General features: G+C 38.3%; 1 protein-coding gene across 1 annotated transcript; it reads right to left on the reverse strand.

The window, feature by feature from the left end:
* Positions 1–252: 252 nt before the first annotated feature.
* Positions 253–78,786, reverse strand: RLF (RLF zinc finger). Its single transcript, XM_061186736.1, has 8 exons — positions 78,550–78,786; positions 50,090–50,244; positions 49,086–49,167; positions 44,859–44,991; positions 37,969–38,171; positions 15,536–15,672; positions 9,871–10,012; positions 253–5,208 (listed from the first exon to the last, which is right to left on the reverse strand). The coding sequence occupies exons 1-8, from the start codon at positions 78,784–78,786 to the stop codon at positions 559–561; spliced, it is 5,739 nt and encodes a 1,912-aa protein (XP_061042719.1). The 3' UTR covers positions 253–558.
* Between the last annotated feature and the right edge of the window lie 35,825 nt (positions 78,787–114,611).

Below are 114,611 nucleotides of genomic sequence, written 5' to 3' on the forward strand. Positions count from 1 at the left end.
TGGGGTAAAATATAAGTGCACATTCCAGAAAATATAAGTGCAATTCCAATTTATGTGTGGCATGAAAACTCATTATGACTAAACAAAAAATGGGTGAAAAATTGTAATTTATTGAAACTCAACTCAAAAAATATAAGATGCTGTAGTGTACAATATATTACACAGAGCACCCTCAGGTGCACATTCAAGTCAAGTAAGAACATATCCCTTTCCCTAGCCCTCCCACCCTGGGATCTTAGTATTTGTTCCATATACAATCATGCACACTTAATTTGAAAAAGGAAGCCCCAATATATTTTGATGTATTAATTAGCACCAAACAAGAATACAGTTCCATTTTTTTTTAATAAACAAACAAAAAAAACCCAATCAATAAACCAACTGGAGAGCTAATGGACTCAGCCAATACTGCTGACATAGATATTATACATTCATGTAAATACACAGCCTATTCTACCCTAAACAATGGTGTGGCTGGTTCTCAGCCTTTGTTCGAGTTGGCAATTGTCCCCATGTTGCAGTGTTGGAGCCAGTCTGTTTCTAAAACAAAATTGCTATTTAGGAACTTCCTACACAAAGCTCATCTGTCTTTTTTGTTGGAAACAACTCTAAAATTGGTGTGGAAAACTTAGATCTTTCAAGGACAACCACTGGCCGAAGATAATGAAGCTGTTTTAAGGCAAGTTCTCCACAGTCTGTTAATGCTTTGTCCAATACAACCCTCAGGTTTTCCAAGGGAGGAACTGCTGTCGTCTCAGCTACTATTAAAGGTGGGATTGCAGTCAGGTTCTCATGAATTGCAGAGTCACTGGAAGAATGAGGTATGTCAACTTCAGGGTCATTGTCATTCACCATATTATTTGCCATAACACTCCCTGTTAAGTCATTACTGGGTTGTGAAGAATTACTTAATGGTAAGTGCTCTGAAGGCTCCCAATCATCAAAATCATCTTCTTTCTCTTCACTTTCCTGAATAAATTTCAGAAATGAAGATTCAAATCCCATAGGTTTGTAAGTCTTCAAATCAAATGACCTGGGATGTGGATGCTTCCTAAAATTCTCTTTTGGGACATGGGTTGAATTTTTTACAGTGTTTTCTTGCCCTGAACTTTGCTGCCCGGTTTCTGAGTCTTTGATCCGCGGTAAAGGCAGCTGGAAACTTGTGAAATAAGTCCCACTTTCAGTCCCATCAGGATTAGGAATGGAATTTTCTATTTTACAAGGAGGAGGCTGAACTGTATTACACTGTTCCAAAGAAGTGGTTTCTGGACTATGGTTACATTTCAAAGTTCCTCTGTAGAGCAGAGTATCTGCATCAAAAACTGGGTTGCTTTCTGTACATCCTTTCTGACCTCCATCCCTTTCACCTGGATAAAGGGAATCGGCGGTCTGGACAGGTATGCTACTGTCACCTGGGGAATGGCTGTGCTTTGTGAGCTCTGATTCACAGCTTCTATCTTCTTCTTTCTTTATACAGGGCTCTGCTTCAGAAGGGGGCTCCTCCTTAATTTTGGTACCGTACTTAACACAAACGACAAGATTTTCCATCTGTTGCTCTAAGTAGGCACTACTCATCTGATGGGTACGTTTGTAATGCCTCACTATGCTGCTCTCCAACTTCACCACAGATAAGCATCCTTGAACCATGCAAGGGTACTGCGTGTGCTCAGAATGCTCCACACACATATGGAGGGCTTCAGCTCTTGTTTTAAAACTAATCGGAGCTTTCTTTTCTTTGATTAAGCCACATTTTTTAGCCTTAGCATTAAACGATCTCCTGGTAGTCTGATGTTCATGCCCCTGAGTGTGAGTTGTTTGACACACCTTTTCACTCCTTAGTAGCCTTTCATTTGCCACTTTCTGGCTTCTAAACAGATCATCATAATAGTCCTTATGTCGATAATATACATGTTGAGAATAATTACTGCGATGGGTGAAAATCTGGCCACAGCCATTAAGATCACAATGAATTTCATAATCTGAATGTATTTCTCCTTCAATATTATGCTGTTCCATCAAGTGGTGCTTCAACTTGCTGAATGTATAAAAAACAGCAGGGCACTGAGGCTGGTTACAGGAAAACCTGGCCACTGACTCAGCTTCAGAAAGCACTTTCGGCTCTTCAATGTGGTCTAGGTTATGAGAGTCACTACAGTGCTTAGCAAGAGCTTTGGAACACAGGAAACGTTTGTTACATTCCTTATATTTGCAAGCAAATATCTTTTTGCATTTGACAAGTTCCCTTTTGGTTCTCGCTTTGTCTTTCTCTAAACATAACTGTTCTTTGTTGTATTGATGTACAGTCCTGTAATGGCGAATCAAGCCTTTTAGATTGGTGAATGAGGAGTTGCAAGTTTTATGGATACAATGGAATGGTTTGTGGTATTTATTCAAAATATAGCAGAGATTTCCTTTAGCAACAGTTCTCCTGCTACCTCTCCCCTCTCTTCCTTCTCCTTCTTCTCTATGGCTACCTATTGGTGATGAAATATCAGATGTTTTACTTTCTGTTTCTTCGCAGGATGACTCCAAATCTGTTTCTGAACTGCATTCATCCTTTTTAGAATGACAGTGTGGCTTCTGAGAGTTACTGTTGGGATCACCTCCAAGTTCCACGGAACAATCACCTTTCAACCTGTCTACTGAGCATGGGCCTTCATGATCACATTTTTCATTATCTAATAGTTTTTGAGTTACTCTGTCACTGCCAATTTGATGTTTATTTTTATAATGAATCCTAAGGTGTGTTTTTCTCGTAAATGACCTTTGGCAGATATGACACTGGAACGGGGAATACCGATGTTGAAACATGGTTAGCTGAAGGACCTTTTCTTTTGAATAATTATGTTTTTTAAGATAATGCATTAACAAAGCCTCTCTGGTCACAAATTCATATTTGCATCCTTGAAGCTCACAGAAAAAAGGCTTGGCTGCCAGCTGTGCCAGGTACTGACTTGGCATATTTTCATCTTGATTCTGAAAATTAAGGTCTGAGATTGTAGGTGACACCACTTGAAGAGACTTAGCACCACTGGATGGGTACCCCTGCAATGACCCTGAGAAAGATCCATGTGTTATTGAGTTTTTCAAGCTTAAATGCTTCAAGCGTAACAGAAGTTCCAACATGGTATCCTCTGTACACGGCCTTTTAGAAGCACAAATGGAGGCTTCTGAGGAATAACCCTGATGTTCTCGTTTACATTTAGTATGAATATTGTGATCTAGACCTTCATCTGGGGAGTCACTGTTTGTATCTGAGCTAGGTTTAGGTTCTGTATCAAACTTTTCAGCTGTTGGATTATGTTCATTACCCAAACAGGGAAAGAGATCTTTTGTCTTTACCTTTTTGGGTTTGAAATGGTATGGATGAACCTTCCTTAGATGCTTCTGCATGCCTCTTGCGTTTTTGTACGTGGAACCACAGCCATCAAAACCACAGGTAAACTTAGTCCCATCAAAACAAACTGCCACATTGGAACATTTTTCTTTTAAACCGGAGGGCACAAAGACTTTCTCGTGAGACAATAATATATCCTGCATGGTTTCAGAGTGATCCAGTGTGTCAATTAACTCTTCATTCATGGAAGCTGAAGAGCTATGACTTAACTGATCACTAGAATTACTGTCACTGTTTTCTTTCAGATTTTCTGCAGTTTCTATTTGAGAACTAGCTGATCCTGCACAGAAAAGAAGATCCTCTGGTAAATGTGATTTATCAGCTTGGTCAAGTAGATGGGGCTGATCAATACAATCTTGCTTTTCCCCTGCTGCAGGCTCAAGTTTCACTGATTTCTTCACAGCTCCATTTGAACTTTCAACATTATGCATTGAGAGGTGATTCTGGTATTCAATTTTGGAATAATAGAACTTTTTACAGCCAACGAAATTGCATGTGTAAGATGCATCCCTAAAGTGTTGTGCTTCATGGTGGTAAAGCTGTCCCAAGTCACTGAAAACAATATTACAGCCATTTAATTCACATTTATAACGCAGATCATCATGTTTTTGTTTATGGTTAAGCAGTTCATTCACTGATCCAAACCTAGCATAGCAATCTATAGATACACACATATAAGGCTGAGGACCACAATGCACTTGTTCATGCTCTCGCAGGTGAAAAGCAGACATGAAATGTCGTCGACAGTAAGTACACTTCTCTCTTCTATTTTTCATATCTAAGTAGTGCTTGGCATTTTCATCATTATTTTGGTGTTCAGCTTTAAGATGCACACTTAAGTATTTAAACTGCTTAAACACACGGGAACAGTCTGTGCCAGGACATGGGTACAAATCTCTGTCTTGCAGGTGGCAATCTTCTAATTTGCTGAATGTGACATATTCATGTGACTCTCCTTTGGCTTGTTCATTCAATGACTGACCTTGCTCCAGGGCTGCAGAAGGGCTCTTGGGACAAACTCCCTTTTGAGAGCCTTTCAACAGTAATTTCTTTCTAGAGCGATCCCTTCTGCTTGGTGGCATTTTAACATGTTCCATCACATGAGGAACAAATATTTCTTTTCTCTTGAATTTTTTAATACAAACCGGACAGGTGTAAATTCCATCTTCCATATGCATCTTAGAATGATGAAGAATCCTGGCCTCTATACATTCCCGCTTACATAACAAACAGAAAAATTTATACTGAAGCCATCTCTGGTATCTTTCAGAAGAACCAATGGGTTTTTTGTCTCTTTTCTCCTTATGCTGATCTGTCAAATCTCTTCTTCTATATTGTTTATCTTCTTTACTTTCCTCATAATCACTAAGAAATGACTCTAAAACATCTGTGTCATTAATAGACAGTTCATAGCCACTTAGGTCATCATCAGAATCTGAGGCTTCTTGTCCTAGAAGTTGGTGGCAGTGTCGTTTTAAAGTTTTCCAGTCCCAAAATTCAGGATCAAAAGGCCAGTGGGCTTTTAAAGCTAGTAAAAGCTCACATCGGAGAGAATTCGGAACTGGTGCATTTTCTTCATCAAATTTTTGATCTGGTTGGGAATACAGTTCTTCCAACATATTAAATCCATCCAAACTGGGTTCAATTAAGAATTCTGTAAGCTGACAGGCTCGTCTGACTTCTAAATCTTCTGGTAAAAGACAAGCAATTGTTTTACAAACTGATGCCTTCATTTCTTCATCCTCACTTGATCTGAGTTGAAGAGCTCTGACACATAGTAAAATCGACACCCCAAGACCAGCATCTTGTGCCTGTTAAGAAAAATAGGGAAGAAAAGGTTTTTTTTCCCAGTTTGGAAACATTACATAACTTTCACTGATAAGATACACACACTCACACACACACACACACTTACTTCTTAAAACTTAAAGTTCTAAAATTTTATCTTAAATCTTTCTTCCTGCAAGTTACATTTAGATCCTCCTTCTTTCAACATGCAAAGGACTGGATTAGATGTTACAACCATGAACAACAACAATGTACATTTATAGAGTATCCAACTTTATAAGGCACTGCATATTAAAGCAGTCCTTAACCCTCAAGGAATTTATCTGTGTGCAAAATGTATAAAGGCACATAAATTCAAAGGAGCTCAGGATAAATAAGGTCACTCAAGGATTCAAAAAAGAATTGTCTCAAGCTGGGCAGGAAGGATAGGGCTTAAATAAATGGGTGCAAGAGGAAACACATGTATAAAAGTGAGTCTAAGATTGAATTCAATTTAAAAAACTCATATGTCATGAACAATTGGATGTTTTCAAAACCTCAAGGCTTAGAATAAATGATCCTTTCCATTTCCTCCTAAAAGAATTAATACTCTGTAGTTACAGGTGTACTGAAATCTCAGTTTCCCATGGAAAAACAACAGAAAATTTCTCTATAGCAGCAGGTTCTCAGAAATCAGTCAAAAATCACAAAAAAGATCTGGTCGTATATGATAAAAGGCAAGTGCATTTAAGATGATTCTTTCATGTGAGAGGCTGAAAGGGTGCGTGAAAATAATATAAACCAAGAAAAGCAGGATCTTATGGCAGAGTGGCTTAAAATACGGTACTTAAGAGCACAGAATTTTGAGTATGACTTTGACTGATTTTGAACCCCAGCTTCACTACAGTGAGAAGTTTTTAACTCCTCTAAGCCTCAGTTTCCTCATCTGTACAATGATAATTATAGTGGCAGTACTGGCTTTTCCTAATGTTGTTATAAAAATGAAATAAGGTAACACAAAATGAGTATTACAATGTTGGCACATAGTAAATATTCAACGGAACCCCATGTGAAATATTTGAGGATAAATTCCAATGTTCAAACATCAATTTGCTAAGCAATTGTTCTCGTTGGGCACCATTCTAAATGTTGAGAACACAAAGAAATAATTGCCATCAATTTACAGACTCCTTACTACATCCTAGGCACTATTCTAAATAAACTTTTTGCATACATCATCCTCATTTTATAGATGAAGAAACCAAGGCTCAGAAAATTAGTTGTCCAATGTCACCAGCTAGTGAGCAGAGGAGCAAGAATTTAAACTTAAAGCATGTTTTCCCAGCGTCTGAGTCTTAACCACTTTACACTCTATATCAACTCCAAAGTTAATTGACTTGGCTATATCCCATGTGCCCTTGATACAATATGCCAAGGCACTTCTTCAGCTTCCTGGTTTAAAACCTATCAAATTATCCATATCTATCAGTTTCTTCAAAATTCAGCTTCACATTCCATATCCTAATTCTAATTTATTCATCACTCCTTTAACAAGTAACTTCTTGGTATATCTGTTCAGAATGTATAATGGTAGTTATTTTTTTTTTTTTGAAAAGTGTTCTTAATGATTTCACAAAATTTTACCATTTCAACTAGATTAGGCTGTTTAAGAAAGAACAGACATTCTTTGCTGTTTATCTCACAGTCTTCCAAAGGGGTTAAGTAACTTGTTGAGAACCTATGATTTTAAAACTTAACAGACTTTCTCCAAGTCCTCTGTGCTCTGACTTACAAATGATAACCTTACATCACATTATGCCATTTGTCAAGATACCCATGGTCTAGATCCTTAAAAGTCACGCATCTCTAATTTTCAGCTTCTTTATTACTAAAGAGAAGGGATTAAACTAAACAAAGTCATGTTTTGCCAAACAGTACTACTTATATGTTCCACCAAGAAGGGCCCTAAGGCCAAATAAACTGGCTTCAAGATTATCCCTCTTCTTAAGCCTTCTACTTCAAATATAACCACATCCACATCCTTTCTTCTGTCATACTATTTTTAAAGTCTTGAGAGAGACCCTGGATTCTCTAAAGTCATCCCTTCCAATATGACTTTCTCAAGTCACAGAATCAAAATTTAACAACTCTGAGCACTTTTAATTGATCATTTGGTTTAAGCTCTTTGTTTATAGAAAACTGAAGCCCAGAAAATAAGGAGGTTCTATTACAAGGCCCTCCTTCCACAAGAGACCCAACGCCCACAAAAGCTTTTCAGCATCATTAACCTTTTCCTTCCCAAGGGCTATGTGACTGGTTGCTAGTTGTGCTAATATCGTTTCACCTCTTCTTTTATAAAAACAGAACACCTGGTTTTATCTGGTTACAAAGTGACCTGGAATAATCAAATAATCAACATATCTCCTAGCTCTCCCCTGCAGCCAGATGTGAGTGTGTGTGTGTGTGTGTGTGTGTGTGTGTGTGTGTGTGTGTGTTGCAAGGAGTGGGGGAAAAGGTGTGTCGTAGTGTGGTTTGCTCTCCACTCCACTTCTTGCTATCTGGAATGGAGACATTATAGCTGGGATTGGAATATGAGATGGAAGCTAAGTGTTAACAGCAGATAAAAGGAACCTGGGTTTCTGATATGTGGAGCCATGAGAGCAACCCTGGCCTGTCTACCTGGGTTATCTACCTGTATAGGAGAGGGAGAAACTTCTATCTTCTTTACACCACTATCACTGTGGGATATCTACCATTCACAGTAGAACTAGATCCCAACTGATACAGGTTAGATCACCTCTCTTTTAAAAAGCTAGAGGTAAGTCTCTCAATTTGAAAAGAATTCCACACTCACTCCCCTTCCACCTACCAGTCCAGATCTTTCCTACCCTTCAGGACAAATATAAACAAGGATTACAGTGGAAAATAGACTGAGATGAAAAAGAAATGGGTTCTCGTTATACAAATGGACAGCAAATTCCTTGGTCTGTGTCAGAAGCCCACCTTCCCTAATCCTCTAGCAGCTTTCCCATTTTTTGTGGTTCCTTGAGGTAAACAGAAATCTAAGATGACCCCCACTGACCTTCACTTTTGTATAATCTCCTTGCTTTGAGTATAAGCAGAACCTATAAATATCATTCCTATAATTACGTTACGTTACATGGCAAAAGGGACTTTGCAGATGTAATTAAAGCCTCAAATCCACTGATCTTAAGACAAGTGGATTACCTAGACCTGACCTAATCACTCAAGCCCTTTAAATCTAGATCTGGAAGTCAGAGGTAGAGGAGGTCAGATTTGAAGAATTCCTAGTGCCTTTGCTGGATTGAAAATGAAGGCATGGCATGAGGGTGGCTTCTAGGAGCTGAAAACAGACCGTGGCTGACAGCCAGCAAGAAAATGAGGACTTCAGCCCTACAACTGAAAGGAACTGAATTCTGTCAACAATAAAAATGAGCTTAGAAGTGGATTTTCCACAGAGCCTCCAGATAAAAACTCAGCCTGGCCAACACCTCAATTTCAGCCTTGTGATACTGAGCAGTGAACCGTGCCACACTGTGCTGGACTTCTGCCCTACAAAACTGTGAGCTAATAAATGGGTGTTAACTGAAGTGCTAAGTTGTGGTAATCTGTTATGCAGCAACAGAAAATTCATACTTCCCTTAAAGATTGAAAAAAAAAAAGAACACAACTTTTTAAAGGCCAGTTGTACCACTAATTTTTTTTAAACAAGGCAAGTTCTGTAATTACTTGAACATGTTCTCTCTGAGATAGGAGACACAACTTCATTTGCAGTGATTAGAAATAATTATCACCTAGCTTATCTGACCATGAATTTGCTTCTGACAACTTTTACCTTTTCCTATCTTCACTGGAGAAGACTAGATACACGTATTTCAAATAAACTATAGGATATGGAAGGTTACATTAAAGGAGATGGGAGGTATCAAAGATACAACTGTGCCTTGACTTTAGTATAAACAATCCCTGGATGTTGTCAAAGATGTAACCCATAAAACGTACACATAAACCATTATAGATATGGGTATATAGAGATCTCAGTCATGAGTAGGTATTAAAAACAAAACAGAAACAGAACATAGCATAAGAATCATCTCAAATCTCCAGGCTGGCAGTCTTAGCATACACTTATGGGGCTGAACTAAAAAAACAAGGCACTTCATTTCATTTTAGGAAATATTTATTTCTTTAAGAAAAACAAAAAACGAAAAAAACCTAACTTGTTTCCTAATTTGCACAGAAGTTTATAATTCGTGTACAGTCGATTCTGGAACTGTTCTGTTACTCCAAAACCTAGAGAATCTATCACTCCATCCTCAAGGAGCTGAAAAATACAATTTTACTTTATTTATAATTATTATGTTAATTTGCAAACAAACATGCCTGTATAAAATATAGAACACTGTTCTAGGAAAAGCAGATACAGGGTGGTTGAGGTGACAACCAAGAAACAATCTTTCCTTCCTCCAGTGGTCTGTCAAGTCAATCACTATTTCCCATGAAAAAAAATTGTAGATTCCTAGGAAGTAAGTCTGTAGAAACAGCTAGATATGTCCCATTCCATAACCTTATTAAACCCCATTATTTCTCATTTTCCCTTATTTAAAAGGAGTTGCCTGAGAAGTTATCTCCCCACTCATTTCTTCCCTCCACAACAATCAGCATAAAAAGCATAAATTACTCACTTCAGTTTGTATAACTCTAATCAGGCAAAATAAATGCTGCTGTGTTTTAGCTATGACACCAAACTGACGACAGCGCTCCAAAAAAGTGTCTATAGAAGGATCGATTCTTCTTTGCAGTTTACTCCAAAAGAGAGTCAATTCCCTATAAAAAGAAAGATTACGGTAAAACATTTAAAGCAACTGGTATTTGCTACCCCAATTTTTTGGTTTGTGAAAAAAAGGTGACAGTAAATAAAAACTAGAAGAAAAAAACTGTCTATATTCTGCTTCCTCTCAAACTAGTAAAATTATTAAGAAGAATCCTCCTTGAAAATTCCCCCACTTCTTTCTTCTTTGTACCTGGGCAAAAATAAAAACAACAAAAGACTACTTCCTTTATGCTGACATTTTCAAAGACTTACTTAGATCCCATCTTGTTCCAAAAGGTTTTACCCCTTACATTGGTAATTATACTGGCTGAATTAAGCCCTGTCCTAGTGGGCAAGGATCATCAGACACCAATATGCTGCCAACAAAGTGTATACAACTATGAAATATTCTAATGGTATAGTACTTCACCATGTTAATCTCATGGGCCCTTTCCATCTCTAAAATGTCATGATGCTACGTAGGCCTGTATCTTGGAATGACAATATCTTAAATATTACTAATAAAATTATTAAAATGGCACTCTTGGAAATGGCTAAAATATAAGAATCCCACAAATATTCATTATGAAAACAAAGAAAAGCTTGAAAAGAATAAGTTAAATAAAAGTACTGAATGGGCTAAGAGAAAACTGTAAAGGAAAAGCACTAGAAACTCAACAAATGCCCAGAATAGAAATGCTAATGTTAATATGAAATGTGAATTCAAGGAAAGTTCCTTAGCAAAACAGAAGAGAATGTTATCACTTTAAAAAACATGACTCTGGGGACTTCCCTGGTGGGGCAGTGGTTAAGAATCCACCTGCCAATGAAGGGGACACGGGTTCGAGCCCTGGTCTGGGAAGATCCCACATGCCACGGAGCAACCAAGTTTGTGCGCCACAACTACTGAAGCCTGCACACCTAGAGCCCGTGCTCCGCAACAAGAGAAGCCACCGCAACGAGAAGCCCACGCACTGCAACGAAGAGTAGCCCCCGCTCGCTGCAACTAGAGAAAGCCCTTGCGCAGCAACGAAGACCCAACGCAGCCAAATATAAAATAAATAAATTTATAAAAAAAATTTTTTTAAAGTAACTCTTTTCTGTACAACCTCAGTGGATACTGTGTATTTGTTAAATGATTTCCATTAAAAAATAATATTATTTTCACGAGCCAGTTTTAGAACACTAATATCCTATTATTGCTATTAACACAGACTATTCCAGGAAACGGTACAAATCCAAAGCTTAAGAAATGAATACACCTCTTTTTATAATAGATTTAAAAACAAACATGTTTAACAGAACGTATTTTCTTATACTGTTAAGGAGGTAACTGGGATTCCCATATGGTAAAATTCTTACGTAGATATACAACTCGCTTCAAAGATTGAAATAAATATATGTCTCAAAAGACATATATGATTAAAGCTTATAATATTTAATGATGGAAAATTTGAGCTATATACAACAAGTAAAATTAACTTAAAATGCCTTTAAATATTTGTGTTGGTGACTAGCATTGCTTTCCTAACCAGAAAAAGTAAAAACTGAGATAGGCCAGCTTTGAAAATAGCTACCAGGCAGGCAAGTAATTGGGATGACTGTTCACTTTTAAACTTAGAAGACTGCTTCATTCACATGTAAGCATGTTACTAATAAAACTTTAGAGAATAATGCAAAATTCTGAATAACAAAGGAAATGGAGAATTACATACGCTCCGAGATAAAAGAAGTACCTACCAAAATATATGTGAAATCTATACTATTTGAAAAGAACAAAATTATCAAAGCTAGTAAAACCTGATTATGAAGATAAAGGGTAAAGGATATCTACTATCTAAAATTCACCAACTAGCTACAAGTTTAAAGTTAGGCAAATCTGATAAAGTGATAAAAGGCACGTTGAGAATTAAAGTCTCTCAAAATGATTTTTTAAAAAAAATCAGAATGTCTAGGGCTTGATTTATTCCAAGTTAAATATTCCAAACTCTAGTTAACTAGAGTTAAGTTAACTTAACTCCAAATAACCATGATCAAAAAAGAACATTTCTATCATGTATTTTATATTTGTACACTTATTTCCACAGTTAAAATTGAGCGATTTAAAACTATTACCAAAACAAACTAAAACTACTATTACCCACCCTAACATACAAACAGGCCTGACACCATGAAAACCGGTGGATTACTAGTGAGAACGCCAAGATGTCACTTTAATCATCCATTCAAATCTGCACACTGGAACAATGAAACCACCAACAGCAACTTCTAGCCTCCTGGATCATACATGCACTAGGACAATACTTCTTCAACCACTACAATGATGTGATTTTTAAAAAAATGGACAACCATTAAAGAATATACTGAAAATGACTCTACTGTATGGATGCTTCCAATGTTCAGATGATTTACTGCACCCTCAAATTAGCCCACCACCTACCTCAAGACAACAAATTATATACAAATTCATAAAAATTGGAAAGGATATTTAGTTCTATTAATAGTAGGAAACACATTTTGGCAGACATCTAGCTACCAAGCAAGAACCTTAAACTGCACTGTTTGTGCAAAGCAGGAGGCCCACAATGTCACACTGTGATCCAGAATTTAGGTATTTTAGAAATGAGGCAAAGAAAACTTTGTGGAATTAAGGAATGACCACTCCCTAAAGAGGGCTCCTGCAAATATAGATGATTCTCATGACTTCATTTTTCCTCTAAAAAATTCAGTTAAATAAAACATGAATGGATATCTGGATCTGGTCTTCGCCAGGTGCTGGGGACTGAACTGTAAATTAGACAACATACATGACGACCCTGGTATATCACAGTCTAGTTGGGAGAGAAGCGACACGAAATTACATCTGAAGAAACACAAATATACAACATAAAAGATTTAAAGCTCAGAGGTGTTACAGAGACCAAAGGTCAACCTATCAAATACTCACTGAAAGCTTAGTGTGGAGGTTTAAGGTTCAACTGTATCATTTTATTTTTAAAGAAGCAGTAGCAATTACACATCTGTATGTATACTGTCCCATTCAAAAGGGTTATCTTTCTCACTTGCATGGCTACTCTAATTATGTTACCATTGCTAGACATATATAGGGAACTCATTCCTCCAGCACTTCTTTGATTTTTGCAAATAGCCAAAAATCTTTTGGGGTTAAGCTTAATGAATAAGCTGAGTGATATACCTTTTGAGATCAGTAATATGGTAATTGCTATAAAGTAATAAGATATATTTTATTGTAATTTGTAAATGTCTCTGAAGGAAATTTCTAAAAGAATAAAAAACTGTTTTGGGTGATAGTTACATAGTTTACCTTTCAAATATCTTCAATGGTGACCAAATTCGAGAATGACACTTAATAAATTCTAATATGTGTATTTAAAATAAGTGACTGCTTTTATTATCATATTCCAACTTTATTGTCATCAATAAAATACCAATTAATAAAAAATTTTTTTCTTTTCTAGACAAATACTCCCATATAGCCTACTATCTTCAACAGAGGACACCTCTAGCACAACAAAAGAATCTATCCTATTTGAACAGAATTCCTGGGACTCATTTTCCTTAGTAAAATTCACTGTTTTTATGTTATGGCTATGCTAACTCCAATATCCCACTACCACCGCCTCCCCACCCACCCACCCCCAAAGCCTTTGAAAACAACAGAAGGGCGAAAAAAATGTTTTAAAATTCTAAAATTTTATATTCTATTTCCCTCTGAATTGCTCGGAAGAAGCTTACTTTTAACAAAGTGTGAAGTGATTTAAGATTTTCTTTCCTCTCCTTTACTCATTATAGCTCCTCAGGAGGCCAATAAGAGGGAAATCCCTTTTAATCCTTTCCTGCTGCAGGAGAACAGCATTAATCCTAGACTCACTAAAAAAAAGGGAAGCTATATCAAGAATATTAAAAGAACTGTGTGACTATAGTTTGAAAAGCACTTTATAATCTGTAACACATCCCATATGTGATTTAATGTATTCTTTGCCCTAAAAGCCTCGCTATAGCTAGCAGATATTTTTTCATTATAGGCAAAGAAAACAACTGTAAAAAGAAAAAATGGGGGTTATTCCACAAGTAAATACATCTGCTTTACTGAGGTTAAATCTCTAATCTCTAATCCATGAAAAACAAATTCTTCTACTTGATAGTGATCAAAAATCTCACTGCTCTGCTAAAATTCTTTTTACTTTTAGCACCTTTTTTTGGGTTAGCTAACAAAATGCCCACAATGATATTTAAGCCCCTATCCTAGTATCTCCTTTCTCAGAGGAGATATAAGTCTGGCACAGAGGACTTGGTAGAAGACTGCGATGTGAATTCTGTCCCTGTGCCAAGAAAACAACTGCACAGAAGAAAAGCACTGTATTAGGGGTCAAAATGCCTGGGCTTTACCCTCTACTCCTTTAGCTCTGAGACTGTGGGCAATTATAAGACTTCTCAGATCCCGTTGATCCTCCACTGCCTTATCTGTACGATGATTATTAGGAGGATTGGGAGAGATAATTTAAGGAACTCAAATAGTATTTCTATAAAAATTAGTAAATAAACAGAAATACAGCAACATAAAAAATGCTAATAACTATAAAACTTTATAGATATACACAGATGCTCCAGAGGGAGATCAATAAGGGCTGAAGTATATGAAAGGTTTTATTAGGTTTTCCTATAAACAAAATGCTTACTTCCAACTTCAAGTCATTCTTAGAAGCTCCTCTAATCAAGGTTATGCAAATCCAACCCATTCTTTGAATTAAAGCTCAAATTCTACCTCCTCCCTGACAACTTCCTTAAACACTGGTGTACAGTGAGCACCCTTCTCTAATCTTACAGTGTTTTCCATACCACGAATCTGATACTTATAGATAGAGTCTTGCATTTTAGAGGCTTCCTGTGTACCACATTTGTCCTGCTGTCCTAAACAGTTTCAATACCGTTAGGATGAAAGAACAAAGGGTTACACTTACTGTGTCCTTTTTAGCAACTAAGTACTCTGTAGGCAAACAAGATATAAATTGAATTAAAACCAAATAATGCAATTGTGCTAAACAGTACCAAAGTTGCAAAAAAAGATTGCAATTCAAATGGGTTTCCTTCTCTAGTGAAAGTTTGACCTAGAAACCTAGATAATTAGTGAGTTTCCAAATAAGAGGGGAAAAGTGACTATCAGAAGATGTAATAAATGTAAAGGAAAAACAACCTAACACCAATTTGGTTTATACTGCCATAATTTTATCTTCAAAGAAGAAGATATATATTGAAGTTAACAGACAACTCTCCATGGAATAATCAAGAGGAGCTCAGACTTTTTACTCTTTCTTTATTTTTGGACTCTCCTGGAAAAGATTAAACCAATAATATTTTTAATTAAATGGTTTAGCTTTTAAGAAAGATTTAATTCTCATGTCATCATTTAATCTGCTTAGTCTTTAAGTTTGAAATAAACCAACATTTTACATAAACCCTAAATGCTATATACTATGTATTAACAAATAAAGGGAATAAAAACTAAATATACTTACCAAGAACAATATACACTTGCAGTTTGGAGCTGCTGGGTAAGATAAGTCGTACAAAGAACAAATGCTGTGTTATCCTGACCCTCGGATTCCAGATTACATATGATGTCTAGTACCTCCTTGCAGTCGACCTTTGCAATCTATCAAAAATGAGATGACTAAGTCAAAAAGAAAATGGTGACTTTTCTGTAAACTTTGTTATATGACATGAAGCTTCTTTATAACATTTTCTATCTTTGGTAATTGATGAGGCAAGAATTAGGGATATATAGTTTTCTTCTACTAATAGCTGAGTCTTCTGGAATAAAAATTTCATATAAGAAATTATTAAACAGAGAAGAGAACAGATGCTATGCGGAAGTTCCACTGCAGTCCCAACACAGATAAAACATTTTTGTACAGTTAAAAAAATTACTCATGAACATTGTTACTATGTAAAAGAATCAAATTATGTATAACTTCAGGTTATTTTCACCTGAAGTACCATCAACTTTTTTTCCCATTTTTTGTTTCTTTCTTTCTTTTTCAATTTAATTCAAGTCACTCTAGTTATAGACAGAAAAATAACAAGCTTACCCTTACTCCCAGTAGGGCTAAAGGAGGCCAGCTGAGAAACTGTTTTAAATTTAAATACTATATCAACATATCATTTTCTCATGTAATTAAGGAAAAACTATTTTGTATAACTGAGTTTTTCACACAACTAAAACACTTTTAGAAACACATCTTTTTCATTTACACTATTTATAGGAATCTTAAAAAAAAAAACAAAACCAACCAACCTCTGGGCAAATCAGTAGAATTTTCCGGGGCTCTTTTTGTATAGTGGTAAAACAGTAGATTAAGACTTCTGAAGACCCTTTCTCACTCTCTATTTTATCATTTCCCTGTCTTAATAAACAGAATATGAAGAACATAGTCTATTTCATGACTGTGTCAGCATTATAAATGTCAATTATACTAGGCACCAAATATACAAAACAGTGATACTTTCAGGACAAATGAAGTGTGTATCAGGGCAAATGAGGCATATAGAGTTTAGCTCATCTACTTCCAGAGTGCTATGCAGAACCACTCTGGTGGTTCTAAGTCTCTAATTTTAGTTATACCCTCAGGTAGGCACAGAAAGGCTTCTTTCTCAGCTTAGCTCAAATGCCATTTTCTCACTGAATCCTTCCTTAACTGCTAAAAGCACGTTAGAATCCCTGGCAAAAACTCTACTCTCAAATTCTCCTTTGTAGCATTTACCACAACTGCAATTCAATCATTAGTTGAACAACTTATTAGCATGTCTTCTCTGCTAGAATATAAAATCCATGTGGTCAGGATTATGTACATCTTGTTCAAAACTCAGCACTTATCACAGTGTCTGGAACATAGAAGACACTCAGTAAATACGTGCTGATAAATGGAATAAATGAATCAAGTTTAATTTAAAGGTAAAAAGTTCATGTTGAAAAAGTGAAACTTATTTAATACTGTGTTTTCTAATCTTTGGAAAGATAATGCAATGACATAATATGCAGTGTAGTGCAGTGGTTAAAAGCAATTATTGTAGAACCAGACTGTATACATTCTCTTCCCAGCTCTATAGCTACTAGCTGTGTGATCCTGGATAAGTTACATAACTTCTCAGTAACTTAGTGCCTCAGATTCCTCATCTTTAAAATGGGAATAACAGAACCTTCCTCATAGTTATTATAAGAATTTTTAACATGTTTCAGTACAGCACAGTGACTATAGTTAATAATACCATATTGCATATCTGAAAGTTGCTGAGAGTTTATCTTAAAAGTTCTCATCACAAGAAAAAAAGTTTTTGTAACTATGTATGGTGACAGATGTTATCTAGCTTTATTGTGATGATCATTTCACAATATATACAAGTACTGAATCACGATGCACAACTAAAACTAATATATGTCAATTATATCTCAATTTCTAAAAATGTGCTATGTGTACCTATTAGAGCTAAGTCTAAAAAAAATATGTTTTAAAAGGGATTGGCGGGGCTTCCCTAGTGGTGCAGTGGTTAAGAATCTGCCTGCCAATGCAGGGGACATGGGTTCCAGCCCTGGTCCGGGATGATCCCACACGCCACGGAGCAACTAAGCCCGTGCGCCACAACTACTGAGCCTGTGCTCTAGAGTCCGCGAGCCACAACTACTGAAGCCCACGCGCCTAGAGCCCACGCTCTGCAACAAGAGAAGCCACCGCAATGAGAAGCTGGCGCACCGCAACGAAGAGTAGCCCCCACTAGCCGCAACTAGAAAAAGCCCGCACACAGCAACGAAGACCCAGCACAGCCAAAAATAAATAAAATTAAATTAATAAAAAGAAAAAAAAGGGATTGGCAAAAAGGAAGCACTTTAAAAGTGCTGTTAAAAATTGTTTTCATTAAAAGTATAAAATGCTAGACAAAAAAATTGTTTTCACAAAATATATAAATTTTAAAAAGAAAAATTAAAAAAGAAAGTGAACCTTAAGAATACTAGAAAGTATCTCAAAAGATCACTCTCAGATGCAAAATCACTCGATGTAAATTTGTATCTAACGAGTATTGGGAGGAAAAGTTAAGTTGTTAAAGTCTAAACATAATTAAAGTTAAACTCAGGTTTCAGGGAAAAAAATAAAATCATACATTATGAAGATGGAATTTTACTGATGCCCTAAACAACCATATCCTCATCCATAGCTGAATGAATCAGAAGGGTCATCCAGAGAGGAAATGCTCACCACAGAACCACTTAAAATTGTACTGACTGAAGGACCAAAGTGAGAATTCCACAGCAAGTAAAACCAGCTGTTCCAGAACAACCACCACCTACCATCCACACCATGTTAAAGCTCCTGCTGAAAACCAAGAATTCTAAAATTCAATTTTACATCTCCAAGCTGAGAAATAGCATGAGAAGCTCTCTATGCCAGACATATAAATCAGAATGGAAATAACACACAACATATATTTCTAGAATTTTTTTTTTTTAATTTTTATTTATTTATTTATTTTACTTATGGCTGTGTTGGGTCCTCGTTTCTGTGCGAGGGCCTTCTCCAGTTGCGGCAAGTGGGGGCCACCCTTCATCGCAGTGCGCGGGCGGGCCCCCCATTATCGCGGCCTCTCTTGTTGCGGAGCACAGGCTCCAGACGCGCAGGCTCAGTAATTGTGGCTCACGGGCCCAGTTGCTCCGCGGCATGTGGGATCCTCCCAGACCAGGGCTCGAACCCGTGTCCCCTGCATTGGCAGGCAGACTCTCAACCACTGCGCCACCAGGGAAGCCCTCTAGAATATTTTTTATCCATTTCAAATAACTTTTATTGTATTTTCTCATTTTATCAACATGGTAAGATCTGTAAGACTGCCAAGGCTTTCTGGATATATATCTGAAAGGAATGACTTGAAATCAGTATAGTTTTTAGTTTGATTAACTTCTATTTATTAGATTTCTCCTGATTATAAAAATGTTTATAATAGAAAACCTGAAAAATATAGAGAATAAAAATTAGCCTTAGATCTTACAACTCAGTAATAACCAATGTGAGTTTTACTCCAGTATTCTGTCTATACACACTAACTGTATAGCAAACAATACATGACTACTGCAAATATGTACCTATTTTAAAGAAAGGTTGGATTGTGTTGATTGTATATCTGTTCTTTTACCCTAATATTTGGGTGTGACTTAAGCAAGAGTTTTTATCAGTCCACAAGATAGACAGAAGAGGGTAAGCTGATTGTCCAGGCAGAGAGAGCAATAAGGAGATGTGAAGAAGAAAAAAAAAGGCAGTGAAAAAGTAATAATAATGATAATAATACTTCTAAATCTTATACAGCATTACTATATATCAGGTACTGTTCTACAAATTTACATAAACATCCCCAGATCTACCCCAGATGGTCTGGCTCCAGAGTCCATACTCTTAGCCACTATGCTACAGTGAGATGCTTTAACAGTGGAAATGATAATACCTTATTACTGTGTGCTCTTTGAAGGCTAGGAAAATGGTGACTGTTTTATGTCCAAGGGTAGTCAATAAACATTTACTGAATTGAAATGAATGGATAGTGAGCAGAACCAGCCAAGAACTCAGAAGCATGTGAAAGACTATTCAGGCTCATTCATTCCACACCATGTTCTCACCTTAAGCCTCTTTCAAATCCTCACCAGTCCCTTCAGATCTTTCCTTATCAAGGTCTACCTCATAACGAAAGTCTGATAAACTTAATGATACAAAAATATAAATCATGCATAAGCACTATCAATGACATTTGAATTTACCAGAATCAAAAATTTTTAGGATAAAGACAAGAAGTGGCTAATGCTGGGAACTCAGGGGTCAAAGATGAAAACATACCACCTTACCCTATGAATTTTATATGTAATGGTTACATACTTTCCTGCCAGCCCTGGTGCTGAATAAATTAAATAATTTAAAATTCTCCTGTGGCAAAGCACTTAGAAATATTGGATAAAACACAGCAAATACGTTTCCTAAATACATAGCTGAAAATTCAAGAAAGAAGTTTAAGTGTGAATGGACAACTGCCTTAACTTGCTGGGTTGTAGATAATTTCACTAAGAGGCTTGGGTTTTACAAGTCGTGTTAGGAGATGATAAAGCCTGAACCTGAGAAGTTGGCACTGAACCCTCTGGCATAAAGTTGGAACCCCTGAAGAGCTAAAAACTCAGAGAAAGTGTAGACTAAAAAAAGGTGGGCGGGGGGGCAGGGATATAACAGGAAAATGTATTTGTCCATCTCAACCTGGGTTCTTGTGGGATCAAAAAAATTTTGAGAATTTATAATCTTTCCTCGTTCAAACTTGGAGTCTGATATAATACTATTCTATTGTCTAAAAAACCCAAACTGAGAAAAACAAATAAAATAAAAAGAAGATTCTGGCTGGTAATATCTTTAAATCACCTGGCAGAAGCAAACGTAAAAATGATTTATAGAGATATATGCTAACTAAGGCCTATGAGAATTCTCAGACATAAAGTATTCCCTACCCCCACTCAACCCACCAAAACTGAGGCTCACAATCCCAAACTATAAAAAGCACAAATAAACAAGCCACTCCAGAAAATGTCAGCACACACAATAAACAGCAGGATTAGACTCCTGAGAATTGCAGATTACAGAATGCACAGCACAAAGATTGAACCCTAACCATGGACTTTGGTTGGTTTAAAAAAATTAAATAAGGGCAATATGAGTTTGATAATAACTCGGGAAAAAGAGAGACAGAGACAAAAACATGGAAGAACCTTTAATGCCAATCTGAAGCCAATCTGAAAAGGCTACATACTATATGATTCCAACTACGTAATATTCCGGAAAAGGTAAAACTATGGAAGCAGTAAAAAGATCAGTGGTTGCCAGGGGCATGAGAGGAGAGAGTGAGGGATGAATAGGCAGAGTATAGGAAATCTTTAGGGCAGTGACACTATTCTATATGATACTGTGATGGTAGATACATGTCATTATACGTTTGTCAAAAGCCATAGAATGTACAACACCAAGAGTGAAGCCTAATGTAAACTACAGATTTTAGTAAATAATAATGTACTGGCTCACCTACTGTAACAAATCTAACACACCAACCGCAAGACGTCAATAGGTGACTCTGGGGGTGAGGGAGAACATACGGGAACTCTGTACTTTCCACTCAATTTTTCTGTAAACCTAAAACTGCTCAAAAAAAAAAAAAAAATCTAATGATTAAAAAAACCCTTTGATCATTTAAAACATTAAATTATTTGTCTTTTGATTACTGATTTTTAAAGAGTTCTACATGTATTCTGGGCTCAAGTCCTTTATCAGATTATATTACATATATATGGTTTGCAAATATTTTCTCCCCTTCTGTGGATCAACTTTTCACTTTCTTGACTTTGACACACAAAGTTGGATGAAGTCCTATTTACTTTTCCTTTTGTCACCTGTGTTTTTGGTGTCACATATAAGAAACAACTGCCTAATCCAGGGTCTTAAGATTTATTCCTATATTTTCTTCTAACATGTTACAGTTTTAGCTATTACATTTAAGTCTATGATTCATTTGGAGTTAATCTCTACGTGTGGTATTAAGGGTCAAACTTCATTCTGCTACAAGTAGATATCCATTTGTTAAAGAACCAACTACTGAAAAGATTATTCTTTCCCCCATTGAATTATCTTGGCATCCATGTAGAAAATCAACTGGCTATAAGTGTGAGGGCTTATTTCTGGACTCTCTCTCTTTCTTTGGCTGCGCCACACAGTACGCGGAACTTCCCCAACCAGGGATCAAACCCATGCCCCCTGCACTGGAAGCTCTTAACCACTGGACCACCAAGGAAGTCCTATTTCTGGACTTTCAATTTTAGTCTATTGATCTTTTCGCCTACCCTTTTGCCAGGAAAACACCGGCCTGATTACTGAAAATTTTTAGTGAGCTTTGAAATAAAGAAGTGAGTCCTCCTACTTTGTTCTTTTTACAAGACTGTTTTGGCTATCCAGGGTCCCTTGAATTTCCACATGAATTTTAGGATCATCTTATCAATTTCTGCAAGAGAGGAAGGTAGAATTTTGACAGAGATAGCATTGAATCTGAGGATCAATTTGGGGAGTACTGCCATCTTAACAATATTGTCTTCTGGCCCAACAACATGGATGTTGTTCCATTTACTTAGTTTCTTTCAACAATGTTTTAAAGTCTTCAGTATACAAACAAGTTTTATACTTCTTTTAAAAAATTTATTCTAAATATTTTATTCTTTTTGATGCTATTGTACATGGGATTGTTTCCTTAATTACATTTTTTGTACTGTTCATTGTTACATGTATATAAATAAAAATGATTTTTGTATATTGATCTTACTAGGATCATTTATATACAAGATCGTGATATATGCAATTAGAAATACTTATACATCTTCCTTTCCAATCTAGATGCCTTTTAGCTCTTTTCTTGCCTAACTGCTCTGGCTAAACTTCCAGCACAATATTGAACAGAAGTGTCAAAAGCAGACATTCTTGTTTTGTCCCTGATCTTTGGGGAAAACCCCTCAATCTTTCATCACTAAGTATTACGTCAGCCGTGGGTTTTCACAAATGCTCTTTATCAGGGTGAGGAAGTTTCCAGCTTATTCCTAGTTTGCTGACTGTTTTTAATACGAAAGGGTGTAGGATCTAGTTAAATGCTTTTTCTGTCTCTTGTGACAAACATGTAGCTTTTGTCCTTTATTCTATGGCACAGTATTTACATATAACCTACGCACATCCTTCTGTATACTTTAAATCACTTCAAGAATACTTATAATACCTAATACAATGTAAATGCTATGTAAATAGTTGTTGGAGGGGGCAAATTCAAGTTTTGCTTTCTGGAACTTTCTGGAAATTTTTCCCCTGAATATTTTCAATCCACAGTTGGAGGCGGAACCCATGGATACAGAGTGCAGACAGTACTCCTTTTTCTATATTGCTGGATTTGTTTTGCTGGGTTTTGTTGAGGATTTTTGCATCCATATTTGTTACAGATATTGGTCTGTACCTCTCTTTCTCTTGATATCTTAGTCTGGTTTTGGTTATCAGGATAATAATGGCCTCACTGCATGAGTTTGGAAGGATTCCCTCCTCTTTTATTTTCTGGAAGACTTTGCGAGGGACTGGTGTAAATTCTTCTGTATATGTTTTGTACAATTGACCAGTGAAGCCATGTGGGCGTGGGCTTCTCTTTGTGGGAAGTTTTTAAATTACCTACTCGATCTCTTTACTAGTCATAGGTATATTCAGTTTTTCTATTTCTTTGTGAGTTAATTTCAGTAGTTTGTTTCATTCTAAGAGTTGTCCATTTCATCTAAGTAAATCTAACATTTTGGTGTATAGTTGTTCATGGTATGCTCTTATAATCCTTTTTATTCCTGTAATATCAGTAGTCATGTCCTCTCTTTCATTCCTGATTTTAGTAATTTGAGTATTCTTTTTTTTCATGTTCAGTCTAACTAAAAGTTTATCAATTTTGTTGATCTTTAAAAACAAACTTTTATTACTTTTTGCTATTGATTTTGTATTCTCTATTTCATTTATTTATACTCTAATCATTATTATCTCCTTCCTTCTGCTAGCTTTGGGTTTAGTTTGCTCTTCTTTCTAGTCTTTTAGGGCAGATGGTTATTAATTTGAGATCTTTTTTTTTTTTTTTTTTGGCCACACTGCGCAGCTTGCAGGGGGATCTTAGTTCTCCGACCAGGGATTGAAACTGGGCCACAGCAGTAAAAGCCCAGAATCTTAACCACTAGGCCACCAGGGAACTCCCAAGATCCTTCTCTTTTTAAGATTGACATTTTACAACTGTAAATTTCCCCTAAGTGCTGCTTTAGTTGCATCCCATAAATTTCAATATGTTGTGTTTTCATCATTCATCCCAATGTGTTTTCTAACTTCCCGTTTTTTTTCTTTGATCAATTGCTTATTTTGAGGTGTTGTTTGATCTCCACATATCTGTGACTTTCCCAAATTTCCTTCTGCTACTGATTTCTAATTTCATTCCATTGTGGCCAAAAAACATACTTTGTATGATTTCAATCCTTTTAAGTTTATCAAGGTTTGTTTTATGGCCTAACATATGTCTATCCTGGAGAACGTTCCATGTGCATTTGAGAAGAATGTATATTCTGCTGCTCTTGGATAGAGTATTCTATAAATGTCTGCTAGGTCTAGTTGGTTTATAGTACTGCTCAAGCCTTCCATTTCCTTGTTGTCTAGTTGGTTTATCCACTATTGAAAGTGGGGTATTAAAGTCTCCAACTATTATATTTGAATTGTCTATTTCCCCCTTCAACGCTGCCAGCTCATGTATTTTGGGGCTCTTTTGTTCCTCAGATTGAGTAATCTCAATCGACTTCTTTCTTTTAAGTTTGCTAATTCTTTCTTCTGCTAATTCAAATCTGATGTTGAGCCTCTTCAGTGAATTAATTTCAATTATTGTACTTTTTCACTCCACAGTCTCTATTTGGTTCTTTTTTTCTATTTCTTTACTGGTATTGTCTACGTCTTGAGACATTTTTCTCATACTTTTCTTTAGTTGCTTTAGTTCTTTGAATATACAGTTAATCTTCATTATTTGCAGATTCTGTACTTATAAATTAGCCTACTTGATGAAATTTATTTTTAACCCCAAAATTCAATACTCACAGTGCTATCACAGTCATTCATGAACATGCATATAATGGCAAAAAATTTGAATCCTCTCTTGAGCATGTTCCCACCTAAGGTCAAACAAGGTGTTGCTCTGCCTTTTTGTTTCAGTTCTCATACTGTAACAAGTATCTTTTTCATGTTCTATTTAGTGCCACTCTTTAATGTTTTTGTATTTTTCATTGGTGATTTCACTGTTTAGAATAGCCCCTAGTTGTAGTGCCAAAGTGCTGCCTAATTTCCTAAGTGCAAGAGACTGTGATGTGCCTCATGGAGAAAATACATGTGTTAAATAAGTTTCATGCAGGCATGAGTTACACTGCTGTTGGCTATGAGTTCAATGTTAATAAATCAATAATATAAATTAAATAAGGTATCTTTAAACAGAAGCGCACATAAAACAAGGTTATGTATTGATCAGTTGACAAAAATTATGTGACCAGAGGCTTGCAGGAACCTAACCTTGTATTTCCCCTAGAAGCAATGGATTCAGTATAAGCTAATTCAGTGTTTGCAGTGACTATATAGAACATAACTACCACGAATTGAGTGTATTTGCAATAACTGATTTAAAGTTCCTTTTCTAGTAAATCCAGCACCTGGGCATCCTAAGTTTCTGTTAGCTGCCTTTTTCCGTGTGTATGGACTACCATATTTCTTTATAATGATAAGTGGATATTTTAAATAATATATTGTGGCAACTCTGGAAATCAGAATCTTTCACCTCTTTGGGGTTTATTATTGTTACTGTTTGTTTAGTGACTTTCTTGGAATAATTCTGTAAAGCCTGTATTCTTTGTCATGTGTGGCCACTACAGTCTCTGCTTGGTTAGCTTAATTCAAGATGTTGAATATGTTGCTTAAATGCCTTGAACAAGCAAGTCTCTCTGCTTTTGCCAAGCAGCTGTGTGTGTGTGTTGGGGAATCCTTTCAATATTTCAGTAGGCAGTTTACAGCTCTAACCTGCCCTTCATTTCCTACTTGTGCGAAGCCTCAAGGTAACCAAGAGGTGAGGGATTAAAGCCTTCTCAGGTCATTCCTTGGCAGACATACAGCACTATACATTTGTGTTACCTTCCAGAGCACTAGGAATATATCAGAGGCTTTCAAAGTCCTCTATGGACATCTTATATCCCAGTTTTTCTTTTTAATTTTTTTGTCAGTCTTTTGTTAAGCCCAACTGGTAATTCCTCCTCAGACAACTATCATGTTAAACAAGTACCAATCATTATTTTTGATAAATGCCCCGGGACAGAACTTTTGGTGGAGTGAGCTCTGAGTCAAATAAAGACAAATCCTGAGAACACAGCTTTTCAGAAAGTTGCCAAGTAGGTCAAATAGTGACAATTCTGTGGGGATGGGCTTTTGCAGAGTTCCAAAACCATTCTGCTTCCTCGGGTGGCTGCTAGGCTGCTGGTTTTCAAGGTTACTGTGAAGCTAGGGAGAGGGAAATGAGAAGTAGGGCAAGTTAAAATGCCACCAAGCTCACTGTTCTGAGATTCATGCATTTTTCTTGAATAACACTTCCTAGGATTATGGTAAGCCTTTAGTTAATTTCCAGAGTTCTGAAAAAGTTAATGCCCTCCACTCTCTGGTTTTAAATGCTGATAACTTGGAACTCAATTTCCAGCACAGACCTTTCCCCAAGCCTCACATTGTGTGAATACTGTCTGCTGTTGCTCTCCCTTGTGTCTTTTCACCTCTGTATTCCTAGTGCCTAACACAGTCTCCAGTGAATATATATTAAATGACTGGAAGGCATGCCTGTATTATTTCTTACAATAACACCTGAATCTAATATTATCTCAAAATAAAATGCCTAATTTTATGTAAGAAAGAAAAAATATCACCTCGGCTATTGCAGAGAATGAATTTTGGGGACAAGAAAAGATGCAATTAGAAGGCTTTCATAATAATCAGCAAATTAAACAGCAATGGTACAACAGGTAGCCAACTGGCATAAGAGAAGGTGGGTAGAGATGGCTTATTTGTCTTCTTAAGTTATCTTCATGCTTAGGCTAACCAAGGTAAACTAGTATTCTGGCCAGTGCCATTACTGGAATATTTTAACATTTACCTTTCTCTAGGACTATGGTTTTCAATCTAGTATTTTCCTGATCAGTTCCAGGGTATAATGCAAATAATTTATTCCTAATAATGGATTTAAAAAAACAAGCTGGTAAATGGTCTTTTCAAAAAGGAATCAAAGTGGAAGTTATCCACATAATAAGATTTCTCTCACTTGCATCCCTGAGTAGGAGAAAGGGAGGAGTCACTTAGCAAGCCTCCATTTCATGTAACCCTGGGTCTACTTTTGAGAGAATCATCCCTGTTAGGTTCATAGACATCACCTGGAAAAAAGGTTGTGCTTCTAAAAACCAGGTTTCTTTTAAACTGCAGCAATACCACAGACCAACACTATGCTATCGAGTGGTCACTTGCATGTTTCCTAAAGAAATAAATGGTCACTGATGCTTCTAGTTAAATCCTATGACTCTGAGTATCTGAGAGAAGACTGAATTGTCCTACTGAATTCTTGAAAATGACTGTGTCTAACTCTCCATGATGACCTCTCCAATATAATCATATATCAACCAAAATACCCACACATAACCCATGAAAGTAACAGCAGAGGTGAGATCCAAATATATACTAAGTTTTAGGAAGATGTCTCTTCAAAGCTATTTAAAAGAACTCTGCTTTCGGAGATAAAATACTTAAATAGGCAAATCTTCCACTTCTTCATACAGGCTTTCTACCTTTAGTGTATTTTCTGAAAGTACATCTCATTCACCATATGACCATAAGGATACATAAAGTAATATTATCGATTTTAATTTTAATTATACACTTTATTATTCCTTGTTCAGGATCCATCTTAATCTTCTTATTTAAGGTACATCTGGGGACTTCCTCGGTGGTGCATTGATTAAGAATCCGCCTGCCAATGCAGGGGACACGGGTTCGAGCCCTGGTCTGGGAAGATCCCGCATGCCACGGAGCAACTAAGCCCGTGCGCCACAACTACTGAAGCCTGCGGGCCTAGAGCCCTTGCTCTGCAACAAGAGAAGCCACCGCAATGAGAAGCCCGTGCACCGCAACAAAGAGTAGCCCCCTCTCGCCGCAACTAGAGGAAGCCCGCACACAGCAACGAAGACCCAACGCAGCCAAAAATAAATACATAAATAAATAAAAATTTAAAAAAAAAAAGGTACATCTCGAATCTCTATGCTGTTGTTTACTGTTTCTTCTACTCCCAAACTGGATTCCCAATGGGTCCTGTTTAAGTGTATTTGCTCTGTTTATCATTTATATACCTAGTGACTGTGTCAATTCCCAACAGTGTTAGACTGGTGAGTAAATTGGGTCCTGTTTGTCTTTTCCTTTCCTCATCAAGAGAAGAAGCAAGCCTTGTAACCACATTAGACACTGAAGATGCAGTTCATTCAGGGATCAAGACTGAAATGAACCACTTCTTCATCTGTGCCAAGAACTCTGCAGACAGATTTCTTGCTCTTCATAATAACAGAAGTGCTTCATGTTTAAAACATCGTTATCCTTTATACTATATGTGGGAAACTTGACCTTTGCAAAGATTTCCTCTTTCAGTAATAAAAAATATACACATAGGAAACATCCACTTGCGACACTAGGCCATGGCCAAGTCTGTAACTTTCCTTAAAATCCTTTCATATGTAGGGACTTCCCTGGCGGTCAGTGGTTAAAGACTCCACACTCCCAATGCAGGGGGCCCGGGATCTATCCCTGGTCGGGGAACTAGATCCCGCATGCCACAACTAGGAGCTGGCACGCTGCAGCTGGGGATCCCACACACCACAATGAAGATCCCTCGCGCGGCAACAAAGATCGCCTGTGCCACGGCTAAGACCTGGTGCAGCCAAATGAATGAATAAATAAATATTTTTTTTAATACTTAAAAAAAAATCCTTTCATATGTAAAATTAATAACAGTGTCATCTCATCCAATTCTAAATAAGGTATTTACAACCTAGAACTTGAGGATTCCATGGAGTTCTAAATTTTGGGTTCTGAATTCTGGCTTGAATTTCAAGCTGACCCCATCAATTAATCTTAATTGTACGTGTCTGGCTAAATCTTCCCCAGCAGAGGTTTCCTATTACACACACCCATTATTGTGATACCCACAGGTGCCAAAATATAAGTACTTTTATTCCCAGTTGTTACTCAAGTTAATTTGACTCTTCTCCTGCACTCAGCTGAAGTAGATGGCAAATGTTGTGTATACCTTTGCTGCCTTAGAACATGTGCTGATTTTAAACTCCAATTAATGAACATCTAGTGATTCACTGGTCCTTTCCCAAAGCAAATTTTTAAAGATTTCTTTAATTCTGCTCTCACTTGCAAAACAAAGCATCACTGGATAAGAGACTAATTATGATGGTACCAGTGTTCCTTTTAAAATAATTTTATGATGTGTGCCAAATATTGTCACACTGACATATTTAACAAATGAATCCCAATCATTATAAAAATATTTTAAGTTGCACCTATACATAAATGTATAACTATGAATGGAATGAAAATACCACCAAAATGTTTCCTGTTAGAACATGACTCATCAGTGTTTACCAACTAGAAGTAAGTTGTACAGTGTAAAGAGAGCTCGCCAGCGAGCCAGGAGATCTGTGTTCTAGCCTGGGCTTGGACTTAATAATTAGCTTAATGAAGGTAGGGCCTTGGAAACATTACCTCTTGGCCTCAGTCTCACCATTGGTAAATCATGGAAGGTTAGACTAAATGATACTTAATGGTTGTAATATACTAGGAAATCTGAATCTTGCATAGCAAAGGTCAGCAAACATTTTTCGTAAACACCCAGACAGAAAATATTTTCAACTGTGTGGGCCAGATGGTCTTGGTTACAGCTATTCAGCTCTGCCATAGTAGAGCAAGACCAGTCATAAACAATAAACAAATAGGCGTGACTGTGTTCCAGTAAAACTTTATTTACAAAAACAAGTAGCCGGGTGGATTTGATCCACAGACCATAGTAAATCAGATCACATTCCCAATAACCCAGGTTCCTTGCATTCTCCACAAATTTGTTGAAAGGAATTAATTCTATAACTTCAGGAAGAAATCCTGTTTTCTTGATTTGTTATTAATAAACCAGGAAAGATCCTGTACAAAGCATCCCATATCCTCCCTGTTCTCCCATACCCCCCTCTTCTTTGCCATTCTTGTCAGTAGCAGAGCACCCCCATTCTTCCAGTCTCCCAGGTCTTATGAGTCTCTTGAAGGGATCTCTGCACATTATCCCTTATTTTTGTCCTGTCAGCAAGTCCCATCCTTTCTCCTCTTGCTAACTCCAATCTCTTCTCCTAAATCTAATATATACTCTTTCTGTCTATGCTTCCTAAAACACCGTTTCAGTCATTTCACTTCCTATCTTCAAAACCTTCCTAATTTCTACTGCACTGAATCTAAGTTCAAATGCACTGGGGTTTCCAAGGCCTTACTTTTCCCCACCCAACAGGTCTTACTTCTCACAAGACCTAAACATCCACTCTCTGACCCAGGCAAGGTGTTCCCTAGTGGTTCCCTACAAAGTGCATATTCATTTCTGTGCCTTTACTACCACAGTCAGTTATCCCCAAACCATTCTTTCTACCCACCCAAACCCCACCATTATTTCAAGGTCCAACTCAAGGATCAATTTTTATAAAGCCTTATACGCCAGTCCACAAAGATATTCTCTACCTCTACACTTCTACGGAATTTAGAGGCACTCATATGGCTTAGTACTTATCTTCCTATTACTGTTTCTGGCAACCAAACTAGGCCATGTACACCCTTATGTATTTGCCAATGCCTAATACAATGCTAAAAACAAAATAGGTTTTAAATAAACAAAGGTTGAGAGATTAAAGGAAAAGTTGTTATTGTTATAGGAGAAAGAGGAATCAAATCCAAGATCTAGCATTTTTGCTTCTTCTGAATTCTTTTGGCGTATATCAGGTGCTGAGAATAACCACTACTCCATCTTATTCTGAATAAGCTTCCCAAACACATGATATTGCAGCTGTTATTAGAGGTAAGCAGTCTCCCATCTCCTTACCCTTCCCAACATTGCAAACAAATAAATTTACAGGCTTATATTTAGTCCCTACTATGTGGCTACGTATTTGTCTAGGATGTAGAGATACAGCAATGGACAAACTTACGTCCCTGTCCTTACAATGTTTTCAATCTAGTGGGAGGAAACAGAGAATAAGCAAGTATTACGTCCAGAAGTAGTGGTATGTACTATAAATAAAAAAACAGGTAGGTAAGGGGGCAGAGAGTGATGGGGGCCATTTTAGATGGATTTGTATATATTTATAATAATTGACAGGAGATATTTATTAAAGAAAAACAAGACTGAGTACGGAGAGATAAGGTATTATTTTAGGTGGGACAGTGAGGAAGGTCTTTCTGATATGGCAATATTAAGGAGAGATGTGAATGATGTAAGGGAATGAGCTATCCAAACTATCTTGTGGCAGGGCATTCCAGGGAGTGATCTAAGGCAAAACTCTAAGGTAGGAATATGTTTGGCTTGTTCAAACAACAGCAAAGACAAGAGGGCTGGAGAGGAGTGAGCGTTAAGTTGTACAAGATATAGTCAGAGATGGTTAGACAAGTAGCCAGGGGCCATGGCACACAGAATATAAAGACTTCTGGATTTATTCTAAGCAAGACAGAAAGCTATTGAGTGGTTCTGATCAAGGAAGTGACATGGCTTGATTTAAGTTTTAGAGATTATTCTGGCTACTTTGGGGAAAAATAAAATGTAGAAGGCAAGAGTGAAAGCAAGTACACCAGCTCAAAGGCTTCTAGATTCATCTTTGTATCTCCAATGCCTAAGACAGCATATGACATATAGACACTTAGGTATACACCACCTAGAATAGTATATCATCGCATATCTTTAATATTAGTGGTAGTACACCAAACTCAGGTTTGAATCTCAGCTTATCTACTTTAAGTTTTATAACCATGAACATATTACTTAATCTGAGCCTCACTTCCTTACCAAAATGGAGCTACCTAAGAGTTGTGAGAACTAAATGTGACAGTGTATACATAGCATTTAGCATAGTGCCTAATACATGGTAAAAGCTCAAAAAAGTGGTAGCTGGTTATTCTCTACCTGCCTCCTCCCCCTCCAACAATGAGAATATAGTTGGAAGGCAATTGACTTCATTTATATTTCTTCTTATTCTTTCATTAATTTTTATTTCTTAACTATTGTCTTTTTTTAAAATTAATTTTTATTGGAGTATAGTTGTTTTACAATTGACTTCATTTAGAGGAAAGCTCATAAAAACAAAACAAAGCCCTAATACCAGGAATATCAGGAGCTTAGTTATGGACATGTTAAGATGCCATTAGCCATGCAAGTCGAGATAGTGATTAGGCAGTTGAATATATGAGTCTGGAGCTCAGAGGAGAGGACTGAGCTGGAGATAAAACATCTGGGATTCAGGCCATAATTGGCATTTAAGACCGTGAGCCTAAATGAGATCACCGAGGGAATACGTGTAAATAGAAAAGAGAGGACACAAAAAGAGTCCTAGAGTAATATAACATTCAATCATCAGAGAGAGGAGGAGGAAGAGCAAGTAGAAATGAGAAAGATCAATCAGCCAGGTAGACAGAAAACCAAGAGAGTACAGTACCCTAGAAGCCAAGTGGAAAAATCTGTTAAAAGTTTAAAAGACAGAGTTAATAAGTCAGATGGAGTAAGGTGAAAACTGGGAAGTCATCGTTGGATTTTTTTCTTCCAGTTGTATTGAGATAATATTGACATACAGCACAGTATAAGTTTAAGGTGTACAGCATAATGATTTGGCTTACATACATCTTGAGGCCATTATCACAATAAGTTTAGTGAGCACCCATCATCTCGTATAGACACAAAATTAAAGAGATAGAAAAAAAACTTTTTTCTTGTGATGGGAACTCTTAGGATTGACTCTTTTAACAACTTTCATATGTAACATAGAGCAGTGTTAACTATATTTGTCATGTTGTACATTACAATCCCGGTACTTACTTATCTTATTAACTAGAAGTTTGTACTTTCTGACTGCTTTCATCCAACTCCCTGTCACTCCACTCCTCACCTCTGGTAACCACAAATCTGATCTTTTTCTATGAGATTGTTTGCTTTTGAAGTATAATTGACCTACAACAGTATGTTAGTTCCTGTTTCACAACACAGTGATTCAATGTTTCTATACATTTCAAACTGATCACCACAATAAGTCTAGTTATGCTATGTCACTATACAAAGATATTAAATAGTTATTGACTGTATTCCCCATACTATATATTTCATACACATGACTCATATATTTTGCAACTGGAAGCTTGTACCTCTTAATCTCACCCATCTATTTCTTTCCTCCTCCCTGCCCACTCTCCTCTGGCAAACACCTGTTTGTTCTCTGCATCTAGAACTCTGTTTCTATTTTAAGTTTGTTCACTTGTTTTGTTTATTTTATTTTATTTTTTTTTAAATTTATTTATTTATTTTTGGCTGTGTTGGGTCTTTGTTTCTGTGCGAGGGCTTTCTTTAGTTGTGGCGAGCGGGGGCCACTCTTCATCGCGGTGCGCGGGCCTCTCACTGTTGCGGCCTCTCTTGTTGCGGAGCACAGGCTCCAGACGCGCAGGCTCAGTAGTTGTGGCTCACGGGCCCAGTTGCTCCGCGGCATGTGGGATCTTCCCAGACCAGGGCTCGAACCCGTGTCCCCTGCATTGGCAGGCAGATTCTCAACCACTGCGCCACCAGGGAAGCCCTGTTTTGTTTATTTAGACTTCACATATAAATGAAATCATACAGCATTTGTCTTTCTCTGATTTATTTCACTTACCATAATACCCTCTAGGTCCATCCATGCTGCAAAAGGCAAGATTTCATTCCTTTTTATGGCTGAGTAATATTCCATTGCATATATGTATACGTATACGTATATGTATACACACACAATGTGAGATATATATACATATATCTCACATCTTCTTTATCCATTCATCAACTTAGGCTGCTTCACATCTTGGCTATTGTAAATAATGCTGCTATGAACATAGGGGTGCATATATCTTTTCTAATTAGTGTTTTGGTTTTCTTCAGATAAATACCCAGGAGTAGAACTGCTGGATCGTATGGTAGTTCTATTTTTTTTTTTTTGAGGAACCTCCACACTGACTCCATAGTGGCTGTGCCAATTTACATTCCCACCACCAGTGCATGAGGGTTCCCTTTTCTCCACATCCTCGCCAACACTTGTTATTTGTTGTCTTTTTGATAACAGCCATTCTGACAGGTGTGAGGTTATACCTCATTGTAGTTTTGATTCAAAGTTCCCTGATGGGGCTTCCCTGGTGGCGCAGTGGTTAAGAATCCCCCTGCCAATGCAGGGGACATGGGTTCGAGCCCTGGTCTGGGAAGATCCCACATGCCGCGGAACAACTAAGCCCATGCGCCACAACATCATTTACTGAAGAGGCTGTCTTTTCCCCACTGTATATTCTTGCCTCCTTTGTCATAGATTAATTGACCATATAAGTGTGGGTTAATTTCTGGGCTCTCTATTCTGCTCCATTGATTTAGGTGTCTTTTTTTGTGCCAGTACCACACTGTTTCGATTACTGTGGCTTTGTAGTGTAGTCTGAAGTCAGGGAACATGATACCTCCAGCTTTGTTCTTCTTTCTCAAGATTGGTTTGGCTACTCGGGATCTTTCATGTTTCCATACAAATTTTATAATTCTTTGTTCTAGTTCTATGAAAAGTGCCACTGGCATTTGATAGGGTTTGCACTTTATCTGTAGATTGTCTTGGGTATGGTCATTTTAACAATATTAATTCTTCCAATCCATGAACACAGTATATCTTTCCACCTGTTTGTGTCATCTTCAACTTCTTTCATTGGTGTCTTACAGTTTTTGGAGTACAGGTATTTTCTTCCATAGTTAGATTTATTCCTAGGTACTTTACTCTTTTTGATGCAATTGTAAATGGGACTGTTTTCTTAATTTCTCTGATAGTTCACGTTAGTGTATAGAAGTGCAACAGATTTTGTATCCTGCAGCTTTACCAAACTCATTGATGAACTCCTCTAGTTTTTTGGTGGTGTCTTTAGGATTTTCTACATATAATATCATGTCATCTGCAAACAGTGACAGTTTTACTTCTTCCTTTCCAATCTGGATTCTTTTTATTTCTTTTTCTTGTCTGACTGCCTTTGCTAGGACTTCCAATACTATGGTGAATAAAAGTGGTGAGAGTGAACATCCTTGTCTTGTTCGTGATCTTAGAGGAAATGCTTTCAGCTTTCCACCACTGAGTATGATGCTAGCTGTGGGCTTGTCAGATATGGCCCTTGTTATGTTGAGGTATGTTCCCTCTATACACACTTTTTGAGAGTTTTTATCATACATGGATGTTGAATTCTGTCAAAAGCCTTTTCTGCATCTATTGAGATAAACATATAATCTTTATTCTTCAATTTAATGTGGTATGTCACACTGATTTGTGAATACTGAACCATACGTGCATCCCTGGGATAAATCCCACTTGATCTTGGTGCATGATCCTTTTAATGTATTGTTGAATTCAGTTTGCTAATGTTTTGTTGGGAATTTTTACATGTATGTTCATCAGTGGTATTAGCCTGTAATTTTCTTTTTTCGTGGTGTCTTTATCTGGTTTTAGTATCAGGGTGATGTTGGCCTCATGTAATGAGTTTGAAGTATTCTTTCCTCTACAAGTTTTTGGAACAGTTTGAGAAGGATAGGTGTTAACTCTTCTCTAAATGTTTGGTAAATTCAACTGTGAAGCCATCTGGTCCTGGACTTTTGTTTGTTAGGAGTTTTTTAAATTACTGATTCAATTTCATTACTGGTAATTGGTCTGTTCATATTTTCTATTTCTTCCTGGTTCAGTCTTGGGAGATGGTAAATTTCTAGGAATTTGTCCATTTCTTCCAGGTTGTCCATTTTATTGGCATATAGCTGTCTGTAGTAATTTTTTATGATCTTTTGTATTTCTCTGGTGTCAGTTGTGACTTCTTTTCCATATCTGAATTTATTGATTTGGACCCTCTTTTTTTCTTGATGAGTCTGGCTAAAAGTTATCAATTTTGTTTATTTTTTCAAAGAACCAGCTCATTGAAAGTTTAACTGATCTTTTCTATTGTTTTTTTAATCTCCATTTCATTTATTTATTTATCTTTATTTTGGTTGTGCCAGGTCTTAGTTGCTGCAGGTGGGCTCCTTAGTTTCAGCTCGTGGGCTTCTTAGCTGCAGCACATGAACTCTTAGTTGCGGCATGCATGTGGGACCTAGATCCCTGACCAGGGATCAAACCTGCGTCCCCTGCACTGGAAGGCAGATTCTTAACTACTATGCCACCAGGGAAGTCCCTCATTTACTTCTCCTCTGATTCTTTACGATTTCTTCCCTACTACTAACTTTGGGTTTTGTTGGTTTTTGTTTTCGTTTTAGTTCCTTTAGGTGTAAGGTTAGGTTGTTTATTTGAGATTTTTCTTGTTTCCTGAGGATGTTATAAACCTCCCTCTTAGAACTGCTTTTGCAGGTGGATTTAGTGATGTGGTGGACTGGCACAAGTCAATGCCATATTAGAATACGTTCAAGGTGAAAAATGTTAAACAGTAAATTCAGACAATGATTCAAGAAATTACACTGAAAGGGCAGGAGAGAAATGGGGTGGTAGCTGGAAGAAGTCTTTCTCTTTTAAAAATGGAAGAAATAACAGCATAAATGCTGATGAGATAGTTACAGCAGAGGGGGAAATTGATAAATGCAGTAGAAAAAGGGAAAACTGCTGCAGCATTATACTTGAGGGGGCAAGCGCAGATGGGATCTGATACTGAAGTCAAGGGGATTGTTGGCCTTAGCAGGGGAAAACAGATATAGTTTATCCTTAGTAACAGAAGAGAAGGTGTAAATGCATAAATGCAGGTAGGTGAATAGATGTCATGGAAATTCTCTTCCAACTGTCCCAGTTTCCTCAGAGAAATAGGAAGAAAGTTCATCAGTGGAGACAGAGATGGGACAGAAGGTATTGTAGCATAGGTTTAAAGAAAAAGGAAAAAGTATGAAATAGTAATCTAAGAGAGTGGGAGAGTGAATGAACTAAAGAAACACAGTGTGACTGAATTAAAGTAAAATCAGTTGCCAGGTTATTCTCCACCTAAGTTTGGCCCCACTGGCACAGGTAAAGATACAAAACAGGTGGAGATGTAGGGCTAATGAGGATACAGGTTAGTCAAATAAGTACAATTAAGGGAGAGACCAGCAGAGGAATTGAGGGTGTATGCAAAGGAGTGCTAATAATGATTGACTATGGAAAAGCAGAGTAAGGAGAGTGAAAAGCTGATCAGACTGATAGACTGTTGGTCCTGGTGGAGTATGAATATTGAAGGGAGTAAAGTGTAAAGGTGGAGAGTTTCATTTGGAGAGTAAGATATTTACAGCTGAAATTGTCATAAAAGGTTAAGAATTACTACAGCATAGAACCAGATCCTTGGGATTCCTACATTTAACAAGAAAGTTCAGTGTAGAGGTAAAATGAGAATCCATATGTAAGACCTGAATGGCAGGTAAGAGAATTAAAGGTAGATGATGGAATATAGCCTTGGAATTCCTCATTTTCTCTGTATAATTTATCAAAAACTCTTAGAGAAAACTAATTCCAACTTTTCTAAGGAAAACAATGATTCAGGTTAAAAAAAAAAAAACCCTGTTTGTCTGCTTAATCATTGTTCAAAATGTATTCATGGTTTCTAAAGTCCTACACCTCTCTGCTTACAGAGTTAAATATATAAACTAACTTAAATAATGTTAACTGCCATTCTCTTTAGTTTATCTCTTGACACCAGTATTAATAATTTCCACATTTCCCAGAGAGAAATCATTAGTTTAAGAAGAAAAAGCAACTTTCATATTTAAAGATTTCAAAGCAAACCATCACCCAAATACATAAACATTCATCTGCATATTCTTTAATTATCTACTTTTCAAAGCCACCTACAAGACATAACTTTATATCCAATCTGTTGAACAGTTAAATATACAATTAAAGTGGTACTTTTCACACCCTGAAAAAAAATGAGTCTTGGGTTTCAGCCTGGCATACAATTATTAAAATCTATTAAATTCATAGTTAGTGTGAATGACAACAGCAGTTATTTGCTTTACTTACCTCCTTAATAGCATCTTCATTAGGAAGAATGGAACATAAGCACGTGATATAGGCTTGCTGAAAAGATGACACATTTGAAATTTCTTTAGATTCTGCACATAGTTTTGATAAAGCAGTAGCCTGGGGGATGCAGTTAGATTTCAACAAATGTTTTATTCGCATTTGCAGAAAGAAAGGTCCTTCTTGTGCAATCAATTTATTGACTAGAAAAAAGGAAAAATAAAACAGTTTGATAACATACCACATAACATATCAAGGTTGTAAAGATGAAAGTTTGATATCTTTTGTTGTTGCTTGTTTTTAGTGGACAAAAAGTCAGCTGATATAACTGGAAGTTTATTCTGATCTCAGTACTCATCTAACAGAGCAAAGAGCAAAATAAATTAATGTTGCTAATTATTCCCACATTACTTAGTAGTTTTATTTTGAATACCATACCTTTTAATAAAGCTACTACTAACATTTCATCAAAATTCATTCTTTCACCTGCTCCTCCCTCACTTTCTGATAAGGATAGTAAGGAAGAATGAAATGAACTATAAACATAAGTACAAGGCAAAAAGGCAAGTATCCTGTGTAATATTAACAACTACCACTTGTACACTTATGAGGTACCAAGCTTTAAGCTGACTGTTTTTATATACCTCTCATTTATTCTTCACACCACCACCAAGGCAAGTATTGTTATCCCCAGTTTAAGGTTAGGAAAATTAATACTCAGAGAAATTAGGTAACTTGCCAAGGATTCCAAAGCCAGTGGTGGTCTTTCCTCTAAACCAGGCATTTCTCAAAGTGTGTTCCACCGACCAAAAGACCTGAGAGATAGTCCTAGAAAAAAAAAGGATTCCTTGGTCAAATCTCTGAACAGTCCTGCAATGAAGAAAACTGTTCACTTTTATTTAACCCAATGTTTCCCAAACTGATTTGACCAGAGAACCCTTTTACACATATCATTAGCACAACGTAAAATCTACGTTCCTGGTTCAGTACACACTTTGGAAAATGCTGCTCTGAGCAGTACTCAATATTAAGCACCTGAACACCGATTTGTACAGTGTTCTGGACAAGCCCTCGATTTATAAATAGTAAATACTTAACAAGTGTGTGGCATCATTATACAGTATTATTTAAAGAACAGAGGTGGGAATATACATGTCAAGATGAGTGGCAAGCAAACAAACTGCTTTAGGTGGTTCACCTAAAACAGTGTTTCTTAAACTTGAAAGTGCCTTCTGAACCACTGGGGGAATTGTAGTAAAATGCAGATGCTAATTCAGTAGGTCTGGGATGGGACCAGATGCTAATTCAGTAGGTCTGGGATGGGACTGTGCTTTTCTAATAAGCCTCTCAGGTAAGAGCCATGCTACTAGGTCTACAGGCCACATGTGGAATAGAAATCATTAATATTAATGATAAACCACTGGGACGGTGGAGAGGGGAGGGAGAGACCACTGGCCCAATCTTAACTACATATCAGAATCAACTGTAGAGATTTTAAAATTCTCTTTTTAAAAAAAATAGGTAACACCATATATGCAAACGACACAAAATTCAAAAGGCACACCAAAAGGTATACAGTTAAAAGTTGTCTCCCTTCTACTCTGACTCCAGTCCCCTAGTCTCTCTCCCCAAGAAACAATAATCATTTCCAATTTTTTGTTTATCCTTCCAGAAACATTCTTAGTACAGAAGACATATTTCTTTTCCCACTTACTATATCATACGGGTCACTATATCATACGGGTCATTCTATCACATCACTGTACATTGAGAGCTACCTCAATACTTTTAACAAATAAGTGTTGTTCCACTGTAGGGATATAATTAATTTAACCAATCCCCTCCTGATACACTTTCAAGTTGTTTCCAATCTTTGACAACTGTCAATAATGCTACAATTTACAGTCCTGTACAGAGGCCATTTCACACATGCACGACTGTATCTATAGCAAAAATTCCTATAAGTGAAATTACTGCCAAATTAATCTCCAGAGATTGTACCAATTTACACTCCCAGCACTTATAAGTGGAAGGTGCCCGTTTCCTGTGGCACTTCAAAAAGGTCTGTATTCCAGAGCTCCAACCCTGGAGATTTTGATTTAGCAGGTAGAGCCTGGACCCTGGGGGTGTGTGTGTATGTTTTGGTTTTAAATTCCATAGATACTCTAATACACAGTCAAGGTCAAAAGGCATGGACAGAAAATAGATCATTTGCATTTGGACTTTTCCCTATTTTAGTCCCACAAGCACTAAATTCCACAAAATGAACTCACAATCATATCTCAAATAGCTCCTCGTTCCTTACTTCTATTTTCAGTAATGGTATTCTCTCAATCATAAAGAAATGAAATTTTGGCATTATCCTTCCTTGCCAACTCCTTTCCTAAGGAAATCAACTTAGTTACTGTGTCCTAGCAATTCTTTTTTAAATTCTCTCCAACCTAGTTCCTCCATATTATTTCCTGCCACATCTGTCCCCGACATCGTAAACTGGCTAATATCAGATTATGCTCTATTTATCTGCTCTACCAAGTTGTATGCATTTTCACAAATCTCACACCTGAAAACAGGCATGTTATCTATACAACCCAACCCCTTCTAAATTCCCACAGCATTTTACTTCTTTTACCACACTTAGTTTTCTCTTTAAGTGCAGTAATAAATGGTTAGAGTGTATGAAGGTTAAGATCTCTGGTTGTGGAATCACAAAACTGAGGTTGAATCATGACTCTCACATATACTAGCTGTGAGGCCCTTGGACAAATTAGTAGACCTATCTGAGCCTCAAGTTTCTTCATCTATGAAAAGGTTAGTAATATCTACCCCAAAGAGATGAAAGAATCATAATTGAAATACCAGAATGCAAGTAAGACACTGAGCACAGGGCCAGGCAGAGTAAATGCTCAATACTACTTGCTATTATTTGTCCCTGATATCCCCCTTATTACACTGTCAGCAATTTGTGTACAAATACCATGCCTTGTTAACTTTTGTATTCCCTACAGCACTAAGCACAATGCTTTATATATTACAGATGTTTAATAAAACCATGTATTTAGCAACCAATGGTTATCACTTTAATCAATCAAACACTTTTAGGGCTTCCTTGGTGGCGCAGTGGTTGAGAATCTGCCTGCCAATGCAGGGGACACGGGTTCGAGCCCTGGTCTGGGAAGATCCCACATGCCGCGGAGCAACTGGGCCCGTGAGCCACAACTACTGAGCCTGCGCGTCTGGAGCCTGTGCTCCGCAACAAGAGAGGCCGCGACAGTGAGAGGCCCGCGCACCGCGATGAAGAGAGGCCCCCGCTTGCCGCAACTGGAGAAAGTCCTCACACAGAAACGAAGACCCAACACAGCCAAAAATAAATAAATAAATAAATTAATTAATTAAAAAAAAAAAGCAAGGAACATGACTTTAAAAAAAAAAAAAAAAACTTTTAGATATCTCCTCATCTGGGCTCAGATCCTGCCTCCACAGTTTTAACTACACGGCCTTGGGCATGTGTAATCTCTTGCCTGTTTAATGGATTACAGGAGATAGAAAGCACTAATACTGTGCCCATCACATAGCAGGCACTCTATAAATCGTAGCTATTATTTCTATGAGGTAAAACTATTTTACTCAACATATTACAGCCACAGTTAAACCACTATATCAATTTTTAACACATAGATCAAACTTGCATTTTAAAAATCATTTTAAGTTATGTTAAAATCAATACTTAACTGTATTTTTAAAAAGGAAATCCATCCATACATTTCAATATTTAAAATGACATAATGAAGTGTACACTAAGATGTCTCACTCCCAACTGTGATCCCTTCTGTGTATTATTTTTTCTAAACATTTTAATACAAAAAAAATGTTTAATCATATACCCTCTCCTCCATCTAGATTCAACAACTGAACTGTTTTGCCATATTTCTTTATCTAGCTTTTCTTTTTCTCAGCCACTTAAAAGTAAGGTGCAAAGATCATGACAGTTTACCTCATATATACTTCAACATGTAAAAAATGGTAACATTTAAGGTCCAGCTAAAAATTTTGTTTTTTTCTTTTTTAACAGAAAAGAGTGTTTTTGTTTTTACTGAAGGCTCAGGTGGCACATGACAATTCATAAAATGGCTTCAGAGGTAGGTGGTAGAAGGGAAACAATGAACTGGGGTGGGAAAGAAAAACAACCAGGAAGAAGTAAGAGCTGGCTGGTTCCTTCTCAGCTTGATTTAGGGGAGGAAGTTAGTACCTCTGAACAATTAGGATGGCTCTCTTCCTTCAACCCTTGGTAGGGGAGAGAAAAAAAAGAACAAAAGGCTGCTGCTTTGGCTCTCCTGAGTCTCAAGGAAAATGGGGAAAAGCCAGTGCTTTGATGTCATGAAGTAAGGGGGGGAGGAGGGTGCTGGGTAGGGCACAGGTCAGCTGGAAAAACTGGCAGATACCAGATGGTAGCTCTGGGTTTCCTCTAGTTGGAACCACTCTAGTACAGTGGAAGGGGGGTCTCCAAGGTTGATGGGCCTGAGGTCTTTAGGGCTGTGGGCTGCTGCCATCACCATTGGAACCAGGGGTGGTTTGTGGGCACTGGGGCTCAAGTCAGGAACCATCAGTGGGGCTGGGTTTGGTCTTGCCAGCCCTACGTTTTGTGGTAGGCTGCCGGGGTGACCTGGGGTAGAAAGGCGTTTGATACCTGGGTGGGAGGACCTGCTCATTTCCCTGCTGATCATGCCAGGCAGAAGTGTCAACAGCTGGTACTTATTACATACTTCAGTAATAACTGGTTTTTGGTGGGGACGGGGTTACAAAATTCAAGAATTCATGGCAGGAAAAATAAAAATCTTATACACTTTTTTTTTTTTAATTCAAAAAACTAAACCAAAAAGCATTTACTGAGTTACTTGGAGGCTAAACACTTTGTACTTTTATGCTTCTGATTACTATGTTATTGAAAAAAGGCAATTAATGAAATGATAGTCACTGCTTTCTAGCATCAAATATGTTGATATCTGGGCTGCAAGGGCAATGGAGCTATAAAGGGGGCTTTCTAAATCTGTTGACCTGAAATTAGTAAGGGCCAGTTGCAGAAGTAAGCAGGCAACAGGCTGCTCACCACTTATACTGTGGTTCTCAGAAAAATTCCTTACATATGTAGGTAACCTATACCCATTCAGAGTTTATAGATAGTGGGTACTTACTTAATCTTTATTGAATATATAAGATACCATGGGATATTAGGTAAACAGTGCTTCTCCCCATTTCTTGATTTTTTCTATGTGAAAAGAAATTGAGTACCGTTAACTCCTGGGGTGGGGGGGATATATTTGATTAGTACATTGGGGAAAATAAATTGGGGACATTTAATGCAACTCCATCTTTTCCCTCTGGGGCTTGGGCCTATCTACAAAGGTCATGCATTCTTCACTCCTGAAGCCTTATCTGGACTGGGATCTGCCTAATTCTGGGATCCTTTTGCAACTATTTGGCTCTGTCCTCTAACAACTTTTAATAATAATAAAGGCAATCATTTAGCCTCCACCTGCCTATATTTACAAAAGGATGCCATTTACTGGGAACCTCAAAAGAAAACAATAAATATCAATCTATTTTCTATTTAACAGCTATTCTCCTTATTCATTTTTTTTTCTTGTCAGTATAACTGATAAGCAGTAGAATTACCAGAGGAAAGGGACCAAGAAAAAATCTAAACACTCTTATTATCAATCTTCTGACTATACAGAAAAACCCAAACAGCATGTATACAATAGGTTATCAAACTTGGTGAATGAATAAGCTAACTGGAATATTTTAAGATATCAACATTCAAAAGGCCTGTCCTGAGACCTGAACTAAAGATCTATCAAAAATGGGACTTCCCTGGTGGCACAGTGGTTAAGAATCCACCTGCCAATGCAGGGGACACGAGTTCGAGCCCTGGTCCGGGAAGATCCCACACGCCGTGGAGCAACTAAGCCCGTGCACCACAACTACTGAGCTTGCGCTCTAGAGCCCGTGAGCCACAACTGCTGAGCCTCCATGCCACAACTACTGAAGCCCGCACGCCTAGAGCCCGTGCTCTGCAACAAGAGAAGCCACCACAATGAGAAGCCCACGCACCGTAACGAAGAGTAGCCCCTGCTCGCCGCAACTAGAGAAAGCCCGCGTGCAGCAACAAAGATCCAATGCAGCCAAAAATAAATTTAAAAAAATTTTTTTAATAAAATAAAAATTAAAAAAAGATCTATCTAAAGTGTAAATAAAAACTGTCCTGAAACTCATTCTTATTCCAGAAACATACTTAACAGAACGTGATCCTTTTTAACTTTCCACTAACTTAAAGCAAATGAAATCATAATTGTTGGACATATAAAATGAGATATTTTGTGTGTCTAAAATGCAAATGTGAACTATGTCAACTCAAATCCATAAATCTTCTGGACTTAAACTGACAACTTTGTAAGAATTTTCTTTCTTTGCATATCTCTATAAAAATGCTAAATTCCAATGTTTCATAAATTTAAAATAAGAAGTAATTTTTTTTCATAATCCTCAGCTGTAGTAGCCAGTAAACAAAATATCATTATAAGCAAAGCTCTACTAAATACCAAGGACTGGAAGCAGATTATTGATTTCTATCTCAGGAACTCTGTATAAACATTGTCAGTCAATGCAACATTTAAAAACAAGTATAAAGGGATACTTTTAAAACACTACATAAGTATTCAAGAATCCTTAAGCAAAACATTAAGTGCTAATGGTTAGTTTTTACTATGCAAAGGATAAGAGAATGATTGGCTATAGATACACAGGTGAAATTCACAAAATTTTAACCCAGAAAAAAATTTTAATTCTCTTAGAACTAAATCCTCCTTCAATAGTCAGTATAGTTTTAAGCTTACCTTCTTCTGTTTCTACTGGCTGTTGAGACAGAATTTTAAGAAGAACAGGGTTTTTCCACACCCCTTCCTTGGTAACATGAACCAGTATTTGTAGGTTATTATTCCCAAATTCCAATAATGCATCATGTGACTCCTTAAAAAAAAAAAAAAAAGCATATCCAGAAAACAGGCAATATAAAAAGTCATTTTGCCCTTTCAATATATCTGAATGTCTATGAAAAGACTTATATCTTGGATTTCCTAAAAATAAATAAGCAGAAAAAAAACTATCCTCAAAGTTTTGTGAAATTCTGTTGCTGCTTTTTAAAAAATGAAACTAGGGCATTTTCACTAAGTTAAAGAGTACCTTTAAAATGTTTTCCTGAATTCTCCTAGGTAAAATTATCACAATTTAATTTACATCCTTCAATTACTCAATTATTTTAAGGCCACTGGCACAGATTTCTTTTAAAAAGATTCTGCAGTATTCACACAGGCAACCTATTCCTTCTAAAAGAAGTATGACTTAATTACATCTATTGTTATATATCTTTTTAATTGTTTAAATTCTTCTATCAAAGGACTTTTGGGCTTCCCTGGTGGGGCAGTGGTTGAGAATCTGCCTGCTAATGCAGGGGACACGGGTTCGAGCCCTGGTCTGGGAAGATCCCACATGCCACGGAGCAACTGGGCCCGTAAGCCACAACTGCTGAGCCTGCGCGTCTGGAGCCTGTGCCCCGCAACGGGAGGGGCCGCGATAGTGAGAGGCCCGCGCACCGCGATGAAGAGTGGCCCCCGTATCACGATGAAGAGTGGCCCCCGCTTGCCGCAACTAGAGAAAGTCCTCCCACGAAACAAAGACCCAACACAGCTAAAAATAAATAAATAAATAAATAAAGTAGCTATTAATTAAAATTAAAAAAAGTGGTAACTCTTGGGAAGAAACAGAAAGATAGCTTTAAAAAAAAAAAAAAAAAGGACTTTTAAAATGATAGATGGCTCCAGGGACTTTCCTGGCGGTCCAGCAGTTGGGACTCTGTGCTTCCAATGCAGGGGGCGCGGGTTCAATCCCTGGTGGGGGAACTGTGATCTCACATGCTGCGCAGCCAAAAAATTAAAAAAAAAAAAAAAAAGTACACAAAAAAATGACAGATGGCTCTAGCTAAAAGTCATGGAAATGTAAGTTATTAGCTGTCATTCTATCTCCTCAGAAAACAAACAAAATATAATTGCCAATAGTTTATTCTTTAAAATACTTATAAACACAAAGGGCGGGGAGGTAAGGGGTCAGAAGTTTAACTTGACATAAATGATTAAGCATATATCTCACTGTCCTTTATTACTAGTGAGGATTATTGGTTGTTTCCATATTCTAAAATTTTAACTTGTTTTCCCTTATTTTAGACTGCTGAAATTCTCAAGGAACATAAGCTTTCACTGGTAGCAGTATTTCTTTGGAAAATAAAATATAGGTTAAAAATGTTCACAGACCTAAGACTATAATCTTATAGTCACCTAAGTGAAATATAAAAAATAAAGTTCGCTTTTTTCCCCTTAATTTTCATGTCAGAATGACAGGGTTTTAATACACACACACACACACACACACACACACACACACACCATATACTGAGTTATCTTCTGCTAAGAAAGGGTTTAAAATATAAAACTGACACAGAAAGTGATATTTCCAATTAACAGTTAACTAACAGCAATATTTAAATGCTATAATTTTCCTTTAATGGCTTGAAATGGCTTGACCTGTCCTCAGGCTTCTTTTTACTTAACTTAGGACAACAGGCACTTACTTTGCAGTGAAGATGAAGATTCTATGTCAGAATGTGCTGTGTCTGGTTACCATATTTGTAATACCTAACAGACCTATACCATTACACTTTAGCAGAACACTGTCACCCCCATGATACATAGCAACTAAAATAAAAAGCCACTGTTTGGGTTAAAAATAAAAACAATTTTCTAAATTTTCATCTGTTCAAAATACATTTTATTCTGAGTAAGAATGATGTGTAATCCTTTATTACATATATATACACATACACATATATATATTATAGCAAAGTTACTTTTAAAAAATAACATTAGGGAATCCCTGGTGGTCCAGTGGTTAGGACTCTGCGTTTCCACTGCATGGGGCATGGGTTCAATCCCTGGTCAGGGAAGTAAGATCCCACAAGCCTCACAGTGCAGCCAATGAATGAATAAATGAATGAATGAATGAAGAGAGAAGAAGGAAGGAATGAAGGAAGGGAGGGAGGGAGGCAGGGAGGAAGGCACTTTAAAAAAATAAAAAATAACATTAAATAGTCCTTAAAAACTATGGTGGAATTTTAAAAGTAATTTAAAAACTTAGATTTGTTTCTTTTTTAAGGTAAAACTATCTTGAAATCTACAATACAGAAACACTAGCACAAGATGTTCACTCTAGCACTGTTTATTTACAATAAACAGCAAAGAGATTTGGCCAAATAATTTATGGTGCAACCACATAACAGAATCCCAGGCAGTCATCAAGGGAGAGCTACATATGCAATCCTAGATACATGTCCATGTTAAAATCATTAAGTTAAAAAAAGTTGCAAAAAAACAGGATCTCATTTTTCTTTATTTAAAATTTCATTTCAGAACGTATTTTTATATCCATAAAGAAAAGGTCTGGAAGGGTTATACAAGCTGTAAACAGTGGTTGAGAATGCTCTCTGTGGCCTGCTCTTGTAAAACTATTCTCTTACCAAAAGTATCCTCAAAACTACCTGCTGCCTTATCCATTTATCACCTAAAATAAGAAAACCTCAAGGTTTTATGTTTCAGATTTCTACAGGGACCATGTCTTGTATTTATCTGTACCTCTACTGCATTTATTAAACACATATTCAGAAATGTGAATATATATATCCTAAATGTCTGATAAATACCGGGCAAAGTTACACAGGTCGGAGGGAAAGCAAATATTTTATTCAGGCATACAATCTAAGAAAAGAACGAAGAAATATGAGAGTATTCTCTCTTCAAAGGATACTAATAATAATAATAGTAACAGCCTTAATAAGAATAAGTACATTTGCCCTTCTAGAATGTCATATGCCAGGACAAAACTACTGGCAGGCCAAATGACAAAATCAATATGCTCTGTATGAAAGATGATTTTAACAGCAGCTGTATGAATATGTGAAGAGTTAGGACATTATAGGGATTAAATCAGGCCAAGAACATGACAAAGAATTCTTCTCCTCAAACAGAAAATCTAAAGATTAACATTATATCATTTCATTTTGGATTTTTTATCCTAGAGGAAAGAAATTTCCAGATAATGAGGTGTGTCTGTTAACATGCAAATCTTTACTTATGCCTTCATGAAACAGGTGCAGGCTACTATGGAGTTTGTGTCCTCGAGGAAGCAGTTAAACAAAGCAAGCTCTAGGTATAAATCTAGGTGTAACTTTGGGCAAGCTAATTCACCTCTCTATGCCTGTCTCCCCATTTATAAATGGAGATTCAAATGATCTCTACGGTATAAGGTTTGCAATTTGATTAAAAGATACAAAATGTAAAAACAATGTAGAGTACTGTTTGGTACATAATTAATGATAATAAATGAATGGTAGCTATTTACTTATTATGTCTATTTTCTTTAAATAGTTTTTCTATCTCTACTGGTAACAGGCAAATTTGCTTCCTATTGTTTTTCCTCCTACCTTACCCTCCCCTCCCCAACTTGCTACTTTCTGATCTGCTCATCTAAGAATTCTGATAATCAAGCCAATATAGGAGCCAACGTAGCTCTCCTGTAAGAAAAATGCATGCACAGAATCTCTGATGACTATTTTGACAGTTTAAGAGACTTAGCATTGTAAGTCCCTGAAGTGTTAGGGAGAAATTACTAGATAAGTGTACTATCAATGAAGCAAATACTGCTACCTTATAAACATATACAATTTTACATTTTTAATAGCTTTATTCTGCCTAAAACTTTGTTTCTGAAGAATGAAAACTTTTTTTGTTGATTCCTAAGCTATGTAAAGGCTAACAAAACCAAATGATAGGGAAAAAACAACAACTTTTAGCACACTCCCTTCATCTGGAAGGCCTCCTTCTCATTTCATGAACTTACTACCAATATATAATGAATTTGTTTTTGTTCTAAGTTTCCAATTTTAGTTTGCTGGGAGAAATTAACTACGTGTCTTGAATACCTAAACAGAGACCTTTTTTGAGGCCACATCAACTCACCTGTAAAGACTGAAGGAAGAGTACCCAGGCTTCACATGGCAGTTCACTTTCAGACACTGAAAGCAGTAATTCAAAACAACTCCTAGAATATGAATAACTAAGTCAGTATATAACGGTGGTTATAGTCATAATCAAGTACAGTATGACAGTGATACTGAATATACATTTTACATTTATTTAGACTATTTTAAATTTGTTTTTCACTCTTCAAAATTTCATTCAACATTGTTATATTAACTTTTCAACTTTAAAAAAGAAAAACTATGAGGCTTCAGAGGAGGAATAATGGGATTTTAAAACCAGGAATGTTTATGTTGCAAAAAAAAAGTATAAAGTTAGAGGTTTGGGGTTTGGGAAAATAGGAAGGAAAACAGGTAAGACCAGAGAAAAATAAAATGGACCACCCAGACTAGAATTTATCCCACCAAACAATCTGCAAACTGAATCAAGGTGATTCCACAACTAAAAACTAACAGCTGTTGTATTTTTTCAATTTGCAAATAAACACATTAAAGGTGTAACTCTGCTATTAGGCAGCCAAATACTAAAATAGCAGCTAGATTATCATGGACCCTTGGGGTGGTAATCTTATACTGTACCCTGATATTTTCTGCTAGTATAATTCTTAGTTCAAATAATATAATTGTATTGAAGAATTTCACAGTGTTTCCCCCCAAAGTGTTCCTCAAAGACCACCACAGCTTCCAGATACTCTTGTCACTTCACTTGATCTATTCCTAAGGACAGAGAGAAAATGCATCATTCTAAGCCTGAGTAGGAAAAGAGACTCGAGGCAATTAAAGATTATGTTGCTTGGCTGGAGCTTCACTTATACTTTATCTCCTGAAAATGTGAATATAAAGGCTCAGAGCAAAGGAAATTTCATTCAAAGGTATGACCCTGATGTTGCTTTGAACAGTGTGATGCCATAGTAAAGAGAAGTCAGGCAAACATTACAACCAAAAATACTCAATTTTAAGAGGGATTTAAGTTCTTAAACTTACAGTACTAATCTGCCAAGCACTAAGAGGACATCTTCGCATTCAGTAGTTAAATACGGGCGAGCACTGGCAAAGCTTTGGATGGCAAGTCGATATACCTCCAGAAGATACACAATATGTTCTGATGCATTCTTGCTGCTTGCATATTGCAATAAGGTCTAAAAAATAAAGTTAGAGTTTTAATTATTTAAAAAAAAATAAAGACAATGAAACAAACAAGACTATCTTTGTTCTCAAATGCACTACCCCTTCCTTTTTGTCTAACAGATGCATATACCTTTTATTTGCCTTTTTAGGCTCTGGCTTGTTTAGAGGATTCTATTTTCATCACTTAAGGAACTGTTTCTGCTGAGTTAAAGAAAAGGCAGAACTGCTCTTTTGACATGAGAATAAATCTAAGAATAAAGCCATAAAATGCCTACAGTTGTTCTCACTAGAGGTCTGGAGTTACCATCTCTGAAATTCAGTAATGTTTCATTAATACAACATTAAATTGAACACCAACCATGTGCCAATACACTGGGTATACAAGGATAAGAATATGATCCCTGACTTACACAAGAGACTTATTGCTGAGTGTAGCCCTCTCAGCTCTTTTTTCTACACACATAGAACTTATTAGGCTTAATTTATACTTACCAATTTATAAAAGGTTGAGGTTTTTACTTTTAATGAAGTTTATTTCAAAAACTAATATACATGCCAAATGCCAGTTTATTTGTTTACAATGGGGGACAGTCATATTACCACCTAGGGTCCCCATTCCCCATACTTTGATGTAAGCGGTCCCATTCCCCATACTTTGATATAAGAGGTTATCTGGTGAGTTTAAAATCTAAAACAAAGGAAAACACAACCACAATAAAGCCTGATAAACTACATGTGTTCAAATGACGACAGAAAGTTGGCTTCTGTTCTCTCTGGACAGTGTGGAAAATCTGCCAAATTCTTGTTTGGAGTCTCTCTTTCTAGGTTCCACAAAGTTGCTCTCCCTACTATTAATATATTTCTTTCCTCTAACAACTGAATAGGTTTTGCTTATGCTTAACTGATATATCTCATTAGGTTAAGACTTGAATTGTGCAACTCTTCCCCCCCTAGAACACACATTCTAACTGGGCTAGGGAGTTAAGGCTACTTCAATAATAATTTCTTCTAACTTCCTGTCTTCTGATTTTTCTGCTTAGCAAACTACAAATAGCTGTGGTGGCACTGCAGGATTCCACTGATCTGCAGTTTTTTCTGCAGTTTTCACAATAACATTCCCTATATCTGTTCTGATAATTAAGAACTGACTGGTCTTGATTATTTAAAACAAACAAACTTAACAGGGAAATATATGATCAACCATTATACCATATATAGTAAAAGCTCTCTTAACTAACACATTGGATTATCTGATCTTTGCATACTTGAATGATCAAGCCAGTTAAGCTATTTTGGTACACCCATTTCAATTCAGTATCTTGCTGCTTTATCACAGTCACTCTAGAGAAGTGGGCTCTTTCTGTATTTTCAGAAAAGCATTATGTCCCCATCTAATCAAATCCCAAATTTTAGTAAAATAAGAAAAAAACAATAATAACAGAGGATCATAAAACTGACCCCACACCAATCCTTTCTAGCTAAAACAGTAAAGAGAAGGAACACAGAATCGTGTACTTATCAGTTACGTAAATAACATTTCACATAATCTCTCTTAAGAAATTTATTAAAATCTATGTCAGAAAGAAATTGTTTTAGGTCAGCAAATTACTTACGGTCTGCATTGGTTAATCTGAAAACCAGAGGGCTTTACAAATTTATATTCAGTACCAGATTTTATGCTCCTGAGGTCAGATTTATCTTATCAATCTTTACAGGCCTAACACTCTTCTACCCCCTTCCATCTCGATAGGACATTCAAGTCTCATTAAATGTTTACTGAATAAATTTACCATTTTACTGAATAAACTCATCATTCTATTCATTTGACAAATATTTTTTGATAGCCTACTCTAGTAAGGAGCTAGGTACTGGGGGGAAAGAGATGGGGGCCTATCCTCGTGGAGCTTTCAGAATGAGTCAACACAGCATGATAGTTGAAACCACACATGCAAATTAACCAACTACTGGCTAAAGTATGCAAAGAGAAGGGCATAGTGCATACAGATGAGGTTATTCTTTCCACAGTCCACCTTCCCACTCAGAAGCTCCTGCCACCAATCTAGTATCTTCTGACACAGACATTCCATTAAGACTCCCAACAAGTTACACAATTTCAAGGATTCAATACCCCATGACTATTTATGTTTACATTTTTCCCTATACTGGTTTATATATTTTTTATATTCCTAAATCTTTTCACCCTTACATGTTAATCACATTAAGGTGTCCTTAGCATGTCCACTATGAGCATACTCTGGACATTGGAAGAATCACTGGAACAATCTTCATTATCATCTTTTTAAAAAATGCAAGATTAAAATGAATGAATTATAGCCATCCAAATGACATTTTAAGTACCTCATGTAAACAAAATTCCATCAGAAGCAGAAAAGAAAACTGGAAGTCTCTTATTTTTTTTAGACATTTAAATTTTAGACACCAACAAAACTGAATAAGAAAGGGGCAATAAATGATAACTATGACTCCCTCAAGTTCACTGGCATTCTTAAGAGACCAAATTAATGGCCTCTTCTCTTTGTTTCAGTAAATTCATTTACGCTACAAAAGCTTACTATGTGGCAATACTGTGCTGGGTACTAGAGATGAAGACTCTTATCCTGCCCTTAAAGAACTAAATACACTGAGAGGTCAGATAAATTAGCCCAATCAGGTACCATTTTTGATTATTTTAAACATTCTTACTGGGGCGCTCTCATTCATATCCCAGGCAGATTATCTCTCAAGTCCTTGCTGTATACCTCAAATGCCTGTTAGACATTTCCATCTGGATGTCCTAGTCAAATCTAAAATTCAACATGTTGAAAACAAACATCTTCCCCAGCAAATATGTTCTTCCTCCTATGTTCCATCTGCTTCTTTTCAGGAGCCAGAGCTAAAAAAACCTGTCTTTGAAACCACCACACCGAAGTCTGCTGATTCAACTGCAGAAATACCTTTGTCTGTGATCTTATGCTTTATTTCTACAGCCAGCGACCTAGACCAGGCCCCAAACATCCCTCACCTGGAATGCTACAACAGTTTACTTCTCTAGGCTAAATATCCTCCAGTTCTGTGTATGCGTTGTAGTCATAACGTATTTGTACACACAAAAAATTAATGCACAGGGAAAAAAACTAGAAGGAACTCAGCTAATATGGTTATTAGCACTGGAGTAGTAGTAGGATTATAAACAATTTTCTACCATTTTTATAATTTTCTGAAATTCTTCCCAAATTTTCTTTAATAAGTATTATTATGTTTACAGTGAAGGAAAGAATCTCTTCCCTATCCCAATTCTATCTATATTCCTCACTACATGGTTTCATACATTCCTTACTACATGGTTTCAAAGAGGTTGGTAGCATCCTGACTATTCTCTGAAACTATCAAGGAAGGAGAATTTTCTTCTTCATGATGGTCATATTTTATGCAGGGATGCATTCCAATTTAAAACTCAAATGGTTCAAGACTAATTTTTCCAGTGGAATAACCATAGTTAATATTTTTGAGCACACAGTATGCACTAGGTTATCTTCCTAAGAGCTTTACATGCTATGAACATTTAATACAACAACCTGATGAGCTAGGTGATTTATCATCAGCTCATTTTTAAAATGGGGAAACCAAAGCACAGAGAGATTAAGTTATTTTCCAAAAGACACCTGGTAGTAAATGTTAGGATTTGAACTAGGGTCATCTGACTCCAGAGCCCACACTTACTTACTTTGCTACAAGACTTTTCAGAATGCACAATTCTACAACTGTTTTAGGTGTGTTTTAAAACTCTACTTCCCCCACCAGGTGTTAACTTTAATCTTTTACAGCAAGTAGTATCATGGTCATCATTTGGCCTTCTTCCTGAGAGTTTACAACATTTAATTTCCATTTAAAGTGACTGCTTCTGGGGAAAGTTTTCCAGCAATAGTGCTGATTGACACTCCACAGTTCAGAATGCCGGTGGTTCACAAAGAAATGACAATATCTGGTACCTGTTAAAGCTGCACGTCCTATGGCAACAGGAAATTATGTGACTTTTAATAGAGGAGGATTTTCATTATTTCAAATTTTGCACATAAAGCGAGAAATCTTATTGATTTTAATTTCTCAACTCGTGAAATTCCCAGAACTACATAAATTTGAGTAAAATGTGATTGCACTATGACAGATAGACTTCCAGCAGGGGGTAGCACTTGAGCTTGATTTCTGAGGTACAGGTCAAGTTTGAAAATGCAAAAGTGAGCGGAACAGGACTCCAAGTAGACAGTAACCTGAACAAAGTCAGAAAAGACCAATAGAACAGATAGGGCAAACAGTGACAATACTTTACATCCGTTGGTGAGGAACCACGGGAGGTTTCCCTAGAAGAGACTAAGCTGGGTGTGAGATGGAATGGGAAGAGAACAGCTGGCTGCTTACATTCAGAAAGTGGCTAGAGTAAATTACAACTTTTAAGTCTTTTACATATGTTGCTATTAGGCCCCACCTCACACTTTCTATATTGGTTACAGTTGTTTTTTTAAAATCCAGAAATATGACTTACTTTACTCTATCTACCTACCTGTTCATCTATCCTGGATTCAGTTCATCATCCCAGCCTACCAAGATTATTTTTAGATAGTGATTCTGTCATGGGATTTAACTATGCTTTCTAACTTCATTTCATTTTCAAAAATATCTTTTGCTGTTTTTTCATAAAATTAATATCCTTTATTGTTTAAAAAATACAGATCAATAGAGAAGTAAAAATAAAAATGTCAACAATCTACACTATCACTACCCAAAAGTACACCACTGTTAACAGGTAATATTAAGTTTGAGGGGTTTTTAATGCGTAAATAGCAGTATTTTAATGGACTCAAACTATACATTGTTTTGTAAAATTTTCTTCAACATCAGTATTTTTATAGTTCATGTGTGTATCACAGTTTATTACTCAAGTCCCTGTTTCTGGGCATGATGGTTTCTAACTGCATTATTATATATAATATTTAGGACAATGTTCTATAAATGGAATTGCTGGGTCAAAGGATGCATAATTCTTAAGACTTTACATAGTGCCAAATTCTGCACCAGAAAATTTGTTCCAATTTACATTCCTATTATTTATGTAAGATAGTGACAGATTGAGGAACTGTCAAAATTATTGTACATTACAACCTAAATACAACTTTTTGAGGGTCAACTGGATAAGGGAAATACATTATTTTGTTTATTCAATTTATAATCCTTTCATTACTACTGTGGTTGAATAAAAATTTTCATGTTTCTTTTACAGCACCCCTATGGTATCTTCATTTCAGTTATCAATAACAGTAAGGAAGAGAGCTTGGATGAGAACAGCATGAACAGTTAATCTTCCCAAAAAACTGAAGAGGGAATACATCCTAACTCATTCTATGAGGCCAGCATTACCTTGATACAAAAGCCAGACAAAGACTACAAGTAAAGAAAACTACAGATCCATATGCTTTATGAACACTGATACAAAAGTCATCAACAAAATACTAGCAAACTGAATTCAATGGCATATTAAAATGGATTATACACCATGACCAAGTGGGATTTATTCCTGGAATGCAAGGATGGTAAAGCATATAAAAATCAATTAGTGTACTACACCACATTAAGAGCATGAAGGGAAAAAACCTCACATGATCACCTCCACTGATGCAGAAAGAGTGTTTGAAAAATTCAACAACCTTTCATGCATGATTAAAAAAAAAAAACACCGAACACTCAACAAACTAGGAATAGAAGAAAATTACCTCCACATAATATAGACCATGAATGAAAAACCGTAACATTATACTCAATGGTGAAAGACTAAAAGCTTTTCCTTTAAGGTCAGGAAGAAGGATATCCACATTCACCACTTCTATTCAAAACAGTACTGGAAGTCCTAGTGAGAGCAATTAGGCAAGAAAAAGAAATAAAAGGCATCCAAATTGGAAAGAAAAGTACAAGTATCACCGTTTGCAGATGACATGATTTTACATATATAAAATATTAAATATTCCACACCAAAAAAACTATTCATATAAACAAGTTCAGCAAAGTTGCAGGATACAAAATCAACATACAAAAACCAGTTGTGTTTTGCGTTTTTTGTTTTTGGCCACGCCGCACAGCTTGCAGGATCTTAGTTCCACAACCAGGAATCAAACCCAGGCCCACAGCAATGAAAGCACAGAGTCCTAACCACTGGACTGCCAGGGAATTCCCTCAGTTGTGGTTTTATACACTAACAATAAATAATCTGAAAAGGAAGTTAACTATTCCATTTACAATCGCATCAAAAAAACAGGAATAAACCAAGGAAGTGAAAGACTTGCACACTGAAAACTATTAAAACTTGATGAGAGGGCTTCCCTGGTGGCACAGTGGTTAAGAATCCGCCTGCCAATGCAGGGGACACGGGTTCAAGCCCTGGTCTGGGAAGATCCCACATGCCGCAGAGCAACTAAGCCCGTGCGCCACAACTACTGAGCCTGTGCTCTAGAGTCCACAAGCCACAACTACTGAGCCCGAGTGCCACAACTACTGAAGCCCGCATGCCTAGAGCGTGTGCTCTGCAACAACAGAAGCCACTGCAAGAAGAAGCCAGCACACCACAGTGAAGAGTAGCCCCCGCTCGCAGCAACTAGAGAAAGCCCGCGCACAGCCACGAAGACCCAGTGCAGTAGCAATCAATCAATCAATAAATGTATATATTAAAAAAACTTGATGAGAGATATTAAAGAAGACACAAATAAATGGCAAGACATGTCATGAAAATGTCCACGAATTGGAAGACAATATTGTTAAGATGTCAATACTATACAAAGCAACCCACAGATTCAATGCAATCCCTATCAAAATCCCAATGACTTTTTTGGGGGGCAGAAATAGAAAAATCCATCCTAAAATTAACATAGAATCTCAAGGGACCTTGAACTGCCAAAACAAACTTGAAAAAGAAGAATGAAGTTGTAGATCTGATACTTTCTGATTTCAAAATTTACTACAAAGCTACAGTAATCAAAGCAGTGTGTACTCGAGTAAAAACGGACACACAGACCAATGAAATAAAACAGAGTCCAGAAATAAACCCTCGCATATATGGTCAAACGATTTTCCAGGGTGCCAAGACCTTTCAGTGGGGAAAGGACAGTCTTTTCAACAAACGGTGTTGGGAAAATTGAATATCCATATGCAAAAGAATTAGACTCTTACCTTATACCATAAATTAGCTCAAAATAGATCTAACATCAGACTGCAAAGGCAAAAGAAATAAAAGCAAAAATAAACAAATGGGACCTAATGAAACTTAAAAACTTTTGCACAGCAAACAAAACCACCAACAAAACGAAAAGACAACCTATGGAACGGGAGAAAATATTTGCAAATGATGTGACTGACAAGGGGTTAATATCCAAAATATACCAACAACTCCTACAACTCAGTATCAAAAAACCAAACAACCCAATAAAAAATGGGCAGAAGACCTAAACATACATCTCTCCAAAAAGACACACAGATGACCAACAGGCACATGAAAAGATACTCAACATCACTAACTATCAGAAAAACGCAAATCAAAACCACAGTGAGATATCACCTCACATCAGTCAGAATGGCTATCATCAAAAAGTCTACAAATAACAAATGCTGGACAGAACGTGGAAAAAAAGGAACCCTCCTACACTGTTGGTGGGAACGTAAACTGGTGCAGCCACTATGGAAAAAAGCATGAAGATTCCTTTAAAAACTAAAATTAAAGCTACCATATCATCCAGCAATTCCACCTCTGGGCATATATCCTGAACAGACAAAAACTCTGATTTGAAAAGATACATGTACCCCAATGTTCATAACAGCATTATTCACAATACCCAAGATAGAAACAACCCAAGTGCCCACCAAGAGACAACTGGCTTAAGAAGATGTGGTATGTGTGTGTGTGTGTATACACACACACACACACACACACACACCACACACAATGGAATATTACATAGTCATAAAATAGAATGAAATATTGCCATTTGCAGCAACATGGATGGACCTAGAGAATATCATACTAAATGAAGTCAGTCAGACAGAGAAAGACAAATATCACATGATATCACTTATATGGGGAATCTAAAAAATAATAAAAATGAATCTATATACGAAACAGAAACAGACTCAGACATAGAAAACAAACTTATGGTTACCAAAGGGGAAGGGGGGGATAAATTAGGAGTACTATGGGATTAACAGATACAAACTGCTACATATAAAACAGATAAGCAGGGCTTCCCTGGTGGCACACTGGTTAAGAATCCGCCTGCCAATGCAGGGGACACTGGTTCGAGCCCTGGTCCGGGAAGATCCCACATGCCGCGAGGCAAGTAAGCTTGTGCACCACAACTACTGAAGCTCATGGGCTTAGAGCCCGGGCTCCGCAACAAGAGAAGCCACTGCAATGAGAAGCCTGCGCACCGCAACGAAGACCCAACGCAGCCAAAAATAAATAAATTAAATAAATTAAAAACAAAACAAAACCAAAAAAACAGATAAGCAACAAGGATTTACTGTATATCACAGGAAACTATATGCAATATCTTGTAATAACCTATAATGGAAAATAATCTGTAAAATATATATATAACAATAATTTTGCTGTACACCTGAAACTAACCCAAGATTGTAAATCAACTACACTTCAATTAAAAAAAGAAAAGAAAAAAGGAAAAAATAGATCTAAGAGCTAAAATCATAAAACTCTTGGAAGAAAACAGTGGAAAAGCTTCATGATATTGAACTTGGAAATGATTTCTTAGTCATGATACTGAGAGTACAAGTAACAAAAGTAAAAACAGATAAACTGAGCTATATCAAAATTAAAAACTTTTGTACCCCGAAATTTGGATACTATCCATGTGGTAAAAAGAAAACCTGCAAAACAGGTGAAATATCTGCAAGTCATCTATCTGTTAATGGATTAATATCCAAAATATATAAAGCTTTAAAACGCAACAACAACAAAACCCAATTAATAATGGGCAAAGGACTTAGACATTTCTCCAAAGAAGATACACAAATGGCCAATAAGCACATGAAAAGATGTTCAACATCAGTAAGTAGGAAATGCAAATCAAAATCACAATGAGATACCATTTCACACTCATTAGGATAGTTATTATCAAAAACAAACAAACAGAAAATAACAATTGTTTGCAAAAATGTGGAGAATTTGGAACCCCTGTGCATTGTTGGTGGGAATGTAAAATGGTTCAGCCACTGTGCAAAATGTATGATGGTTTCTCCAAAAATTAAACAGAATTACCATATGATCTAGTAATTTCACTTCTGGATATACACCCAAAAGAACTGAAAGCAGGGACCTGAAGAGCTATTTGTTCCCATGTTCATAGCAGCATTATTTACAATAGGTGGACGTAATCCAAGAATCCATCAAGGGATGGATGAACAAATTGTGGTGTATAAACACAGTGGAATATTATTCAACCTTAAAAAGAAAGGAAATTTGACACATGCTACAACCTCGATGAATCTTAAAGCCATTATGCTAAGTGAAATAAGCAAGTCACAAAGAGACATATGTTTCCACTTATAAGAATGCACCATAGTCAAATTCATAGAGGCAGAAAGCAGAATGGTGGTTACCAGAGGCAGGGGAGAGGGACGAATGGGGGATTAATGTCTGATGAGTTCAGAGGTTCAGTGTGGGAAGATGAAAATGTTCTGAAGATGAATGGTGGTGACAGTTGCATAACAACATAATATACTTAATGCCACTGAACTGTATGCTTAAAAACAGCTAAAGTGGCAAATTTTATATTATGCATACTTTACCACAATATAAAAAAATACCCCAAAAAGTTAACTTTATGTCTTGAGATTTAAGAAGAGCAATTTTCAAGAAACAGAAGTGCGTGAGCATGATTAGGAAGACTGGGGAAAGAGGAGGATAAATTCAAATACCCCACATTTCTGTTTTAGTAAGTCACTAGTACTAAAGAGATTGATCTAGAATACCTCTTAAGTCTTGAGATTTTTAAATCCAAGCTTTATCACACTGGGGAAAAGGATCACAATTCTGAGGCGGTTGTGTAATAAATAGAGTGAAATAACATACCTTTCGGCTGTGGATTCAAACCTCTACCCCCATCATTTGCCAGCTAACCTCTCTGGGTCTTGATTTTTAAAAATCACTTAACTGAAATGACTGAGTACTCATTTTGCACCAGACATTGTGCAATATAGCTTAAAAAACTGTGGCAAAATACACGTAACAAAACTTACTATCTTAACTGTTTTTTTAAATGTACAGTTCTGTGACATTAAGTATATTTACACTGCCGTGCTACCATCACCAACATCCATCCACAGAACTTGTTTCATCTTGCAAAACTGAAACTGACCCATTAAACAATAACTTCCCATTTCCCCTTCCCTCCAGCCCCTGGCAACCACCATTCTACTTCCTGTCTCTATGTGTAATATAGCTTTCATAACATTGTATTTTCTGTTTGAAAAAAGCAACACAAGAGTGTGGTAATGGCATCAGGGTATACAAATAGATCAACAGAACAGAATAAAGTCCAGAAACAGACCTACATACATATGGCTAATTGATTTTCAGCAAAGTGCAAAGGCAATTTCTCAATTCAATGGGAAAGCAGTCTTTTCAACAAATGATTCTGGAACATTCAGATGTTCGTATTTTTAGAAAAAGAACTTCCACCCATCACTCACACAATACACAAAAATTAACTCCAAATGGATCACAGATCTAAATGTAAAACCTAAAACAGTAACATTTATAGAAGAGAACATAGCCTTTGTGCTCTTGGGTTAGGCAGATTTCCCAGATATAACATGAAAAATACAATCAATAAAAGAACAAGTTGGGCTTCCCTGGTGGCTCAGTGGTTAAGAATCCACCTGCCGATGCAGGAGACACGGGTTAGAGCCCTGGTCCGGGAAGATCCCACATGCCGCAGAGCAACTAAGTCCGTGCGCCACAACTACTGAGCCAGTGCTCTAGGGCCTGCGAGCCACAACTACTGAGCCTGTGTGCCACAACTACTGAAGCCCGCACGCCCTAGAGCCCGTGCTCTGCAACAAGAGAAGCCACCTCAATGAGAAGCCTGTGCACCGCAACAAAGAGTAGCCCCTGCTCACCACAACTAGAGAAAGCCCGCGCGCAGCAATGAAGACCCAACACAGCTAGAAATAAATAAAATTAATTAATAAAAAAAATAAAAGAACAAGTTAATAAACTGAACTTTATCAAAATTAAGAACTTGTGTCCTTCAAAAGACACTGTTAAGAGAATAAAAAGACAAACCACAGCCTAGGAGAATACATGCCAACAAGCCATGGCTTGGCTGCTCTTATGCCCATCTAGTAATGCAGGACTTTTTGTTCCTGTTAATGTCTCACCCAGTTTTTCCTTGAAGTTCTTGATAGTGTCTCTCATGAGTTTAGAACAGTTCTGTCCACATGTGTGTCTGCCACCATGTTGTTCTGCCTCAGTTCATCCTTGTCATGATCTGCTCCTTCTAAGCTGGTGGAGAGCACCTCAGGCTTTCTCCATGCCCACATCAACACAATGGAATCTGTGTCACAGCCAAGGGTGTTCCCTCCAGAGATCCCAAGTGAACCAGAGGCAGAATGTGTGTAACTTAAAAGTGATACAAATCACCATCCCCAATCTGTCTACCCTTTGCCATCTAAGTCACAACATTTAAAAAAGGAAAAAAAGAAGAAGAATATACTGCATAAAGGACTTGGGTCCAGAAACACACACATACACCCCTCAAAACTCAACAGTAAGAAAACAAACAATCCAATTTTTTCAAATGAGCAGGAGTTGAAAAGATACATTCCCAAAAAAGATATATGGTTGGTAACTAAGCACATGAAAAGATACTCAACAGAAGTCATTAGGGAAAGGCAAATGAGAACCACAATGAGCTGCCACTAATTTTAGAATGGCTAAAACTAAAAAGACTGGCCACACCAAGTGTTGATCAGGAGGTGGAAAACTAGAACTCTCATACATTGTTGGTAGGAATGTAAAATGATACAACTACTCTCAAAAACCTGACATGTGACCCAGCCATTTCAGATATTTACCCAAGAGAAAGAGAAGGCATTTGTTCTCACAAAGACTTACACATGAATGTTCATAGCAGCTTTGTCTGTATTAGCTAAAAACTGGAAACAAGCCAAATATACCAACAGGTGAATAAACAAATCATGATAAAGCCATACAATGAATACTCAACAATGAAAGGAATTAATTATTAATATATACAACAACATAAAAGAATTTCAAAATAATTATACTGAAAGAAACCAAAAAGAGACTTATAGATTTATTTATGTAAAATTCTAAAAATGCAATATAATCTATATAGAGAGAAAGCAGCATAGCTGAGTGAGGATGGAAGGTTATGTACGGGAGGAAAGCAAGAAAGAGGAAATACAATGGGAGTAGAAAGAAAGTTCTAGGAGTGATGGATATATTTGTTATCTTGATTATGGTTTCATGGGTACACAGATATGCCAAAGCTTATCAAATTGTTCATTTTAAACATGAGCAGTTTACTGTATGTCAATTATACCTCAATAAAGCTTTTTTTAAAAAAACACAATGCTCCACAAAATGCACAAAATCATAAAAGGAATTAAAATAAATTTTATATTTCAATTGTCAGATTTACTATTTTTACTGCAATAAAGTGTAAAAATTCTGTGCATAAAAATAATATAAGGGACTTCCCTGGTGGCACAGTGGTTAAGAATCCTCCTGCCAATGCAGGGGACACGGGTTCAAGCCCTGGTCCGGGAAGATCCCACATGCTGTGGAGCAACTAAGCCCGCGAGCCACAACTACTGAGCCTGCGTGCCACAACAACTGAAGCCTGCATGCCTAGAGCCCGTGCTCCACAACAAGGGAAGCCACTGCATCGCAACAAATAGCCCCCGCTCGCTGCAACTAGAGAAAGCCCGTGTGCAGCAACGAAGACCAATGCAGCCAAAAATAAATAAAATTTTTAAAATAGTTTAAAAATTACATTAAAAATAACAATATAAAAAATGAAAAGATAAACAGAAGAAAAGATAATTCCAAAGTAATGACCAACAAAGAATTCATGTCTAGAATATAATTTCATAAAAACTGTTAAGAAAAAGAAAACCCAAATGAAAAATGAGCAAAAACTGGGAAAAAGTAATTCAGAAAAGAGGAAATCTGAATAGCAATAAAAATAACCAAAAAGATAAGCAACTCCTCACAAGTAAACAGAAAAAAAAATTAAAACCACAATGAGATACCACAGTCTATCCACCAGAACGGCTACAATTAAACTGTCAACTATACCAAGTATTGGCAAGAATGAAGGGCAATGGTAACTTTCATACACTGATAACTGCATAAACTGCTACAAATACTTTGGAGAGTAACTTGGCAGTACTTATTATAGTTGAAGATAGGCTTATATATGAAGCTAGCAATTCCACTGTAAGCATATACCCTAAAGGAAATTCTTGCACCCATGTATAAACATATAAGGAAAAGATATCTACCCCAGCAGTTAATGTAAATGCCTCTAAATCCATCAGTAAAACAATAGACAAATGAACTGTGATATATTTACATAATGAAATACTACACACCAGTGAAAAATGAATGTATCAAGACTATACATACCAGGGCTTCCCTGGTGGCACAGTGGTTGAGAATCTGCCTGCCAATGCAGGGGACACGAGTTCGAGCCCTGATCTGGGAAGATCCTACGTGCCGCAGAGCAGCTGGGCCCATGAGCCACAATTACTGAGCCTGCACGTCTGGAGCCTGTGCTCCGCAACAAGGGAGGCCACGATAGTGAGAGGCCCGCGCACCGCGATGAAGAGTGGCCCCCACTTGCCACGACTAGAGAAAGCCCTCGCACAGAAACGAAGACACAACACAGCCATAAATAAATAAATAAATACTTAAAAAAAAAAAAGACTATACATATCAAAAAGTATACATACATACTAGATACACCTTAGAAACATTATGTTGAATTCAAAAAGCTTCAGAAGAATACATACAGTACATCATTTAAGCAAAGCTGGAAAACATAAGAAATAATATTACACATTATATTAAAATACACAAATACAAAGTAAAGAGATGGAGGAGAGATTAAATATCAAAATCAGGATGATGGTGGGAGGTAGATAATGTCTGTAACAGGGTACATAGGTAGCTTCAATTATTTTATTTCTTAGGTTGTGTTCATTTTAGCATGCACTTTACTACCTGTATGTTGGAAATATTTGATTTTTTTGAAAAGTAACATACCCTTCAAAGTTCTAAGCAAAACGGATTTTCAACCTAGATTCCTATACCCAGCCTAACTAACACAAAAGAGAGGGGAAACCTCCTCAGGAAGCTACTGGAGGGTAACTCCTCACACCCCAAATAGGGGAGTAAAACAAGACAAAGACAGGAGGACCAGGAAACAGTATCTAACAAAGGAAAGAAGCAAAGACAAGTACTGAAAGAATAGCTGACAAAATGAAAATTAATTTAAAAGGGTAATATATAAGTACAAACTGTACAAAAACACAAGAAACATAAAGTGAATGTCCCACTTATTCTTCACTGAAATGCAACAAATGATAACACTTTAGTAACTGTCTTTCAAAACTTTTTCTATACATCATTGCTTTATTAAATGGGATACTATATAGTTTTCTAACTGTTTCTAAACAACAGATCTTGGATATCCTTTCATACCAATACATATAGTACTACCTTTTTGCCTGTTTAAATTTTATCTGAAAAAATACTGAAATACACCGAAAAGGGAAAATCCACTCATAATTCCACCACTTTAAAATTTTCTATGCAACAAAGAAGTGAAAGATCACACCTGTGTTCCATCTAATTCTACCCCTACTCTCTATCGCCAAATAACCCCGATAAATACAATTTGGTACATATGCCTTATATACATAAACAAAAGCTTTCTAATTCTTTGTAATAATCTCCTGGGCTCAAATGTTTTATGGCTCTGGGATGTTCAAAGGGTACTTATTTTTTGGCATTTCCAAATCTAAAATATCTTATAAAAGCCCTCATCTAGTCCAAGACAGATTCCTGGCATTCCTTCTCTCCCTTAAATTAGTAGGGTCTTCCCTTCTTAACCATACACTTGCTTCAAATTTTCAGTTTGGCAACAAACACTAATGAGGCTGATTATAGAAAAGTGGCATGGAAAATCATTTCTTTATAATCTATAACAATTGGAAAGAGCAATAATGTTGCTTACTCAAAACCATTTATGTTAGATCTCAAAATTATTATGCAATAGTTAGTCAAGGGAACTGTTTTACTTATGTTCGCGTTACCTAAGGACAAACTAGTTGGAAGGCAGATAAATACATATAACCGTCAAACACTGACTACTGCTCTATTGTACCAATAAGCATATGTAACAGGAAAAACTGCTTAATATTTATCTTCTCCACTAGACAATAAGCTCACTGCAGACCAGAACCCCAAGTAGCACATAACAGGTATTTTGTAATTATTTGCTTTTGATTCTTTGCCCAATTATTAAAGGATATGCTAACTTATTTTTGAAGTTTGATTAAGACAATTTTTCTGATACATATCTTTGATTAGCATGAAATATGCCTGTATACTAAGACAAATTCAACTAAGTAGATTGAACTCCAAATTCTCACTGCTTCCTTCAAACCCTGTAAAGGAGGAGAGCAGCATAATGTTGACCAAACTGCACTTGTGGGAATTTTAAAAAGAAAATGCTTAAGATCACAGTATTTTTTAGAAAGGTGCCCACATCAGATTACAATGATAATCCTGAATTTTGCTTGATAGTAAGTAGATATGTCAAAGTTCAGAACTTTATTGATATTACAACTGTCATATAATATCACACAATATTGATATAATTATTCTGATCCTCAGCTAACATCCTTGACTGAGAGGGAGTTTCTAACTTACAAGTTTTAAGCTGGAAAGGGAATGGGGCAGATAACCTCCAAAGTTCTTCCCCCAAACATAAGATTCTACAATTTCATGAAAACATGGCCAACTTTTTCCCAAGAACTCAAATCCAACATGTTACAAATTCAAATCACTTTTGATATATGCACATTTCAATAAAATGAAACACATAATTTAAATGCCAAACAATAAACCAAGTTAAAGCCAACAGCCAAATGAATAAAAAATATTTCATATAGAATGATCTATTAGTTGCAACAGGTCAAACGCATTATACCTACTATAACCCCCAAAAGGCATCCATATTGCTTCAATGTAATAGAAATTTTCTGTAAATTACACTTCCAGTCTACAAAACTCATCATAGGCCCTCTGAATCTAAAACTATGTTAGCAAGTGCTCTGAAAGCATTTAGGAAACTTTTTTCTTTCAGTGAGCTCTACATTGACAGGAAAATGGAGGAAAACCACGCTACATGAAATACTTCTTTAAAACAATATTCAGTATAGAAAGGAAATAAAGAAATGGACACGCTGGGTACCTATCTGCTGCTACCAAAAACTATGCTAAGGGTACTGTAATATCGTCCCATTTGATCCTCACAACCACCTACGGGGTAGCTTTCTATTACCCCCAATTTTATAGACAAGAATATAGACCCACGGCAAGGTTTAAGATCACAAAAGTGTTGGAATGAGGATTTAAAGTGAAACCTCTTAACTTCAAATGTACTTTCTATTGTATATGTTCTCCATTTCATAAGACAATAAAACATAATACTGACGAAACATGATGTTTTACCCACATTTACTGTTAGAACTTCATGGGATAATTTGCTCTAGGTTTAACATTTTCATTTACCAAAATCAAGCTTTCATTATGAAGGAAAGAGCCAAATAAGGATAGTGAGCATAACAACTAATGTAAACAAATAATTTCAGCTCAAATTAGTAGAGTGGTTTCCACTGGGATGGGCATTTACCCTAAAGGTGTAAATGACAACCCATCAAGGGGCAGAAATATAATACTGAAACTTTTATTTAAATTAGTTTTAAAAGTCTCATCCCTTTTATACTTCTGTGTTTGCTTGTAATTTATATACTGGTACTGCATAAATAAAACATTTAAAATTTATTTATTTCAATAAGGATACACAAGGCAAATGTTTGGAGATGACTTAGAAAATAATCCTTAGCAAATGTTTCCCAATAGACTTACGTAGTTTTGGAGGAGAATCACACCTAAAAGGTCATCTCATTTAAGCAGCAATTTGAGGCCCCATAACAAACTGATTTGGTGCAAGGTAATACACCCATTCAGTGACACTTTATTTGAAAACATATAAAGATAACAACATAAGAAAAAGTTAGCTAATGTAAAGCACTAGGGTCTTTCCATTTATTCAGCTATGACTCAGTCTTCCCAAAGATTCCCAAATCTCCCCAAAGTAGTAACGATCAATAAATGTTTGTTGGAAATGAGTACACTGACAAATCTCTCACAGCAACAATCAATCACTAAATTGTATCATACATTCTGATGGCCTCAGGTTAGGCTGCAACTAACTCTCTGCAGTATGTTCTGCTTCTTGAGAACCTCAAAGCAGCATGGAATCTTAAGATTACAAGGTCACACTGGATGATTAGACACAACCAAATTTTAATGACTTTTAAATAATAACATTTTAAAACAGAAGTATGTTTAAAAAAAAAAAGGGGAAAGACAAACCTCACAGGAAAAAAAAAGTAAATATCTAATACACATGAAAAAATAACAAGGACTTCCCTGGTGGTCCAGTGGGTAAGACTCTGTGCTCCCAATGCAGGGGTCCAAGTTCAATCCCTGGTTGGGGAACTAGATCCCGCACGCATGCCGCAACTAAGTGTTCACATGCCGCAACTAAGAAGCACGTATGCCACAACTATGAAGCCAACATGCCACAACTAAAGATCCCGCATGCCACAACAAAGATCCTGTGTGCCACAACTAAGACCTGGTGCAGCCAAAATAAATAAATATATAAATATTTTTTTTAAATGCTGTTAAAATACAAATTAATAGTATGATAGTAATTATCTGCCACTATCAGATGGGCAAATATTAAAAAGTTTAGTAATACCAGGGTTGGCAAGGATATAGTGAAACAGGGACTCCATAACACTATTGGTGGAAGTACATACTCAACTTCTCGTAGGCCACTATCTATCAAAATTTTAAAAAAACACTCTCTTTAGTCCAGTACTGTAATGTCAATGCCAGGAATTTATGCTATGGATATAAATAATGCTTAATGTTTAAGGTTGTTCACTTCAACATTATTTGTGGTAACAACAAAAAAGAATACAAATTATTTAACTATGGTAATGTTCAACATGTACTGATACAGAAAGTTGTCCTCGGCATATTAAATCAAAATGTACGGACTTCCCTGGTGGTCCAGTGGTAAAGAATCCGCCTTACAATCAATGCAGGGGATGCGAATTCTATCCCTAGTCAGGGAGCTAAGATCCCACATGCCGCGGGGCAACTAAGCCTGTGTGCCACAACTACCGAGCTCGTGTGCCTCAACTAGAGCACGCGTGCTGCAAACTACAGAGCCCATGCGCCCTGGAGACTGCGTGCCACAACTAGAGAAGACAAAACCCGCACACCACAACTAGAGAGAAGCTTGTGCACCACAACGAAGAGCCCACGTGCCGCAACAAAAGATCCTGCATGCCTCAAGGAAGATCCCAAGTGCTACAACTATGACCCGACGCAGCCAAAAATAAATTAAATAAAAAAATAACAACTAAATCTTTTCAAAAATTAATTAAAATGTAAATTGCAGAAGAGTGTGCATTTTAATTTTTAAGAACACACAAGACACCGTTAACTGTTCTGGGGAGTGACTGGAGAAACTGAAGGCAAAAAAGGGCTTCTACTTTTCCCTTAAACCTTTCTGTAGCTTCATATATTCTGCCTTGAGCATAGCTTTTACAGTTTAAAATTTTTTTAAATTAAGAGTGTTGAAGGTTTTGGGACTTCCCTGATGGCCCCGTGGTTAAGAATCCACCTGCCAGTGCACAGGACATAGGTTCGAGCCCTGGTCCGGGAAGATCCCACATGCCGCGGAACAACTAAGCACGTGTGCCACAACTACTGAGCCTGCTCCTTAGAGCCCATGAGCCAGAACTACTGAAGCCTGCACACCTAGAGCCCATGCTCCACAACAAGAGAAGCCACCACAATGAGAAGCCCGCGCACCGCAATGAAGAGTAGCCCCCGGTCGCTGCAACTAGAGAAAGCCTGCACGCAGCAGCGAAGACCCAACGCAGCCAAATAAATAAATAAATATAAATTAGAAAAAAAAAAAAAAGAGTGTTGAAGGTTTTGCTACCTGCATAATTTAAAATCAATGCAGTTTTGGACTTCCCTGATGGCACAGTAGTTAAGAATCCGTCTGCCAATGCAGGGGACACGGGTTCAAGCCCTGATCCAGGAAGATCCCACATGCCGTGGAGAAACTAAGCCCGTGCGCCACAACTACTGAGCCTGCGCTCTAGAGTCCGCGAGCCACAACTACTGAAGCCCACGCACCTAGAGCCCACGCACCTAGAGCCCGCGCTCCACAACAAGAGAAGCCACCGCAATGAGAAGCCCACGCACAGCGATGAAGAGTAGCCCCCGCTCAGCCCCCGCTCTAGAGAAACTAGAGCCCGCAACTAGAGAAAGACCCGTGCACAGCAATGAAGACCCAATGCAGCCAAAAATAAATTAATTAATTAAAAAATAAAAATAAAATCAATGCAGTTTTCAATGGAATACTATGCAGTTTTTTTAACGTAGTTAATATGTGTGTGTTCCATATGAAAAGATATCTACAATATATTAAATAAAATAAGCAAGTTTTAGTATATAAACTTGACACTATTTTTCTAAAAATAATACTTATCATATGGAAAAATTCTGTAAGTATACATTCCCAAACTGTAAGAAAACGTAGTATTGAAGTATAGGGAGTATATGGTAGTTTTCATCTTTACTTTCTCTTCTTTTACTTTATTCTAAGTTTTTACAATTGGAATGTGTTCATGAGTTGCTTGGGCAACTAAAATTTTTAATATTTATATACACACATATACTATATGTGCTTTTCCAAAAATCAGAATAATACATCAATTTATTAACAGTGAGACTACATGGTACTTTCACTTTTTACTTTACGCATTTATACATCTTGTCTTAAGCTTCTAGAATGAGCATGTATCAGTTTGGAGTCACAAAAAACAAAAAATATATATAATTAGTTTTATTTCTTTAAGATACCTTATATATTTTAAACATACATATGGAAAAAAGAAAATGAAATCCCAAATTAAAATATGCCTATTTTATACAACCACATATCATAAGAATACAATTCCCAAGCTAAGTCATCATTCTATCATATCTGGTAATAATTCTTATAAGTGTCCATATTAAAAGGCATTACTGTGCTGGCTAATGTGACAAACTCAGGTTATTTCTTTGGTAGTAAAAATACTATGAGATCAAATGTCAGCACAATAAGCTACTAGATCCCCCCAAAAAGGATAAGAAAAGTCCTCTAAAAAACACATTAGAGAAATCAGGCTCAGCACAAAAGTGAGGAGAAACAAATACATCAGTAGTTCCCAAGCTTGCTATGTGCAGAAATATAGGTAAACCTAGATTAATAAACTTGAACTCAAAATATGTCTGAAATGTAATTCATTCTCAACTTCCAAAAAATTATAATACATTAAAATATTTTTCATTTGGGACAATAAGTATAATCTTACACCTGCGAAAACTTCGGAGGGAAATTTTTTTTATAAAAAGCTCACAGTCAGGACTTCCCTGGTGGCACAGTGGTTAAGAATCCGCCTGCCAATGCAGGAGACACGGGTTCGATCCCTGGTCCGCGAAGATCCCACATGCCATGGAGCAACTAAGCCCGTGTGCCACAACTACTGAGCCTGCACTCTAGAGCTCACGAGCCGCAACTACTGAGCCCACATGCCACAACTACTGAGCCCACATGCCACAACTACTGAAGCCCATGCGCCTAGAGCCCATGCTCCACAACAAGAGAAGCCACCACAATGAGAAGCTCGCACACTGCAACGAAGAGTAGCCTCTGCTCGCCGCAACTAGAGAAAGCCCATGCACAGCAACAAAGACCCAATGCAGCCAAAAAGGAAAAAAAAAAAAAAAACCTCAGTCATGTTTAGGCTAAAACCAGGAAATCAAAACTCGGTGGTGTGCAGAAACATAAAGCCATCAACTCTTCACCACAGTAATTTGCTTTACTATGATGAAAGTAAAGCATGTGATTTGGCGGCTAATACAAGGTTTAGAACATGGCAAAATGTTTCTTTTTTTTTTTTAATTAATTTTTTTTGGAGTATAGTTGCTTTACAATGTTGTGTTAGTTTCCACTGTACAGCAAAATGAATCAGCTATACATATCCACATATCCCCTCTTTTTTGGATTTCCTTCCCATTTAGGTCACCACAGTGCATTAAGTAGAGTTCCCTGGGCTATACAGTATGTTCTCATTAGTTATCTATTTTATACATGGTATAAATAGTGTATATGTGTCAATCCCAATCTCCCAAATGTTAAATGTTTTAGACACCTTAATTTTGGCAAATGTTGTACAATATTTAAATGTCTCTCTAGAAGAGTCACAATATGTCATATTAAAAAAACGTTTAGGGACTGCCCTGGTGGCGCAGTGGTTGAGAGTCCGCCTGCTAATGCAGGGGACACGGGTTCGGTCCCTGGTCCGGGACGATCCCACATGCCGCGGAGCAGCTGGGCCCGTGCGCCACAACTACCGAGCCTGCGCTCTAGAGCCCGCGAGCCACGACTACTGAGCCCGCTTGCCTGGAGCCCGTGCTCCGTAACCGGAGAAGCCACCACACTGAGGGGCCCACGCACTGCGGCAAAGACACCGCAGCTAGAGGGGGACCGCGTGCAGCAACGAGGATCCAACGCAGTCAAAAATAAATTAATTAATTAAAAAACAACAACAACAAAAAACGTTTATCCCAACATTTTCCCAACTTATATGAACAAATAATCCTTATTTCAAGAAGTGCTTATGAATACATATATTTCATGGAACAAAACATAATTTAGGAAATGCTGATATAAGAAAAACAGCATGGGCTCTGGAGTCAAAGACTTCGCCACAGCTGTGTAATCCTGGGAAAGTTTTGTAATTTCCCTGGGTCTCAGTTTTCTACCTGTAAAAGGAAAATACCACCACCTACCCAAGTGCCTGGCACACAAAAGATGCTCAATAAATTAAATATCCTTCTATTTTTTCATATGGTTTCTATGTTGGCTTATGTCAGCAATGAAAGTTTTAGGAATCTATTTTTTATACCATCTTGCAATCTATGTTTGGGTTTTAGAGTATGGTGTCAATCATATCCAAAATAAATGCTTCAATCTGGCTAAGAAAGCTTGCTGAAAAATTCATTACTTTAAATATTTGTGGAATATAAGCAACCAGGGGAAGTTCTTAGAAAATATAAATAAAATTAAAATGAGGTTCTACTCTTAGTTAATCAAGATACAAAGAACAATAAGACCTGATCCCTACTAGGAAGCAGCATAAACCTGTTGACAAGAAAAGTTCCTATTTCTTGATAAAGATAAGCTAAGTCTTGCTTATTACTCTTAAGAAGTCTAGTCAGGGATTTATGGAAGGAAGGAGATGAAAGATCAATAAATACTGATTGAGTAGCCATTAAGTGCCAGGGACTAGTCTAGGCACTGGGTAAACAAAACAATAAACACCCTCACGATGCTTACATTCCAGGTGGGGATACAGACAAATACATATATCAGACAGAGTCAGTGATTAAAAGAAATATAAAGCAGTGTTAAGGAGTCGAAAGAAGATGGGGAAGTGCTGTTTTAGATAAGATAGTCAAAGAAGACCTCTGAGAGAGATGACAGGTGTCTAGAACTGAATGAAAACAAAGCACATTTTAGTTTGCCAATGCCTTTGCAGTCTTGAAATAAGTGGTGCGTTCTATCTAGATTTTTTAACTAACATTGTTCAGAAGAGCATGATCCACAGGTAGACACAGAAGTCACTAGGGGCCACAGTACAAGAGACTGGGTGGTACCACAGTAAACAACAGCACCCAAAGTTCTCACTGCTTCACAGGTCACATTTATAATATGTTTTGGTTACACACACTGAAAAGCTGGCTTTTGCTGTTATAACTAACTGTCATTTAGTTCCTATTTAGACCTCTCCCAGGAGAAGGCAGCACAAAAAGAAAAGCTAATGCATTTAATAAAAGCCCTTTAAAATAAATAATTGAAAAAGGTAAAAATAAATGAAAGAGGTAATGCTCAAGAGTCTTCATGGCCAACAACCTCAAGGAGTTAGGAAGACTGATCCTCCCTATCTCAACATCTCCAAACTGTTGTCCTATTAGACTGGTAACTCTTCCTCAATACTATATAATGCCTCCTATTTCCTCCCTCCATCAACACTAGCCCTCAACCCACACATGTAAATGTGTATTTTATTATATTTATTATATGAATGTAAGCTAAGTTGACAAGTATTGTCTCAAAGAAATGACCAAAATCTCCTATCCTGTTCCTTTACAGGAATTTCTTATGGTAAAACTGCCTTTTAACATACTAGATTTTACATTAGGTGTTTCTTTTGAAGTACTCATCTCTTGAGTATATTATGAAGTTCCTACAATATAATTCATTCAACAGATTAGTTTTGTGGGCCAGGCATTGTATTAATTGCTAGGTACCAGGTATACAACAAAGACTCGTTGGCTTACTAGTCAATACAAGAGATAAACATGGACAAAAACATTCAGGTACCATGCCGATGTACAAGATGCTACTGGAGTACATATTCTAAGTGAAAGAATCACCTCATTCTGTCTGCTGAAATCAGAAAATGCTCTAAAAAATTTATTATTTGAGCCAGGTCTTAAAGGATAAATAAGCAGATGAGGAAGGGGTGACTCGGGTTAATCAAGTGCACTGAGAGATGAACACTGGGATGAAGGTAGGCAAAAAAAAAAAAAGTTGGGTGTAAGGGGTGGAGCAAGTCCAGATCCTAAAAGGCTTTGCATGCCAGGCTGATAAGTGTGAATTTTATCTTGCCTTTGGGGAAAAAACCATTGAAGAATTTTAGGGAATAAAGTGACTAACAAGATTATGTTTATAATTTAAAAGGAACACCAAAATGCATTGCTGATAAGGCCAGTAAGAAGGCAAGAAAGATCAGTGATGAGTTGCTGCAAAAGGACATTATGAAGCCTGAACTAAGACGGTGACAGCAAGGAAAGGAGTTAAAACCATAGGTATGTGCAAAGTGTCAAAAGAACACAAACAACTAAGAGGAAATCTATCTAGTAAAATCAAAGAAAGTAAAATAAAAGAAAGACAAGGTGACATTTGCACTGGGCCCTAGAGAAGGAAAACTTGCCATGCAGAAAATGAGAGAAAAGGATAGAACAGCACAATGACAGGGAAAGACATAAAAATGCTTAATGAGCTGAGCTTTTGTTAAAGTAGTAATTCCATCCTTTTGTAGATCAGTCACTTGGGCAATATTTACTGAAAACCTAACATGTGTCTTGGATCTTGAAGAATCCAATGAAAATTAAGATCATCTTTTCCAAAATAATGCACCTGGAAATTCACAGGCAACATTTAATCACAGGAGTAACTGAGATCCCACTTTGATCCATGAACTCCAAGTAAAGTACGCCTGAATAAGTAACAGTAGAACTGGGGTGATGGGATAGGCTAGGTAAGAGCTGAAAAGTAAGCTGGGGGCAAGGCTGTTAAGACTTTTTATTCCAAGAAATCTGGATAACTCAGATAATTCTGAGGTCACTGTTTTTTACAGAGATTGTTTTATTTAGTCCACACAACAGTGTATTTACATACAGAACAGTAAGTACTGTTATTATTCCATTTGCAAATGAGAAAACTAAGGTTTAAAGGAAATAACATGCGCCAAGGTCACACAGCTAGTTTAAATGTAAAGCCAGTATGCCCATCTGATTTAGGCCCTTTGAACTCAATCACTAATCTAGGGAAAAATGAAATACATTCAGTACTTACCTAATTTAACGTTTAAAAATCTACAAAGTCACTGTTAGTTCCAGAACTCAAAGTGTCCCATAAACAAGGTTTACTCATAAAACTACTCTGCTTGATAGTCTCAAAGTATAATTTCAAGTTGTTAATGACGTCTACTTTAAAAGTGTTCAAAATTTGTGTTACAAATACAACAACCAGTTGGAAAACTTCAGGAATCTGGGTTCCCAAAATATAGCAAGAATTTGAGAGGATATCATCAATTTTTCAGCAAAACAAAGAAAGACTGTTTTCTGGAGTTAATCTTATCCACACTGTCTGTCTGGCAGACAATGTTTTCAGAAAAGGAACTGAGGGAAGGGGAAAAAAAAAACACACACACACACACACACACACATCCCATAATCACTGAATACAAATTTTCACTGACTACAACTTCATCTAAATATCATTTTCTTAGTAACTATTACTTCTGAAGTTTCATTTTGATCATCTTCACAAACTTCTGAAAATTGAAAACATGCCCAGAATGAAACAAGCTTCTCTATCCTTTCATATGTTAGTTTATTTCTTGATTTGGTGCAATTCCAAAGACAGAGCCATTTCTTTTAAGTCCTGCAAGAGCTAGAGAGAATACGGTCCCAGCCTGTTGCAGGAGGGATCTACTTGGCACAGTATAAGTCCTTAAGACAGTATCTCTAAACTAAACACATGATGGAAATAATTTTGTGGCAGTTAAGCATCCCAGAGAGCACAGGTCAGGCCTTTAGGATAATGTAATACAACTACATCTCTCTACACATTCATTAGGTGCTCCTGCAGGACAGGCTCCTATCTCCAGCACTTAATGCAATGTCAGGCACACACACACAATCAGTAGATGAATAAATTTTATTCTGCCTTTCAAACGTAAAACCAAAAGCTATTCAACCAAATTTGGATAGTGAAATTATTCCTACTTCATCAAATTTTTAAAAACTTTTCTGTATCTGGTAAGAAAGGATACCCTATTGATTTTATCTGGGCTATGGGGAAAATGTGACAAAAATATTGTGATAAATACTGTGAAGAGTTGAATATAAACTTTCTGTCTACTGTTCGTATAAAGCACTACAAGATAAACGTCAGAAAACAAAACATAATCTCACAGTCATAGTTTGTCCCAGGTTATTAGCTAGTAAGTGGTAGAGTCACAATTAAGACCCAACTAACTCGCAATCCAATGTGCTTTCTATTACAACATACCGTCACAGATACTCCTTTTATTTTATTAGTGCAAAAAATTGTTTTGGGAAAATTTCAGGCCAAAAAAAAGAACTTCATAAAAAAGACAAATTACAAAAGTACTTTCTTTTTAAAATTCTTCTGTGCCCTCACATATCTAAGTATCACTAAGACTCAATACATTAAAATTCAGTTAAAATAAAATCAGAGCTGCCAGCAGTAGGCATAAAGCAGAATATATATATATATATATATATGTTATCCTCTGACAAGCTTCAATTTGATGGGTTATATCCATTCTTGCTATTCTTCTAGGAAGACAACGCAAGCTTAGGAGGCTTACCCAAAACCAACAGTTTTTCTGCTCTCCTCCTCACTAATCCGGGTCCAATTAGCTCCCTCTTCTCCCAAAGCACTGTTTTCCTTCTCATCTCTACCTTTGACACTGGAATACCACCCCCTTCCCCGATATTCAAGACTCATTTTCATCCCTTCAGCCATAGGGCCTTCCCAGGCCACCCCATCTAAATTGGCCTCTCCCAGTATTTCTACAACGCCTCCTCTTCCATCATTACCAAAACTGCATTGGCAATACTGTTATTTCCACTACCGTCTCCCAACCGTAAGCTCATCAAGGGTAAGTGCAGTCTTATTTATGTTTCCTCAGCACTTGGTAAAGTGTTTGGCACCATCCTATGGAGTCAGTAAAAGTTTGTAGAGTAAATATGTGTACTAAGAATGTTCACTGCTAGTGAAGAAGCAAAGAACACCTTAGTACTTAAGAGTTCAGGGAAAGGCTGAGGGTTATAGACATAAAAACTGGAGTGATACAATGTATGGAAAAGATTAGCAAGGACAAAATCCATTCAGAGATGAAGTGTTTCTGGCTCAGCAGAGAGGAGGGAGAAAAACATTCAATCAAGTCAATTTCTGATTCTTCTCCGGACCAACAGTGCAAATTGTCCCACAAAATTATAACTTTGGAACACCGCAATTTATTCAGCACACTCAACTACTCATTAAGAGCCCAAGTGCCAACGATTATTTTGCATTTTCTAAGGTGCACCAGGTGAGAAGCAGAGGGGCGGCTCCAAAACCTGATTAGAACAAACAAGCAGACGTAGAAATAATAATGGCACATCTTTAAATTTATAAAGAAAAATCTCAGCGTGATCCTGGAAACGAAACTAAGCATACCAAGAAATACGTAATCATAGGTTTAGGACCTACTACGGCACAGAAATGGTGACAGAACTGCCAAAAGAGACCACACTCCTCATCTTTCCCAATCCTCTTCTACTCAAAGAGCCTAATAACCACTACAAGGATCACGAGCCTCATTTCTGGCAGCACAATTCTCAAAGGAATATAGAAGAGGCGATAAAACAGCTTTGATGCCCCCCCCCAAAAAAGGCAGCAAAAACCAAACAACCAACCAGCTCCACAATCCTTAAGCAGAAAGCCCTAGACGCCTTTCAAAGCCAACTGTCATACCTTTAGGGGCCCAGAAGACGTTGACTCCAAACATAAGTCTCTGGCCCCAACATATATCTCCGGATTATTTAGGAAAACCCAGGTTTTCCAATCTGGAGATCTGCACTCTACTCAAAAAAGCATCTCCGGGAAGGAACGAGCAATCAATCCCTCAGGAGGCAATGGCGCTCCAACCACCAGCCGGGGGGACAGGCAACGACGACAGGGCACGGCCCTTCCAGGGAGCTGCCGGCGCCCTTCGGGCTCTCAGTCTAACCCAGCGCAACCCGCCCTGGCGGTGGCCGAAGTCGGGCAGTGGCTGAGGAGGGCCAGCGGTCGGGCTTCCGAACTGGGCCTTCCCGGCCCGGGGGCGCGGCAAGACATGGAGGTGGCGCCTTTCAGTCCGGCCCCGGCTGCAGCAACGGGTCCGGGGCCTCTTCCCCTGGCCTCCCCGCCCCGCCGCCCTCAGCCAGCCAGTCCGCCCCTCACCTGGCAGAAGCTCCGGCAGTAGTTCAAAGATGAGACCTCCGACACCTCCTGCTCCCTCAGCTCTGTCTCCAGCTGCCACAGACACGGTCGCAGCCCTGAGGCTCCCGGCGCCGGAGATGCAGGGCTATGACCCCGAGCCATGGACTCTGTCTCGGTTCCGCCTCCGGCTCCGACTCCCGCCGGAGCCTCAGCCCCAGCCCCAGCGGCGGCTGCGGCGTCTCCCTTTCCGTCCGCCATCTTCCCACGGCCCAGCAGCGCGTAGGCAACCAAGCCACGTGACTCAGACCTGGCCCCGCCCCCAGCCGACCGCGCTCTGTGACGCACCCCTGGGCGCCGCCGGCGCCCGTTGGATTCCGTCACTGGAACTCGGGGTGCTCCTCCCCTCCGCGGCCTCCCCGACAGCCGCCCGGGCAACAGCCTGGCAACAGCTGACCAGGGGCTCCTGCCCACTGCAGTCCTTCCAGACCTTTTGTAGTCGTGGGGTCACCGAGACGGACATACTTGTAGATATAATCTAGTTATGGGGGAATGACATTTGAGCTGCGATCTGAAGAACGAGAGAGATGCAGCCCTGAGAAGAGCGTTAAAGGGAAGCATCCCCAGTAGAGGAAAAATAAGCAAGCCTGTGGAGGTTGTGAGGGCGAAATGAAGACTAGTCCATGGGAACGTGGTTTATAATAGAGAGGGCATTACAAGTCAGTAGGTAAAGGGTGAACTTTTCAATAAATGGCGCTGGAACATTTTTTTCCAAAAGGGAAAAAAATAAATTAAATTGGATTTTTACCTCAAAGCATATCCGAAAAATAAATGCTGGATGGAGTAAAGAAAATATAAATATCTTTATGATATCAAAATAGAGAAGAATTTCTTAAATAAGATCCAAAAAGCACACACCATAAGGCAAAATATTGTTAGTTTTACTGCATTAAAATTTGTTAATTCTGTAATAACAGAAGTTTTAAAAGATGGCACACAACGACAAGCCAAAGACTAGACAATATTCACCATATATATAGCCATCAAAGGATTAATATCCCAAGAAGTTCCCAAAATCAAAAGGAAAAAAGCAAACAATCCAATAGAAAAGTAGAGAAAGGATATTGAGGTAGATCACCAAAAAAAGAAACCCAAATGGCCAATAAACCCATGACAAGATATTTAACTTTACTGTAACTATCAAAGTACAAATTAAAACAACAGTGAGATATAATTTCATACCCATCAGATAGGCAGAAATTTTAAATTAGTACCATGTGTTAGGAGTTAGGAAAATGGAACTTATGTACTGCTGGTGGAAGTATAAATTGGTACATCATTTAGGAGAAGAATGTGTAATACTTAGTAAAATTAAAGATGCACATGGACTTCCCTGGTGGCGCCATGGTTAAGAATCCACCTGCCAATGCAGGGGACACAGGTTCGAGCCCTGGTCCGGGAAGATCCCACATGCCGCGGAGCAGCTAAGCCCGTGAGCCACAACTACTGAGCCTGTGCTCTAGAGTCTGTGCGCCACAACTACTGAGCCTGCGTGCCACAACTACTGAAGCCCACGCGCCTAGAGCCCGTGCTCCGCAACAAGAGAAGCCACCACAATGCAAAGCCCGCGCACCACAACCAAGAGTAGCCCCCGCTCGCTGCAACTAGAGAAAGCCTGCTCGCAGCAAGCCAATGCAGCCAAAAATAAATAAATAAAATAAATAAATTTATATTTTAAAAAATCCCTGGCCCATCAATAGAGCACCCAGAAATGTATAAAAATTAAATTCAGTCATCTTTGATATTTTGCCAATTTTCAGTCACACACACAAATATATTACAGTTTTGTAATGTATCTTTTATAATTTCATGGTTGTAACGGTGCATTTATTAAGTTAGAAGGATAGAACCTGTTTTATCTAAGAGTGTGTTGTTAGCTTGGTTATAACTCTAAATAGTTAAGACATATGGTGTGTGTGCCTCCATTTATGCTCATGCTTCCAGGCCCTACAAATAATAAAGGTGGACATGCTATCACCACTGCCCTGAAATCCAGCCTCTGCCCCCTAACTATCTCCTTTGGCAATCTAGTAGTCATCTCACAAGAAAACATGTCAAAACTGCTCCTCTCTCAGTAAGTGACCCCTCTATTCATTCAGATGCTTAAGCCAAAGACATTGGATTCGTGCTCAACTCCATTTTCTCACACTCCATAGATAATCCCAGCTCTAAATTGAAAATATATTCTCAAATCTGACCCTTTCTCACCTCCTCAAGATATAGCACCCTAGACCCCTCCACTAATACCTCCCATCTAAACTTAGGTAATAACCTTTTCAGTGAACTAGCTATTTCTATTCTTGCCCTCCTCCAGTCAGTTCTCCACAGGATAGCCACATAACTCCTATTAAAACATTGTTCGGGGACTTCCCTGGTGGTGCAGTGGTGAAGAATCCACCTTCCAATACACAGGACACGGGTTCGATCCCCGGTCAGGGAACTAGATCCCACATGCATGCTGCAACTAAGAGTTCGCATGCCACAACTAAGGAACCCACGAGCCGCAACTAAGGAGCACACATGCCGCAACTAAAGGAGCTGGTGAGCCACAACTAAGGAGCCCGCCGGACACAACTAAGACCTGGTGCAACCAAAATAAATTCAAAACAAAACAAAACAAAACATAGTTCAGATCACATCACTCCCCCCTGCTCAGAACATTCTAGTGGCTCCCCGTCATCCTTACCAGAGCCTACGAAGTCCTATCTGTATTTGCCCTGTTACCTCTCCAAATGCTCTTCCCACCACTTCATCTCACTCATTGGGCTCCAGCCACACACTGACCTTGCCATTCTTAAACAAGACAGACAAGCTCCATGACTTTTGTACCTACTGTTTCCTCTCTCTGGGGAATCCTTCCTTTTTTTCATTTCGTTCAGGTTCAAGTATGACCTCACAGGGGCAGATGACCCTGTCTAAAATAGCCTTCTCTATCCCTTGCTCTCTTTTCATTTTGTTCATATTAATTGGCTTTACATTATCACTATTCTGTGTGTCTCACCTGCTAGAAGGTAAGTTCTTTGAAAGTAGGGTGACTTATTTTACTCAATGCTATATCCCTAGTGTCTGGTAAGGTAGTTCCTGGCATGTGGGCAATCAATATTTGTTAAACAAAAGAAGAAAATGTAAAAGTTTATGGTATTTAAGTGGGACTAGATGAGATTACCTGGGGAAAGGTAAATCAGGCATCATAAACTCATATTCCTACATGACTTAGACAGGTGACCTAAATGAGTAAAGCTGTCTGGATATCAGATGTTTGGAAGTAGTGAACTGGTTAAGGAATGACCCAGGCACGCCAGGGAATTCCCAAGTTTGGTAACTTTTAAAGAGAAATATAAAATCTTCAACTTACCCACTTTAACATTAAAAATGAGGAACACGTCTTTATTCAAAAATTACAACAAATATAAAAAAGGAGTAGCATAACATAGTAGAAGGAACGTTGGATGAGAAATTAGTAGAACTGGGTATGGTTCGCTTTTTTTTTAAATTTATTTTATTTAGTTATTTTTTGGCTACGTTGGGTCTTTGTTGCTGTGCGTGGGCTTTCTCTAGTTGTGGCGAGAGAGGGCTACTCTTTGTTGCAGTGCACGAGCTTCTCATTGCGGTGGCTTCTCTTGTTGCGGAGCACGGGTTCTAGGTGCACAGGCTTCAGTAGTTGTGGCGCGCAGGCTCAGTAGTTGTGGCGAATGGGCTTAGTTGCTCTGCGGCATGTGGGATGTCCTGGACCAGGGCTCGAACCCTGTCCCCTGAATTGGCAGGTGGATTCTTAACCACTGCACCACCAGGGAAGTCCTGGTTCTCTTTTCATTAACAAGTTTTATAACCTAGAAAAAGTTGCTTAGCCTCTTTGGTGCCTCATTTTTTTCAGGTGTAATATGAAGCCCACCCCATGCTCACTCACTCATTCTTTCAAGAAACACTGATTACGCCTAACTGTTGGGAGATATTGTCATGAGAAGTGAGATGACAGGAGACTTTGACTTTCTACTTACAATTTCTGTATAATTTGATTTAAAAAAAGCGTGGATTACTTTTATAATCAACAAAGATCATAAAGATGTTATGGGCTGAATTTTGCCCCCTAAAATTGATAATGTTGAAACCCTAACCCCCAGTAACTCAGAATGTTACTGTTTTTGAAGACAGAGCCTTTAAAGAGACAATTAAGTTAAAGTGAGGTTGTTAGGGTACTAATTCAATCTGACTGTTACAAAGCATGATATTAACCCAATCTGACCAGTGTCTTTATAAGAAGAGGAAATTTGGATGCACAGGCACCAGGGATCCATGTGCACAGATGAAAGACCATGTGAGGACACAGTGAGAAGGTGACCATCTGGAAGCCAAGGAGAGAGGCCTCAGAAGAAACCAATCCTGCTGACATCTTGATCTTGGGTTTAAAGACTCTATAACTGTGAGAAAATAAATTTCTGCTGTTTAAACCACACACACAAAAAGAAATGACCCAGGCAGAAGGTACTCAACTCCAGCAAATTACAGCAGTGTGAGAATGCAAACCCTATTTTGCTAGATCTTCTAATTCTCCAAGAGAAATTGGAAATATGGGCTTGTTTTTTTTTTTTTTTTGAACACAATTCCCCATTTTAAAAACTGCAGGACATATAATACCCACCTGTGAGTTCAGTTTGGGTGATGAGTTGACAGTTTGTGACCTCAAACAGAAAAAAGAGAGTCCTGGACCACTCCAAGAACGACATGTCAGAAGAATAGGATCCAGCCAGCAAAGAATGTTGAGCAGAAGCAACCAAAGAGGTGGAGGGAAAACCAGAGGAATGTGATATTTCTGAGGACAAAAGAATAAAGTAGCAGGAAGAGAATAGTCAGCGGTGTAGACCGTTAACAAGAGTTTGGGTAAGATGAGGACAGAAAGTGATCATTTGATATGACATCATGAGTATTGTTGATAACCTTGACTACAGAAGTTTCTGTGGCTGTCTGGTATGGACCCTGACTAGAGAGGGTTGAAGAATTAATTCAAGAAGAAGTGAAAAGCAAAGGGATAGGGTGGGGAGAATTAACCCCTTTGAGAAGATTTTTCTGTGAAAAAGGGCATAAAAATGGGGTTGTGCTATAAGGGGATGTGAGGTTGCTGCACGTGTGCTTTCTCTAGTTGCGGCGAGCGGGGGCTACTCTTCGTTGCAGCGCACAGGCTTCTCATTGTGGTGGCTTCTCTTGCTGCGGAGCACAGGCTCTAGGTGCGCGGGCTTCAGTAGTTGTGACGCACGGGCTCAGTAGTTGTGGCGGACGGGCTTAGTTGCTCCGTGGCATGTGGGATCTTCCTGGACCAGGGATCAAACCCGCGTCCCCCACACCGGCAGGCAAACTCTTAACCACTGCGCCACCAGGGAAGTCCCAGGCTAGAATTTCTGACTTGCAAATTCAAGAACTTGATTCTGTCATTTCACCTAGGTGGTGATTAAGTCACAAGAGCCCAATTTACTAATTTATCCTAAGAAATATAATGGCATACCTATAGAAAAGTTGGCTTGGGAAAAATATTAGCATCAGAAGGTTGCTTACGGAGGGTAAGAATCAGTGTAAAGGCAGGTAGAAGATCTTAAATCACCCCTGTTCCAACACCCAGGCTTCTCTCATAATTATTTTCTATTCTCTCTTTCCTTTCCTCAAAATCTAATCAGGTTAGATGCCAAATCCTATCAATTTGTCCATAGGAAATTGTCTTCCACCCATGTCTGACCTATTTCCACTTAGCCATGCCCAGGGAAGGAGAACATATCTTCTAAAGGTCTAAGAAGAGCTTGGTGGGAGGGAGTAGCTGCCATGTGAGGTAGCAGTATTTATACCCTAGAACCTCCTTTTGAGTGATTATCCCCCATGACTGTCACCACTCCTTCCCAGGCCCTCTCCTTTGGACTTGCTCTCATCAGCTCACGGGAACCCCAGGAACTTAGGTATTCCTTGCTAGGAGGCTTTGTTGCTGTGTTTTGATGAAGAGTCAGGGGCCTCAAAGGTAGAGAACCTCCAAAGGAGGTGGAAACTCTGAAAACCTCACAGACACTGTTTCAACCTTTTCCCTCCTGCCAGGGATTTCCCCTGGAGAGCTCTTCTTTGCTCTTCCTTTTGGGGAATTTTATATCTGTTGGATATAAGGAAGGGGCAGTTCCTTCATTGTACCACCTACCCTTAGGCAAGTCTTACGTTCCTCTTGCTTGGGCTATTCCAAGAGCGCTCCAAGGGATATCGCTGTTTCCAGGTCATCCACTTACTCCCTGACCATCTTCCTAAATTTACCTCCATTGCTTAAACATGTTAGCCCCTTCTTGCTTCAAATAGAATAAAAAATACTCAACCTGGCTTTTAAGTTCAACCGCTTGCTACTCCTAAGAGCACAGAGTTGCTTGTTAGCTCCCCAAACATGTCACCACTCCACCGCACTTTATAGTTTTCCTGCCTTTGTGTCTTTGCTCAATCTGTCACCTCTTCCTGGAACTCCCTCCCACTTGCACTAAATGGAATTGAGACACAGTATCATCCAGTGATGGTTGAGCAGCCCCAGCTACACTGACCTTCCTTCAACTCCTCAAGCCCTCATTTTTTTTTTAAGCCCTCATTTTTTATTACCTCAGGGCCTTTGCACTTGCTGTTCTCTCTGAAACATTCTTCACCTGTCCAGTGCCTTCTCAATCTTTGGGGTTCTTCTTTTAAAGTAGGTTCCTTTCTTTTCTCTCTTCTAGCAACCTGTTCTTTTCCCTTCATAGCACTTAGCACAATCTGTAATTATACATGTGAGTGTTCATTTATTTGTTTATCCCTCCCCCTCCACGAGATTGTAAACTTGCAGACAGTGTTCATATCTGTTTGTTCCCCACTCCATCTCAGCACCTAACACAGCCCCAGGCCATTGTGAGCTTGAATATTTCATGAGTGATTGAATGGGTTACAATGCATGGAACTTGTAATTTTTCATCAGCAAAATCCCCTAGCGCATCAGTCTCCTCTCTGCTTTAACTGAGACCTGGTTCTCCCCAAAGAACATTTCTCCTCACAAGTTCTGTTTTTTCTCTTTTGTTCTCGTCATAGATTGGGGCCTGGCACAGAGCAGTTGCTCCGCATATATTTATTTAATTACTCCTTACTTGCTATGTCCTTTTCCCTTTAGTCTAAAGAATGGTCAGGAAGATAGCCCAACAGAGTGAAAAGCAGTCGTTGTCTGGAAGTCAGGCAGATTGAGATTGAATCCTAATTCTGTTGCTGACCAGCTGGTGATCTTGACCAAGATTTTTAACTTCTCTGAGCCTCAAGCTTCATCTTTTATGTGAACTTGAATTTCAACTTGTGCAGAGCTACCTCCTTAGGTCAGCCCAAAGAGTAAATCTACACTGCCCCCTAGAAGACCTTTGTTTCTGGGATAGTGGATTCAGAATCCCAGGACTACGGGAGAATCTTTGTGAGCAACCCTCACGCCCTGGAGAGGGAGGAGGGCTCCAGCACAGCCCTGTGGGAGTGGGCTCCAGCGTAGACAGTGGGCCAGAGGTGAAACGTTCACTGGTCAAGGAAAGGGCAGCACAGACTTGGACAAGATCAGCAATCCTTGAGCCACAGAGTGACAGTGGTAGTTCTGGTTATTTCTGAGAACTAGGGAGGGCACCTGGTTTAACTGGATTTACTGCTACTTAAGTATGTGGTGGGTTGTTTAGAGCTTGGAGATTTGGGGTATTGTTAAATGTGTGATGCATTTGTGTTAACCACACTTAGTTTAGGTCAGCGGTACTTCTAAGCCACACGCAAAATGATTTTAATAATGAATACCCAGCTGTTGGGGTGGCTGTGAGGATGGAATGAGAAAATGGATTCATGTAAAGTGTCAGTATGGTGCCTGGTGCATATTAGATGCTCAATAAATGGCAATTGTTATTATTGCTCTTGAAGATACAGCAGCCTTTCCACTTTTCCTTCCTGTGCCACATGACAAATTTACTCTCTCATAAAGAATGAGAAAAAAAAATGAATTGAAACAAGAACATGGTCAAACTATGCATTTTTTTTGTGTGTGGGCCAGCATTTGCTTTTTGATTTAATAGCAAAATACAGACTTCCTGTTAATAAATTAAATGTGTTTAGTTAAATATATTTGAAATCTATTAATAGATGGTAATGTGATTATTCAGTGATAGCCAGTGGCCAAGGGTGGGAGGTTAAAATTGATTGAGAAGGGGGACCCAGAACTTTTTGGGGTAACAGAAATTTTTTATCTCTTGATTGTGGTCATTACATGTGTACATACCTTTGTCAGAATTCATCAAACCCACTTAAATGGGTGTTTTATTGTTTGTGTACTATTCCTCAATAGAGCTAATTTTTTTAAAATTCCAGTGTTTTTATAGGCTTTATTATTTTAACAGTTATGTCATTTAAATTAGTTTAATAATTGAATTTGAAATTCATCATTTTTATTATTCATTAATTTTTATGTTTGACATTAAATAATTTAATACAGTTTAATTTAACTGAGGTAATATCAGTAATAGCAATGGAAATGAATCAGTGGGGGGAAGGCTATTTTTATATACGTATAAAGAGCCAAAATTATGACTCTGACCTAGACACAGTGCTGGGCTCTTGGAGTACAAATTGAAATGGACGTGGTCCCTGACCTCAAGCAGTAGCTTACTGTCTAAGGAGGGGCACACTTACGTAAGCAGATAATTTCGCCTTTAAAAAATTATATTTTTCTCTTTTTTTTGGCCTCACCACGCGGCATGCGCAACCTTAGTTCCCTAACCAGGGATCAAACCCATGTCCCCTGCAGTGGAAGTGAGGAGTCCCAACTACTGGATGGCCAGGGAATCCCCCCCCCCGCCACCCCACCAAATTAAATATTTTTGAATAATTAAAATATGAACTTAGTTTTTAAAATTAGTACAAAAGAATAGATAGTAAAAGTGTCTCCCTCACATCCCTGTCTCTCAGTCTCATAGTCTCCCTCCTTGAAAGTCACCACTGCAAAACAGTTTATTTTTATCCCTTCAGAGATACTTTATTCACAGCTTTGCATACAGTAGCTTTATTCCCTTTATTCTAGTTCTTCTCCTTATTTTATTTTATTTTTTCACTGAACAGTCTACTCTGGAGATAATTCCACAACAAACATATAAAATAGATAGTTTTCAATATAAGAAGTGATGACAAATTGAAATTATAATGGGGGTAATCACAGTTCAGGCATACAAAAATGAAGTCAGGTGGCCATTGAGGATCTGGTCTCAGACACCTCTCTGCACCACTGAGAACTTGAACTTTCTCTGAAGCATACTAGACCCAAGAGCACTACCAGCTGTATTCGGAACAACACCTGCCAGCTGCAACCTTATGGTCTCAAGGTCTCCCTTGTAACTATGCAACCATTTCTGATCCCAACCAATCCTTACTTAACAAGTACCCTTACTGCTTGCCAGCTCCAATTATAATTCTTGATAAACAACTCATGTAACTAACTGTAACCTTGCAGTTTTGGCCTTTATAAGCCTCCCTCATTTTGTAGTCCGGTGGAACACAATTCAAGTGCTTCTTGAATCTGTGTCTCCTGGGCTGCAGTCCTAACAAACCACAAACAAACACCTTTTCATTTCAATCAGGTCTTTGTTTCTAAAATTTTGGTTAACAGAAGATAAAAATACTGGTAGAGGAATGAAAAGAATGCCGTGGGTGTACAAATTACTGGCTAACTATGTAAAGCTTTCTGGAGGATGGCATCTCCTTTATGAGTATTCCGAGATAAAAACACATGAACTAATTAGTAAACTAAACTCTCTAGTTGTAGACTAAACTGTGTGCAACTGTCTGTAACTCTGACAGCTCTTTGGAGGGGACAAAAAGCAATATGTGCAGGTCAAGGGTAGAGAAAAGGTGTGGTACAGAAAGTAAGCGTAGAAAGGGGCACACCTTGTGCCTTTGAAGCAGAAGTGTGAGGTGGAAAGAACTCAGTACAGGAAGAGCTAGGAGCCCAGCGTGGGCAGGGAAGTCTTGAGTTATAGATGGTGTTTCAGGATTAAAGGAAGCTTATTTGTAGTTCTCTCTAACTAGGATTGCCAGATTTTGGCAAATAAAAATGCAAGACATCAGTTAGATTTCCAGTTCAGATAAATAATAAATAATGTTTTATTATTTATAAGCATGTCCCAGATGGCAACCCACATGACTGAGTCAAATTGATGGCTTGTCACCATGCACTTAAAAACAATAGGGAAATAAGCATTTTTAATGGGAAGAGTAGACAAAGAAGGAAATATGAGGAGCTAAGGTCAAGATTTGGCTGGTGAGTTTAGGGCAGGTGGGGCCCAGGCCAAGGAGGCAATTCCGATGGTCTGGGCTGGCAGGGCTGGGGCTTAGGTATAGCTTGAAAGGTCTGTCAGGACCAGTAGGTCCAGGGCCAGATAAATGGCCCTCATGCTCAGGGCAAAGGAGGCAGTTCTCTTGGTCAGGGTCAGCGGAGACAGGGCCAAGGAGATGGTTCATGCAGTCAGGAAAGTGAGTAAGTCAGTCAATATATTGAGAATAATGGGAGTCAGGTTTCTTACTACTGGAGAAGATAGTTACAAATATAGAAACAGGAAAGACTAGAACAAACTGTGTGATGTTGGACTAGAATTAGAGGTAGAGGTGTGAGCCCAATGGGTGTATGTATGTGTGTGTGTGTATCTGTGTGTGTGTGTATACTTACATATATAATATCAAATATTATGTATAAAGAGAGAGAGAGGGTATGTGTGTGTGATACATATGTAGTAGTGTGCTGGTAAAGTGGCTTTCTCATTTAAAAAAAACATTGATGTTAAAGAAAAAAGAAAAAAACCCACTGATTTTTTTTTTTTTTTTTTTTTTAAGAAATTCACGTTCTTATTTATTGATTGATTTATTGATTGATTGATTGCTGTGTTGGGTCTTCGTTTCTGTGCGAGGGCTTTCTCTAGTTGTGGCAAGCGGGGACCACTCTTCATCGCGTTGCGCGGGCCTCTCACTATCGCGGCCTCTCTTGTTGCGGAGCACAGGCTCCAGACGCGCAGGCTCAGTAATTGTGGCTCACGGGCCCAGCCGCTCCGCGGCATGTGGGATCTTCCCAGACCAGGGCTCGAACCCGTGTCCCCTGCATTGGCAGGCAGACTCTCAACCACCGCGCCACCAGGGAAGCCCAAAAACCCACTGATTTGTAATGTTTGCTGATTTCCATGGTGTAAATATTCCCACCATAGCTTATTCAAACTGCCATTAGTTTAACAGTCACTCACAGAATTCCTGAATATTTAACTATTGGCTTTTGGCTATACAAGCTGACTCCAGCCCAACACTTCAGAATGCACACAATGTGTATGTGTGTATGTGTGTGTATGTGTGTGTGTGTACCCATACGTTATTTCCTAGTTGGTGTCCTATTTCCTAGTCCTAGTGAAAGGACGTACAAGAATGACACCCTAGTAGCAATAAGCCCACCTAGCATCTACATTTTGACTTTCAAATATCATTCTTCACTAAAAAGGAACAAAAACTTCTGGAGAAACCGCTGATCCCATGACTGGGGCAGTAAAGCATGTTACTGGTTCCTCATTAAAGAAAGGAAGGGTCAAAGAATGGGAGGTAGTAAGCTAAATAATGGCCCCCACAGATATCAGGTTCTAATCTTTGGAACCTGTAAATGTTACGGTATATGGAAAAAAGATCTTTGCAGATGTGATTAAGTTATGGATCTTGAGATAGGGAGATTATCCTGGGTTATCTAGGTGGACTGTAAATGCAATCACAAGTGTCCTTTTAAGAAAGAGGTGGAGAAGGATAACATGGAAGAAGATGACAAGGCAGGAGGGAGAGCCTGGAGGGGTGTAACCACAAGGCAAGGAATATCAGCAGCCACCAGAAGCTGGAAGAGGTAAGGAACAGATTCTCCCCTAGAGCCTCCAGCATGACCTCTCCCCATCCAGTGGACTTGCCATTCTTATCAAAAATCATTTGACCATATATGCAAGGGTTTTTTTCTGGGCACTCTATTCTTGTCCATTGGCCCATATGTCTGTCTTTATGCCAGTACCACACTCTTTTGATTACTGTAGCTTTGGATTAGCTTTGAAATCAGGAACTGTGAGACCTACAATTTTGTTCTTCTTTTTCAAGATTGTTTTAGCTATTGGGGATCCCTTGAGATTCTATATGAATTTCAGGATGATTTTTTAAATTAATTAATTATTATTAAAAAAAATTTTTTTGGCTGTGTTGGGTCTTTGTTGCTGCACACGGGCTTTCTCTAGTTGTGGCGAGCTGGGGCTACTCTTCATTGCAGTGCACAGGCTTCTCATTGTGGTGGCTTCTCTTGTTGTGGAGCATGGGCTCTAGGTGCATGGGCTTCAGTAGTTGTGGCTTGCAGGCTCAGTAGTTGTGGCTCATGGGCTCTAGAGCGCAGGCTCAGTAGTTGTGGCACACGGGCTTAGTTGCTTTGCGGCATGCTTCGCGGCATGTGGGATCTTCCCGGACCAGGGCTCGAACCTGTGTCCCCTGCACTGGCAGGTGGATTCTTAACCAATGCCACCAGGGAAGTCCCCAGGATGATTTTTTTACATAAAAAAAAAATCAAAAAAATATTTTTCTATGGAAAGAAATGGTACACATTCTTTTTTTTTTAAACATTTATTTATTTATTTATTTGGCTGTGCTGGGTCTTAGCTGCAGCATGCAGGATCTTTAGTTGTGGCATGCGGGAATCTATAGTTGAGGCACACGAACTCTTAGTTGTGGCATGTGGGATCTAGTTCCCTGACCAGGGATCACACCCGGGCCCCCTGCATTGGGAGCTCAGAGTCTTAGCCACAGGACCACCAGGGGAGTCCTTTTTTTTTTTTTTTGCCATGCCACGCAGCTTGCAGGACCTTAGTTCCCCAACCAGGGATCAAACCCAGGCGGGCAATGGCAGTGAAAGCATCGAGTCCTAACTACTGGACCGCCAGGGTATTCTCTGGTACACATTCTTATAATTCAAGAGTCTCCTTAGAAAGCTCGTGACTAGCCACAGACGTGAAATTCAGGACCCTTTTGAGACATGCCTTAGTGGTTCTGGATCCCTGTAACAAAGAATGTTGAAAAGCCCAAGACAGTATTTTATGAGATCTCCCATCCCTGTTTCTACCCATAAGAGATCAGGCTCAATAACCCTCCAGGTCCACTTTCCCCAAGGCTATTACATCGGAAAAGAGAGCTTATCTGTCATTGGTGTTTGTTCCAAAGACCTTTTCAGAGCTATGAGGAGTTTAGTGGTTCTTGATAGGATTGCTTTATCCTATTCATGGAGAAAAAATAATTCAACAAATACTATGCAGTCACAACATCTTTAATGACCCAGTATCACTCAGCTGTATAAAATGATCTTTGATTAATTTGCTCAAACAATACATTTGAAATCAAATCATTCAACATGACCCTTGTCTAAGACAAGAAAAATAATAAGTAATATATATTTTTTAAATATGCGTACAAATTCTGGCTCTGCACTTAGATGTCTCTTAATTTCTTTGTGTCTCAGACCTTTAAAATGGAATAATGATAGAAATAGCATCATGGGGGCTTCCGTGGTGGCGCAGTGGTTAAGAATCCGCCTGCCAATGCAGGGACACGGGTTCGGGCCCTGGTCCGGGAAGATCCCACATGCTGCGGAGCAACTAAGCCCGTGCGCCACAACTGCTGAGTCTGCGCTCTAGAGCCTGAGTGCCACAACTACTGAAGCCCGCGTGCCTAGAGCCCATGCTCTGCAACAAGAGAAGCCACCGCAATAAGAAGCCCGTGCACCCCAAGGAAGAGTAGCCCCCGCTCACCGCAACTAGAGAGGGCCCGCGCACAACAACGAAGACCCAACGCAGCCAAAAATAAATAAATAAAATAAATAAATTCATTAAAAAAAAAAAAAGAAATAGCATCATGGGATTGCCTGAGGATCAAATGCATTAATATATGCAAAATTTTTAGAACAATGTTATATAAATGTCAACCATTATTGTTGCCTTATCAGGGATTGTGAAGATTAAAGGAAATGAGATAACCCTTGTGAAGCTCATGGTACAGTGCCTGACACATAGAAAGTGCTAAATAAGTGTTGGCTATTGTTATAAATAGATATTTCTGTGATTTCCTATGAAGCCCACCACTTTATTAGGTACATCTTGCCTTTCTTCACAACTTGGACATATGAGGAATATGTTATCATAGTAAGCATTGATTTTTTTTTTCACAGTTGTTCTTCAGCCAAGCAACTCATTTTTGAGACCTTACGTCTGCATTTCCGAACATGGTAGCCTGTGGCCACATATGTCTATTGAGCACTTGATATGCGGCTTGTACAAAATGAGATGAGCTATGATTGTAAAATACACATCAGTTTTTAAGGTCTTAGTATGAAAAAAAAAAGATTGAAAATCTCATTAATAATTTTATATTGATCACATGTTCAAATTGTTATATTTTGAATATATTGGATTAAATAAATATATTATTAAAATTAATTTTAATTTTACCTTGTTTTTTTAATGTGACTACTAGAAAATTTAAAGTTACATATATGGGACTTCCCTGGTGGCGCAGTGGTTAAGAATCCACCTGCCAGTGCAGGGGACACGGGTTCGAGCCCTGGTTCAGGAAGATACCACAAGCCACAGAGCAACTGGGCCAGTGCACCACAACTACTGAGCCCGCGTGCCACAACTACTGAAGCCCACGTGCCTAGAGCCTGTGCTCCACAACAAGAGAAGCCACTGCAATGAGCAGCCCGCACGCCGCAACGAAGAGTAGCCCCTGCTCGCCACAACTAGAGAAAGCCCGCGCGCAGCAACGAAGACCCAATGCAGCCAAAAATAAATAAATAAAATAAATAAATTTATAAAAAGAAATTTTAAAAATAAAGTTACATATATGAGAATGTGGAGAAAAGGGAACCCTATGCACTGTTGATGGGAATGTAAATTGGGGAAACCACTATAGAAAACAATACAGAGTTTCCTCAAAAAATTAGAAATAGAACTACCAGTGGATCCAACAATTCCACTTCTGGGTATTTATCCGAAGAAAATGAAAGCACTAATTCGAAAAGATATATGTACCTCCATGTTCATTGCAGCATTATTTAAAATAGTCAAGACACAAGAACAACCTAAGTTGTGGCCCTAAGTGTCCATCGATGGATGAAAGGATAAAGAAAATGTGATATATATGTATAATGGAATATTACTTGGCCATTAAAAAGAATGAAATCCTGCCATTTGCAACAACTTTGATGGTCTTTGAAGTCATTATCCTAAGTGAAATAAGTCAGAGAGAGAAGACAAATATTGTATGATCTCACTTATATGTGGAATCTTAAAACAAACAAATAACAAATGCACTGAGCTCATAGATATAGAGAATAGAGAGAACAGACTAGTGGTTGCCAGAGACAGGCATGAGGGTTGGGGGAGGGGACTGACAAAATGAGTGAAAGGAGTCAAAAGGCACAAATTTCCAGGTATAAAATAAGTCATGAGGATGTTTAAAAAAAATAAAGACTTACTATAAAGCTACAGTAATCGAGGCAGTGTGTTATTTGTGAAAGAATAAACAAATAGATCAATGGAACAGAATAGAACACCCGCAAATAGAGCCACATGAGTATAATCTGCTGATCTTTGACAAAGGAACACAGGCAACACAATGGAGCAAACATAGTCTCAAACAAATGGTGCTGGAACAACTGGACATCCACAAGAAAAAAAAAAAAATCCAGACACAGACCTTGCACCCTTCACAAAAATTAACTTGAAATGGATCATAGACATAAGTATAAAATGCAAAACTGTAAAATTCCTAGAAGGTAACAGGAGAAAACCTAGATGATGTTAGGTATGGTGATGTCTTTTTGGATAAAATACCAAAGACACAATCCATGAAATAAAGAATAAGCTGAGCTTAATTAAAATTAAAAGTTTTTGCTTTGTGAAAGACAATGTCAAGAGATTAAAAAGACACCACAAACTGGGAGAAAATATTTGCAAAAGATATATCTGATAAAGGATTGCTATCCAAAATAAACAAAGAACTCTTAGACTCAACAGTAAGAAAACAAACAACCTGATTAGAAAATAGGCCAAACATCTTAACAGACACCTCAAACATCTTAACAGACACCTCAGATGGCAAATAAGCATATAAAAAGATGCTCCACATATGTCATTAGAGAAATGCAAGTTAAAACAATTATAAGATACCACTATACACCTATTGATATGGCCAAATCCAGAACACTGACAACACTGAACACTGGTGAGGATGTGGAGCAACAGGAACTCTCATTCATTGTTGCTGTGACTACAAAATGGTTGAACCACTTAGGGGACAATTTGGCAGCCTCTTACAAAACTAAACCTACTCTTATACAAACCAGCAACGTGCTCCTTGGTATTTACCATTTACACAAAGAAGTTGAAAAGTTACGTCCACAAAAAAACCCGTGTATGAACATTGATAGCAGCTTTATTCATAATTGCCAAAACTTGAAAGCTACCGAGATGCACTTCAGTAGGTGAATGGATAAATAAACTCTGGTATGACCAGACAATGGAATATTATTCAGGTCTAAAAAGAAATGAGCTATCAAGCCATGAAAAGACATGGAGGAAACTTAAATGTATGTTACTAAGTGAAAGAAACCAATCTGAAAAGACTACATACTGCGATTCCTCTATGACATTCTCAAAAAGGCAAAATTGTGAAAACAGTAAAAAGATCAGTGGTTGCCAAGGCGATAGGGAAGAAGGAAGGATGGATAAGTGGAGCACGAAAGATTTTTAGGGCAGTAAAATTATTTTATATGATACTATAATGGTGGATACATGTCATTATACACTTGCCAAAACCCACAGAGTGAACAACACCTAGAGTGAACCTTAATGTAAACTATCGACTTTGGGTGATAATAATATGTCAATGTAGGGTCATCAGTTGTAGTAAATGTGCCACTCTGGTGGGGGATGTTAATAATGGAGGAGGCTGTGCCTGTGTGGGGACAGGGGATATATGGGAAATCACTGTACCTTCCCTCAATTTTGCTGTGACCTTAAAACTGCTCTAAAAAATAAAGTCCACTAAAAATTTTTTTTCATAAAAATAACGTTACATATGTGGTTAACATGTCATTTCTACTGGACAGTGCTGCCTCATAGGATAACAATTTGTGATCGTTTACTCAAGTCACGACCACAGCTTTAAACTGGACTTCTCATAATTTTGCTTAATCAATAAGTAATATTTCCAAATGTTTATAAAGATATATCAATAATTTACCTCTACAGTGCCATTATATTTTAACCATACTTCATGTTAAGATCTCTTTTTTTCCATATTATCCTGGATTCAAGGCAATTTTATAGCTTCAACTTGTTCCAGTTGATTACAGTCATAGATTTTCAATATTCAGCTTGTCGTGCTTGACTGTACCTGGGTGTGAAAACTTTCTTCTCAAACTGGCCTGTTTGCCTCCTCCAACACTATACATGAAATCCCTAAAGAACTTCTGCTTCCCATCAGTAACAAAACGTACCAGGAGTTTCTCTGCCTGGAGATTTGGCACTAGCTGCCTTCCAAGAAGCACGGTTTCCTTTTAGTGAGAAGGATTTAGGCTCTAGGGCTGCATTTGTATCATTCTCAGTGACTGTTGGGTGTCAGCTGGCCAAAAATAAACATTAACCTTTTCACTGGCTGAGTGGAAGCCTTTCAGAGTCATGAGTTCAATTTAACCCCAACCTCATTACTTTTATCTTAGTCTAACATAAATAATAATTCTAAATAAAAATTTTAATTCTAATCATTTAACAGTGCAATTCCCCCTCTCCAACCTTCCTGATCCCTCCTCTCCTGCTCTATTTTTACCATGGTGCTTATATTTTCCAACATACCTCTCTCAATTTTCATTTCTTTTCTTACCTAAAATTGTCAGCTTTAAAATTTTTAATACATAGTATATTCATATCACAAACATTCTTAATATCGTGAGAAAGTGAAAGCAGTACCTAAATGCTTTCTGGAACTGTCCTGGCACTCACATCTGGGCCTTAGCATAGCTAGGAGCTAGCCTGGTACTCACAGCTTGGCCATAGAGTTCTCCTGTTGAACATAAACACAAACGTCAGATAAGGCCACTCTGATTTTGACAGAGGCAGACAAAACAAGACCACTCCATAATCATGTCTGAGCAAATGGAAACAAGAGTGTTGTCTAAACCACAATAAAGTATTCCGTTTTCCTGGATAATATGAGTGACTACTGCTTCTTTCCCAAGTACAGCTTTAACTCTGCTTTATTCCTCCTGCCTTCTGGGTAAAAACCACAAGAAAGGAGGAACTTCCCTGGCAGTCCAGTGGTTAAGACTCTGCGCTTCCAACACAGGGGACACGGGTCTGATCCCTGGTCAGGGAAACTAAGATCCTGCATGCCGTGGGGCCCGGCCAAAAAAAAAAAAAAAAAACCACAAGAAAGGAAATTTATATACATTTATATACATCAGAATTTATGATTTGGCTTTGCTCTGAATAATAATTACATAGTCAAAACAACAGAAGTATTATGTTGTTGATTTCCACTTTTGGAATCAACTTATACACAAAGCACAGAAGACCGGATGTAAGTATTTCCAATCTTGATCATGTAAAAGTAAAATACAGAGGATAGAAGTTCGGGGGGTGAAAGTGGGAAAGATGCTGAAGGGTAGAGGTTCATGACAAGGGTCAGAGGGGAGGAGGGTTTGTTCCAGGGGACATTTGACATTGGCTGGAGACATTTTGGGTTGTCTCACTGGCAGGGTGCTACTGGCACCTAGTGGGGAGAAGCCAAGGATGCTGCTTAGCATCTTAAAATGCACAGGACAGTCCTCCATAACAAAGAAATATCCAGCCCCAAATGTCAATAGTGCCATATTGATCTAGAGTAAAAAGCAAGGTCCTTACCATGGCTGATACAGCTCTACCTGCCCTGGGCTGGCTGCCTCTATTGTCAGCTCCTTCCACTGTCCTTCAGTCACACTAGTCTATTCTTCTTTCCCACCAGGGACATTTCTGCCTTGGAGGCTTTGCATGTGTTAGTTCCTTTAGTTAGGAGCCTCTTCTCCCACTAACCACATGGCTAAATTCCCCTCCTTCTACAGGTTTTGAACAAATGTCCCTTCTCAATGAGATCTACCTTGACCATGTTACTTAAAATTACAACACCCTTGCAGGCACTAGCAATCCTTGCCCGGTTCTATTATTTTTTTAATTTCATTTTACTTATTGCCTACTAACATTATTTACTTTACTTATTTTTTGTATTTATTGCTGTTGTCTGTCTTTCCTATGATAAGCACCACAAGGAACTTTGTCCAGTTTGCTCACTGACCTACCCCAGGTGCCTGGAACAGTGCCTGGCATATAGCAGCTGTCAATAAATATTAATTGCATGAATTCAATGAGTGAACTTGATAATTTCCAAAGCCTTTTAAAGCATATAGGTATTGTCAATGCCATTTGCAGCAACATGGATGGACCTAGAGATTATCATACTAAGTGAAGTAAGTCAAAAGAGAAAGACAAATACCATATGAGATCACTTATATGTGGAATCTAAAATATGACACAAATGAACTTATCTACAAAAGAGGAACAGATTCACAGACATAGAGAACAGACTTGTGGTTGCCAAGGGGGAGGGGGGCGAGGAAGGGATGGATTGGGAGTTTGGGATTAGTAGATGCAAACTTATATATAAAATGGATAAACAACAAGATCCTACTGTATAGCACAGGGAATTCAGTATCCTGTGATAAACTATAATGGAAAAGAATGTATATATATATGTATAACTGAATCACTTTGCTGTACAGCAGAAATTAACACAACATTGTAAATCAACTATACTTCAATAAAGTAAAATTTTAAAATGTATAGGTATTCTCTATTCACTACCAATTCCAAATTTCCAGAAGACTTTTAAAAATCAAGAATTTTCAAAAAATCCATATTACATATTACAAATTATACCTAACAATACACTCTCACCTGCAGACAAGACTTTTTTGAAAGTCCATGGATTGAAGTAGGAAACGATCAGACTATCTGTGCTGGTCTCCAGGAGATAAATTGCACAACCAGTTAAACTCTAACTGGGTTCCCAGAATCTCATTGCTTCCATATTAAGGATTCAAGATAAAATTGCATTCTCATAAAGCAGTGGGCCAGCCTGCTTACCCCAGCTCTGTCTATTACATTTTGATAATGAATTGCATTTAGATATTAACAAAATTAATTAAGTTAAACTCTGTTCATTTTTGGTTTTGCCCCCAAATTTTCCAAATAACTGCAGACACAGAAAACACTCCCCCTGTACAAACATACACGCACATGCACACAAATTACAGGAAAAGTTTCTCCTTAAAAACAACAGGTTTTTTTGTTCATAAAAATTTGGAAAGCTCCCAAATTATTTCCATGAGTCAGGCAGCTCTTATTTGGCAGTCAACAACCCCACCATATCGAATCAAATAATTCTTAATTTTTAACCCATAATAACTTAAAAATTGGTCAGGAAGACAGCTTTTGCTTATTTTTCACTTTGTAATATATTAGGTCAACAAACATAAGATATCATTTTAAAACTTATATGTTGATAAATTATGAGTTTTCTTAAATAATTAAGTTGAAATAAGTTAAAGAGTGTGTGTCAGTTGTCAAATTGGAAAAAGTTTAAATTTATCTCTCTGTCATAAATATAATTTAAAAACTGTGTTAAAAATGAACTTTATAATAATAACATATTTAGAAATATGCTAAACTAAAAGAAGTTTTACTAGAGTATAGGTTACACTGAAAGGGGTTCAAAAAACAAGAAGGTGTATTAAATGTTGATCTCTAGCATGAGTATTTTAATATATTTTAACGTTATTTTATTCTCTGTTTTGCTCAGTACATGTCTTATAGTTAATAAACTAGCTTGCTAGATTTGTGTTGTCTTAAACTGAAATTTAAGAGTATTTTATTTTCATATTAAATATGGAGCTGTTGCCTACAACTTTAAATTCTTAAATATGGTACTTTTGGTACAATTTTGGTACCATTCTGGTACCAAATATGGTACTTTCGGTACCATTTTATTACCATAAAAATATGGTAATTTTCTTTGCTCTCTTCTTTTTAAAAAATGAAGTAGGAAACTACTAAATTAAGGTCTGCCGATAAATCTGACCCCATAGAACCCCAGAATCTTGGAGCTGAAAGAATTAAACAGTAACTTAGCCCATTGCACCCCACTCCCAGTTTTATAAGTGAAAAAACTCTGGTAAGAGATGTTGTAGAATGGTCTGGCTCCTTCTCTTGATCATTTTATACCACATCCACCTCTCATAAGTAAAAAAGGAGTTTCTGTACCAACAATATATGACTTAGTAAATAGATTTATTTGTGTTCAAACTCGTACAAGATAAAAAATATTTGAAGCAACTCACAGCCAGAACACATGCAATAAACTAGAAATTGAAATGGAGCACCATATCCATTGAGAAAGCCAGGCACCCACCCAGCTTTGGGTGCAAAGGCCTGCCATCCTTGGACATCTTGACCTGATATCTCTTCCTTTTCTTTGATTCTCTTTCAATAGTATGTTTTACAATCTCCTTTGGAGTGTGGAGAACAGTTGGGAAAATGTTCTCAGGATTTATCTTCTCTTGGTGTATTGCTAGATAATATGGGGAAGGAATAGCCTTGTTTTGAAAGTATCAGGCCTTCTTGGGGGGCCATCTGAGGGCTTTTAAAGGTTCATAGGAAAGTGCTATATATCACAACACTCCATGATGCCACAAGAAGATAAGGCAGCAAGAACCCCACACCTCCCCAGAAAAATAGCTCTTAATCTGGGCCTAATGGTTTCCTCTTTCTAGCTGTCCTGGTTAAAAATCTGTTCCACCCACCAGGGTTTAAATGCTACTAGTATATAGGATTTGATTGGGATGGACGAGGCAGGACTGGACCGGGGGGAATGGTTTAGCATGTGCAGGTTTAGACCACATAAAATCCTTTATAAAAGTTGATTCCTCAGAATTGTGACTCCAGGATGCCATTGTGCCTTGTGGGTTCATAAGTCTCATAAGAACTTGCAAGTCATAGGTAGCAGTGGTTCTCTGGAGTAAAAACTGTTGGCTTCAAATTCTGTTTCTTACCTGCTCTCTCACCTTGACAACTTCACATCTTGGGTTCTTCATCTGAAAATTGAGGATGATTGGGCTCACTTCATAAGATTGTTGTTGGCTTAATTAGATAATCTCCATAAACTTCTGTGAAATAATAGAAAAAATATGTATTGTTCTCTGCCCCCCAGTTCTTGGCACACAGCTCCTAAAACCTTTGTAACTTCTCAAGTGATAAGAGCACTTAGGAGCATCTTTTGTTCTAATATTTGGTCTTTGTCTCTGGTTCCTGACACAGAACTCCTAAATCCCTTGGAATCTGATGGGCAATAGGAGTGTTTTTTTGTTCTAATGAAGCAACTCTTGGTGGACTCCTGGATGGGGCTGGTCACCAGAAAGAACAAGCCATGATTCGATGCATAGAACTGTCAGCCCCACCCACCTCCATCCTGTGGGAAGGGGAATGGAGCTGGAAACTGAGTTAAGATCAATCATGCCTACACAATGAAGCCTCCATAAGAATCCCAAATGTACAGGGTTTGGAGAGCTTCTGGATTAGTGAACACATTTACATGCCAGGAATGTGGCACAGCCCAGGTCCATGGAGCTGACCCTACATATCTTTCCATCTCGCTGTTCATTCACATCCTTTATTATAACCTTTACAATAAACCTTTATAATAAACCAGTAAACAAAAGTGTACCCCTGAGTTCTGTGAACCATTCTAGCAAATTATTGTACCTAAGGAAAGGGTCATGGGAACCTGGATTTACAGCCGGTTGGTCAGAAGTACAAGTGACAACCCGGACTTGTGATTAACATCTGAAGGGGGCAGGCAGTCTTGTGAGGCTGAACCCTTGACTTGTGGGATCTGACAAGTTAGTGTCAGAACTGAATTAAACTGTAGGACATCCAGCTGCTGTTGGAGAATCGCTTGATGTGTGGAAAGCCCACACATCTGGTGTCAGAAGCAAAGTGTCATAGTAGTGTGAGAGTAAAGGAGAAAGACACAGGAGGAGTGTAGATTTTCCTTTATGACCTCCTACAAAGTTCATGGCTCATAGCAAGTGCTCCATAAATGTTAGGGTTGTTGACCTTAAAAATAAAACAGTCGGTTCTTTTACCAGCAAAAATGGGTTTATTCAGGAATAGCAGGGGAATTGCAATTGGGACAAACAAGCCATAGCAAAAGCTGTAGGCAAACCCAATAACTAAAGGAGAGGAATGTTACTTTATAGAGAAAAAGGAGGAAGTTGGAAGGGGTTGTTCTGAATGAAAGTCCATTGGAGAAAAGTGAGAGTTCAGGGTGATGATGGTTTCTCATTGACTGAGTTGCTGGTGTAGTCAGTTTCTTGCAGGAGATGCAGTGTACATCTTTTCCTGTTAGGACCTTTAATTGATGGTTCTTTCCTGTGGATTCTTCCACTGGGGTCTGTAATTGACAGCTCCTCTTGTAATCGTCCTGTAGTGCTACTGCAGTGAGAGCTCCCCCTTCTGGCCTTCTGACTTCACGTTAGTGAGGTTTCCCTTCATTAATTTTCACAGTGATAATGACTGGTCTTTGTCTTTTCTCTGGGCCTCCAGGGAGGCTGTGGCTACTAACAAACACTAACAAACAAATACATAGCCTTCAGGTGGTTTTTATCTGACCCGTAGATGGTGTTAAGATCCCCCCTTAACATGCTACTGAGCACGTGGGCTCAGTAGTTGTGGTGCACGAAGTCAGTAGTTGGGGCTCACGGGCTCCAGAGCGCAGCCTCAGTAGTTGTGGCGCACGGGCTTAGCTGCTCCACGGCATGTGGGATCTTCCCGGACCAGGGCTCGAACCCATGTTCCCTGCATTGGCAGGTGGATTCTTAACCACTGCGCCACCAGGGAAGCCCCATGATGATATTATCTTGTGTGCATTTTTTATTTCACTTAGATAAGAGTTTTTATTTCTTTTAAGCAAATAAATGACCATGTCCACTTGAATAGACTCCGTCTGCCCTGCTGGCTTAGTGTTTCTGGCTAATATCCAATAAAGCTGAGCTTCAAGCATCCCAGTGCTTTTCAGGGCTCACCTGCTGCCTTTTATTTTGCTTCTCAGCAGACAAGAGCAACTCCTCAAAGAGAATATTTTTTAATAAATTGGGATCTCTTTTGTTCTGAATGGTTCTCAAGTGAGCCAGGAGAATTAAGAATAGAAGAAATTCCAGTTCTTCCTAATCCATCCACAAGAGGCAATGGAAAGGGTCCCTCCTAATGTGAGGCTATTAATAGACGGGAGAAAGGTGGTTGTTTATTGGGTACCAGCAGACAGAGGAAAAATCATGGCACCAATGGCCTCATTCTCCCTAAGTGCCCATCTTTCTCCCAACAATGTTCTCCCTCGGGATGGAGGTAACTAGAAGTGCTGCTCATGGCCCCCCCTGAACCAAGACTATTCCTGGGCTATTGATAAGTTGTGTATTCAGAAGGAGAAAGCCACTGAGTCATCTGTGGTCTCAGGATATCATCTGAGCGAGCAGGATGCACCCAGCAGGAGGCCTACGCCCAGAGCACTCAGTCCTCTTAGAGGGTTTCCAGTCTTCTCTGCCACTGAACTATCTCCCACTTTGCCACATGAACAGACTAACCTCTGTACTCCTTTTCTCATCTCTCGGGGCATGACCATCACAAGCAGAACTTTCACAACTCCTTTATGAAGGCTCTAACTTATACCCACTTAGTTGGCTCTACCCTAAGAACAAACCTTGTAGATGTTAAAGGGACACACCATGGTTCAGTAGAAGCTGACAATGGGGAAGGGAAGAGTTATATCCCCTCATCCCAGAGTGTTCAAAAGCAGAGCTATCTTCCACTCTTACCTAAGACCCATTCATTCAATCATTCTTTCCCTCAACAAATATTGGTTATCTGCTTATGCTATGAATTGTTTTAGGTGTTAGGGATATAGTAGTAAACAAGACAAAATTCTTGCTCTTATGTATCTTACAAAGCAAGTAATAAACTAATGTATGTATAATAGGTGGAAATTAAACAGGAAAGGGGATAGACAATTGTATATATATAAACACGTAATATTATTTTTATTTATTATTTATTTATTTATTTTTGGCTGAGTCGGGTCTTTGTTGCTGCCCGCGAGCTTTCTCTAGTTGCGGCGAGCAGGGGCTACTCTTCCTTGCGGTGTGTGGGCTTCTCATTGCGGTGGCTTCTCTTGTTGCAGAGCAGGGGCTCTAGGCGTGCGGGCTTCAGTAGTTGTGGCACGTGGGCTCAGTAGTTGTGGCTTGAGGGCTCTAGAGCACAGGCTCAGTAGTTGTGGCGCATGGGATTAGTTGCTCCGTGGCATGTGGGATCTTCCCGGACCAGGGCTCGAACCCGCGTCCCCTGCATTGGCAGGTGGATTCTTAACCACTGCGCCACCACGGAAGCCCTAACACGTATTATTTGCTGAAAGCTTTACATAGGTGACAATTGGACAGAGATGAGAATGAAGTGAGGTTGTCAGCCATGCAAATACTTGGGGGAAAGAGCATTTCAGGCAGAAGGAATAGCAAGTATCGCTCTCTTTTTTTTTTTTTTTGGCTGCGCTGGGCAGCTTGTAGGGTATTAGTCCTCTGACCAGGGACTGAACCTGGGCCATAGCAGTGAAAGCCCGGAATCCGAACCACTAAGCCACCAAGGAACTCCCAATAGCAGGTATCTTGAGGTGGGAGTAGGTTTGGTGGGCTCATGGAGTAGCAGAAGGCCAGTGTGCTGGAGCTCAGGGGACAAAGTGAGAGCCGTGAGAGATGCAGCCAGGGACATGAGGCTGGAGGCTGGGTACAGATAATGTAGGGCCTTGCAGGCCATCGTAAGGATGTTGGGCTTTATTCTAAGTGTGATGGGACCTTACTGGAAAGTTGAGAGGAAGGATTAACATGATCTGATTCACATTTTCAAAGAATCACGCTGGCTGCTTGTGGAGAACAAACTGTAGGGACCAAAGTGGAAGCAAGGGGACTTGTTACAAGACCTCTGCAGTAGCTCAAGGGAGAAATGACAGACAAGGATGGTAGCAGTGGAGGTGGTGAGAAGTTGTCAGGTTTTGAATATATTTTGCTGATGGGATTGGATGTGGATTATAAGAGAAAGGGAAGACTGAAGGATGACTCCGAAGGTTTTGGTATGAGCAGTTCAATATTAAAAAAACAAACAACCGAATCCAAAAATGGGCAGAAGACCTAAATAGACATTTCTCCAAAGAAGACATACAGAGGGCTAAGAAGCACATGAAAAGCTGCTCAACATCACTAATTATTAGAGAAATGCAAATCAAAACTACAATGAGGTATCACCTTACACCAGTTAGAACGGGCATCATCAGAAAATCTACAAACAACAAATGCTGGAGAGGGTGTGGAGAAAAGGGAACCCTCTTGGGAATGTAAAGGGATATGTAAATTGATACAGCCACTATGGAGAACAGTATGGAGGTTCCTTAAAAAGCTAAAAATAGAATTACCATATGACCCAGCAATCCCACTACTGGGCATATACCCAGAGAAAACCATAATTCGAAAAGACACATGCACCTCAATGTTCACTGCAGCACTATTTACAGTAGCCAGGACATGGAAGCAATCTAAATGCCCATCGACAGACGAATGGATAAAGAAGATGTGGTACATATATACAATGGAATATCACTCAGCCATAAAAAGGAATGAAATTGGGTCATTTGTAGAGACGTGGATGGACCTAGAGACTGTCATACAGAGTGAAGTAAGTCAGAAAGAGAAGAACAAATATCGTATATTAACGCATATATGTGGAACCTAGAAAAATGGTACAGATGAACCTGTTTGCAGGGCAGAAATAGAGACCCAGATGTAGAGAACAAACGTATGGACACCAAGGGGGGAAAGTGGCGGGGGGGTGGTGGTGGGATGAATTGGGAGATTGGGATTGACATATATACACTAATACGTATAAAATAGATAACTAATAAGAACCTGCTGTATAAAAAAATAAATAAAATAAAATTCAAAACACAAATCAAAAAAAAATGTTTTGGTATGAGCAGCTGGATGCATGTAATGTCATTTACAGAGACAGGAAACCCTGGGAGAGGAAGAGGGTTTTGCGGGGGTGGGGAGGGTTGTGGTAGAGAGGGGGGATGGTCCAGCGTTCATTTTAGACATGTTGAGTTTGAGATGACTGTTAAACAATCAAGCAGAAATGTTGAATAGGCAGTTGAAAATTCTTGTCTGAAGTTTAGGGGAAAAAAAGTCAGGGCTTGAAGCATAAATATAGAAGAGTTCAGTATATAGATAGTATTTATTTGCTTGGATTATGGAAAAAAATTTTAAGCACATACAAAAGTAGAGAGAACAATATACCCATCACCTATGTACCCATCACCTAGCTTCATCAATTATTAATATTTTGTTAGTCTTGTCCCATCCTCCCCTGCTCCTCCCTGGGTTGGAGTATTTTAAAGCAAACTCTGGATATTTATTGCTTTCCTCATAAATACTTCAGTATGTAATAGATTATTTTTAAACAAATGACATTACCCAGGGAGTGTGTATAAATAGAGAAGAGGTCAGAGAACTGATTTGTGACTCTGCCTTTAGAGGTTAGGACTAGGAGGAGGAACCAACTAAGGGGGCTGAGAGGAGCAGCAAGTGAGATAGGAGGGAAAGTGTCGGGTGTGGGGTCTCGGAAGCCCAATGAAAAATGGGTTTCAAGAAGGAGGGGATGATCACTTGTGCCAAATGCTGTTGAGAAGCTGGAGAAAGGTGAGGGCTGAAAAATAACCCTTGGATTTAGCAAAGTGGTAATCACTGGTGACCTTGATGAGAGCAGTTTAGTGGAGTTATAAGCATAAGAGCTTAATTAAAATGGGTTTGGGAGAAAATGAGGGCTTCCCTGGTGGCGCAGTGGTTAAGAATCCGCCTGCCAGTGCAAGGGACATGGGTTCAAGCCCTGGTTCGATTAGATCCCACGTGCTGCGGAGCAAGTAAGCCCGTGTGCCGCAACTACTGAGCCTGCGCTCTAGAGCCCGCGAGCCACAACCACTGAGCCCACGTGCCACAACTACTGAAGCCCGCGTGCCTAGAGCCCGTGCTCCGCAACAAGAGAAGCCACGGCAATGAGAAGCCCGCGCACCGCAACAAAGAGTAGCCCCCGCTCGCCGCAACTAGAGAAAGCCCACGCGCAGCAACAAAGACCCAACACAGCCAAAAATAAAAAATAAATAAATAAAAATCAAGATAAAAATTGGAATATTTTTTAAAAAACGAGAAAATGAGAGGACAGGCAATAGAGACTTCTAATACATACAACTTTAAAAGGGACCTTTTTTTCTGTTAAGAGAAGCTGGGAAATGTGGTAATTGCCAGAGGAAGGTGTGAGGTTCAAGGGAGGTACCCTTTTTAAGATAGGAGAAATTACAGCATGTTTGTATGCTCATGGAAACAATCAAATAGAGAGGGAAATTCTGATGCTGTAGAAGTGAGAGGAAATAAATTAGTGAGCTAATTCCTGGAGTAGTTAAGAGGAAGTGGGATCTAGGGTTGTAGATCACTCATTTCAGTAGCTACAGGAAATTCTGAAGACGCAGGCCTTGCCTCTTGTGGGTCAGGTCCTAGGGTAGAGGCAGACCCCCTTCTTTATCAGCACTGGTTCCAGGGAATGAGTATCTTTGCCCAAAGCATGGTTGGGGCTGGTCACTGAGATAGATGGGATCCTCTCTCACTAAGTGGAGTCATTTCGATGTGTCTTACCCATTGTCGAATCTGCATCTATCTAGTGACTCCCACAGCAAGCCCAGTCCCAGCCATACAGAGATGGGGGTCCCCCCAAGAATTAGCAATAAAGTTGAGTAGGTCAGATATTAAGAATAGAAAACTTTTTTTTTTTTGTCCCTCCTCATAGTATTCATTTTGTCCAAGGAAGCTGACTCTAATTCAGGGGTGGAGCAGATCAGTGCACACTTGACCACAGTCATAGATCCAGGGGTGGACATGTGATCTAATCCAATCCAATCATATCTTTTTTAGGAATGCTAGGCTAAAGATTCCCTGTTTTCTATAAAATATAAAAGAGAAAGTGCGAGAATAGTACCAGCTCTTACTTACATGAAAGTCTGATATTTGCTGATGGCAGAGTGATTATTCTGTACTCTGGTTGATGTTTAGAGTAGATTGCCTGGGGCTCTCAATTGTTTTTATTTATATCTGTTGTTTTCTGGAAAAAAAATTTTAACGAGATAGAAGACTTTGTGACAAGATAAGCCTCCTGCTTTATATATAGCTTCTTGGATTCAACTGAGAGATTTAAAAACTAATGGCATAAATGCCCCCAACCAACCTTTGCAGTTATTTTCTAGCAGGAGAATACTGTCTTCATAGTCTATTCCTTTTAAATTATTTCACAAGGCAAAATAGGATTGCCCTGTATTATGTACAAATAAAAATGTCTATACAGAGCTTGTAAGGTTTGCTGGGTCAAACAATGGTTCCAACCTAAAGTCTATCTCATTTCCACTTTAACTACTTTTAGTCGTATTTATTAAGTAAGGCAGTTTGTACATTTTAATTTTGTAATGTTCTGTGATTTTTTTGTACAATACTGTATTTGTACAATAGAGCAATTCTCAGCTGATGGAATGAATGAATAAAATGAATGATTTTACTTTAAAAAAAAAGAGGAAGTGCGTAATTCTGGAGCTCTGGGTATCAATCAATCAACAAAAGAAGTCAGTCTTATGATGAAGCCAACATTTTAGAAGGCAGAGTTAAGGGATGAAAATAAATTACGTCCTTGTTGAGCTGTTGGACTAAGTATTGCCTGAAGTTCTGATAGTAAGTTTCAGCATAGTTCTGAAAATTTTTCAGTTATGTGGAATAATAAATCCCCTTTGTTGCTTAAGCCAGTTTGAGTTGGACTTTCTATTAATTGCAACCAAAAGCATCCTGACTGAAGCACAAAGAAAGGCACAGTTCTCTACTGGGGTATGCATTTGTTAAACATGTTTATCATACACCAATTCTGTGTCAAGCATGTGCTATGCTCCAGGGATATAGTAGTAAACAAGGATGTGTCCTCACAGTCTAAAAGCAACCCCCCAGGCGCTTTCTTCTTGAAGGGCTTTTGAGTTATTTACTCTTTGTGTGAGCCCCAGGGATTCAATCTTCTCTCTTCTCAGAGCTGTCACCTCCTGCCTTTACCACATGGGATCTTCTCTAGCCAATTTCGTCTTTTTTTAAAATTTTTTTGTTTTTTTGGCTGCACCATGTCACTTGTGGGATCTTAGTTCCCCAACCAGGGATTGAACCTGGGCCCTCGGCAGTGAGAGCACTGAATCCTAACCACTGGACCGCCAGGGAATTCCCCTAATTTTGTCTTAAAGCATGTTTATCTTCCCAGCTCTCCTTGTCTTTGTCACTGTGTCAGTTGGAGATCAGTCAGGGAAACAGAAACTATTTTAGATATTTCAAGCAGGAAGGAATTTATTTCAGGGAAATAGTCTTTTAATCAAACCATTAGAAGAGCTGGAGGATTGAAGGTCAGAGTAAGTCATCCTTTGCTCTCAGACTTGTCACTAGCTTTCAAAGAGTCAGAAGTTTTAGGAACTGCAATGATTAGTCCTGCATGCAGCACCAAGGCGGGCAATCTGTGGGGAACTACTTGGAAGCTACTGTAAAACCTCTTGTCTTCCTGCTGCTGGCCAAGAAGCAATAATATATAGCTTCCGCTTCTTGTTTGCTTTCCAAATCTCATCTGAATGCCTTTCATTGACTGGCAGTAACCTGAACTCCACTGGTGACTTTCCAACAGACAATCTGACACAGCCATTCATCAAAGGAAGAACCTAACTATATTCTTTTAAGGGGTTGTCTGCTAATCACATTATACCTGCTCTTTGAAGACAGTGGGGACTTGACTGAAGCAGGCTCCTAGAGAGAATATTTCGTCTGACAAAAGGTAGATCTTGTATAAAAGGAAGAGGTGGGTGGGTGGGACAGCAGCTTCACTCAGGAATGATTCACATAATGCACTCCACCATCATGATGGAGTCAGTTATAGAGGTCACCAGACTACCTGCCTACTCCCCATGCACGCTACAATGAAGACTGCCTGATGATATGATATTCACCTCCTGCTCACATAGAGCCCAAATTTAAGGGATAGGTCTATTGGAAAATCACAGATGCAGAGGAAATTCAAGCTAACTCCCTATGTAGGAATATGAGTGGGCAACCAAGCATCCAAAGAGGAAGAAAAGCAAACAAACAAAACAGGTTCTCTTATAAAGGAATGAGACTTGTCATCATTAGCAATGAATGTCTTCAAAGTTGTGAGGAAATAATTATTTGAACCTAGAATTGTTAAAAAGAAATAGAGCCAGACACTAGTTAAAGGCTATAAAGACAGATTTTATTTAGTACCATTGCAACAAGGGAGAGAGTCTTCAGTAAAACTGAGCTCAACTCCAAATACAGCAAAGACAGCTAGAAAAGAACAGAGTGAGGGAGTCAGTGGATGGAAACTACTAAGAAGAGAGACCTGAAGGGTAGGGGGATTCTTGTTAAACTTGCCTAACAGGATTCTTGCTAAGGGCAGGACAAGGACTTAGACATCAAGGGTGGGGAATGAATAATTTCATCAGATATCAATGGTGATCAGATATTAAGAATGGGGGAATTCTTGCTAAGCTAACTTAACAGGATTCTTGCTAAAACTGGGCTAGGCAAGTTGAGTACAGAGCCCAAGGGTGAGGAATAGTCAAAAAGAGGGCTCAGAGTAGCCTGTCTAAAGTTTGGTCAAGAAGAGAGTTTTGTCAGAATTCTATACATAGCCAAACTGCCAACTGAATGTGAGGGCAAAATAAGAAACATGTAGAATTCAAAGTGCTTAACACCATATATTCCATGTGGAAAAATTACTCACAGATATACTTCAGCAAAATGAAAATGGAATCTAACAAAGAGGACCATATGGGATATAAATAATAGAGGTATAAGACTAAACAAAGTGAAAAAAGCTTGGGAAAAAATTAAAGATCTATAAGATCCTGATACATGGAAGGCTCCCTTTTGAGTTACAAAGTTTTAATGATATAGGAGTATATTTCCATCACTAAGGATCTAATCACGTTACTTGGTTCTACAGTTAATATTTATAGAATTATAATATGTTGTTACTTGCTGAAATCTGTTTACTTTATTGAAAAGTCAGTGGGTGTCTAGATCCTGGTTATCAATAATCAGGTTTTTTAATAGCAAGCAACTTTATTAAATTTTTTTAATCTGTAAAAAGCATTTTCAGGCTTCCCTGGTGGCGCAGTGGTTAAGAATCCACCTGCCAATGCAGAGGATATGTGTTCGAGCCCTGGTCTGGGAAGGTCCCACATGCTGCGGAGCAACTAAGCCTGTGAACCACAACTACTGAACCTGTGCTCTAGAGCCCGCGAGCCACAACTACTGAGCCCACACACCACAAGTACTGAAGCCCGTGTGCCTAGAGCCCATGCTCCACAACAAGAGAAGCCACTGCAATGAGAAGCCCACGCACAGCAACAAAGACCCAATGCAGCCAAAAATAAAATAAATAATAAATTTATATTTTAAAAATTGGGTATTTTAACAACAACAACAAAAAGAGCACTTTCATTTCTTCTTTGCAAAAAAGAAAACTGAAACCTATGAGTGTTCGGATACTCCTCTAAGTTCTCATTGTTCCCTGCCTACTCAGGAAATGTATACATATCTTATTAACTTTCAGTACTCTTTGAAGTTACATTGAAATTTGGACTTTGCAAGCTCTCACTTCCTACTATAATATTAATAAGCGTCAGAAGCTACTTATTAAAATAACAACCTGGAATTGACTTAAATTGAAAGAACTTTGTCTCATTCTAAATGGTTCCTCTTAAAACCAAATCCAGAGGAAGTAAGAACTCTACTGCTACTTCTCTACATGGATACCTTTAACTATTTGATTAAAAAATGCTTGGGCAGGGGGTGAATTCTGAAGAGGTCAATGGAAGAGGCAGACCAGAGGTTGAGCTTTGTGCGATGGACTGTATTTGCCAGGAATAAGGATGGTGACCCCATTCAAGATGGTATAAATTATTTGGGAAAAGGAGCAGAGCAGGGATTTTCAGGGAGTATCTCTTATAGATCAGCCCCGTTAATTTGAGACTAAAGGGAGATAGGTTTGGAAAGATAGTTTGTTTTTTTTTTTAAAACAAAAGCATCAACCATATCCTGAAGACTAGGGAGAAGTGTGGAAATTTTGTTTTTCAATTTGTTTTGCTTTAAGAAAAATCCAGTTGTTGTTTTTATAAAAAATAACATTTTCATTGTAAAGAATTTAAGCAATGCAACACACACACACAAACACACACACACAGGGAAAACATTTTAAACCCCTTAAAACCCACCATCTAAAATAAAAATTATTAACATTTGGTTAACATCATTCTAAATCTTTCCATGCTTTTACACAGATAGAATGATAGATAAATAGGTATGTTAATGGATATACCTAATTTTTAAAAATAGTATCATAATATATGTGTTATTTAAAAGTTAAAAAGTATTGCATTCAAGCTTAGTCAAATTTAACAGAATTCAAAAAAACCAAAAGAAAAGCTGGACATCAAATAAGGGTTTATTCACTACAAGAGTTATCATTTTTTAAAATATCAAGTTAAGGTTAGAAAAAATGGTTTTGATATTACGTTATTCTTTTTTTTTTTAATTTATTTATTTATTTTTATTTTTGGCTGTGTTGGGTCTTCGTTTCTGTGCGAGGGCTTTCTCTAGTTGCGGCAAGCGGGGGCCACTCTTCATCGCGGTGCGCGGGCCTCTCACTATCGCGGCCTCTCTTGTTGCAGAGCACAGGCTCCAGACGCGCAGGCTCAGTAGTTGTGGCTCACGGGCCTAGTTGCTCCGCGGCATGTGGGATCTTCCCAGACCAGGGCTCGAACCCGTGTCCCCTGCATTGGCAGGCAGATTCTCAACCACTGCGTCACCAGGGAAGCCCTATTATGTTATTCTTATTGTTGTTTTCAAAAAACATGTTTTAAATTAAAATCAATTGACCTTGATGTGGAAGATCAGGACATTGGCGCACTCATCCTATCTTTCATAACCCCGTCCCATGGGGCCAATATTTCTTAGTCATACTATTTTACATTGTTAATCTGTATAACATGTATATGCTCCAAAACAATAACTCATGCAAGTGTTCATTATTAATTCTGTATTTAAATGGATTCAATGATCATCACACATCCTTTTACCAAGACTTCTCAATTCTTAAAATCTTAATTTTGCCCTATTTCTTAATTGGCTGAATTTCACTTTCAAGTATTTCTCTTTTCTAGGAGTTCTTTTATATTTGTGGGAACTGTCCAGTACCTTTATTTTTGAATGACATCTTGGCTGGGTATACTATTCTTGGATCACACTTTTGTCCTTTCAGAACTCTGTAGACAATGCTCCACTTCTTCTGTCTCTGAATGTTGCTGTTGAGATATCTGAGAACAGCCTGACTTTTCTTCTTGTAGGCAATTTGCTTTTTTTTCTGCCGGGATGTCTGAATTTCAATTAATTAACTAAAATATGTCTCAGGGTTAAATATTTTGTATCAAATATTTGACCTTTCAAGCTACAGATTAACTCATCATTTTAGAGGAACTTCTGTACTTATATATATATATATTTTAAGTAAATGTATTTATTTTATTTATTTATTTTTGGCTGTGTTGGGTCTTTGTTGCTGCGCACGGGCTTTCTCTAGTTGCGGCCAGTGGGGGCCACTCTTCGTTGCGGTGCACAGGCTTCTCATTGCGGTGGCTTCTCTTGTTGTGGAGCATGGGCTCTAGGCGCATGGGCTTCAATAGTTGTGGCATGCGGGCTCAGTAGTTGTGGCTCGCGGGCTTAGTTACTCCGCAGCATGTGGGATCTTCCTGGACCAGGGCTTGAACGCGTGTCCCCTGCATTGGCAGGCGGATTCTTAACCACTGCGCCACCAGGGAAGCCCTGTACTTACATTTTTGAATACTTTTTCTGTTCCATTTAAGAGTTCTCAACTCCAGGGACACCAACAACCTCTGTCTTCCATATCTAGTAGCTTCTCTCTGATTGTTTTAATCTCTTAGTGTTTTTCACTTCCCTTTATTGTGATTATTTCAAGCCTTTTTCCACATCAATAATTCAACCTCCAGCCATGTCTATTCTGTTCCTTGCTGTTTTGATGTATTTATTAGTTCTTTAATGACATTGTTTTGGTCTTCGCTTTGTCAGATGTGCAATTTCCCTATTCATCTCTTTCAGTTGTTTTATTATCTCATTTTTGAATTTCATCTACTGAGCTCATTTTCTTTTTAGGTTATTCTAGTGCTCAAAGCACTTGGGGTGAATTTTTTTCTGTTTCTCTACTTGCCTCCTGAATTCCTTCCCACTTGATCTGAAACTGGTTTGGTTTTCCTAATGAACAGCAACTTGAGGCTGTTATTTTATGCTGTATGCACTTTTTCTATGACTTATAAGCTTGTCTGAAGGAGGGGAGGGGGAAGAACTCAGGGAAGGTGAGGTGCAGTCTTTGTTAGAATACAAACTTCTGCAATCACTTCTGAGGCTTTAAGTGTCTATTCCAGAATTCACTCTCCTATGGGAAAGAGCTTCCTCCGATTCAGTATGCTTTCCTGGAGTCTTCACTGTTACCTAAAGACTTAGTCTATTCTTCACTTCTCACTCCACCTTCATCTCCCCAGTAGCTATTTTCACTTTTCCAGAGAGAAGAGATAAAAGGTAAGGAAACCACTTAATTTTCTTCTCTCTTGGA

Source organism: Eubalaena glacialis, chromosome 3 (assembly GCF_028564815.1).
Source record: "Eubalaena glacialis isolate mEubGla1 chromosome 3, mEubGla1.1.hap2.+ XY, whole genome shotgun sequence".
Classification (NCBI taxonomy): domain Eukaryota; kingdom Metazoa; phylum Chordata; class Mammalia; order Artiodactyla; family Balaenidae; genus Eubalaena; species Eubalaena glacialis.

Bases quoted from the DNA above. Each gene is read 5' to 3' on its own strand.
- RLF (XM_061186736.1), bottom strand. From the start codon at position 78,786: ATGGCGGACGGAAAGGGAGACGCCGCAGCCGCCGCTGGGGCTGGGGCT. The intron at 10,013-15,535 runs GTAAGTATATTT...TTCTTTTTATAG, and splicing joins GCAAGTGTATATTGTTCTTG to GGAATTGACTCTCTTTTGGA. The intron at 5,209-9,870 runs GTGAGTAATTTA...TTTTCTTAACAG, and splicing joins TTAGAGTTATACAAACTGAA to GCACAAGATGCTGGTCTTGG.